Source organism: Numenius arquata, chromosome 4, assembly GCF_964106895.1.
Source record: "Numenius arquata chromosome 4, bNumArq3.hap1.1, whole genome shotgun sequence".
In the NCBI taxonomy this organism is placed as follows: Eukaryota; Metazoa; Chordata; class Aves; order Charadriiformes; family Scolopacidae; genus Numenius; species Numenius arquata.
Window position 1 is genome coordinate 39,053,129 of NC_133579.1, and position 144,179 is coordinate 39,197,307.

A 144,179-nucleotide genomic window follows, 5' to 3' on the forward strand; every position below is an offset into this window, starting at 1 on the left:
CAAGTTTAGTACACTATAATGTACTAGTTTAATTTTGTAAATCTTTGACAATATTGACTTTTTTCTGTAATAGTTTAATATTGGTCATAAAGTTCTTGGAGGTAGGAAGAAGATAGTCTGATATGCTGTTGTATGCTGAAATGTGGTTGGAAGCTTGGGGTGGAAGAAAGTAATTAGTGAGGTCTATGACCATAGTTGTAAAAATGCTGCTGGATAGAGTTGTCATCTTTGTTCTTCTGAGGTTTTAATTTCCTTATCTTTCTGGGGATGATAGTAGGGTGGAGCTGAGGAGTTGATCTGGAAGCGTTAAAAGTAAATGCTGACAAAATATTTTATGCTTCAGCAGGTCAAACCTTTATCTTGTTTTACAGAAAACAAGAAGTTAAGATCTGTATTTAAGTGTAGTAGTGCCTGTCTGGCACAGAAAGTAGTGTGCATATGTAGTCACTGTTAGTCAGCTCTCAGTAAACTATGTATTTGAGTAATGTTGGAGAAAAAGATGACAAATTCAGCAGGAAGAGAAAGCCAAATAGTTGAATGAGATGCATCCGACTCCTTACCCAACTGTGCAGGTAACATTGCTTGAGTTTTGACTAGGACTAAAATGCAGTGCTGTGAAGGAAACATTTCAGGCCCAGCATGAAATCATACTATTGAATATTTATGAAGGGAAACCCACAAAAGATGCTGAAACTTCAAAGGGAATTTAAAAAACTAACCAAACAAAAACCTCACCCAAAAACCCCACTCAAACCCCCATCTTGTATTTCACAGTAATTGATGGTCTAAACTTTTTTCTTTTTAGTGATGCTAGTAGGAATTTGTACAAATGAGAACAACACCCATCCTAAATCCTTTTTTTTTTTTTTTTTTTTTGCCTGGCTCTGATCTAGTTCCTTAGGAACAAACTTTATTCAGTGTTTTAAAGATGCCAGATAACTCCTCTCCATTATCTTATCTAATTTCTTCTTCCTCCACTCTCTGCATTGCTCTCATTGTTACTGTTTGCTTTGTTCCAACCCATCCCATTATGGTTTTATTCATCCAGTACTTGTTTTTATGTCTGGTCTTCCGCTTACTCTACTTGAAACCCCATATACTCTTCAGAGCTTGCACTAATCATTGATTCAATTAGCCTTATCAGTTCTGATAGGCTATAGTTCTGATTTATTTTTTCATTTGAACATTATCTGATATAATGCTTTTGAAATGTTTGGAAAGGGGAGCCTTTTCTTTATGACTGCAGTAAGAATCAAACCAGGAGGTGTTCCCTTTGTGACTTTTCCTTATGATTTTGAATGTGCTTCCCAGCCAGAGCTGTGCAATGAAGTTCTCTTAGACTTCCCTTTCAAGGATGATGCTGTGCTTCTCTGGCTGCTTTGCGCTTGCTGGCTTGGGGCCAGCAGCCAGCTTGTCACCACATTCAGTCCCCAACAAAACCCTTCTGCCACTTAATTCTGTCTAGTCTGGCAAATTGTCTTTACTTTGAAAGGGTTCCTGTTCTTATCCTATGGCTTCATAAGGGATACTATACACTGCTGCATGAATTTACCCTGGTTGAATGCTAGATACCTTTCTTATCGATTCTGGTGAAGTTTTGGCTAGATTTGGCAGTTAATTCCTATGACATGCAGAAGTTAAATCCCCATCCTATTTATGCAAGGGACAAACTGCTTAGGTGAAATTCTAGGTTTTATTAATAGTAGGAAAGTGTATATGGCTTAGGCCAGAATTTGTACTTTGATTCCAAAGATCAGGTGGGGCTTGAGTGCATTCAGCATGTGTAAATATTGATGTCACATTCGGAAAGCTCTTGTGGGCAAGCAGACCACTTACCTGGTTATGACAAGGTACATTTTGTACTAGGAAAGCAATTAAGATTAAATAAACTGAGCTGAGTATTTTTATAGAGGTGTAATTTAGGGTAGGCAATCTGGAATAGGTATCATTACCTTTGTAACTGATCGCAGCATAAGCTTAAATATTAGAAATTTATATAAAGGTTTAGCTAATAGCTTTTAAAATCTAATCTACTTTATTCAGTTACTGAGGTAAAATAAGCTTGACAACATTGTTTGAAGAATTGATCTCAAATTAATTTCTTTTTTAAAGCTCTCATGACAATCGGTTCTTTCCAGGGAAATGTGCTGTTTAGCCAATTGCCCAAAAGCAAATGATATGGCAAATCAATGACAAATCTTAAGCAAAAGCAGAAACACAGTATTGTGTTTTCAAGTAGTCCTTGTTTTGATGCCTTTCCTTTAAAATATGTTTCTGGTGTGTTGCAGGTTAGTGAATGAAATGTTAAAGAAAGAAAACATTAGCATTTCTGGACTTCTGTCCTGTTTCTCAGTCCAGCTGTACTGTGGTCACAGCTCTAACCTGATAAGGTGCTGCAGTGAACTCCCTCTTTGCCTCTCCCAGCCCTTCCCCATTAAGTTTTGAGGAATTTGCCTATTGGGAGGCATTACTCGGTGTCACTGCCATGCAAAAGCGCCCAAAGGTGGGGAAACTGAGAGAGAGATACCAGATCTCAGCACTGTAAGCAAAGCTCTCCCTTTTTTGCTTCTGTTTCAGTATAAACCAGCAACGCTGGCCCAGTGCCTGCATTCCTCTGTAATCGGTTGCCACAGCATGCTCAGATTGCTTTGAGGGAAGTAGATAAATATTCTACCTGCCAGCCAGGAATACAAAAGCTGAAATAGGAAGGATTGGGGAATGTCAGATCTACTTGGCAAAATTTGTTGTCTGTGTGTGTTTAAAAATGCTTGGCATTGTCTTGTGTATTAAGGGATTTGAAACTTTAAAACTAAACTAGCCATCAAGTTTAAAACTCTAAAAAAAATAGCAGCAGTTGATAGATAGTGGATAATAGAGGTGCATTCTCAAACAAAGAGGTTTTTTAATTCTGTAAATTATGTGAGCCTGGCTGTGCATGGGAGCTTTAACAAGCATGTAAATGCAAGGTTCAAGAGACTTGCATTACTTCAGATAGCAACAGGAAGCTTTGTTATAAATGCTTATTTGTTGGATAGCTGTGTTAAAAATGAACAAAAAACACCTAAGTGGACTTGAATTATTTGTGAAGGTACTATATATCAATAGAAGAGTTGAAAAAAAAAAACAACCTCAAAACAAAACCAAACCCAACAAGACACCAAAAAACCTAAAACAAAAAAAGAACAAACCCAAAGGAGTACTCCACTCAAGAGCAAACAGCTCTTTACCAAGTCATCTTTCCAAAATTGGTACTCAGCTCCGTTTCACTGCCCCAGACTCCAGTCGTGGCTTGCATAGCTCCTGTTCACTGTGAATGCAGACTGCCTTCCCTTGGCCTCCTGATGGGTATCCCCTTCGCTGGTCCCAGGTTTCCAGCTTCCCAGTATGTTCCCCTTGATTTGGGGTTGGACACCAGCTGTCAGAACAGCACCTGTGCCTGTTCACATGATTTAGAATCATAGAATAGTTTGGGTTGGAAGGGACCTTTAATGGTTGTCTGGTCCAACCCCTCTGCAACGAGCAGGGACACCTTCAACTAGAGCAGGTTTCTCAAAGCCCCATCTGTAGTCACTGGAATAGGCAGATTTAAACTCTTTGCCGGCACCGTGAAGTAAAAGCTCACACAGCTAGAAAAATAGGTGTGTCACTTTGGTAGCTTCATGGCAGAAGGTTTAGCAGGTGTTTCGCTAAAAGTTGGCCCAATATTCTCACCCACCCTGTGATGGCAGAAGAGTGCTCTTCCTGACCTGGTCCAAGGAGATGTTCTGCACTGCCAGAGACCTGGCTGTCCAGCCAGCCTGTGGCTAAGCTTGGCATCGAAGCTGCATTGTATACTGACCGAGTGGCTGTTTTTTGACTATTTGGAGGGCTAAGTGAATTAATTTGTTGAAAGGAAGGAATTGAACAAGAGAGAGCTGCTGCTGCATTTGTGGTGGAGAGAAGACACAGGAGCATCTATTTTAATGCTTTTCGGAGTGGTTTGCTTGTGCTACGGTATGCTGTGGTCGCTAGGTGCGTGTTAATCTTGTAGGGTGATGAAAAAATTGCCTAACAGGGATGTAAAGATGTAAATGTTTAGATTTTGCTGGTCTAAAACATACACTGTTTAAATGTTGATGGAAAAACAGAAAGCACAGATTGTTTGCAAGCTCGGACGTGTCCTGTCGTATGTTTACTCTGTTTTTTTCTTCACTGTATGCTTTCCTCGTTTTAAAAGGACGCCCTAGCATGTACAGAAATTGGAAAAATAGCTAGCCATTTTGAGCGGCAGTTACTCTGGTTTGTTTTGTTTCCTGTTTCTTCGTTCAGGAATAGGACTTGTGCAAAAGATGTATGCAGTTAGTGCCGCTGCAGGTCCTGGCAAAAAGTTTGATCATGTTACATGGATTGCATCAATTTGTTATCTTCTTAGAAGTTTTGAAGTCTCTGCAACAATCCAAAAAGAGAGAGGAAAAAAAAAAAGTGTGCTTTGGTAAGCTTAAAATATAAATTAGTTAGCTAGTTGTAAAAGGGGAGGAAGATGAGATGAAGATAGAGAGGAAGGAATAGCAGAAAACTGTTCTTCTGAACTTTGTAAACAGCTGTCCTGGATGTTTGTAGGCTGGCTTTTTCCAGTGTCTGTTTGCTTTTTCTTCTTGAAGACTTAAAAAATGTCATGTTTGTAAACTTTCTGGAGAAGTTCTTCTCCCCCAGTCCTTTCACATGGCAAATAAACTTCATACATGAACACCTTCAGTTTTGCTAATCTGAATATGTAACAGTTATGATCAAAGTATCAGGAGGTGATTTAATTTCAATGTGTTCTTTAGGTTCTGACTCTGAGCTACAAGACTTCTGCAACACATTTTGAAGCTCTTCCCTGTAGGTTGAGAGGTAGAACTTTGTGTAATTCCTTCAGACAAACTAGTTTTGTGAGACTTAGGGTCTTTTGAACTTTGGTTGTTTTGAACAGTCCTGGTGGATAAATTGAATACAACCATAGTGTCTAACAGGAAATATTTTTTTTTGGCCTTATAGCTCAGGTTGTCAGTTTTAAGTTCCCTCCATAACATAACTTTTAATTTTCTGATTGCTGTTGTGTCCTTCTGTTTTTTAAAGGAGGGATTGCTAAGGTTAGGTTATTTTACCATGTTACATTTTTCACTAGTATTCTGTGGTCAACTGCACAATTTTCAGTGCTTTGTTTCAGATCCCTTTGGGAACCTTTTGGGGCTGTAAGCTTTATCGCAGAGGAAGTCCTCTGTCATGCTTGAGGGAATGTATTTTAAAAGCTCGTGGCAGAACATGGTTTATAAAATACATGAAGCATGAACGTATAGAAAACAGTTCCAGGAAGTTTGAAACTTCAATGTCTGAAAGAGAAGTCTGGGTGCAGAGAGATAATTCATAGCAATTTTAAAGAGTGCTCTTTGTTCATTAACACAATTGACAAGAAAGCCTTTCTTCTGAAATCTGTATATCTCTCTAACAGGAATGTTTTCTTGCAAAAAAAAAAAAATATGGACTGGGGTTTTTTTGCTGCCTGTGATGAAACCTTTTCTTCCCAGGTTTGAATGGCACACAGTCCTATGCTGTGTTGAGAAGCAGATTGAGTAATGACCATCAATGGAAAACACTGGGTAACAGTGCAGAACTTTAATTCGGGTTTGTCTAGTATGAAATCAAGAGTTAAGATCAAAATCTAGCATATAATTAAAAATTACTTAACAACCTGTTTGAGTTTGTCAGTACCATTTGCAGCAGAAAACTTTTGTCATCTGTCTTGGTGGCAGTTGCTTGCCTGCTTCTGAGGTTTGTGAAAGCAATAAGAACTGTTTTAGCTAATGTGTAGACAATATTAGAAATCTTTAACAGTATTGATGGGCAAATACGCAGTTTTGGTTTTGATATTGGGAGACCTTCTGATGTTGCATGTGCGTAAGCTTCTGAAGACATCACTACTAATTGCTTTACTTAGTATTTGAATACTTCAATTGGACCTCAGGCAGCTGGAGATCCCAGCATTGCCAAACTTTTCACAATTTTATTGATTAAATATGTAGGTGAGGTAGACTTTTATTGACAACACAAAATTATTCTAATGTGAGAACTTAACCAGTACAGGCTTTGCATGCTGCTGTGTGGGACGTTCTGAATTTGCTCCTCTTTATTTTCTTTCATCTCGTTTTCAAGTGGCAGGTAGATTTAACAATCTTGATCCACCACTCAACTGTGCCCATGCAAGAGAAACCTCAGTCATCTGTAAATTCAGGCTTTTTCTTGGGTCTTATAACAATGTGGCACTGACATTGACATGGAATTTCCATTTTCTTTAAAAGTGGAGTTTGCTTTCTGTGGCTTTAATACTCACGGCTGTGATTAAATTGTTCTTGTTCTCCACCCATTTTAACGGATGGCAGTCACTGCTGCAGCAGCAGCTGAAATAGCACATTCTTTGGCAATTATTTTAGTCGTGATCCGTGTTCAACTTGGAGAGAAGTGTGACCTGTTCACAAAATACCTTTAGTAGCATCAGAAATAAACTACAGACATTTAGATTCACAGCCTTGTGTTAAATCCCTTGTTCTGTTTCTCTACAGACTGCTGCTTTCCTGCTCTTTAAAAAACATCTTAAACTGTTTTTTACTGTAAAAGGTGATGAAACATGAGGTGCAATAACATCAAACCTGTTTGAAATGTTTGGTAGCTATAGCTTTGACATGAAAAATGTAATGTGTTAATTGAAAGCAAAAATTGTAGAAAGAAGTCTTTTATTGGGCTGGTTAATATATAGGAAAAAAGTTATTTCGGACATGCAGTTGATGTGAGAGGGAAGGCCTGTTTTGGAAAGATGGGGGTTTTTTTTAACACATGTAGGATTCAACTCATAGGAGGTATTATTGCTGATTTTTTTTTTTTTTTTTTTTTTGTTTATAGGCTGTCGTGCTGCATTAGCAAATGAAACATTGTTTCAGTGTAGATCAGTAGTCTTTTAACTGGTAGATAGTAACTTTGAGCTGTTGTCCTCTATCAGAAAACAGCATGTCTCACATTAAGGAACATGATATGGGACTTGATGCTTTTCTGACATTCTCAGAAAAGTTTTGTCACTGTGACTTCTGAGAAGTCACACTTCTCAAAGGTGAAATTTCTATGTGTTTATTTATTTTACACTAGAGGAGGTAGAGATTAGTATTGACCTGCAAGTGGATAGTGTGACATTTGTGTGGGTAAACCCTGTTTCACTTCAAGTTTTTTTTCCTGTGTTTTTAAAATCAGTAGAAGTAGCACAGGTATTTTGTAGACTGCTTGACTGGTATCATACTATAGATATAGTAAAACAGTAGAAATTCCCCTTTAAAAGTATGTTTTGAATATGTCTGTTGTAATCCTTAGAGAGCGCTTTTGGTTGGCTGTTTTTCTACATCCCTTCTTGGATCTGTAATGTGGATGATTAAAATTCTGCTTAATTATCACAACTTTACTTGACTGTAAAATTGACATGATGGTTCTCATCTGTTACACAATAGTTTCATGAAATACAGTTTATTGCCTGCTAATGGAATATGAAGTCTTTTTGTATTTAAATTTTGTTAATGTAAATAACTTGATACCCAAGGTTTCAGAATATTTTAGTAGCTTGTCTTTGTGAAATTCACTGGTGAATGCTTACTTATTTGGTTTTGAAATTTGAAGGCATAAATTATTCCTTATATATATGACTAGTGGCTTTACTTGGTTACCCAAATACTGTAGGTGTGGACACAGCTTCATATTTCATTATTTGATTTTACAACATGGCAGTTAGTTTTTTAAAAATAAAAAATTACTTTTGTATACTTCAGTCTATCCTGAACTGTTTATGGAAAATGTCGGTAGTTGGGCACACTGCAATGCTCAGCTTCCACTTTGACTCAGCTTTTCATGTTCTTCCCACTCTTCAGTGTTGTTAACATAAGATGCTATCAAGCTGAGGAAGGTGAACTTTGACTTTCAATCTGCAGTTTCTAATTTGAGTTCGTGCAATGTTCTTTGTACGCCCAAAAAGGCACTATTTGGGGGGGGGGGGGGAAATTAGTGAAAGCTATTGAATTTCTTCTTGAGAAGGTTTTCTGTTGTGCCGTGGTTCTGTTTAAAGCTGAGGCAGGTGATAGAGGAAGCCGTAGAGTTCCTGAATTCTTCAACTGGCACGGTACAGGAAATGGAGCAATGAACTGCTATTGCCCGAACGCACTGGCTTAAAGTTTTATTTTATAATTTTCTTTTTTAAATAAACTTCATAAAGATCTCTTACATGAGCAATAAAAACTACTGAAAATGTTAAAACATTACAAGTGTGTCTTGCTTTCATCTGTATTTTATAGTACTTGAACAGCGCAGGGAGCAGGTCTCTGCTATTACTTCAGTTGCTTTTTCCTCCCATTTGTTTTTCTTCTCTGACTCATTCTGCATGCAGTAGATGGTATCTCTGTACCAGTGCTAATCCAGTGTCTAAGGCCTAACAGCAATGCTTCACACAGTGTAAGATGACACATTGGATCCTACCATGATTAGCTGCATAAAGTACATAAAGTAACATTAGTGAAGTTGGAATGACCAGATTCACACAGTTGAAGTCTGAAGGGTCATTCATAAAATCTGGTTTGATTCTTTGCAAGTGTGACCAAAGTGTTTTCCTCAGAATTTGGATTAAAGGATGTTAAGAACCTGAGTACTGAAATCGACGGTCAGTATTGTTTTTCTACCAGGAAACTCTTCTAGAATTTAATTACCTTTAGGTTATCTCATTTCAAGATTCAGTTTTAAGTAACCAGTCTTGCTGTGGAACATGCTGCTGAGAGGCTGGAATAATTCTTTTTATTCCCCACATGTAAAGACTATGACTATGTAAAGAATATAACTATTTTGGCCAAAAAATCTCTATTAACCTATAATAGAAGCCTGTCCTACTTTATTGCTAGCCAGTCTGTGTCCTGTGGTACGCCTAAAGATGTGCACATTTTAAGACTTTGCAGGCAAAAATCTGTAGGATGCAGGTAATGCAAAGCTTTTGAAAAAAGGGGAGGGGAGGAGGAAGAAGAATTTCAGAAAAGGTGAAGTAGAGTCTTTGTCTCCTAAAACTTGTCTAGCAATGAATATACATAATATATATACAGAATAAATATTTGACACAAACGTTCCTTTTTTAAGAGTAATTCATTTAGTGTTGTTACTATGTCACTGTAAGTGCAGTCTGCTTTTTATAACAACCAATATTAATGTATAATTAATGGTCTGAAGAGAGTAAAGCGTTTTCTGTTACATCTATACAGTATTTTGAGAGTGCTGAGTCTGTCATCGAGTCCCTCTCTGCCATCCATTGAGAGACTGGATGGTCCCAACAGAAGTGCTGTCCCCAGTCCAGCTGCAGAATTAAGAGTGGGTAGCTTACTGTGCTGTACAACTTATCTGCAGCAGGTATTTGCAGCTTCTCACAGGGCTTGCATTACTTTCAGTATGTTATTGGCTTAGTGGGATCTTAGGGACATGTCAGTCAAGATACAGTATAATGCTAGAACTAAAACTCAGGCTTATGTCTTCTCCCGCCCCCCTTCTCTAGTCCATCTTTGGTATTTGTGTGTAGTCTTGCTGAATCCAGAGTTCAAAATAGCTGGATTTCTCTTGAAAAGACTTCGCAATATGAATTTACCAGAGATATGTTATAATGGAAAGCTAAATGAAGTGCAGGAAAGACTTATAAAAGACTTAATAACTCAATCTTATGCGGTAATTAAGCATGTAACCTCTTGTAGTGGTGTGGGGATTTTTTAAAATTTATTCAACTGCATATATTGGATTTTCTTCTTAGAGGCAATGACTACTGAGCAGTAGGTAGGTACTTGATTTCTAGACATAGAACAATCCAGTTTTTCTACTTACTTATTGGCTTTTAAAAGTAAAATAAAAACTTAGGTTCCAATTTTGTGGAGGTTAGCAAAGGAAAGAGTATCCAAAATTACTTGTGGTTTGTTTTTTGTTTTTGAATCGAGGCTTTTTACCTTGTAACTACCTTCATTGAAACTAAAATGCTTTCAAGCATGTTCTAAGTAAGTAAATAGAGATATCATCATAAATACAGTCTACCTGAAGGCTTATTTGTGGGTGAACTCCAGCATAAAGAGGTGTCAGAAGAAGACAAGGTATCACTATATTTTACTATGGAAGAATTTCTTTTCTTTACTCTTCTGTACTAGTTCTGGTAAATATTGGGCTGGCAGTGTGTGCAAGAAATATGTTAATATGGGTATTTTCATACCTATTTAAGGTGTAACTTTAAAATGCCTATGCTTTTTTTTTTTTAATTTGGACTCATTTTCTGTAAAGAATCTCTGCCTGTAAGATCTGTTTTTCTGGAAGACATAAGATGATAACTAGAATGACTAAAACCTTGTTCATACAACTTTTGATAACGTATTCTCAGAATGCTTTGCTAGACCTATTCATTATTTATATGACAGGTAAATAATTTTGCTGGAATATATCATAGATGTTAGCCACTGGAAGCAACTATAAGAAAGCTGAATCTTTATTTTTTTAATTTTGCTTTTAATTTTGAGGTGAAAAGCTTCTACTATGATGAACATCCTGGGCATGTTTAGTTTGGAGAAGAGGAGGCTGAGGGGGGACCTCATTGCCCTCTACAACTACCTGAAAGGAGGTTGTAGAGAGGTGGGTGTTAGCCTCTTCTCCCAAGGGAATAATGACAGGACCAGAGGAAATGGTCTAAAGTTCCGGCAGGGGAGGTTTAGATTAGATATTGAGAAGAATTGCTTTACTGAGAGAGTGGTCAGGCACTGGAACAGCCTGCCCAGGGAGGTGGTGGAGTCGCCATCCCTGGAGGTATTTAAGGAACGTGTAGACATGGCACTTCAGGGCACGCTCTAGTGGTCGAGATTGTTGGTTTGTGTCTGTGGGTGGGTGTGGTGTGTGGTTGTGGGTGTTTGTTTTGTTTTGGTGGTTTTTTTTTTTTTTTTTTGATTGGACTTGATGATCTCAAAAGTCCCTTCCAACCAAGAAGATTGTGATATTGCTGTCTGTCTTAAGAGTGATGATTGGAAAACTTTCAGCTACTGCTTTAGAGACTGTATGTGTGTTTGTGTGTGTGTCTTCACACATAAAAACTTTCAACATGGATATTAGCCTTTATTCCAGTTCTAAGTAAGAAGATGCTGCAAGAAGTCTCTTATTCTTTGTATCTCAATTTGGAGGTATTTTTATACTATAAGCTGTAATGCTTAATTATCTAAGACTTTCTTGTTTGCTCTATGTTTATAATCAATTGACTTTTTTTCAAGCGATGAGAAGTTTCATCATGGTGTGATACTTCTGGCTTCCGAATTTACTTTTTATATAATTTATGATCAATGCCTCGGGAAAAGTTTTTGAGAAATAATTATAGATAAGGAGCAAGTGATTACCTGCATGCACTGCTGAAAATGAAGCGTATCTTTTGCATTGGTTGTTGCTTTAGTAATGTCCTGTAACTTGTATGGAAACTTGCAAATAGTTTGTTGTGGTTAAATACCTCATGGGATTTTTCTGCAAAATACTTCTATATTAACATCTAGTTTCTCATCAGAAAAGTAGAAAAGATGAAGTGTTTCCTCTGCAGAAGGTGAAAACAGAAGCTGGTTTTCATAGGTGTCGAGTTAAACTTCAGTTTTCTATTCAGAAAAATCTGGCTGGATAATTTAACTCTCATTAAGATGCATTGATGATAAATATGACTTTGAGGTGTGTGTATAGTTCTTAACTACATGGGAAGGGTAATCAGAATATAGATCACTACAAAAACTTCAGGTTTGCTAGGGTTGGTTTTTTTCCGATAATAATTTGGGAGATCATTTTAACCAGCACATGGGGAAAGCTGATGCATGCTGAAGAGCATTTGTGTTGACTGTCTTAGGGCTATACGTTGACACAGAGACACCTTTAATTTGTTATACCTCTTTGTATTCCCGTTTACTTTATTTCATATCATTTAAATAAATCAGTAGGTAAACATAAAATGTAACTGTTCTTGAAAGGATATACAAGACTTGGCCATGTCTTTAGTACTACAGTTTTTCCCTTTGTTGTCCAGGTTGATCACTCAGACAATGAAAGTGGGTTAGAAACACTGTCCTTTCATAAATTACATTCCCACAGATTCTGCAATATTTCTGATTTTCAAGAGCCCAACATGGAAGTGTACATTTTCAGTCATGACTTTAAAGAAAGTGAGAACTCTTAGGAGCGTTATTTTTGTTCTGCTTGACTGCAGTGTTATTGTAGGAGAAGGCATGCATAACCAAACTTGTCCAGCAATGTGTTTAATGTACTTGGAAAACATTAACTTCTTTCTGTAGCTGTATTTGTTGCTCCTGTAAGCTTGTTGCATGGTTTGATTATGAGAGAGAATTCCATGTTTGCTTTATACTTCAGGGTGAAAATAACTGTGTTTTGGGGATGGCTTTGTGTTGTAATTAAAATAGAACTCTCAACTTTCTGGATTCAAGATGCTTATTTTAGAGAAAGGGGAATAGTTGTTAAACTGTTCACTTGTTCATAACATTCAAATTTGTCATACAGGTTTTTTGTTGGTTTGTTTTGTGAATTAGCCTCCTGCCCTAGGCTGCAAAGCAGGAGCTGGGATTTGCATGGAATGGCTGGTCCTGGTTGCTCAGGGCTGGAGGCTGGTTCCTGGTGTTCAGAGCCAACACCTGGTGTTGCCTCAGATCTCAGTTACCCTCCACCTACCCCAAAAGCAGTTACTGTTGCAGGTTGCTTCATGGGCTTCCATGTACCCCTTTATATTGCACTGGGATTGATAAACCCTTTTCAGTAATCTGGGCCTATTTAAGATACAGCTTTAGACACAGGCCACGATTAGAGGAAAAGTAGCAGAGCAGGTGCTAATAACTCAGCTGCTCACCTCCCTCCCTGGCCCATTAGACGAGGGATTCGCAAAGCTGTTTCCTCACGGGCTTACTGAGTGTGTGGCATGTTACACTAGGGCACACAAAATGACTTAGGCTGGTGCCTGTGGTGTGGCACCTGTAAAATGGCTCCTCCCTTCAGGAGCTTACTCTCTGCAGAGTAATGTTGAAGGCCGTGTAGGTGGGAAGTAGAGAGCCTGGCTTTCTCTGCTCGGGACTCCCAGGTGGTGGCGGTGCCCTGGAGCTTTATTTGGCCATGTGAGCTCCAGTTGACTAATGGTTGTAGTGTCCAAACACTCAGCTGTTTATCCCGGCCTTGGCACAGTTTCCATGGTCAGCTGGCTCTGTCAAGGGCAGCCTCAGCTGGGGCTCCTTGCACACTGTAAACACAAACTGTGAACTCCGACTGTGTTACTGGTTTGATTTCACTTAAAATTGTAATAATCAAGCAATCCCGAGTTTTTATTTGTGAACTCGATGCAAATTGGTCCCACTAGCAGGTTTGAATTTCTTGGGATGAATTCCTGAGTTACTATTGCTGTTGGGGCATCCAGCATATAACCTGAAGATATTGTGAAGAAATAGCATAAAAAACAACTGTAACTTTAAGACTAAGCACCTCTCTGATTTTATAATGAACAGCAGTGTGAAGTATGTGTTACTGTTAGTTCTTGGAGAGCATCTATGGATGCTGGGAGACAGGTTTACGACATACAAAAGAGCAGGTCTGACTTGCTGGAGGACAAGTGGAAGCTCAGCAATAGCAATGCATATTGTACAATCTTTTTGATAGCATTCACAGTTCTCACTATTTTGTGAAAAACTTCAAAATGGAATTTCATCCTTGTCACAGACAACTTCAGGGTGAAATTCCTGTCATCTCTTGTGTCTAGCTGACAGTATTCAACGGAGACCTGGGTTTGGGTTTAGAGAGTACGATATGGTTTATTGGGGACAATAGTTGTTGAATTTCATCTAGAAATTTATACATATACATCTATACATAAGTGGAGAAGAAATGTTAGGGGTTTAAGTTATGAAGAACATAGGGGATCATAATCTGAAAATTAAACCTAACCTAGCCCACACTTGAGGTAGATTTGGTAGGCTATTCAGATGACGTGCTAGGCTTTCTACAGAGAGGGACCTTGGTATGAAAAGGACCTGTAATTACTTGTGCTGCTATGCAAAGTCACTTAAATAAGGATCATCAATTTTTTTTTTACTCAGGTTTATTTTTTTCCGCTATAAAAGCATTTGGGTTTTTTTGGTTTGGTGTTTCTGGTATGTCTTTTTTTCCGGATAGCAAGCATATATATATAAATGTTATTGATGCTATTTTATCAGCTTCTGTGTTTGAAGCTTGAACAAGTGAGTAGCAAGATCTAGCTATATTGTAACACTTGAAAAAATAATGCTCTGCTGGAGAGTGATTAGGATTAGATATAAAAATTTCCACAGGGTCTCCAAGCATGGCTTGACTTGCAGCATGCTCTGCACTAAGAGTGCAGGGGCTGAGCGTGATTCTCTTGCTTTCTCCAGGCAGATCAGAAGCTGAGCCCTGCAGACTCCTGTGACTCTCTGCTGAAGCCCTGCTAAAGTGGAAGAGAAGTAGAACATACTTAGAAAAAGGGAAAGGTAGAACTGTAAGATAGAAGCGAGTGAAAAGTTCTTTTTCTGACCTCTGAGGGTGGAAAGGGGAGAAAAAGACTGTGTAGTACAATGCATGTAATCGCCTGATTTTTTTGGTAAAGGATGAATACAGTGCCGAATAAATAGTTTAAAACTTAGCTGCTAGAAAGTTAGAGAATGTGAAATTGAAGACTTCGTATACAGTAGTAGTGTTTTCACCTTTTTGTATGTCCTTGATAATTCAATAACTGCATGTTTTATTTAGCAACAATCATTCTTGAGTAAGAAAGCCCATCTTCTAGATTAAAAAAAAAAACCTAACGAAGCAAACAACATATTATGATTAACTGCAGACTGTATATCAACAACAATTTCAAAGCGATAGGAGTGTATAGTGGTTTATATGAAAATACTGTTCAGAATTCAGTCTTCCTTTTTTCCTTTTTTCCCCTCCTTTAAAAACAAAAGAAAACCAAAAAAGCCGAAGAAAACAAAGAAACAAAACCCAAACCCCACACCTTTGGGAAAGAATAGGAAAATACTGCTGATCTCCTAGGGAAAAAATGCCATGTGCTGGCTAAATAAATGAGTCTCGGCAACTTACAGTTTTGATTTTAGAAAATACACAGTAGCAAACTATCAATAGGCTGACCAAAAAAAAGTACGAGAGTGTACTTGTTGAATGCTTTTGTGTAGCTGATTTCTGAGTTTTCTGTGAGAAGGGAATTGTTTTATCGGCTTCTAAGTATAGATTACACATCATTACGCGAGGATGGATCACTGTGCTGCTTTGTTGTCTTTAGTGCTTTATACAGTTTTGCACCTCGTAGCTCTTCATGCATTTCACTTTTTTTTTTTGTAGTGATGTGTGAATAGATACGATGTTTCAGAATTTCAGTGATTTTGTTCTAAATTGTTCAGTCTCTTTAGTTGCTTACAAGAAAAGCCAGCCTGTGTTTTAAGGCAGATACACAAATAAGGGAAAATTGCAAAATAGTCCTGACATTGGTCCTGTCTAGCTTGGCCAGCAGTCTAGGAAACACTCATATTATGCAAGTCTCTTTGTAGTTAGCCTCTAATAAGTGAGGTATGATTTAGTAATTGGTATGGTAATTAACCTGGAAAACTATCCTCTGCTCTGCTTGCCAACTGGCTTTATATGCTCTGATGTTAATTAGTAAACTGATCCAGTGAAGAGAGGCTTGAAATGTTTACAGGCTTGACTGTATTTAATTCATCTCTTATTTCAATGAATAGCTTTTTCCTGTTTGGTGGTGGTGGGGACTGTTGTGTTTGGGTTGTTTGCTTGTGAAAACTGGTTTTCAGAGTTTTGGTGTTCATGAAGATTTTTCCAAAAAAAAAAGAAAAAAAAAAACCTCCAACAAAAAACTTTGTTTTGGTGGGGTGTTCTTCTTGGATATAAATTTCTGGCTTCATGAATTTATGTATGCCAGGCTGTAAAATATTGACATGCTTTTAATGTTAATTCTGGTTGCCTTACATATGGTGTTTGTATATATATTCCTGAAACAAAATGCTATTTGACAGAATGTGATCTGCATTAACTGAAGGCTTTTTTAAGTTGAGAATAAACCGAATTGTTTTATTGTAGTGAAACTTCTATGGTAAATAAAGAAATACGTAGGAAATCTATAAGCGGGTGAGGGATTTACTAGTTACAGGTGTTAAACTTGTCTTGACACTGCCTTCCTGCTTTATAGTAGGTGTTTGGGTTTTTTACTGATTTAAACTGAGACAATGGCCCATGCCTAACCTAAGTATACATTGCAGGGGTTACCTGTGATTCTCTTTAGAATGTCCACATTTAGAACGTGGAAGCCCCTCTATATATGTATTTATGTTCTGGTTTACAATGTGCTATTTGACAATGTATTCTTTTCTATAGGAAGTATTTGTTACTATAGGTATCTGGGGTGTAATGAGGTCTTCATGATGTTGTGGGTTTCTCTGAAAAAGCATAGATGAAACATAGTGAACTGTAAGAACTGTTATTAAACATAATTTTTGTTTTATAGGTTATTCAGCAATAGTTATGAACTCCCGTTTACGAGCCTTAGGTGGGAGGATAAATAACATACGAGCATCAGAACTACCAAAAGAGAAAACCCGATCAGAAATAATCTGTAACGTCCACTTTTTGGATGGCTCAGTACAAAGCTTCAAAGTCAATGTAAGTTTGGAAAACTACTTTTTCTTTTTAAAAATACAGAAATTTGTTTGAAAGCTGTAATCATATGTGGGACCCTGAGGCATGGGATTTCCAAAATATGTTGAAGATGTAGCTTTGCCATTACAAATTGCAGAATTGCTGGTTATGAAATGGATTTATGAAGTGCTATTTTAGTTTTCTTTAAAGTCAACCAACTGAAATGTCATAAAATCATGGCATGCAGATTGTATCTGAAAAAAGGTCGTCTGTATGATATGGGAGTCATGAAGAAACAGATCTGGTGATCATTATCAGCTCTGATTAAGTAATTCATATTTAAAGGGAACTCGCAAATTTGGATGTGCTCCTCCTTTTCTCCTGTCAAAGGACTGGTAGTGCTAAAAGGAGGAGGCCTTGTAAATTCCTGTAGTGTTAGTACATATTTTATGAAATGCAAAGATGATGTAAATAGTGATGACATCATCCTTAGTAGGACAGTTCCGCTCAGTCTTTGGTACTTCAATGTAGTCTCTTTATCTGGGAGCAGGGAGGGAAAGAGGATTAAAGGAGGTTTCTACTCTACATTTTTACTGTATTTTATTCTGTAAATAATTTAGTTTATAACCTTCAGTACTGATTAAAAGTATTAGTTAATTTTTAAATGAAAACAAAGGAAATACCTTCACTCCTCAATCAATACTCAGAATTATCTGACCATGCAGAAAAACTGTGGATGAATTTAAGTGTAATTGTGTAAATTTGTGTATATGATGCTTGTTTTATCCAATTTACCCTGTTTGAGAGGAAGCATTTTGCTGAGGAAGCTGCGCTGTTGGGTATCTTGGATTATACAATGCTTTCTTATAGGAGATTCAAAACTTCACCTGGAAACTGTATTTTCCGAAGCATTATTACAGTTCTCTTTGCAGAATGATTTTATTTTTGGACTTTGTCTGTTGGGTATTTATTGAAATAGATACGATTTGATAGACGAACAGATGCTTTTCATTCTAATATGTACAGAATTAGTCTCACATTTTAGTATATATTTTATATACTATCTGTGTATGTGTATACATGAAGTAGCTAACACTGGGGAGTGGGGTACAAGGAGAGCAGGTATATAAGAGAGAGCAACACATTAGTATACAATTTCCATTGTTTGTCTCCAGCATGCCGTATAGGATTGCCTTGTCTGTCATTGAGCTAGCATAATTGCCCTCCCTCCTTGCATGAGGATCTTTGAAAAATGAGGAATTTGAAACTTTTTGAATTCCATGCATAGTAGTATATTCTTCCTTGTAAAAAAGTGTTTACACAGCTGTAGATTTAGTGCTTGGCCTGAAGTCCAGCACTGTACAAGTGAACTTTGCTTCTCATTTTAATCCTTTAAGCAGTGAATGCAATATGGTAAACGGGGAACCATTTTGAAACTCCAGACCCAGCTGATTTCTCTCCCTGCCTTCAGCATACCCCCAGAGTATCCCTGCAGGTTACCTCCTTCATCAGGTGTCAGAAGGGTCTCCTTTACTGCAGCTGTAATGCTGAACTGCTGTTGGGGTAACGCAGGACCCATTATTGCTTTATTGAAACAAAGCAGGGAGGGTGGCTACACTGCTATGTTATGGGCTAATTCAAGGAAGAGATTTACCAGAAGATTTTGTTCTTTGAGTACTGAGCTTTCATACCGGTACTGAGGGAGCCTGCACTTATCTGCTGGGATGGCCCTTCCTGATTATCTGACCTTGATGTCTGCTGAAGAACAGACTTTGCTGCGCTCTTGTTGTGTCACAAGGTCCAGTTCTCAAAAGGGTTTGAAGCCAGCTGTAGAAAATCTGTATCCAAGTTTTGCTTATGTTAACAGAAAAATTTGGCTTCGTGAAGTTGGTGCCTGACTGTGTGTGTGTTTTTATTTTAATTGCCAACATCACTCAGTTTTATGTCTGTGAGCAAAGAGTAACTCAGGTCTGTGGTCAGTCTGGGAATCAGCTAGGCACGTACTGAAGCAAAATAAGTTTTGCTCTGAACAGATTTTCCCCACTAGTGAAGTGTTTCTGTGTTGCGTTAGAGAAACTGTTTCTCATATCAACACATTGATTTATAGATCTGGTTTTGCTCCATACTTTATCTGGAGCCAGGTCAATTAATAATTCTATATTTTTAAGAAATAAAATATGGACATCACATGGCATGATTATCCATAAGACAAATTAACAGCAATGTATTTAATAACGTAGTAATATATTATTAAAATGAAGGTGCTTTCTGAAATCACTAGACATAGATACATTGCTAAAAAGACACACTATGTCTTGTGAATATCGTAATATATTTTCTAGTTTTTTTACTTTAAGTTTTTACTGTTATTGTTGATACCTGTTGAATATTTGTCTCTTGAGTTTGGAGAATTGGAACTGAACAGGATCACCTCTTTTAAAGCATAGGGCGTAGTGTTTTCCCTTTAAAAGAAATTAAAGAACTTCAGTGTATCAGTGGAAAATTAAGATTGGGAATTTTTAGGGTTGTATGTTTGTGGGCTGTTGGTACCTCATTGTCATTTATGAAAGCTCTACGTTTGGATATATGTTACACTTTGAACTAATATTCATGTATACATAAGTATGCTTTACGTATAGACAGAATAATACTTGACTAACACAAACAGTGGAAAGTGAAGGAAAAAGCAGAATACTCAAAGCTTGGCCTTCGTCCATTTAATAGCATAAGTGGAATTGAAGACTCTTTCCATTCTAATGACAACAGACCGAAAAATGCTGTGTTTTGCTTTGTCATGTAGCAGCTATACGAACACAGAATTCTCACTGCAAGAGGATTTCTTTCAAAAGACACAGGGTGATTATATAGAGAAATAACATCAAAGAAAGAAACATAAGGGTAAGAAGAAACTCAAGAGAAATTTGCTGTGTTTTTAAGCAAATAGATATTCCTAAATTGTCATTTCTAATAATTTGGTGCTGCACAGATGCTCAAGACTAGTAAATTTGAGGTGGATTTAAATTTAATACAAAGGTAATAGATTAGTCTGAGCTTACAACCTGTTGACACACTGAAAAAAAAACCTTAAGTATTTTTAAATTTTGAACTAGTACTAAATGAAGTCTTTAAAGTGATGGTAGAACATTCATGGTATCTCCAAATACTGAACCTTTTAGAGAACAGGGAGAATAGAGATATAACTTTCATTCTCTAACAACGGGATTATAGAGCCCACAGAGCTGATTTTCATGAAACTTAGCTAGCAAACTGCATGGGCTTGTGAAACTTACAAAGTTATAGCTATAGGTCTCTTTACCATTCTGCTTGATGGTACTTTTTTTTTTCCCAGTGGTTGCATCTGTAGCGATGTCAATAAAACCAAATATCCTAAAACTGGACAAAGGAAGAAGGAAGGTGGATTTTGCTTATGGAAATAATCTGAGGGACTTTCTGTCTATTGAGAAATCTGAAGATAGCTGCATAATTTGATTCCTGCAAATTTGTTCTTGAGCAGTTCTTACGTCGTCATTATCAAGAAAGTTCACATGGGAGTACAGACGGACACATTCCACTACATTGCTTACAGTCCAAACAGAAATGTGCGTTAACTCACCAAGGCTGAAATGGCCTTTCTTGTCTTTCCTCCATTATGTGTTTCAGTATTTAGATGGAACATATCTGAGGTCCAGGCAAACAATAGAAGGCACATGTAAGCTAAGAGTTGGAGCTCTTCTTTCAAAAACACATTTGAGACAAAGACTTGACTGCACTTGGTACCTAGTCTTGCACTTGATTCTAATTATATCCAGGTTTTCTTGAACCTTCCTGATAACTTTCAGGTGTTCGAAATTTGTGATAAGGCTAGTTCACTTCTGTCTCTCATGTTACCTCTGTCTTGTTCTAAGGCTATAATGCATAAGCTTTCCACATGGAGAAAATGTTAGTGCTCATTCTAATGTATACAGAACGTGCTCACATACCGTGTTTGGGTGAGTTTACTAGGTATATATTGAGTAATAATGCGAATTGATTTGTAACTTTTTGTATAAACATGCAGCAATTTTCCATTATTGCTCTACTTTGACTCATTTACCAGGAATGACCACCAGGAATGAAGTATGCCTCTCGATTTCCAGTAAATTGACTTTTGTGAAGGGATAAAATTTACAGTGTCATATCACTTCTGTATTGCATTGTCTTTCTGAGTTGATTCTTGTATCTTGGTACCTGTGACTTTTTGCTTTTAGACTGGTTGGCTTTTAGTAATAGGTTCTCCTTCTAGAAATAAAATGATTAGGCAGTAACAATGAGAAAAGTAGCACAACTTGAAATTCAAATCATAGGGACTGTTTTTCCTTTCCCACCATCTCAGTTAAGCTCTTTTTTCCAGTATTTGAGAAGCAACATGATTGTTAGAATTAACACCAAGAATTACTATTGGTATGTTTAAAATACTGGGAAGAGATACAAGTCTTAAAGGTTCTTTTTGATTGTGGGTGTGAGTTTTATAATTTTAAACCGCTTGCAGTAAAATGCAAGGATCTTTGTCACTAAGTTTTCCTACTGGATACTGTTTGATAATACAAGACAGTTTCGTGCTAATCTGTGTCCCTGCATGTTGAAAGAACTGCTCTATGAAGTTTCAGATTGGCAACAAATATTTAGTTTTATATTGAGGCAGAGCAGTATACTCTGACTGGAAAACAGTAAGACAGTATGAAATTTCATGATGCCTTTGAGGACAGTGAGAAAGTGATCTGACCTATAGCAGGCTTGTTAGTCTTAGCCCTTCGTGGGGCCTGACTTCGTAATAAATGCTGAAGGAAAGAATTAGTGGAGGAGAGATTTTTTCCAAAGTTAGAACTGGAATGACTAACCTCATGTATATGTTTGTTTTAAATAATTTTTGAGGTAGAGGAAATGCAGTGGGTCAAAACTCTGTGGGCTTGGATAAATATTTTGTGTGACCTTTATATAGGAAAATACTGTGCTGGAGTGTACGGAATCTAGAAGAGTTATGGGATGGGAAAGGAGTTGGCTCAAGAAGCGGCAGTAGATCTTGCTAAAAAGGAGATGCTAAACAGTGCAAGGACATTAATCAAATTCTTGACTGTCAAATTTCATTAACATGTTGCTAATGAATCTTTTTCAGTAAACCAAAAATGTAAAGTTTGAGACATTATTAACAATAAAAAAGATACAGGAATGTGAGGCAGCAGATAGGTTATCTTGAACAAGGAGTAATTGCAGTGAGGGAAATCAGTAGTGTAAACTAATAGCTTTCATAAGACAAGGTAATTTTATTTTAAGCTATATTTTCAGTTGCAAACAATAGAGGAGAACGCTGGTATTTTGCAGGCTGAGCTGCTCATGTGTTGTCGTTCTTAAAAAGGTGAGCACTATTACGCAGTGTCAAGGAAGTATCAACAGTGTTAGTCTTGGCATCAAAGCTACCCTCCAGTGAATGTCACATGTGGATCCTGGCTACTTGTAGACAAAAGAGGGAAGTTCCAGTCAGGCAGGCACAGAAAGTACAACTAGGATGCTGTGCAAAAGTCTGGTCCTAAGGAAAGAAGAGGCTGTTCTGTTTATTCTAGCTAATCAAAATCTTGCATGGTCTGAATAAAAGCATCAGGTGGAGTAAATAAATTCCAGGAAGAGAAAAGGACAGAGTTAGCAGAACAGCAGATAAATTAGCTGTGTGTAAAATTAGTGTGGAAATTTAAAAGAAATTGTAGCACTTTGTTAAAGCTCATAGGCGTATTGAGACCGAAGGACACAAGCTGTTTGGTGGTGGATGACTGTTACAGACTAAATTAGGAAAGGATGACCTCAAACAGCGCATGAGGGGCAATGGATATTGTGTCTGAAGTGAGACTGAATTTGCAAAAGCTTAGGTGGTGCTTAACTGTGAGATTATCATTGCCAGAAAGTGGGGGCAAAGCTCTTGCAGAGGAGAGGGACAGGGAGATGTGCTATATATTGCATTGTCCTCTTAAGTGGTACAAAGTGACACTTTACCTTGTAGAAGTTAACAAACTGAAAAGGATTACTTGCATATTTACTCCTCAACTCCAAAGAACTAAGAGTCCTCACTTATGTTTATGCAGTTCTTAGGACAGCGGGTTTTGATCATCCCAGCTCCTAGGCAGTACTTGAAATTAAAATAATGAAGGGGTTCATTCTCTTCAAAATTGCGTATCTTACTAGAAATTAAACTTGACTAATCTAAATGCCCTAAACATAGGAAATCCTTGTGGCTCGGGTAGAATGTAATAGCTGTTAGTTATGATTACTTTAAATATTAATTTTTGGCCTATCCAACATAAGGTGAAATATATTTTAAGGCAGATTTAAATGGAGGTGAATGGTCTGTGGTTATGGGGTGGCTGATGCAAAGCTTTTAACAGTTCAGAATAAGGATTGGTAGATGTCAGGAAGATTAAATAAATGGAAACTTCAGGGTGGAAACAAGCAAACCTCTTGAAAATGTTTCTTTTTAGTAGAAAAAACTTTATTATTCTGAAGATTATCTTAAAAGCTTGTGTCACTGTAACAGAATAGGCTAGCGTGGAAAGTGTGTAATTTTTTTTTATGTCGCTATTGAAAGGCAAGAGCTTTATTAAGAATGTTATAACTACTTGCTGTAATGGTTAATAAGGTTAAGAAGAACTTGATTCTAATGCACAGTTTAGCTGAGTGGGCTTCATGTTGTTTTGCCCTTTTCCTATGGTGGAGGGGAGTGAAAAGATGGTGTGTTGTAAGAGCACTTGACACATTGTAATATTAGAGTACACCGTGGCTATGGATTGTTGGAATGGATGTCACAATTCAAAAGCAGTGATGTGAGGTGCTTAGCCTGCCTCGCTTTGCACCTAGATCTCAAAACTGTTTATGTGCACAATAGATTGAAGATTGTGCAGCGTGGGCTGTGCTGTTACTTTATTTTCAGGTGTATAGGCTGAAAAATAATTCAGGTGTTTCTTAAAACAAAGCAAAAGCTGAGTAAATATAAATTTTCCTGAGGGAAAAAAACCCCAGAAACTTTCAGCTTCAGGAGTTCTAACAACTGAAGAAGACTTTAACAATTTAAAATTGCATTTTGTATTTAGCTTAGCTGGAGTTGTACTTGGTCTAGGTACTGTGGAAGAAACTTTGTGCTTTTGATACTAGACAACAAGAACTGGAGCCGCAGAAAAGTAGTGTTGGAAATGATTTTTGATAGGAAATGTGGAGGGGAGGAAGAGAAGGAAATAGTAGTTATGTATGTGGAGAAGACTTGAACTAGCTGAGCAGCTGAGTTTAGGATTGGGAGACCCATGGGAACATTGCAAAGAGAGAACTGTGACTGCTGAGCAAGAATATTGTAATAGGGAGCTTGCTTGTCTTTAGAGAGTAGCAGTGAGAAGGCTTAGTGATTCATTGGTGCTGGGGGAGAGGGAGGATGCCATTGTGAGAGGTGGGGAGAGACAAGGTGAAGACATCTGAATTGGGCTGAAGAACCAGAAGTATGAAAAATGAGAAGGGAATTAGGAGATAATGCTGTTGCAAAGAAAGGAGCCTGAAGGGAGTCAGAAGTGTTGAAATTCAGAGAGAAAATTAGCAGAAGAATCTGCCCTCTGTGGTCTTCTCCTGCCCCGTTTGTAACAAAACCCGAGATGCCTGAATGCATTCTTTCAATAAACTGTGTGTCTCATCCCTTGTAATTACTGCTTTTGGTCACAGTATAACCTCAGTTGCTCATTTAGCTCATGTAAGCATGCGCCATAGATATGCAATTGTGCTTCTGAGTTGTGTAGGTGTCATGTGATGTCACTTGAAAGCATTTTCACATTCTGTTTATAAGAACACAACCCTGGGGAAGCAGATATGGTATGTATAGTAAGGCAGTGCTAAAGATTAATGTATTCACACCAGGAAATGCCCTTTACTTCAGAGGGTTAATGTGACATCTGCTGTTTCCACGGGGCCATCTTGTGTACGTATATGGATAATCTCTGATAGCAAATCTTAGTCTTCATAGTGGAGCCCACCTCATTAATGTTCAGAACTGCTTGACGTATGCCTGGCACCAAGGCTGTGTGTCAAGGAACGCTTGGTCGTGTGATCCTTACCTGCAGATTAGATTTCAGTTTCTAAGCTGAATCTAGGTCTACGTTATTTCAGAAAAAAAATTGGGGTCAATCAGTGCTGTGGTTTGAGTATCACAAGGAACAATAGCCTGTTCGAAAGGGAGAGGAGTAGGAATGTGCAGCTGGGGAAGACAGAGGACAGAGCTGCTGCTTTTGATGGCTGCACACTTACAGGCCTGAGTGGACTCAAATTTATTGTGAGACCTCAACAGTTTGTTGTGAAAGTTAAACAAGATGGGAGACTGTTGGAGGGGAAAGTGTAGTGTCATATATGACAGTCAAGTGTTGCCTACATTTTCTTCTTCATATGTGACTTTGCTCCAGAAAAATTGACACAGCTTTTCACAGGAGGCCAGTAGTTGGCTGTTATTTTACCTTGCGTCTGGAGCCTGATGTAGAAACACAGCATTCAAGTAAAAAATGAGCTATTAGGAGTTCTGCTCTAGCAGTAGGAAGTGTTGGATGATATTCTATCCTCCAAAATAAGATAGTCAGGTGGGTATCTTTTGCTTGAATCTTTGTTCTTCTTTTCCCATCTTTTAAATAGGAGGGATTCTTTTATGAGATAACGGAAGGCTATGGAATATGTTACTATTTAAAGCACTCAATTACAACAGTGTGGTAGCCTGTTTAAAAAAAAAAAATAAAAACATCTGTCCTGAAGAGGACTTAGTGTTGTATAATAAACAAAGTCTAGACAAAGAGAATTTTACAATATACTGTGTTCTTGGCTTAAGTGATGACTCTTACGCAATGAGTAAGACTGGGGCCATCCACAAAAATGTGGTGACTATCATGAGTCCTTTGTTTCAAGAGATTGTTTAACAAATTAAGAAAACTGTTTAAGAAATCAAAACTTAATTAAATCATAACTTAATTTTTTTAGAAATTTGTTTCAGAACAAAGCGTTTGTCTTTTGCAGTCTAAATAATTTTCCTCTGGTAAATTTCTCTTTTTTTGCATGTGTGCAATTTATTTCTGCTTTTGACAGTGAGATTTGGAAGATCATGTGAAAAGTTAGTTTGCTGTAATTTTTTGAATAGAAAAGATACGAGCAAACCAGTCTGATTTTTGTTCTGTCCAGCAATTTAGTATATAAAAATCTAGTCCTGAAATGCCATACAGGTTTGCAAGCTATTTATTATGTGTTAGCATATTTAGGACTGCAGTCTTGTTGAGGGGTTTTTGTTTGTTTCTTTTTGTGGTTGGGCTTTTTTGATAGGCTTGGTTCACAGTATTCTTTGGCAGAAGTTGTTTAATGCTCTCCACAATGCCGCGGCATGAAGATACTTGTTTGGTTTGAGGAAAACTATACCATGCCTAGGCTTCTGGATCTCCACTGCCTGTGTAATTCCCCGGTTACACCAGTGATGCCTGTCTTGAGGGACACCTAGGCAGAAAGTGGGGTGGCTGAACGACAGTTGAGCATGTGGGGGCTGAGGGGCAGGTGGGAACTCAGGCTGAAGAACAGGACCTTATGGCTGGACCACAGCATCCCTCCTGCTTTTTTCCCCCTTATCCTAGTGTATAGTGATTTCGCCTTTTGACAGCTGATGTGGGAACAGAGCTGCTGCTTTGGTGGTGACAGCAGGGGCCAGAGCAGCCCCATGTGGCTGTAAGCCATCCTTGCATCCTATGGCCTCGCAGAACAGCATTGCTCCTAAAGGCTGTGCTGGAGGGAGAGGTTATCTGCTTAAAATTAAATTGCTGGACCCACTTCAGGGGCTTGAGTTCATGTGAAATCTCATAATATGAATTGACATGCCTAATGTATTTTGGAAAAGAAGCTTCTCAAAAAACCAACCAACCAAAAAAAAAAAAAAACCAGGACCCTTTTATCGGAATAAACTTCTTATTGCTGAGAAACTTTGAACCAATGAATTAGCAGCTATTTTTATTCATTTTTTTAAAATAAATTTAATTTCAATTAATTGTATCTTAAAATGTGTAAGTTTTGCAGAGTTTCACTTATAAAGTTTTCTTGTTTTCAGAAACAAGACACTGGACAGATTTTGTTGGATATGACCTATAACCAGTTGGGTGTGACAGAAAAGGAATATTTTGGTTTACAGCAAAATGAAACTTCAGTAGATTCACCTGTAAGTATAGTAAATAATAAATGTGTGTGCATGTATATGTGTGTATATATGTATATGCATATATATGCGTACACATGTATGTGTACACACATATACATGCACACATATACACATAAACAGCATTTATTTGTTAATATTTTTAATCCATCTAATAGTTTTTCATTTCACAGCGATGGCTTGAACCAAACAAACCTATTAGAAAGCAGTTAAAAGGTAAGACTTGTTTTTAGTATCTTGATTGTAACTGTGTAGTCTTGATTTTCTGTGGTCTTTTGACTAGAATAAATACAGTTCTTGTAAATTAGGGCATCCAGGTGGTAGATTTTCTTTAAGAGTGAGTCTTATCTCTGCCGGTGTTTTCAGCAGAGCTTTCTACGTCTCTTACTGCTACCTGTGTGCTAATAAGACCTGGTATGTCACTAACTTTGATGCTATAATAGCAGCTAAACCTGGATTCTGAACAGTGTTGGACGTCATGGCTGTGAAAGCAGTAGTCATATCATGGTGCCAGTAAATTCCTCCTGATAGGGAAGATAAAGAAGAGGGGGTTTGGTCAAGGGAAGTGGAGCCAGTTTCATGTATAGGTTCTGGCAATTTCTTGAGTAGAGTAAGAAAAAAATATTTTATGCTTGTTTTTATTAAAAAACAACCAAAGAAAAAACAAACACCACACACTTTCAAGTGCACCTGTTGTTCTAGTATGTCTTGTTTATAAACAGCTTTGGGTAACAGAATGCTTACCAAGACGGACAAGCTGGCCAGCATGACCCTGCCACATAGCAGCTTAGGAGGACTGAGTGACATTGTCACAATTTGTGCTGTGAAAGCTGAGCTATGTTTTTCAGCTCTCTTATTTCTACCATATGCTGTAGATTGTGTATGAATTGAAATAAAAATACATGAAGTTAACATGGTGAACTTCTGTTAATTTTTTGTATTTATATGTAAGATAGGATTGAGCATTATCCCAATTGAGGCGCTTCAAATACGTTTCCTGCTTTTTTTGTCTTCTAATACCTATGAGGCAAAGATAACTAAATAATGCCTTTTATGTAAAGTAGCATATGCAAAGTGATATTTCAAATGAAAGCATCATGATATTTGAGAGTATTTTCTTCTTATAGTTGGGGGATCAGGAGACTTCTCGTGGTTTCTTTGTTTCATTAGAAAAATGCATGAGATTTCTATGTGGTTGTTTGTGTAATTTTTCTCTAAATATAGGAATAAAAACCTTGGGCTCTTTCTTTTAAAAAAAAAAAATAAATTGATTTGATCTTCTAAAATATTGCAGGAGGTTTTCCCTGCACCCTTCGTTTTCGTGTAAGGTTTTTTATACCTGATCCTAACACACTTCAGCAAGAACAAACCAGGTAACTTCTGTTTGATGTTTGCTTCCGTGAACTAAGAATGTATAAAGCCCTCCTTTCCCATCTCCACAGCTTGGCAAACTATGCTTTATTAAGTAGATAACTTCATATAACTCTTTGTATTAAATATGTTTGGAATGGACACCTTGATCCGATGCTCATAGTGAATGTTTTCTTCTCTACACAGCCTACAACTCCAAAATACAGCCAGAGTATAAGCTAGTACAAAGGTGGCAGTTGGTTCATTTGCAGCTTTTGGGTTTCTGGGGGGTTTTTTGAGCCCTTTGTTGCTTGAAGTACCTGCCTATTGCATTTCTTCTCCTTTTCTTTTCTGATCCCTTAATTAATCAGATGCAGTGATTAAAAAATAGGGAAGTTCAATGATTAAGCTGTCTACGTTCCCTAAGCCTATGTTAGAAGTTTTGTATCAACACTCAGTCAATTTTGAAAATGTGCAGTAGATTTAATGCTGAGGGTGTGGGAGGGTGGGGTTTATTTTGTTTCAGGAGGAACAGATAACAGTTCTTGTTTTCTAGTTTGCCTGTTACTTGTAACATGCAAAGATCTAGAATGCTTCAGTTTATAGTAGACCTTTAAATACTTTTTTTAACCTATCCCTGAGTTTTTGGAGTGGTGGGGTACATGAATTGTAAGTACCTTTCAATTAACTTGTCACAAGGCTTTAAATGACTACTTCTTTTGTTCAGTGCACATAATTTGGAACTTAGAATTCACAGGCATCCATTAATCTGGCATTTTTGTAACATTTTCATTGTTTGTTAATTTCAGTGACTTGAGACTATAAATAGTACAGCATGTTAAATGATATTTCTTGTAAAAAAACCCACAAACTTAGCTATTGACCTGTTCTGGTATTTGCTAATCATGCAGTTGTAAGCTGTTCTGCAGTTTTAAACTGAAATTATTCAAAGACCTGCTTTTTATGGTTCCTCGCATCCCAACTCTCCAATATCACTATAAAGTAATGTTGCTAAACACACTACTGAGACCAAGACTGAACTGCTCTTGGAGAATTGTTTAAGAGTTTTTTGTTAGCATATGCCACTTGAGAAGTGTCTTGTCCTCAACTGAGTAGTTCCAAGATTAGACTACCACAGTTTGGGGTTAGGTTTTTTGTTTTCAGGGGTGTTTTTTGTTGGGTTTTTTTTTTTTGAAGTTATATCCATGATCAATATTCCTGGGAGAAAGAGCCCAGATCTGTAATGGTTTGGTTTTTGTAGTGTTTATTGTGGTACGGGAATTATAGTATAGACAGCCAAAGATCTTTAAAGCTGTTGTGAGGATGAGTGGGTGTATGATTGTATCTTTGTAAATGCCACTAAGCTTTATTCATCTATTTGTATACTTTGTCAGGAAATTTAATAAAATAAACTAATACATGTAACCATTTGAACCATGCCTTTTAAATGTAAATATACATGTATGTTTGTTTTCCAAAAAAATCTTTTCTAGGCACTTGTTCTTCCTGCAATTGAAGACTGATATTGTGGAAGGAAGGTAATAAGAATAATCTTAAATTTCTCTATAATTCTTTTTAAAATAAAATTTTGAAAAAAAAAAAAAAGCCTTTTTCTGAGGGTATCATTGCTATAAAAATGCGTCTTGTGAAATATTGCTTTAAAAGAAAAATTGCTAGGAAAAGTTACAATTTTTTACTTAGTTCAGTTATTAAGAACAGCTTAGAAGTCTGTTGTGTATGAGCTGTAGGAGATGCTGTGTGTCTGCAGGTACAACATCAACCTGAGAGATCTTTATGCAAGGCGTGGTGTGCCAGGCATGGTATTCCAAACGTGGGGACCCACTGTCTGCTGTGGTAATCAGGAGGCAGTAGCAAAGGGCAGTTCATGTTATTGTTTCTTGTGATTTCAGGGTTGTATTCCCTATATTGTGGGCACATACCCAGTGATTCCTTTGCCTGTGATTCCTACACGTTTGTACATTTTTTTTAAAACAAGGAAAAATGTGGTCTGAGTATTTGCTGCAAAGTGTAAATTGCTTTTAGGTGTTGGCTTTTTTCTTTTATGGAGTCAGTTTTGGTCATGAGATCAGAGCTGTCTTTGTGCTTGGCATTTGGCTAATTTTAGTGTTTGTGTCTAGTTTTAAATACACCAGACTGCAGCTACTAAAACGATGTCCAGAGGCCCATAAAAATATCTTTTTTTTGCTTTACAGAATAAGCATCCAGCAAGAATATGAGCACGTCCTTTTAGGACTAGTTAACTACCATTCACTTAAGAAGCTGTTACACAGCGACTAGCTTTTAATGTCCAGTCCTACTGTGCTTTGACAAATCAAACTATCAAAAAAGAAATTGGATACTCTTTGAAGATAAAGGAGTCTTCACGTACAAAACTAATTGCGGAGACATTGTTAACAATACATTTATACACTCTTTGTCTAAATTAAAATATTTTCCCTTCTTTCCAGATTGTCATGCCCCATTAATTCTGCTGTTGTCCTGGCATCATATGCAGTACAATGTAAGTAATAACCAATCATTATTTTGTTAATAAATGTATTTGACTGACTACCTTCTCTGCTGTTCAACGCTAAAAAACAAGAAAACTGGAGCAGGGTCAAGTTGGAGGCCTGTAACCAGCGTTGTCCCCCGGGGGTCAATACTCAGCCCAGTCCTGTTCAACATATTCATCAATGACCTGGACGAGGGGACAGAGTGTATCCTCAGCAAGTTGGCTGATGATACCAAACTGGGAGGGCTGGCCGACACTCCAGAGGGCTGTGTCACCGTCCAGCGTGACCTGAACAGGCTGGAGAGCTGGGCAGAGAAGAACCTAATGAGGTTCAACAAGGGCAAGTGTAGGGTCCTGCACCTGGGGAGGAAGAACCCCAGGCACCAATTTAGGTTAGGGATGGATCTTCTGGAAAGCAGTACTGAGGAGAAGGATCTGGGAGTCCTGGTGGATAGCAAACTTTCCATGAGCCAGCAATGTGCCCTTGTTGCCAAGAGGGCCCATGGGATCCTGGGCTGCATAGGGAAGAGTGTGGCCAGTAGGTCGAGGGAGGTCATTTTTCCCCGCTAGTTTGCACTGGTGAGGCTACAACTGGAATACTGCGTCCAGTTCTGGGCTCCCCAGTTCAAGAGAGACAGGGAACTACTGGAGAGCGTCCAGCGTAGGGCAACTAAGATGATTAAGGGATCGGAACATCTCCCTTATGAGGAAAAGCTCAAAGAGCTAGGGCTCTTTAGCCTGGAGAAGAGAAGGCTGAGGGGAGACCTTATCTATGTTTACAAGTACCTAAAGGGTGGGTTGAAGGATGATGGAGCTGGACTCTTTTCAGTGGTTTCCAGTGAGAGGACAAGGGGGCAACGGGCACAAGCTGGAACAGAGGAAGTTCCATTTAAATATGAGGAGAAACTTCTTTACGGTGAGGGTGACAGGGCACTGGAACAGGCTGCCCAGGGAGGTAATGGAGTCCCCTTCTCTGGAGATTTTTCAAGACCCACCTTGATGCAGTCCTGAGTAATGTGCTCTAGTCAATCCTGCTTTAGCAGGGGAGTTGGACTAGATGATCTCTAGAGGTCCCTTCCAACTCTGACAATTCCGTGATTCGGTGATTTCTTTTCTTCTCTATTTGTGTGGAATATTCAAAATGCTACAGGCGATGCTTTGTAAAGAAGGTGCAGGTTATTAAAGCAACCTTCAGACAGTCTAAATAGAAAAAGCATAATTGTTAGGTCTATCAAAAAAAAGGTTGATGCAAGAGTAACATCATTCTTATTTACCTGTGCTTGTACTGCTGACAAAAAAAGGCAGGTTTTCATTGTCATTGGAAACAAAATAATGAAACTTACTGTGTGTTAAATCGCTACGGGAAAGCATTCCAGGGAAATAAGTGATCATCTAGAGAAGGGGAAGGTAAGCTCATGATTAAGAAACTCCAGTGTTCTTAGGTAATATTTTTTCAGGGAATTTGATTTGTCAGATATTTAAAACTGTCTGGCACTTGCACTAAATTTAAGGTGATGCTGCGTATGAGAACTTACATCCTTTTCATCTGCCTGCAACTGGCAAAAAGAAATTCTAATCATGATATTGGAAAAATATCTTCTGTAGGAGAACTGAAATGGAGTCTGATCCTATGCCTTACAGGCATCCTAAACAGTGAAAAACAGCTGGAGGAAGACCTTTCTCATTAAACAACAACAAAAAAACCCAGCAGGTTGAAGGTTTAGTAGAATTAGTTTATTTGTAAAAGTGATTGTCAGGGGAAAGCATAATAGAATGGTTGTGTAATTATTTGGTTGATATATATTTATCCCATTTCTTTATGGAAAGGCTAGCAAGGTCTGCAGAAATGGTTGAGGTAATTTTTGCTTGAAAGAAGGAATTAAAACATGGTTTTCAAAGGAGAAAGTGCTAAACTGTTGGTGTGTATGAAAATAGATTCATGGCTATGAAATATTCACTTTTAAGTATATAATATGTTGCACCCTTTTATTAAATGGAACTTTAACCACATTCTAGTCATTAGTTCTTATTAAGAATGGTTGAAACCACAAGTTTTCCATAGTAGCTGGGAGTCGCAGTGTTGTGGCCAAAGGAAATGCATTCCTGCTCCTGTATCTGTGGGGCTGAGACACTCTGAACCTTTAGGATTGCTAAATGCAATGTTGCTGACCCAATTGTGCTGAAGCACAAACATTTAAAGGTACACTGAAGAATGCAAGTATCTTATCACAAAGTCAGGCTTAATGGGATTTTTAAATTTTATTATGCCACAGGTAGTGTATCCCAAAGTGATTCCTGTTTCCCCTACAGTTTTATGACTGTTCCCTTTTTCATGCTTTGGATATCTACTAATGCAGTTATTTGTAGTAAAGGAGAACGATAGAAGGTCAGTGAAGATTGTGGAAGGGTGGTACTCTGTTTTAATCTTTCTCTTTCCTGGTGGATTCTGAAATTTCCCATGCACCTGTTTGCCTGGTTTTCCTAACTTGTGATAGTGCTATTATTACTATCTTTTTTGGGGGGGGGAGGTATTAAAAAAAGATGAACTTTTTTTTTTTTTGCTAGCTGATGGTCTTTCTGGTGTTTTTTGTATGATAACTATATTGATTCTCTGCATCAGCAAAGAATGAAACAATTAATAGAAAGATGTGTTCCTGTAAAGGGGAAAAAAAAAGGTTTTGGCTAACAGGTTTTTGCCATTTAATTAAAGATGATGGCATAGAGAAGACCTTCTCAAATTTGAGTGTGTAGGTCTCCTTATCTAGTCACGTTTGCTAGGATTCTTGTCAACTTAAATTGTTTTAAGTAGTTTTCTTCTGGTGTTTTAATTTCTAATCATACTTATTAAGGAGAGTTGAAGTTCTTGGATATGAAGTATCTGCTTATTAAAAAGCAATTTTCTGAAGTTGCCATAGATTGGTTCGAACTGAGATTTTTCTATTACTGCCACTTCTTAGTGGTTTTTGGGCTGCTCTCTCCTTCTGTAACTTCCCTTATATGCAGAAGGGGAAATCATCGTTGTCTGACAACCTTACGGTTATTTATTTAAAAGGTGGAGCAGTTGTCGCTGAGGCAGATGTCTTTCATTGTGCATGAAGTCTGACATTTGATATTTCTGCTCTTGCTTTTTGACTATAGTTTTCACATGTGACAGTTGTATGGTTGACCTTCACAGGCTTTGTCCGAGTTGTGCAAAGGGACAGTTAGCGGTGATGTCTGTTGTGCCACTGGAGTGCTGCTTCTCTGTATTGCCCTTTGCACAGGTGTTTGGGTTCAGCACTGTGATTCTGAAATAAAGCTCTGATAGGTTACTCTGCACCCTTGTGGCACACCCTGTGTTGTCTGGTGCTGCTAAGTTACAGGGGAATGCAAGTGGATGTGAATACTGTGTCTAAATAGCATGTGACTAAACTTGATTACGAATACAGCTCAGGCACTTGAAGAAAAAGTTGTTAGCTTATTATCAGTAGATGTGCTGTGACAGAAATGATCAGTAGATTTTGAAATCCTTTTTTAAGGAGAACTTATTAAGATATGTTTCAAATAGTTTTGTCTGAAGGATACTCTCATGTTGAAAAACCAATATAATAGATCGTACATCTTGGTTTTTACTAGTGTAAAATGGAATGTTGTACAGTCTATAAAATTAAATAAGGGACCTATGCAGTGTGTCTATCACTTTTTTCATTTAAAATGTCACAAAGCTAATTTAGCACCACTTCTTTTCTATCACTTCATGTAGTAAGATCCCATTTCCAGAACAGTATTTAATTGACTAACTACTGGTATGTAAGAGGTCCCTTGGGTTTTGTGGGACTATGCTCTTTGCGCGTAAATCCTTTGCTGGGCTGGGACTTGTATCTGAAGCGCAGCAACAAAGGCAACAAAAGATGTCATGAATACTTCTAATCTTTCTTTTTCCTGAGCATCAGTTGCTCAGTGATTCCTTATGACTGGGATCTTTATCTTACCTCCTGTGATATTATTCCTCTCTCAGCTCTGCCTTGAGAACTAGGAGGCTTCTGTAGCATACTGCTGTCTACCTTTGGGAGTTTGTTCCCAAACTGGTCGCTTGGGATTCAGATGGGCTTTAACCTCTTCTAAGAAAAAGAAGGCTGGTGAGGGTGAGGACTCAAGGAAAGCTGCGCTTAGTATGCAAGTCCCTCAGGAACTAGACATAAGAGTTTGTTAGAATTCTGGGAACACCAGAAGGCTGAGATACCAGAGGAGGAGGTGGGCTGTAAGATTTAGAGGAACATCAACTGTAGCTCCACAGCAGGAGTTGCACCATGTAATTCCCCCATCAAATTTCTTCTTGCCTGACTCTTCTAACTTGCCTTAATTTTAACCCTCTCTCTTTTTATAGAAATTACATTGAAATGTCCTTCCTAATTTAAGGACACATGCCTCTTTTCATAGCTAGCATTTGGGTATTTTTCTCTGTGTGTGCCCCCCACTTATGCCTTTTTGAAGTGAAATAGTACTCAGAAGGACATCATGTAAACTGAGAGATTAGAGATTTACTTAGAGGTCAATCAGGTTCCTGCTACTCTCTGGGGCACCTGTAGCCCTTATGCCCCAGAACCAAAATCAGACCGGATGAACAAAGAACTTTAAGCAGAATTTCCAGTGTTTGAAATTATTTACCAGATGTGTTGAGTAGTCTTAGAATTGTGCATGTCCCTTCTGTTCTTCTGAAGCCTGCAGCAATGCGGTTCAATCACAGGTACCTTTTGTCGTGTCTTACAGTACCTGTCATCAGCAGTACCAGAGTGTTATCTGTGTGATGAAACTCCCAATACAAGAATCTGCTTGGAGAGATTAATTGAAACACGTGCCTGTTTTCTTCCATGTGGTTCACTGTGGTCTAGATTGCTCTTTGCTAGCAGCTCTTCTACGGCTGTCCTCATAGATTATACACAGCAGCTCTCCAGCTGTTTCAGACTCTTTTCCCTTAATTATATTTTACAGTTGCACTATGCAACACAGAGGCCACTTCAGGAGATCATTACTTTACGTATTGTTTGTCTGGTGTTCTTCCACTATGCCACAAACAATTTTTTGAATCTTTAACACTTCAAAACAAAGTACAATGTTGTAATCTCTGGAGTAGAGAACACCAGATTGGGATATTGGCCAGTGCTGGAACTGAAGGAGCTGACTTTCTATAGTGCCTCGTAGACTTGATACTATTCTGTATTTTTAAGGTGGATGGATCCATTAAATATTTTCTGTGAAACATAACTAAAAAGGGGAAAAGAACAGTTACAGGTCCATGTAGTACAGTATTATATTTATGATAATGAATAGTGGTGAATGTTGAGAGACAGCACACATGACAGAAGATCAGAGTAGTTTTAAGATGCATTAGTTCTGCAAGATCTCTTAATATTTTGAGAGTACTGATAACTATTCCCATAAATCTTTTATCCCCATACTTTTTCAAAACGAATACTCCTTGTACTTTGGATTACACTTTACTTTTCTCAATACTTCTGGTTGTGACTGTATGGTTTCTGAAATATGTTGTATCTGAGATGCAGAAATAGCAACTCAGTATACCTTTTGTTTTCTAATTTGTTCCTTCCTTTTCCTTGTGATTTTTCTTTTTGTTGCAGTTTAACTGTGGCTGGGTATTAAGCTGCCGATTTTTAATTTTATTTTTTTTTTCATAAAAGGTATCACAATGACTGACTCAATTTTCTTTCTTGAGTGGTAATAGGTAACTTGGAGACCAATATTGTGTATGTATCTTTGGAAATCTTTTTGGCAAAGGTTCCTTTGTTTTTATTAATGCCTGATTTCTCATTCTGTCTTACCACAAAGTGACCACTTGTCATAAGTGGTCATAAGCAGCTATTTACAGTCATCTCTAGACTGAGCCTTCTTTTTAAATGGCTCTTGAGTGTGAAGTATTATTATCTCCCTTTACAAATAGACTAGTTTTATCCACATGACAGCTAGTTCTACTTGTCCAGTAGGGACATCACTCTTACTCAGTGGTTGAGAGGTTTAGAGTTCATGCTCTTGTCCTTATTTGGATACAGGTTTCACTCGTTGCAACACCTTTCCTTCTTTCAGCATCCACGTATGAGGGTTTTAGTCCTTTTTGGAGTCTCTCTCTAATAACCATTTTCAACATGGTTGTGTTTTGTCTTCACATCTAAATGGATTTTGCTCATTTCAGTGTTCCATTTTAGTCTCTCTTTAATAAGTGTCTACATTTTTATGTTGGTTCTTTGAAACTGAATTCCGCAGTAATTATTTTCTGATTCCAGAAGCATTTTCACACCTGAATACTTTGTAGTTACTGTTGAGAAACAGTAACTGCTTTAGTTTATGCTGTGCAGTGCATCATCTTTCTTCTGTTCTCTATTTGTGCCAAGAAGTGGTCACTTAAAATGTCTAAGCTGATTGAATTGTACAGATTAGGAAGTATCTTTTCTTTTTTATACCTCAGTGTTAATATGAAGATAAATTTATCATTAGCCTTTAATATTATATTTCACTCTCATCTCAGCGTGTCAGTCATTATTGCTGTCCTAATTTGGAGGCCAGTCATGTGACCCTAACTTTTTTTACGTCCTGGATTGTAATTTTGTACCTGAGGATTTTTACTCCTTGATTGAAGTTAAATTAGTTATATAACTCATATGCTAGACATGTTCCGTTGTTTGGTTATTTTCTGTTCCACTGGGAACCTGATCTGCTTATGTAATTGTCCTCTTTTAAAACCAGGCAACTCAGTTCACATTTGTGCTTTATTCACGTCACCTAAAATATCCAATGCTGCAAAAAGTTACAAATTTAATGTCAAACTATTTGTTTATTTTTTTGGTATGTTTGTCAGGTTTTTAGAAAGTTGATATTAAACCTGTTTTCACGGACTAGCTTTTGTAGGTAGTCCTCTGGACCAAATTGTCCATATGATCTATAACTGATTTCCCGTCATGCTTGGCCAATAAGCCATTCATACAGCTATAGTATGCCCTCTGCCTTCTGACATCTGTAGTTACTTGGAGTGCCATATGCAGAAATAGGTTCTGATGCTATTACTTTGTATGCAAATTTTTTTATTATTGCTTACAAGCAAACCCTAGAGAATTGGAGACCAATTTGTTTTCTGTACCTTGAAGGATATCACATAGATGGGAAGTAGAAATCAGTCACCCTTTAAGTTATTCAAAGCTAAAGGCTTATCTTTTCTACTGTTATGTTTTCTGGGGCTGCCTGTGGAAATTGGGCTAGATTGAAATGGTGGTATTTTGGTACTGTTAGCATTCAAAACCAACGACAACAATTTCTAAAACTGGAACTAAGGAATAATTATCTTGGTCATGTAGCAGAAAGCTTGGATGTCAAAAATAACTTCATGTGAGAAAGAACCACAGGCAAATTCAGCTTAGAAGAGGCTTCTTCAAAGTCAGATCAGATTGCTCAGGGCCTGTCAAGTTAAGTTTTGCATTTCCAATTTCCAATCCTGAAATTTCAGTTGTCTGTCATCCTGTTGGTTTGCAACTCAAGAAGACGCTAGCTCTGTCTTTATAACACCCTCTGTTTGGGGCAGTGAAAGGCAAAAATGAGATCAGTGCTGCCTTACCCTAATATATAAGACAACTGACCAATGGTTTCTTGGAAGAAACCACTGAAAAAATGAAGCCTCAGTAACTACTGTAAGAGTTGTTTGCATCAGTTATTTTCCTTCCATATGTGTCAGTTCTTCCCTCTATGAAGTTCTCTTTTTTTTTTTCTTTTTTCCTTTTCTTTTTTTTATTTCCCCTTAATGCAGAAATATATGTGGTACTTGAGCTTCTTTTTCTAGGGAAGATGCGTATGTACCCTTAGAATTCCTATTGAAATCTACCAGTGCTACATGAATACACTTGTTCCTCATCTTCCCTCCCGCTATATCTGAATCTTATAAAAATGTGTATTTTTTTTTTTTTCATTTTAATTAGTCCTTTTCTTTGATGCCTTCCTGCACAGAAGTCTTTCTGCTGCCAGGAGACACAAACAAAAATATATACCTACCACATTGTTCTAATTGAGCAAATTCTTTTTATGACATCTGAAAAAAAAATGGCTTGTTTAGGCTTCAGTAAGACGTAGGCAGTTCAAATCCTGTGTAAACATATATGATCTCAAGAATTTTATTTATTTCCTCTCTCAAGCATTTATAATTTCTTACTGTGTTGAGAGCTTGTAAAACTACCGTTTTGGTAGGTTAACATGGGGACTTCATGGGAACTCCATGGGACTCCATGGGAAATTGTTCTGTGGCTACCTAGCTATTGCATTATTCTTCTACTAAGAGTTATAAAATAAATGTTCTCTATTTATTGAATATGGCCTTCTAAATGAGTGGTCCATCACATTCCCATCTTTAAAGCCTTTCACATTAGATATAGAACTCTAAAATACAGGAATCTGATATTCAAATAACTTATTTTGTTTTTTTTTTTTAATTTCTCCTTGGTTCCATTTTCTTTCATTTTACTCTATATTCATTCTCAGTCATAATGAATCAAAGAGCAACTGTTGACTAGAATGGGAAAGGTAAAAATATGTTTGGGTTTTTTCACTGTAACTTTATTGTCATTGAGTCAGTATCTGCTGTCTTGTGATCAGAGCAGAAACTACGTTAGAAGAAACTCAGATTAGAAATAAGTCTTTAATATTTCCTGCCCCTCTGCTCTCTTCTGGAGAAATCCAGTAAAGAGGTAGAAGCCTTACAGATTTTTCTTCTTACTGGGGTGTTGATATGCCCTAACTCTTTTTTCCTACTTGGATAATTAAATTCTGCACAAGATCATTAGTATTCCAAGATGTCTACCAATCAGCATTCGTAGTTCCTCTTCAACTGTGACAGTTGGCTGGGGAGTTGGAGGAGCAAGTAGTGCTCTAAGCTACTCCCCTTGTTGACATGACCTTAGGTAGCTAGAAGGAAGATGAAAAAAGACCAGAGCAACCTCCATATTTGGAAGATGAGCAAGAAGACTCTACCTCATAATGTATGAAGGAACAGCAGTTGCCCTCTTTAGAGAAGGTAAAACTATGGTAAAAATTTTTTTACCTAATGCAAATAAAATTGAAGTGGACAATTATGTTGTCTTATTCCTGGTAATCTGGTCTCTTCCTGTTGACAAGAATGCAATTCAAGCTACCTGCGACAAACCCTAAAAATGTAGACTGTGTTTCATAGAAAAGATGGGTTGTGTTAATGTCTTATAAAGGAAAGTCTTCAATCAACTACTGTCATCTGTGAAATTGTGTGCTTCATTTTTACACTGTTACTAACATACCTATTTTGTTAAAAAAGTTTTTCTTTTTTGTTTTCATTGTTATTGCCTCAGTCTTGGCAGAGACTTGAACTTTTGTTAATATATAGATATTCCTAAAAATTATTTCAGTTTCTTGTTATATTTCTGGATCTTCTGTCTTTTGTTTGGTTAGCTCTTCAGAGAGGTATTTGACAGAAGTGTTCAAATATGTGTTTTGGCTCTAAGTGTAAATATTTAGTCTTTTGCCAGCCATTTTGCTAACTAATTTAAAATTCAGGCTACCTTTAAAAAGAAGGGGCTAAGCATTTCAGGGACATCTGGATTCAAAATAAATTACCGTTTATCCTTCCACTTTCTTTTTTATTTAAATATTTCCCTTGATGTTGACAACTAGATGGGCAACTATATTAGTTTATGACCAAATTTGCCTGGGAATTATTTTGTATCACAGTGGTTCCATTTTCTAGGCCATAGAAATAATGCTTTTTCAATATGTATGTGGCAAATATTAGTTACACACTGGGTTAAAGATACTCCACAGTTACTGTAGCTGTAAGTTCTGTAGTCCGCAGCTTCCCCCCGCCCCCCAATCAGAATCATTTACATCGATCTTTCATACTTTGCTTTTTCTGGAAAATAATGGTAATAATACTCTTCCTAAAAGTATGCTCTTTGATTTAGTTGAGGGGCATTCTATGCTGAATTGTTTGCAGTCTATACAAGTACTTTCTTTTATGTTAATTTAGGAGTAATACAAATAGCTTCTGGGAAGCTTTAATGCTTTATAATAACTGTTTCATGCTCCTTAAGGAAAAAGCAGCTTAGTACAGGTTCTAGTGATTTGCTTAAACAAACCATCATTTTTGGGGGGTTTAATCTCTTCAACTACTTTATGAAAACATGGATTTCATGAAATATGGGGTTTTGAATTACTTGCTTAATTGAAACTAGGTAAATTTGTGGCAAATGGGCAAATACTTTATTTGAAGCAGTCTCCCTGCAGCCCCAAAACCTTCCATCTTTATAACAAGTAAAAGGTTTGTGTATGTTTTCCAGGATACAAACTTATGCTGACCTAGGTTTTAAAGAAAACTTTCATTTCTTTTCCACCAACCATACCACCAACTGTGGATAAGAATTATCTTTTATCTAGTAACTATTTAAGAGTATTTACTAATTAGTATCATTTTTGAAGGGATAAAACTTTTCTTTAAGTTTGGCTGTAAGCATGTATTTACTTCTGGTAGAAGCTTGGTAATGTTATATGTAAAACAGCAGTTATTTCTTATGCTTTATTAAGTAACTCATGTTCAGCTGAGGCAATATTAACAATTGAGTTGTTAAGACAGAGCCACAGTTGGTAGTTTGAACAATTTTTACCTGACAGTTTGAAAAGTAGAGACTTCCTAAGTGACAGATCTTATTGAGGACTTCTGATATTTTATAGTCAAGTAAATGTAAATCAACTTGATTTCATTTGTCATCTCTTACTGAAGTAATTTGGTTTCCTCTAATGTTGCAGTACTGCATGTCTGTGCTATTGTGGTATTTAATGCCTGGTATTACAGCTTGTGATGCAAAAGTGGGTCTATATAAGTAACTAAATAAAGTACTGAGTTATTCACTGCCTGAGATTATAATTATGGTAAGAATTTATTGGAAAAAAAAAAAAAAATCTGTTTTCACTTATGCCATACAAATCCCTGTGTTCACTTCTAGCCTGTTGGGAAATAATTTGAAATGCCTGCATTTCCCCATGTGTATGTGTTTTAATGAGGAGAATGAATTCCTTCTAAATAATAATCAATTAACTATGAAAACTGTGTATATGTTTCTTGTTTCCTAACAGCACAACTTGGAGACTATAATACTTCAGTACATCATTCAGGATATCTGTCAAATTACAACTTTATACCAGAGCAGAACAAAGATTTTCTTACCAAAGTAGAATCGCTACATGAGCAACACAGGTAACATTCACTTTTAGTTCTCTCTCACCTCTTGAGTTTTTAAAGAAAAAAAATGAAGCCAAAAGGAAGACTCAAGTTCTTAGTAGTTTCAATATGACAGTTTTATTTCATATAGTTTCTATTAAATGAAATATTTGGTTTTATCATGTAGGTGGTAGACTAATCATGTTCCGAATATGATGCCAATGTGTTAAAATGTTTGAAGTTCTATCTATAACAACCAGTAGATCGGTTTGCATTATACATTATTAATGGCCACCATCTAGAATGCTGTACTAAAGTTTGGGGGGTTTTTTTGGATCAAGAACATTTGACCACTTTTCAAATCCTATAGGTCTTCTTTTGTCTACCTATGGGGAACCCCCGCCATGAAACACTTCATTTAACATTGCGTTTTCTCTCCACTCTCCTGAGTGTAATGTAAAGGCTACAACAGATTATTCCAGTCAGTCTGCTGCTAATTACTCTTTCTGACCCCGCTGATTTGTTTCTTGTAAGACTGCAGCTTTAGAATTAGTGGTGTTGATCAGATACTCACAGGCTGAATGCAAATATGCCTACGTAAAAAATAATCTGTGAGCATTTGAGCAAATGAAATCCAAATCTCTATGGACTTTTTCTCTCTGTCTGTATCTTTCCTGCAGCAGACCTAGTTACCCACTCTGCCAGTTTCTTTGATTTATACCCTGAAATATCTCCATTTTCACACACACACACCCCCCGTGATATTCCTCGACTTTTTTTGTCATCTTTTAGTACTCTCCCTCTTGTTTCCTTACTGCTAGTGGGTGTAATGAGTAGTTCTGAACTTCATGTGTGCTGCCTAGCAGTCCAAAACATGCATGTTGCTTATTCGTTTATGGAGTGAAAGAGAGGTAACCACTGAACTTTAACTGCAACCACTCCCTCTGTGTAGGTGCTAATCTGGACTGCTTTCCTAGCAGTTCATGTTCAGGAACACAACAGCTGAGGCCTCTACTCCTTCCAAATTAATTTGCAGTTTCCAGTAGGCTAAAAATTTTTTTACAGGAGGACTTGTAGACAGGCATGAATAAATCTGTTTGTCTTTAGGAAGCAATCATCTTGGAGACCACTGAGGGAAGATTCTGAAGTCTTGAAGTGGTTGGGTTGAACTTCTGTATTTAGTGCTATCATAACCAGAGGTATAAAATCATTTACGTCCTGCAGAGAAAAGACTAGAAGTTACTATTCGTCTAGATGGGTGGGGCCTGATGGAAAGACTCCTTTCTTTTCTGGGTCCTTTCAGTGAAATTGATGCTTTCATTGAGTCTTTTTGGTAGACTGAAGCCTTGATGACTGAGAAGCTTAACTGCTGTATTTGAATTCAGGTAGGTGGTGGTAATGAAGTTGTGAATAAAAATACTTGAGTAGACTGGACTGGGAAAAATGTTTCTTTGTTTTAACACTTTTTTGACACTCAGCTTTTCAGGCCTATTTATTTCAGAATGCAGGAAGAGGCAGACAAACTATTGTAAATCCTGGCAGTATTTCTTGCATCTTCCTTTGGCATTCATAGTGGATACTTATGTCTGAGACATCGTTTTGACAAGATCAGGGCCAGTAATATACTTGATAAGAATGGTTCTTGGGTTCACCAAGCCTTCTGAGAAGGAACGACAGAAAAGGAGCATTTATCTTCTTACAGTCTGAGGAGAACAGTTTTATTTTCGATTGAGATTTGTGCTGATCTGGAGTAACTAATATTTGTTGTAGACCATATGGGATATCTGTAAATTATTATACCTTTTAAATCAACATTCTTAGATTACAGGATTGCAAAATGTTTAGTGTCTATCCTTTGGGAAACTCTTATAAAGGAAAATTAAAGGGCTGGAATTGCTGAAACATGATATAGACCTTGAGAAGCCATGTTATGTCTTGTATATTGTAGCTCAATGCAAGTGTTTTTTTATGTTGTTTTGCAAAATCTGAGAGAGTCATTCTATGAATGTGTCCGTATCAGACACTATTCAGTGGACAGTAAGTAGCTGTTGAGAAAGCAACTGTTGTCATATTAAACTGGTATAGCTTCTGAAATTTTCCTTCTGTTTTCATCCCTAAATCCATAGGGCAATTTTTCTGTATGTATGTAGTAACAAGGTTTTCTTTCAAGGTTTTCTTACCTTTTTTTATTTAGCAAAAAAGCAGCCTGAGGTCTTAGGATGTTGATATTATCCAATTGGCTTTTGTAGTACTTGCTAGTTCTAGCCATCAGTCTGAGGAGAAAGACGCCTTTGAAACTTCATATGATGTTTATATTCCAGATGATGTTTGTTAGCCCTTGGGTATCAACAGCTATAAAATAATGGAAGGAGACACTAAGACTGGTTTCCTCTTGCCTGTTTATCTCGCTGAGTAACTACCACCTGCTTAGGGACCTCAAGGTTTCATTTCATCTCTAGTTGAGTAGGGAGGTGTAACAGTAACAAGAAAAAAACCTAAGTCTGCGCTGAGATACTTCTTCTTGTTGGTCCTTCAAGACACAGGGCTTGATTGGTCTGGTGTAAATGGTGTATGCAAATTGAGAATTAAAATTTGTTGGTATGCAACAGACTTTCCCCATCTTTCTGAACAAGTTCTTGATCAAAATTTAAAAACTGAAAATACTGTACTCTTGCAAACATACTCAGCATCCTGTTGTATAACAGGATGGTCATCTTGTGATTTTTTTTCTCTACCTTTCTGATGCAGTGAAAGAGATAAGGTCTACTAATGTTTTTTTTAAAATCAAGGTGACAATAGTCACTGTAGATATAGATCTGAGTATGCAGTTTGTCTCAGGATTGTGTACAAACAGCTCTCTCTTTGTCTCTGCTTTTTTTCCCCAATATTGTGACATCCTCAAGCCACACTGATGGCAATGGCTTTCCAGTTCAAGGTAACTTTCAGTTTCATGAAGCATGATTGTAATATTTCCTAGAGTGGCTGTTTCAGGGCATAATATTTTGATGGCCTGGAATTTGAAAGGAGGGATATTAATTGGAAGTATTAGATGTTCACCTTCTGAGGGAAAGACCCTTTTAAAAATGAGAATTAATGCCTTACATGGAATGCCTTTGTATCTGGAGTTATTAACAAATGTATATGTCAGCTTTTTACAGGTTTATTTAAATTGCATTTGGTTAATGTAATTTTATGCATGTCATTTTGGAAGCTCACCTAGCACAGATTTGTTTTTGCCTACACTTAGTTGCAGATATAATAGAATGATATGGGATGTCTTGTTCTACTTAGATGTGTGTAGATATTAGACGTCCCTCAGCCTGGTCTTACAGTTACTCAGAACACGATGTAGTGCCTAAATCGCTGATCTGTGCTGTGAGACCAGAATCACTGTGAGCACAGCACAATGTCAATAAGCTGTGGCAGATTCCAGACTGTAACGGCCTCTTGTCTGATCTGTTCTTGACTGGTCTTGGCCCTGCAATTTATTGGAAAGGGCTACTTTCATCATCATGGCTAAAGGAATCTTGTTTAGGCTACATTGCATTCCTTTCATATGAATAATTAGTAGGCTGCATGGGAGAACCAGCTAGGTAGGGATTACTGTTGGTTTCTTTGGTTTTTAAACCTCCGATTCCATGTAGCTTTTCCATGAAAATGTATAAACTTCTTATTCGAGGTGGGGGGGATTTTTGAGTATTTGTCTCTGGAAAAAAACAGTCTCAAAATTGTAGAAGCTTTCTGGAAGACCAGAAGATAGAATCTTCGTAAGTCTTGCAGCACATTTCACATCTACCAACAGGAGAATATTTTAGGACTTACGGATTGTTGATAAACTCAGATGCTTTTCCTCAGTGAGTGTCATAACTTATTTAACCTTCTTTCTCCCCTTTGTTTTTTTTTTTAGTATATTCCTGCTTCTAATCTTTATTCTAAATTACTTCTTTCTGAGAGACTATCCGATATAGACTATTTACAGGTACAGCTTCTTGTTGTAAAGGAAGCTTTCATAGAGGAAATTTTTTAAACAAAACAGATGCAAATGATTTTTCTAAAAAGAACTGGTCCAGAATGGCTAAGGTAATAAAATTCTGTATAATTTTCTTGACTTTTGAGAGGAGTTTAGGAGGGCCTTCACCAGTGAAGAACTCATGGCGCTAGTTAATGAGGTTTATTTGTCAGACACTGGGCTGTGGAATTCTTTTGTTTTTCCGCATTTGGAATAAATATATTATGTCTTTTATTTTTGACTATGGTCCTTTCTTTTTTTCTTCCCCTCTTTTAGTGGCCTCAAGCAATCTGAAGCAGAGTCCTGCTACATAAATATAGCACGAACGCTTGAATTCTATGGAGTGGAATTGCACAGTGGTAGAGTATGTTTACATTGTGATTTTTCACTTGGAAAAAAAAAGATTGAAGTCTTTTTACACGAACTTAAAACCAGTAGCATTTAAAGATTGACTTTATTATGTGTTATTTGTTAATTTAAGAGTTGGTTAATTTTTCAATAATTTCTGGGTAATGTATGTTACCCTTATTCAACCAAATAAGCTAGATCTCCTGGAAAGAGCAAAATGTATTGTTAAGATAAATTATTTCAATACTGCAATATATTTTACTTAGTTTTAATAAAGTTTATGAATGTCTTAACATGAAAGAAAATGAATGCTCTGTTTAGTGCTACGGTGTAGTTGGCAGGTCTTTTAAGAGTTTACTTTCTCTGAATTTCTAACAATGTTAAGAATATAGAGAGGATTTTTTTTTTTCATTCCTCTGTTCTCTGACTGCAGGCTAAAGCAAAGCAGTATTTAAGTGTGAAAGATGACCACAAAAAATGTGTTTGAAAACTGTCAGATACAGGGTGTGCATTGATAAGAAACATGTCCTAGTATTTCACTAGCTACTGGGATTTAATTTTTTGATCACTCTAGCTGTTTGAGACGAATCCCCAAAATACTGGGTTTTAATTGCGTCCTAGTGTGCAAGTTACCATTTGTGCTTTTCTGTAATAACAGATTATTTTGGCATAAAGCTTGTAGTATAAAAACTTAATGAAGTATAGTGCAGATGATTAATTTCTTAAATGAAGATGACTACTGTTTTTCCTAGCATTTTTCTGAGATTTGTTAATAATCATGACATTGAGAATTTTAATGAAAAAGTCATCAATTTCGGTAATGATGGAAGGAATAGAAAAGGTCAATTTCTTCCTTCAGCATGATGTTTTCTTTTTTTCTTTATGCTACCACAAATAAGTGAGTGTTGCGTTAAATTTTTAAGAATTCCTGAAGTACTCCTGTTTAAAGCCACTGTTCCTACATTCATGTTCCTGAAATGCAATGCTCAGAAAGTAGATACCTTTTTTAGGGATGGGGGAAAGTACATAAGAAAGGAAATAACTGAGCTGATCAAAATATGAAGTGTCTGTGCTTATACCATCTGATACAATTATCAGGAGAGGCAACTGTTTTGTGACAACTGTTAAAGGTGATAGGTATCTTGATTCAAATGCATTGGTTGTAGTGAAGTAATCTAACATAAGTGAAAAATTTCTTATGTTCTTGTGTCTTCTGACAATGTAAAAGCCTTCCCAATTTCTGACAGGGTGATTGCCTTTAAATGTTAAATGGGCATCTTATTAAATCTTTGCCTGTTGGTTCATTGTCTGTCCATTGGGCCATCTGTCACCTTTCTGCTTTGTTGAAGAACTCTTTGCTGTAACACTTGAAATTTCCCTATATGCACTTAACTTGATCAGTCTATGCCTTTTAACTTCTATTGTAGCCTAGTATTTTGATAAGCCAACTTAAGTTCCAAGACTTTCACTTAGAGGCTATTCTCTTAACATTCACGGGATGCTGCTTCTTAAAGCTCTTCAACTTCTAACATCCTTCCCGAGTTGTAGGCCACCAAACTACTTGCAGGATGTCAGTAGTGGTCATACCAGTGCCAAGTAGTGAGGATAGTTTAGAGTGGGTTCAGACATTTTCAACTGAATGAAATTTGATTGCAGTGTACCTTCTGAAGATAGCTGCTTAAACAGTGTATTTTTTTTCCCCAGTGCGCTGTTTCGTATTTAATGACCTGGGACTCACAGGTTGTCAGACTACTAGTCATGAGCCCCTACTCTGCCTGACGCCAAACTGTATGATCCGAATCAAACTAAGTACAGATTTGAATCAAAGCCTTATCTATTCCAGGCTGCTAAGATGCAGACTGTCTTGCTATTGTTTCAATACAAATTAATATTTTTATCACAATTCAATTTTTTTGAAAGGTGAAAATATTTGAAGTGGTCTGTTTTCTCTAGCACTTGAACATCTAGACAATTAGAAGCTGCTAGGAAGGAAAGAGAAAGCAAAATAGAAAATGTCATGCCACCTTTTAAATCTTTGTTTTGATACAATTTGGTTGTTGAGTTTTGTTCTTCCTCTCCCTTCCTTATCTCATAGTGGGTAATGGAATAAGAAAAGTACAGAGAAGGATAATAATCATGAATGTTTTAAGGAAAATCCACTGTAGCAGGTGAACAGCATGGAGAACATTAAATTGTTCATTATTCATTTTTTTTCCTGCTTTGGTAGTGAAAGATTTAAGGAGCTTCAGTCTCCCTAGAAAGAGACAGGTTTAAGCAAAAGGAATTTTTCCATATGGCTGCAATTGAGCTTTGGGATTACTGCTATTTTAATGGATAATCAGGGTGAAATATGCATCAAGAGCAGTCAGGCAGTTCAGTGGAAGAATGATTCACTGGAGTCCATTAAACACACAAAAAGCTTCTGATCCAGGAAATCCTCTAGCTGTAAATCACTGAAAGCTGAGGTGGGGGGTTATTAGTAGAGATGTGATTGGTTGTCTCTGAAGTTTTGTACTTCCAAAACTTCATTTACAAATCATTGTTTGGACTGAATGCCGTGAGGCGAACCTTTCAACCAACACGTTATCATTGACTATGCTCCGGAAGGCCTATAAGATAAGTGACAGCACTGGATTATGTCAGAGTGGACATTCTTGGCATGGTCTTCTGGTAGATAGCCTTCCATTTGCTGAGTGCTTTGCCTTTCCTGTAGCAGTCCTGCGGAAGAATACTCCTCAGCATTTGATCTCAGCTGGTAGCCTATGTTGGCTGTAAATGACAGTTTTCTGAAATGTGAAAGTCTATTTCTGAAGCTTGTAGCAAAGGTTAGATACTCCCCCCCCCCCCCCCCCCCCAATATGCTGCTGCTTCACAGAGGATACCATGTTTATACCCCAGTTTTGGCAGGGATGTTTGCCATGCCTCCTGATAGCCTCCCCCTCCTTAGTAATGCTCTTAAATCACCCCTCCAGATCTGTCAGATCCCAGCAATTTGAACAGATCTAGCAGGGACTAGTTAAACTGTGGCTTTTTGAAAGGCTTTATCTCTGTAGATCTTTATGCTTCAGCTCTTTGCTGGTAAAATAGTCTTAGTCCTCTTAGATTGTGTATGCAGAGGAACCAGGTAAGAGTTGAATTCTGTGCTAGTAGTTGAGAATGGGATACTTTTGGATAATGTTTCTTGAAGAGCAGATAAATATCTGGTTTTCTTAATTTTAATGTTTTATGGTACAGAGCTAAATATTGTGCAGAAATTGAGTGTGAGCTTTCTTTTTAGCAACTTGCTAAACATGAAACTTCCATTAGTGAATTAATCTGAGCTCAGTTTGCATCTGAAACACTTCTGCTTTTCTCTGAGGATGTCTGAACTGCTAAAATTGTAGTATTCAAAAATGAAATAGTAGCAGGAAACTCAGGAGAGCGAATTCAATACCTTTAAAACTGTATTGAGATTTCTTGAATTCCTAACCTCCTTTTGACTCTGGACCACTATCTCATCGACTCAATAATTAGTTTGATATTAACTCATCTTTCATTTTTACTCAGAGACAAAAATAGGAAGTTTTGTAGAATCCGTATTATTTCCATATCCAGATGGTAATTGTGAATGAAATCAAATGTGATTCAGTACTTAACTAGCTAGATGCCTGGCAAGATCACTTTTATCTTTATAATCTATTATTATCTCTATAAAGAAACAGAGAAAAATATAGGCATGTTATTTTTCAGTTTGCAATTTAACAGAATAGATGTTTTGAAAGGGAAATAACTGCACATCTACATCACCTTTCTTTTGTGAGACCCTCTTTCTTTATGGTAGTCCAAACTCTTGTTTTCAAATTTCTTAGGTTTAACACAAGAGAATTGAACATAACAAATAGCATGGGAGGTTAGTGTTTTGGACTGGGACAAAGGGGGTTGGGGAATGAACTTTGTTCTTACAAATCTCCCAGAGAAAGTAGAGTAGTTTAGCCTAATTAATCCCTATCACGTGTTTAGATAATCCTTTATTTCTGCTAAATCGTGTAGGTCTCCAGCTTTTTCTCCCAAAGCTGTTTTTTCTTCCCAGTGCTGATTTTTAAAAGCAGGAACCTGGACTAAGCTCCAAGTGCTAATAATACAGGTTTCTGCCCTGCTTTAGGTTGACTGTGTCATGGCAAGGGCAGCTAAATTACATGCAGTTCATCTTCTGAAATATCTCAGTTTTCTCCCCAAGTATTAAAATAAAGGGGAGTCAGTTCTGGATTCCTGTAATACGCTGGCATAAACCAGCGGTTTGGGACCTTCTTCTGATGGAGATTTAACTAGCTCCTCTAGCAGCAGTTCTTGGTAAAGTGGGGCAGAAGGTTGTGAGGATTATGAATAATTTCAGCTGTTTCTGGGCTACCTTGACGTTAAATGTATTTGGACTGCTATCTACCTAATGATTTTCTTTTATTATATTCTCAGAGATAGGACTGGTGTTCCTCTCATCTTGTCAGTATTCAGTTTTAATGCATTATGTATTAAATAGGTTATGCTTATTCTCTATGGACTGTTGTGTATTTCACTGGAGGTTTATAAAGCACACTGCGAAGTAGGTTCAGCTTCATCCATTCATATGCCTGTATCATGCTTCTTTTCAACTATTTTTAAAGGATTTATTGTAGACTTTCCATGGTATTGTTAGAGGACATGTTCTATTCTATCTGTTCTATTCTTCTGTACTCTACCAATATAAAGAAATTCGGGTTGGTCATAGAAGACAACTGTATATTAACTGAACACATACTACCATCTAGAGGAGCAGCTAAGCTACTGAAGGCTTTTAGAGAATCTATTATCCTTGGCCATCCTTTACAAAATAGTCTGACACTACTTATGAGTCAAACCTGATGTTTTAACCAGTGGGTTCTACACTTACATGTAGATTTATGCATGTGTTCAGCTCTGTTTAGAAATTTGTGTAATAATGTATTAGTATGTGTTGATCATAGAGAATAAGGAAGTCAAGATTTGTTAACTTTTGTAACACCACTTTGGGTTTAGAGTCAAATTGACCAAGTGTTTGCTTATATATAAGCATGTGTTTTCTCTTGAGTATCTCAATACATATAAAGGATTGTAAATTTATGGATGCATTTTTCCAGTTGATCTAATGCACAGTTTTTGTTTTAGTTAACAATAGGTTCAGTTCAGTGTATCCGATATTCATGTAATATTCCTCTAGCATACTCTTATATGCAGAATTGTGATCACCTCCTGCCAAGTCTTTGTTGATAGGACCTTTTTGGAAAGGTCCTTTTTGGAAAAGGAATTATTTCCTTTGTCTTTTTAAACAGCTTAGAATGAGGATATTTGTGGTCAGTTCTCAAAATTCTATGACGTTTACCTGACTGATCTTGGAAAGTACTTAAACTTTTTTCCCATGGTTAATTTGTTAACGGCTGTACTTGAAACTTTAGTCTGATACTGACCTAAAGAACATCTAGTGTACTAAGATGAACGTTGTAACTTGTTTTAATGAGTGGAAGTTTATAATATGTTGAAGGAAAGAGATGCAAAGATAAAAAATCCAAATATGTGATAAAATTTTTGCCTCGGGAGTAGCAATTTAAGTATAGAAAACTTATAAATGAATTTATAAGTAGATAAATGGGACAAACTGCTTCTGAATTCTTAAAGTTTGTGGGTTTGGTTTTTTTGGTTTTTTTTACAGGATCTCCATAACCTAGATCTTATGATTGGGATTGCATCCGGTGGAATTGCTGTGTATAGAAAACTCATCTGCACAAGCTTCTATCCCTGGTAAATTCCTTTACTAGTAAAGAAAATATGTCTGATCTTTTTGAACTTATTTCCATTTGTTTTAACATTTATTCCAAAGAAGCTTACAATACATAAACTTGTTCTTTATTGGGATATCATGGTATTTCCTTGCGTTGGGATAAAAATGAAACCTATTGCCTAGGCTTTTAATTCTCTGAGACTTTTGGACTCCTTGCACTGTGTGAAGTCTTGCTCAAGTTAATTCACATACAGGTCTCAGTACATGAGTAGGAGGACCCTGTGGTCTTAGAGATTGCTGCTGTTATAGCAAATAAGATATATATTTTTTTAATCTGTATTCCAAGTAAAGCTCAACAGCTATTGGTCTGATCATTTCATCTTGTCATTCTGGAAGAAGATACTTGCTTCTTGGAAGAGAAATGTAAAATGAGTTATTTGGAGTTTCAGATTTACTGGAACTAGGATAATATAATTTAGACAAATTTTTACATGCCATTAAACAAGGCTATATGATGTTAACAAGTTTTGAAGTTGCTGAGGGAGAGACCTTTGCATTCAAATGCATAATAGTGCTATAGAAAATAATCACTACAAAGAAGCAATGTGCAGAAGATGTCTAATGTGAAGGGCATTAGAAATTAGTTAAGGTATAATCATTTATAGTATTTATGGGCTTTGTTATTTATACCATACTGAAAATTATAACATAAATTAGAAATTCTTTGGAGGCTGGATCATTCCTTAAAGTTTTTGGATTGGATCAGAAATAATTTTTTCCATTCTTTCTTTTTCAAATTAAGTATGAATTTGTTTTGTATACTTGATAAAGTTTTTGGCTTTATCATGTTATGCATAATTTCCTCTTATAATTTGTAATAGTTTTGCTGGAGAACATTTTCTTAATCATGACTGTCGTGGTTTCAGCCAAATTTACCGAAACCAGACAGATGGCCCTTCCCCTCCCCCCTCCCCCCGCCCCTCCAAAAGAGAGAGGGAAGAGAGAGATAAGGAGATTCAGAAGTTTAGAATGAACTAAACTAATGAAGAATTAATATTAAAATAAAAGTAAAGGAGAAAATAATGAAATAGATACAATATATACAAAACCGTATCAAGCTCCCAGGATGACAGTCACATCACCAGCAGGCACTGGGAAAGTCCCAGACTGGAGTCAGCGACGGATGGGAACTGGATTCCAGCTCTGGAGTCAGGAACACACACATCGGGATCAAAGGCAGATGAACAGACAGAGTCGTCCCTGGACGTTGGCCATCGCAGGAAGGGGGTTGACCCTTTGATCCCTCAGCCTTTATACTGAGCATGGGGCAGATGGGATGGAATACCCCAGTTGGTCAGGTTTGGGTCACCTGTCCTGTCCACTTCTCCACACCGATGTGACCCCTCTACGTTTTTTCCGTTTCCGACCCTCTAAGGGGGCAAATAACGAAAATGGGCTGACCTTGGTTGTTATGCAGTAAGTATAAGCAAGGGCCTCCCTGCATACCATTCCTTGGCATGGAGCACAAACATTGGTCTTATGATTCTGAGAATGAGCAGTTTTCTCCACAATATGCTGTTAATTTCAGACAGTTAGAGGAGGCCTAGCTAGAATGTAAAGTTACAGAACACAAAATTGGTTTGGTTTTACTTCAAACTGGGACAATGACAGAAAAGTGCTTTCTAATGGATTGTACTTGCTTTTTGCTCCTTAATTATATAAAAAGGTGCTGCTTAGCAATATTCCATAAATGCTTGAGTCATTCTATCCTTTCATTATGAACCCAACCTAGCAGGTATTTCCTATGGTAAAGCAATAAAATAGGTTTCAGTTTATTTTTAGTGGAAAATGTACTGCACAGTCTCTGGATTTTTATTTTTTCTTTGCATTGAGTTGTCTTTCAACTCACTTGGATGTGCTGTAACCATCCTTAAATGTATGTCAATAATGGTCTCATATAGCACAGTGACATCTTGTATTTTTCCATATCTAGTGCACACTAAAGCATAAAAAAATTTTACCTTTTATCTTTGTGCCCTGAGCTCTGTCCTTTCATATGTCAGTCTCTCAGCTTCATTAAACAGCTGCAGGTTTTAAAAACTGCCAGCTGGAGGCACATTTTTTATCTTCTACAAGTCGTTTTGTGCCAACTTAGTGACCTAAGGTATGAATGAATAATAGTAATCCTGAAAACCATAGTGATGGCATTTTAAAATCCAGGACTATATGATTTTTAGGGAAGGGAAAGAGCTTTGTAGCACACAAGACAGGAGAAACTCACAACTTCCTGTTCTACTTTTACTCTTGGAGAGCGCATGGGAATAAAACAGAGGTGCTAAAACATTATTTACAAAAATCTGTTCTTGTTTACGAAAGGAAATGTGGGGGGGAGGGGAAGCCCACAGATTTTTTCAGTTCAAATATTTTCCACTCTGAAATATGAGGTGTAGGCTGACAGCTAATACAATTGTTCCAAGCTTTCCTACTCTCTCTCTCTCTCTAAAAAATATCATCTTAACTTGAAAGGAGCAAATACTCCCTACATAGGGGATAACTTTTTGATATTTTGTTTCTGGCTTCTTGAATGAGTTAGTCATAATTCTTCATGCAGGAATAATGTCCATTCCCTGCCTCCTGAAAACAAGCAAACAAGGAAAGTCACTGGAGCAGACTAGCCTGTGCTGTAAACTTTCAATTTCTTTTTAGACTTCAAAGCACAATATATTTCTGTAATGCCTTGAATTTTAATGTATCTTGTTTGGGCTGAAGGTGTGCACATAAGGAGATTCTGAGAATGCAAAAAAAAAAAAAAAAACCCAACAGAAAAACACAAACCCATTCAGGTAATTCAAATACTATTTAGGCTTTTTATGCAACACCATTTTTAGTAAGTAGTTTTTGCTACCGGCTGAACAAGCTTCACCATAAACGTGGTAGAACTCAAGGTGGCAGCAAACACCACCAAAGCACTCTTTCCAAAACTAAGTAAAATACTGTGCAGCACTAGTGAATGACAACAATACAACTATGCCATATGGTAGCAGTCAAAGGGGACCAAAAGTTTTCAGGAACAGAGACAGTGAGAGAGTACTTCCTTGGCAAAAGGAGGATTTTCAATCAAAGCAACCTACGTAAGGAGCTGACTGATCAGTCAGAGGCAATGCAAGTCAAGGCAGGTTTAAAAAATAACTCTGGCTTTAATGCAGTGTTTTATATGCTCCGGAAAGTTATTCTTGAGGGTGCTCAACTGTTATGTGATAATTTCAAAATTCATTTTGGAAGTAAAATATTATCTTAATGGCAAAAACATGCAAGCACTCTCTACATCAGCAGCAATTAAAGTTGTGTATTAACTGCTATTCAGTGTATGTAGTTTCTTTGCTTTGAAAACTTCAGAGAAATTGCTAGAGGAATGCATTCCACATTGCTAGTTAACATTTTAAAAACCAATTTGACAGAATCTTTCATAGCAAATTTGACAGCACCTTTCAGGCTGAATCTTCCAATGTTAAAGACTTTCAGCTACAGAAACATTTTTGCTTCAAGACAAAAATACCAACTATTAGTACTAAGTGCTAGCACAGAACTGCCAATTTGATCGGAAATGAATAATTCTGTTGCCCAGTAAGTGACAAATCTATTTTGACTCTTGTGAATGACAGGAAGACAGGACCCAAAAGATGTATCATTACTAATATGCTACAAGTATTGAGCATTTTACAAGTAAACCATGAAATTTAATCATTTGTGAATGTTGCATAGTCACTGGACAGATTATTGGTGACTGATAAGGGCAGCCGAGCCACCAGTTAGAATACAAATAACTGCATTCTACTCAGATCATGTTTTGGATGTGGCATCTTCAAGCGCATGTTAAATTGAAATACTTTGATACCTTAATCTCTTGGACTTTTTTGTGCATTGTGCTATATGCGAACATTCACTCAACTTGTAGGCGTAACATTGCAAATGGTTTTTAGTTAATGTTAAATAAAACTGTCAGATTATCAAATGTTCTTTGTCAGTGTATTAAATAAGTTTAGTTGTACTTTAAGAAGAATGAATGGAGTTGAGAGGGATGCTCTACTTAAAGGAGAGTCAAAATAAAGAGATTTAAAGCCGTGATTTGACTTGAAGTGATTATGTGGTCATGAAGTAAATCATCTTTAAAAAAAAAAAAAGAGGGGAGGCATTGAGAGAGTTTTTGTGGTTTTGGATGTTGCCTACCTTTTCATTGTTGGATGGAAGGGGTTTTGCTTAGTCTGCAAGGTTAGTTTTCTGTGTCTTACGTTTCTGCTGGCTCTATATTAGGGTATAAACAGACTGTGACAGCAACTGTGTAAGCTGAGAATGACTCAAAAAATTTATATGTTGAATTTTAATCTAAGTCAAGAAATGTGTTAAGAAGGAACTAGAAGTGCAAAACTTGTGTGGTACTAGTTCAGGCAGAGCAGCACTAGGATTAAGAACAGATTTGTATATAAATGAGTTGCATGCAACTGAAAGCTTATATGACTTATTGGCAAGTTCAGAATACAGAACTTTTAGATCTGCAGTACAGATAATTACCATTTGAGGTAGCAAGTCAAACGGTACGAGTATTTCAAGAGTTGGCCTGACAGGAATGGTGGATATGATTTAAACTTTCTAGTAACTTGCACAACAATTTGCCTGGTCACCAAAGAATGTTGTGAATGAAATTCTTATTTCTTTGTGGTACTGTAGTTGATGAAGAAAAGTGTTTTCAGAAATGGGCACGCACTCAGTTTTCCACCTCTTTTGTGTGGGGGATTGTTCCTTGTTCCTTCCTTTCTTGTTTGTAACTGGCAAATACACCAATGAGGAACACTGCTCTATAATTAAAGTACATCTCTGTCATGGGCAGATGGGGAATGAATGTTATGCCATTGTTCCACTTGCTGGGAGTGATGCAAAAACTGTGGTAAGAACTGAGAGGATTATATATTTCATACCTGATGAGATCTAAGGTGCTGTGAAACATTATCAGATGATGAGACTATTCTGAGACTTTTAGCAACAACCTTCCAAAACCCTTTCATGATGTGTGTATGGTGGTTTTCAGGCAGATATGATTTGATCAGACCTTAAATAGCTTGCCCAAGGCATCCATATGACTCTAGCTAATCATAGATTCCTTTTTTCAAAATGTGTAAGTTTTCAGTTATTGAAGTAGAAGTATTGTAGAGAAAATTTGGGTATTTTAGACAAGTCTTGTTTTGCTGTAGGAAGGTGCGTGGGTACCTAAAAGTTTGTTTAATTTAGCAAAGCTGATAAGCATAATTAAAATGAAAATTGCTTGAGCACCAATTCCAACTGTAATCCTTACCTTAAAAAAATCTTTATTCATACTATGTATATATGGAATAGAGGTGTTCAGTTCTGTATAAAATTACCGCATAAATTATGCAGCAATGTTAATAATTGAAAAATATATTAACACTCATTCTTACAGTTTTCATCCTTCTACAATCATGATTTTAACTACAATGTCTGTTTAGTTATTAATACAAGTACATGATATTTTTCACATTATGAATCCAATTCTGTGAAGTCTCTGGGAAATTCCAGGTGTTGTATGACCAACCTTGTTGTGTCATTACTGAATTTCACTGAATTTTTTTTAGAGTTGGAAGGGACCATATAGATCATCTAGTCCAACTCCCCTGCTGAAGCAGGATTAGGGTCTTAAATTTTGTTCCTGTAGTCACAGTTGTCGTATGATTCTTAAGTTATACAAACTTGACACATTTAACATTTGTGTAGCTTAGTAAAGGATGTCATCAAGTTTTTGCTTCAAGAATAGATTTGGTGGGAGAGAATTGCTATGAGCTATTTAAAGAGTAAATGAGGAAGAATCTCAATTTTAAAAGACCTTTGCTAAAATTTTTGCTTTGAGTTTCTTGACACCTATTTGTCACTCAATACAGGGGATGGCTACATATTTTTAATTGACGGTTTAACAGCTATAATCATTTAGGCTTGCTGTACATAGTATTATTTTTCATCATTTTTTCCCCCTCTAAACATTGTTTATTATTTCATAGTCTGTTTCTTTCTTTTAGGGTGAACATATTAAAAATTTCCTTTAAAAGGAAAAAATTTTTTATACAACAACGACAAAAACATGTAAGTAGTCATTTCGTTTTACTCAAGTGTTCGTATTCAATTTTTTTTTTGCCTTAAATGTTAACATAACAAAAGGCTCTATTGTGTTAACTTGTCTTTGAAATTCTGTTTTGTTAACTTGCCCTTGCTATTGTGGTCCTTCTATGCTTGCTCTGTTTCCCATTTTTGTTTCCTTTCCAGCATGGAATCTTTTCACATTCAGTCTATTGGACTATATCTGACCCATGCAGGTTTCTTCCCCCTTGCAGACTTGGGGGAAAAGCAGATCTTCATCCTTTCTCCAGTATTTTGTAATTAGTTTGTAATCCTGATTCTTGCGAGCATCTGCTGGTCTTTTCTTTGATGCTGTCTGTGCCCAGTAGAGTGCATCACTGCAGTGAATCTACTGAACAGCTGCTTATCCCATCTAGTAGGATTGTGTGGGGTCCCTTCTACTTCTGTGGCTCAGAGTTCTGGGCAAAAGGAAGATACCTGGAGAAAAGGACAGTTCTGCGCCTGAAAGACATGAGGTTGGAAATGGAAATAGTGCATCTCCTGCTGCATGTAACATGGAGCACTTTAGAAGTTGGCAAAGTATGTGAAGATAGTTGACAAAACTGATGTACAATAGAAAATTTAAGAGTAGTATTCATAATGCGGTGTGCTTTTTGCAGAACGGTGGTAATATTAAGCTATTTAATAGAACAAAATTATTACAATGCTGTACTGCCACAGTATGAACAGATAAATTAAGCTATCTTTTGAGGAAGAAAATATTTAATATGACAGGGGAAAAAATAGGGAAATTAGTGACCAACAGGTATATAGATACTTTAATTCAGTTGAGGACAGAACTCAAATAGTAAAAGGTAAGTGTTAACTTGTACCTAAACTTTATGAAGGTTCTTATAGTAAATGAGTTCTTAAACTGCTAGGAGCTATGTTACAAGATGACCTCTTGACCTGTGTCAATTATAGGGTCTGCTGAACGTTGATTGCTAGGGAGGTGGTTTTTTTACCCAAAAGGAGAGTATTTTTCTTTTCTTTTTTCTCCCCACGAGCCCCCTTCAACCTCCTGACTCCCAGATTGGTGGGTATCTCCCAGATTTAAGGAGTGTGCATGTATGTACATGTTCTTAATTTTCAGGGTTCTTAGGTACACAAAGTTAGTATCTTGAGATTGTGTAAACACTAGTGCACTCATAGCATGCACAAAGGCACCTGTGTTCTGAGAGAGTGTGTCCTCCATACATAGAGGGGGTCTTAAGTTTTCTGCAAGCTGTAAGTTTCTAAATATACTATTTATATGTATTTCACCGTATGAATAAAAGGCTGGCAAAGCATTCCACTATCTTGTGAGTGTAATTGTATTTGCATTACACTCAGTGTAATTGTATGACACTCAAAGGCATTGCCGCCTTCTAGGTTTGAGGACTAAAAATCACTGGTAAGGAGTCCTGTTAAATGCAAAATATTTTCAAGTATGCAAATATTGACAACTGACAGCAATTTCCAAATGTGTCTGTGAGAATAAGTGTAGGAAGAGAACTCTGAGACTGGTTAGTAACAATGGATAGTAAAATGAGCGTACTTTTTTTTTTTAATATGGAGGAATAAAGTGTCAATATATAACAGTTGCTGCACTCAAAGATCATGTGAAATATGTGTGTTCATTGCATAAAGACTTTACTGCTGTCAAAAGTTGAACTTCTCTTTCTGGAGACATTTCATGTGTCACATTTGGTGTCACATTTGAAGAGGGCAACATTCTCAAAATTTGTTCAGTGAAGCTTTTGTTAAATAGTGACAGTTGAGGGCTCTTGATTCTTTTAACTAATCTCCTCTTAAGTGATCATAGTTCTTTATTTCGTAACTCATGGAGATTACAGTAATGCACACTGTATCATGCTTAGAGAGCTACAACTGTAGGCCAGCTGTGTGACCTTTTTACTCTTTCTCAGTAGATATGAAAAAGCAGACCAGGTGTGCTATTAAATCTCCAGATATATCCACCCTTGTCAGTTAGCCCCCTGTGCCTGAAATTGAGGACAGCAAGTCCGCATCCCTGCAGTACTTAGTGTTACAGCTCTGAAGCTTGCCGTTGCAGTGCAATGGGAGTGAGGGGGCAGCTGGACTACTAGGGGTTTTCTCCAGAATGGTGGCTGGCTTGAGGGGTTTGTGTGGGCAGATGACTGAGGTCATGTCAGTTTTTGGATTTATCAGATTTTTGCTTGGAAGTGCAGGAGGGAATAGGTAAATGAGGCTGAAAGTAAGGAAGATGGAAGAAGGTAGGGAAAGCAGAGCAGATACTACATATTGGTAGGCAAGATTTTACTAAAGATGGCAACAGTGCTGTAACATTTCAGGATTTTTTATGCCATATGTGGATTTCTTTGCAAAAATCTGCAGAAAGTTCTCAAAGGCTATGAATTTGCAGTCATCTGGGACATGCCATGTTTCATTGATTTATTCTCCTTCTTTCTCTTACTCCTTTTTTCTTTCCTTATGACCCTGTTCTGAAGACTCACCTTATCTCACTACCTCCTTGCTACTCACCTGCTTTTACCCTCTCACTGCCTCAGACAGTTGATCAGCTACTTGATAGAAGTGTGCAATATTTCTGTTTCTACTGAAGAGCTACATAAGGGCTGAGGAGCAAGACTGATGAATCAGTGAATGTCTGATGCTATAAAAGCTCAGGATATGTAGACTTAATGAAGCGTGCAAGATTTAAGATAGGAATAGGAACCATGCTGGTTTGCGGGCAACATTTTAAAGCTTCCAGCAGTGAAACTTTATATCCGGTGTGCTTATCTAGTGCTTAAAAACAACTTTATTTTTTGTGTATTAAAATATGTGTTTACTTGCTATGCTGTAGATACTTTAAAATTCTCTGTGAATAGAATGGGCATATATCTGATCAAAGTTCTCTGATGCTGAAATAGCAAGAGACTCACTTTAGATATTGAGAATTGTTCCCTTTACTTTAATGGTCACAGATTTCTCTAGTTCTTGCTTCTTGATAACTATTAAAACATTCTTTTTGGAACTTGAGTTGAGAGACATGATAGGCACTAGATCCCTGGATCCCACTAGAACGCTCTTCTTCTTTAAAATGCTGCATCAATCTAATACCACAACTTGCAAGGTGGGCCTATTAGTGAGTATGCTGAGGTGTCAAAATTCAGTCATAATTCAGAGCAGCTGGAAAAGATGGGCAATGAAATGGAAAACTTGCTTTTTTTCACTGAAGTGCTGAGCTGTGATAGCAATTAACTCAGGTCGTACGTTATCTTCCTTTCTCCTCTGTTTTACTCTTCATTCCACTTTCTTTGCTTCAATAACTATATTAACTAACCAAAGCTATATCTTGTGCAAAACTCTTGGGATCTGAAATAGCTCAACAAGTGCTACAGTTGGTGAGGGCATAAATGTGGGTGGCACAACTGTTACACCTGTGTTTCACTAGCACTTTGGCACTGAAGTTACAAGTAAGAGTTTATAGGAAGACATGCAAGATTTGTATTATGCTTCCTTTTGATCTCCTCATTGTGTCCTCATGTTACCCACCCAGAAAGCAGCTCCAGAGCTGTCGCAGCTTTCTTTTCCCCCAAGATGTTAACATCTTCAATATCTTCTAAAAGACTATCAAGCAGATGCTTTTTGCATACTATGGCTCTTGAAAGGACATTGTTGAATTAAAGCCTTACGTGAAGTGTTTGAATTCAAAGATTGAGAGGTTTTTTCCTTTCTACATTGCAGCCTTAATGGAATGTTTAAGAATTTTGTTTGTCATAGGAGGTCAAGATCTGACTGGAAACCTGAAACTATATTTAACTGTTAAATATTATGCTCAGAAATACAGAATATTTACCACTCTAGACTTAAATATTTCATTAATACTGTAAAGATTAGGAACTGAAAAACTTAATAATTTTCCAGTATTACTTAAACTTTTAAAATGTCCACTTTGCAGTTTAGAATTTCATATAAACACAGGGCTGTTTTGGCCATCTCTAGCTCAGAATCCACTGTATGCTGGTTTTTTCCCCCCAAAAGCATTTTTCTTATTTAAGCTAAAATTGATTTTATTAATTAGTTTTTATTGTTTTATGAGCTTGTTTATTGTGTTTGATCTGCTTGCATATATTGAAACGTGGTATTTCTTACCGTTGCAGAACGAATCCAGAGAGCATATTGTTGCCTTCAACATGTTAAATTACAGAGCATGCAAAAATCTATGGAAATCTTGTGTAGACCATCACACATTTTTTCAGGCAAAGAAATCACTACCTCATGAAAAAAAGATATTGTCCCATTATTGGACCCTGGGTTCTAGAAACCCAGCAAAGTAAGTATTGTGTGAAAGTAATGTTTTGCTTTGTGATGGGAAGGGGAGGATTTGTGTCAGTGATAGCTCAAGTTGGAGCAACAGAGATCGGTTCTGCCCACAGCTGTGTTCCAGTCTGTATGTGAACGATTTGACAAGTTACATAGCTGTGCTTTCGCTTTCTGCAATGTCGTGTTGTTACAATGGAATTTTTCTTAGAATTTCCTTAAAAGATATGTGAATATAAGCATGTTTTACTGGTACTGTTTCAACTTGCTATTTGAGTTTGAGGTAGAAAAATGCTAGAAAGTAAAAATGTCATGTAACTAATGATCCAATGAAAGAATTTGCAGAACAGATTTGTTTTGAACTGTTTACCCCGTTAATGTCATATACACACTGTTTAATATATTAAGGTGATTTCAGGAGTGTGTGATACCAACCACTTATTAAGGGCATTGAGATGAAAAACTTTGTCCCATCCAAGTAACCGAGGTATCTTGTGATATCTTTTGTGACACTTCTTTTATTTGCCTCGTTGGGTTCTGCTAGTCATGGAGCTGGTAGTTTCATAGTGGTATCTGAGATCTAGTTCCCTGAAAGTAACACTTCAGAGCCTTTGATTTTGCTGTATGAAGTTGGGATTGTTCTTTCCCATGTGCACCAACTGGGCCCTAACTTCATGAAACTTCACCTGCCAGTCACTTGACGTTGTAACATCTTTCCGCATTTCTTCACAATTGACCTTTATTTTTGCCATCCTCAGTGATTAATATCTTCAGCAAATTTTGTTCACTCTTTTCTCTAGATCGCTAGTGAATATGTTGAACAGAAGAGCCCCCAACAGATATCCCTCTAAGATTTCACCACTGATCTTTTTTTTCCACTATAAATCTAAAACCTTTTTTCCTATTCTCTCTTTTATGTCACAAGTGAACAGGTAATTCCTCCAAGTGAGGACCCCATTCTCTAGTTCCTTAATGTCTTTATCCATTTAAGGTACCTTGGCAAATGTCTTTTTCAAATCTTGAGTAGATTAAATAACTAAAGTGGGAGGTTATACTCAAGTAGTGGGAGGTTATACTCAAGTAGTTCTGCTGTTTCATCTTAGAGGCTTTTAGATTTATTTTTTTTTATGTATCAGTCTCAGTGACTTCATTATATTGATTTGTTCTGTTGTTTCATTTATCAGCAATTCAGCTACAAATGTATCATGTCACATGTCATCATCGTCTCATCCCTGTCCTGTCCCCATCCCACCCCTGAAAAAAATTGTCATGAAACACATCAAAAATATTTCATATCAATAGTGAATGAAAAAGAAAGTCTTACGTCATTGTCTTCTCCAAATACGACATTTTGGAGGGTTCTTTGGTTGTCTCATCATCCATAGTCTCTGTAGACTCTAGAAACCTGCTTGTTCTGATTTTTGGAGAAGTATTTTATTGTTTTCTTTTTGTTTGTGGGTAGTGTGTGTTTTTGGTTTTTTTTGTAATGTGTTCCCTTAACAGTTTAACTTTAGACTTAATTTGTCAGACTGATTCTTTCTTTCCTGTTTTGTCATCATACTTCAAAAAGCTTCCCCGACTTTGGTGGCTGACTGACTTTTCATACTGTCTTGTCTCTTTAGCCACTGCAGAAATTCATACCGAGTGGACTAGTATTGCTTGTAAATGGAGCACTTAGCCCATGAGGGCTGACCAACAGTAAGAAGGCTGATAGAATGTTTTCTACTGGAGTGGAACTCCATATTTTCACCTGGTATTAGATCATAGCTGAAGCAAGTGAAACAAGTAGTTGTATGAACCGTAATCTAATTTTCTAGCATTTTACAGATCTGTGCTTTGAGAATTAACTCCTCTATGGAGTTATATGAGCGTGTTCTTCCTATAGTGAAGGTATTGAGGAGATTACTCTCTCGAAGCTTGTGGGATTGTCATGTCCTGGTGTCCTTTATTTCTCTCAAATTTGCGAAGAGATTCAAAATCTTGACGCTTGTATATACACATGCACACACAGGCGTGGCTCAGCCCTTGTAATGTTAAGAAAGCAAACAGTACTACAAGTTCCAAAGGATACTAGTTTAGTATCATTCCAATTTTTACAAAACATTGGATTTTTTTACAAATTTTACTGTTAAAATTTTTAATAGCCTGTAAGATGCAGGATAGTTCTCATTGTTGAACTGAGTTATTGAGAAAGACTACTTTTTGAGTAATTTCATGTTCTGAGGCATTTTCTCTGGTGAATTGCTTATTTAGGCTTTTAAGAAATCTTTAGGGACAACTTTCATTGTGGTATTTTCCATCAGCTTAATGATATCCTCTGTACTAATGCATTCTTTGGCCATATTTATGCCAGCAGCAAACATGAAATTTAGGATCTACATGAGGCAGAAATGACTCAGCAACCTTTACTATCAGAGACTGTTAAAGTACATAAGAGGTAACAATAGTTTTGGAAGACACTCGGTAGTTCCTATCAATTTAGTCACTGTCACTCAGCAAATTATTTTCTCAAAAGATTTAAGAAAAGGTGTGAACAAGTCACTTCTGAAGTTGTCTGTCTTATGTTGAAAACTTACTTTCCTACTTGTTTGTGATTGTGGAATGTTGTGACAGACAACACAAGCTTCCATGTTCCTTTTCAAGGGTGGCGCTGAGCTCATGTAGAAGCTGCGCAACGAAAAAAGGGTTTCTGCTTTCTCCAATGTGAGAGGGAGAAGAACTTTCTATTGAGTAAAACAAACAAAACCAACCAAACAAAAACTTCAAAACCCCCACCAACCACACCATACAACCCTGGAGGTTTTAAGGTTGACTTGTCTTCAATAATTATTTTCATCCAGCTTCTGTCAGCTTTGAAGAGGGTTACATTCAGGTTTTACCACCTTAAGTATCATAAGTTTTCCACTGGAATTTGTGGCTTTCTTGTACTATGTTCTTTTATAGTCATGCGAGGCAGATACCCTACTGTTTATTGCATCAGTTCAAATAGTTGAACTCTTGCAGCCCTTTAGTACAACTTCTTATTTGCACATCTCTGTACCCTTCTGGATTCTCGTAGCTTAAGATACCAATGGAATTCCATTTAAATTAGGCTGCTGAGTTGTATAAATCACCTGTAAGTGATAAGAACATGTAAAAGATATGTAAAATACTTCATAATGTAAAAACAGTTCTGGGTTGCTTTTTCTCTTTTACTAGTATAAACAAAAAGCAGTACAATGCGAAGCATACTTAAGTTTTGATATTAGCATGAGTAATATCCACAGCATCAACAACATTTTTTTTTTTTTTTTTTAATACTATGTAAAATAAAGACATTTCAGCTCTGTAGCTCACATATCTGCTATCCCAGCCACCCATTATGTACAGCTCAGGACTTAGAGCGCTAAAGGTGTCTTTCTGTAACTCATAAATTGCTGCTTTTCCATGAGAAATTCTAGACCTGTAAACTTCAGGGTGAGCAGCTTGTCTATCTTGGAATGCTGTGTAAAAAGATGCATGAAAGTTAGTTTATCTCAATTTTTCTGTACTTTAAAAATTTCTTTATGCTGTATAATTCCACTAGTAAGTTATTTTTATTGCTTTCCTAGCTGAGGTTCTGATTCTGATGCAAACCTTATCTTGTTGGGTTCTTGTCACAAGAAGCAGTCCAGACTTGGAGATCCCCTTTTCATGGCAGATTTTTCTCTCATGGTTTATTCCTATAAGGAACACATCACTCGGTTGTGACTTCCTTCTGGAAATAGAGAATGGTCAGTGTAGCTCGTACTTGCTGAGGCAGCAGGTAGATGGTTAAAGTAGTCCTGTGCTCAGTGAAGCCATTAGTGAATTATTACCCTTCTATGAGTTTTAACAGGAGAACATCTAGAATCTTTTGTCTGTATATTTAAACCATGTTTTGTCAGGCACTCAGCTCAGTGCCAATAGGACATACTGAATTTCCTGTTTTCCCCTCCATCTTCTTAAACACAATTGGGTTAAAAATAACTCTCAGAAAAGGTTATTTTTACCCAGACTTCTGATTAGCATTGTAGCAAGGATTAATGAACAGTTTTATTGCCACAAGTGAAGGACAGCAAATGGCTCTGTGAGAATGCAAATGCATAAGTAAGGAGGGATAAGCACAGGGGACTCTTTAATACACATGAATTACAAAATTGACTTTCATAATCATATTTTATTTCATCTAAGTTTTCTATGCAAAATAATTCACATACAGTTTTTTTTATTTCTTTTCAGGTCTGTAAACAGCCAGTACTGCAGAAAAGTTATAGGTGGGATGGTTTGGAACCCATCTATGAGACGATCTTTATCAGTTGAGCATCTAGAGACCAAAAGCCTTCCATCTCGATCACCTCCTGTTACCCCTAATTGGTAAATCCAGTTTCAGCCTTTACCATACCTTCCAGCCTCCTACCTTTTCTAATTGTATGTACTGTAGCAGAGTAATTATGTAGTACATACATATATTTTTTTAAATTTATTATTCTGAGAACCTGTATGATGACAGGAGAAGAGTGGGTGTCACTTATCTCAACTTTAGCAAGGCTTTTGATAATGTCTGCCAAAATATACCCAAGTTAAGACATTATGTTCTGAAAGGGTGGACAACAAGATGTTTGGTTTTTTTTTTAAAATAAATGGTTGGATTACTGGCCTCAGAGGGGAGTTGTTAATGGGTAATACTCTGCCTGGAGGCCAATAACACGTAGACTATTGCAGGGGTCTATCTTGGGACCTGTCCTGCTTAATATCTTTATGATGTGGAGGAGGCAATGGAGTGCTTGATCATAAAGTTTGCAGATGACACCAAACTGAGGGGCTGAGCCAATCCGCTTGGAGGCAGCGGCTGCTATCCAAAGGGACCTTGATAGTCTGGAGAAATGGGCCAACAGAAACTGTATGAAATTCACTGAAGACAAATGCAGAGTCCTGGAAAGGAGGAACTCAGTGCAACAGTATTGTCTGCGATGCAACTCTTTGGAAAAGGACCTGGTGATCTTTGTAGTCAGCAAACAGTACACGAGCTATGTGGTGTGCCCTGGCAGCTAAGTCCAAGAGCAACCTGGTGGTATTAACAGAAGAGTAGATGGTACATAAAGGGAAGTGACTTATCCCCCTTCTACTCAGCATTCATTAGACCTTATTAGAATGCTGCCGCCACTTTTGTGTCCTTTAATACAAGAAAGACACTGACAAACTGCAGCGAGCTCAGCAAAGGCCACCAGCCATCAAAGTAGTCAGGAGGCTGGAGGAGACTGAGACAACTACACTTGTTCAGCCTGGAGAAGAAAGGGTTTCCCGGATGCCTAATAACAGCCTGGCAATACTTAGGAGGAGGCACAGTTGAGCAGTGGTTGTTTAGACAAGCTGTGTAGTCTCTCTCTATTCTTCAAGTTTTTTGAGATCTGACTGGTTAAAGCCTTAAACAGCCTGCTCTGACCTCAGTTGACTCTGCTTTGAGCAGGAGCTTGGACTAGATGACTTCCATAAGTCCCTTCCAACCTGAATTACCCTATGATTAGAACTTTAACAATGCAGGTAGCATTTTAGAGGGGGGACAAAAAACAAATCAGTTCAGTGTACTGAACCTAGCAGTGGATGATTGCCTAGTATACCATACAAAATGTTTAAAAATTGATTATTTAAAGTGAGACCTATAGACCTGTCTTGAAGATTTCAGGATATAGATTGCAATAGGATAGAAATTTCACTTTGATATAGTTTTATGAACTTCCAACTTGTGTTTGTGTTCCTTATTTTTAAGGCGGAGTCCTAGACTACGTCATGAAATTCGTAAACCACGACACTCATCTGTAGATAACCTTACAAACGAGATTAGTTATATTACTGAAACGGAGGATGTTTTTTATACGTATAAGGGCTCTCCAACATCAAAGGATAGTGATTCGGAGTTCTCTCAGAACCGTAGTCCACAAAGGAGGTAAGGACTTTGCAAACAATTCATTGGCTATTTTGATTTTTTTAAAAACACTAAGCAAAAAACCAAACAGCTTTAGAATAAAATAGTCATCATTGGTTATAATATTAAAATGAATTCAAACAGTTTTATGTTTGCATAAGCTTTATTTTGACAAATTGCTGAACTGCAAATGCTATGATACAAAATGACCAGTTAAAAACAAACCGACCCTTCATTTCTAAACAATTCTCAGTAGTTGAGCTCAATAAAATTAGAGAGGCTATAAAGGCAGGCCTTCATAGCTGTAATGTTTATGATTATCTATAAAATTATTATTAATAATATTCCTAGTAGCTTCTGCACTCCTTTTTTTACCTGTTATAAACTCTTCCTTTTTTATTTTGGGGGGTGGGGTGCGGAGGAGGAGACATTGACTTCTTTTAAGAGCTCACTTATGTTCCACATCATCAGTTGGAAAGAGTTACTGCATTTGAGTAAACTTAACATAATAATGCTAGCAGTAATCCATCTTTTTCTTCCTCAGAGGAATTGTAGATTGCTAGTCTAAAGGCAGTCTCTGCCTTTTGCCTTGATGCACTTTTGCTGTATTCCTTGAGAACCAACTTTGTTCTCCCCTGAAGTGTTCTAAAGACTGCTAGGTTTGCTTCCAGGGCTTGAAGCATCTATCTTTGTACACTGCTTATTTGTTTGCCTATACATAACATTTTACATGTGGCTTCACTGTTCTCTTACAGAGGCATTTCTTAATGAGTAACTTCAGATTAACACAGTATTAACTTCAGAAATAGGGGAAAAAATCATTAATTGTTCAGTCTCCAAAAGAAAACAGAGCTACTTTAAAACTTTCAGCTGGGGAGAATATTATGTATTAAAATACAGGTTCCTTTGTAATGTTACAAAAGGAAAATGGTTTCTAGTGATCCCTAGTAACTTCAAGGCAAGGTGTGTTTTGAGAAGCAATGTATTAATGGAAGCTGATAGGACTCGCCTACCTCTGTGATGGTGTGCAGCTACTAACTGTAGCTTTAAATTCAATTTAAACTGTTTTCTTCAAGTTTTAACTTATTATTGTTTATTATTTAGGTATTGTTACTACATTACAGCAGAGAGGTTTCTATGAAAGTAGGGCAGAAATTAACATGTGCATATTTAGAGTTTGTCACTGTGGTGTTTTAAATTGTTTTTCTATTTTTCTGACTAGAAGTCAGAAGGACCTTAGTACTACTAGTGTCAGTAGTCACTAGTAGTGTCAGACAATATAAAAAGGTGATGCCTCTAGGTGTTGTGAACAGTCAGAGATAGGAAGCTATGTCTTTCTTGTGTGTTAACTTTTACAGATTATACACTCTTAGAAGTATTTTCTGAGTAAAACTGATAAGCAGACTATAAAAGATGATGATGAGTGTAGAAGCAGTAAACAGAAAACTAAGCTACCATGCTGCATTGTGTGACTGGCAGATTGTGTCCTGCCAGTTTAGTAGGGGTTTGGGTTTTTTCCTTTTATTTTCCATTTTCTTTTCCTCCCCTGTAGTGTGGGTTTTTTTTTCCTTTCCTTCCTGTTTCACCTTTCCTATGCCTACAGAGAATGGGGTTGGAAAGCTTGCTTTTATGCTGCTTCTCAGACAGTGAAAATAGGATGTTCTAAATTTGAAAATTATAGTGTTCATTTGTTTTCTTAGCACTAAATGACTATGCTGTATCTGAGTAATATCACTCACTGTGGAGACGATTACTGTTATTATCTCATGTAAACCAAATTTTCTATACGTCTTATCCTCAACGTATTCTTGCTTTCTTGGGTGTGTTTATAATATTTGATATTCTGCAGATAACTGAAAAAGTGCTTGCATAAATCTTACAAATTTAAATTTGAAGAGTGTGTTTTGGAAGGAGAATGTAATGCATGGAATGAATGTTCCTTTGTTGTACTGTTACTTTTGTATAATGGTCATTGATACTTTCCTTTTAACAATTAAGGTAAAATATACAGTAACCATACAAATAAAACCCATATTTCTTCTCTACACTGAAGTTTTCAAGAGTTTTTTAGTCCACATTCCAGTTTTTCTTCTTTTATATTTTTACAGTAGTTATTATTTGCCTCACTCCCCTTGTTGAAAAATGTAAATTAAAACTAAGTATATATGTTTAGTCAAATCTTTCTTTCCCTGAATGCTTTATTGAAAGAGGGAATCTTAAACTATCAGCTAAATCCGTTTTCTAAAAAATGAGTTTAACTTTTGTGTATCTTCAGTATTAAATATGGACAAACACTTGTCCTGGACTTTTGCCACACTTCAGGCGTATTTAGATATTAACTATAAATCACCTTGCAGAGTACTGATAAAACCAACCCATTTTTGCCATGATGGACTTCGGTAGATTTGAATTGACATAACTGAAACATGTTATGGAAAATTATTGAAATTGTAAATCTGGTTTTCTTTTTTTCCTTAGAGGAGAGCCAAGAGTAGCTTCTCATAGTCCTGATAACATATGTTGTCTTTAGAAGGCTCTTTTTTTTACTGCCTAGCCTGCCATCTGAGACTATCAAAAGAGGCATTAGTTAATGCTAATTATAACTAATGAATAGTTTTCATATGAAAAAAATCTGAAAGTTTTTTGAGAACTACTAGCAAACAACTGTAAGATGCTGACTTTTAATTGCTGAATTGTTATGTCTGGGACCTCAAATCTTAATTATAATCATGCAGCTGCTTGATTTTTGTCAACTAAATATGTTTACATCAATTTCATTTACTGTGTCTGAAGCTCAAGACTGCAAGCTGCGGTTAGCCTGGGATGTGGCTCTTCTCTATTTTTCAGGCTGTCATTGGCATTTCAGGGGTGGGGGTACAGTCTTCACCTCTTTCATTTCAGCCCCTGGGTAATGTCTTAAGTCCCTTTTGTTAAAACAAGTGGTCTAAGATAGACCTACCTTCAAACTGATCTGCTGTGATACAGTGCTCGTTGAGACAAATATATAGTTAAAATTTATATAACAAGACATACTGTGTACCTAATCCGAACAAGGTACAGTTGGAACCTTGGTGGATATCAGAACTGTAGAAGCCACCCTTGCTGGCAGAGTACATATACCTGCACTTATTTCCCTGTACACTTTTTTACCTACTGGCAATACAAAGTATAATTATTTTCTCAATAATAGTTTTTCTTGCTGTGTTTATTCACTTAAGGGAATCAATCAAGTTCTATTTTCGTTCTATAAAACAGTACACAATTTAGAAAACAAATTATGTGGAACAGCTCTTAAAGTTTAGAGGGCATAAAACACATCAGTTATTAATATTTCTTCTTCTTTTTCTTTAAGTGTGTTGTACTGTGTTTATGTGTCAACAGCTAGAACTATGTTCACTGTTAAATGCTTCTAAATAAGATGCTGGAGATAAGGGCCAAGAATATTTTGACGTTTATTATATTGTGTCCCTGAAGAATATAGTGATTGTCTTAAAATTTGTGTGAACCTTCTTCTGTCTAACTGAAAGTTGAGGTATATCCTACAGTCTGTGACTGGAAAAAAGAAAATTGGAAAATAGAGCAAACTGTGCTCATAGGTGAACTATAGAAAACCAGGGCAAGCTTGCAAGTCTCGTGTTGGTGTAGCTAGACTGCTTCTGCTACCCAAATTATCTAAGGTACTTTCACATTCAAGTACAATTTGAGGCTCCAACGTGAAAAGAAGCCATTTTTCTCTTTTGGATTAGTGTCTGCAGAAAAGATTGGAGCTGTCTATTACATATGTATTATAGACAAAAAATTGCTCTAATCTCAAATTAACATATATTAAATAGAGCTTTATTCACAGGGTATGAATAGGTTTGCCTATCTAAACCAACCATCTCAAATCACAGCTGCATACAAAACCTGTCATCAAAGACAGTGCTGAAGAGGACTTCAAGAGGACTTTTGTTTAGCCCAGGTCTCCCCAGCCTTTGTGAAGAAAGCTTCCCCTGTCAGTTCTTTCTCCTCTGTGTTGCCCTGCTGCTGCCCAACTCCTACTGCCACTGAAAAATTAACACTAACACAAACATGGAGCCTACACTGAGCCTTCTGAAGTCTCATAGGTTGCTTTCTGTGTTATACCACACTTTTTGTTATGGCTGTGCCTCACCAGTTCAGAACAGGTAATCTAATCTTCTGACTATATCTTGTACTCACTCTGTTACTATATTTATCCCATGTCTACATACATATGCACATGCTACTACTATTATTTTGTTTTTAAAATGTTTTCAAGAATAATATTGAGATGAAACATAATAATTAGTAAGTATACTTGTTTGATAACTTTTTTTCAGTTAAAATTGGCTTTCCCTAGTCTTGACTTCAGCTTTCCTGAAGATGTTTTTCTTGAGGGATTTACATTTTCTTCATTGAAGCACTGCTGCTACTGACTTACTTATTTTAAGCAAGGTAGAAAACCTCTCTGTTCTGTGAGGTTGCATATCTTATCTTCAGATGTCCTTAAGCGCTGAGGTATGCATTAGGGAAGAGTTATGAAGTCTTATGGCTTTCCTTTAAGATAGAAAATAAATAAAACTATATTATGAGGCTTTATTATTTCTAAAGTTATCTCTGCTGAAAAGCTGCTTTAATTTGGTGGGTTTTTTCAAAGTTGTGTCATAACAACAGGCTTCCTGGCATCAATCCATCCAGTGGATCCTGACCATCTGCTGTCCTGATAGGTAGCCCGGATAGAGCTCCTGAAAGAGCTTACCTTTGAGAAAAATGTTTCCATTTCAGTGTAAAAGGCTTAAACCCCAGCTGGTTATTTTTAAAGGCTGGCTGATGGACTTGTGTAGGGAATTTTTTGATCACAGTTATCTATCTTTTTTTTTTAAAGTCTGGCATGGTACCTGACGATTACCACCGTTGCAGTTTTTCTTGATAAAGGGTACAACTGGAGTTTCCAAATTTGGAATGAAGAAAGCCTCACTGGTGGAAGAGGAACAAATCATCATTACTGATATGCCTTTCTGTGACACTAATGCAATCTGTATGCTAATGTGTCATTTGAGGGCAAAATGCAACAGTAAAATTGGTCATATTCAAGCATGTTTCGGGGCCAGATTAGGAAATTCCAAAATATCTTCAATTTAAGCAGTAACCTTCAAATCCAATTTGGCTTTAACTGGGGCAATAGGCTGATTATATTTTGTATTCATGTACTCTGACATGCTTGATCTTGTATCAGATAGCAGTTTTTGTCTTGAAAGTTTTTGTCTGCATTGCCTACTCCCCATACAAGTTCTGGTTCTCAGTACTGACTTTTGTTTGTTGTTTTGTGGGTTTTTTTTAATTAAATTTTAAAAGTAGCTAATATATAGGGAATGTAGTAATGTTTATCACACCCAGTCATTAACGTGTAGGATCCTTCACCGATGAGCTGTTACAAAAACTGAAAAAAAAATTGAAAGAAACTACCTTATCCTTTACCTTGAAGTAAATAAGTAAAAATTGAAATTACTAAAATGAGTGTTAGTGTAAACTAAAACGTTTATGTTCAACTATTTGTGGTAAAATAAAAATCTGTATATTTAAATGTTTCAATAATATGCATTTTAAACACTTGATGACCTTAAAATACCAAAGTCCAAGCTTTGCCATGAAAGTCTAGACATGTAACTGAGTAGTATTTAAGAGGCTTTGAACTTTAATTTTCCCTATATGTTCCTTTCCTTTTTCTCAAGCATCTTATGGTGCATGAAGTGTGATACAGATGTTCACACCCCACAGTGAAATGAGAAATGAACATGAATGAATGAATGTCAAAAAATGAAAACTGAAAACCACTGTTGTTTAATACTCTTAAACTCTGAGACTCCAGCTGTGGGGAGCTGTATGGCTTTCAGCCAGTCCCTATGAAAAGGGAAGAGTATCCTCCACTCTTTCCCTGTTCATGGATTTAAGGTTTTAATCTGGCATTGTGGGAAGACAAATACCCACACTTGACTCTTAATTGGATGCTGTCTCATTAAAGTAAGCTGGTGTTTCTTTCAGACAGAAAGGTGTTAGAAGCAAAGGTTACTGAAACAAACAGGTTTCTTTGTGGTTCAGGATAATCTTATTCATGTTACCAGTGTAGGACTAATTTCTCCCTTATGTGAGGAGCAGAGCTTATTTTTGCTTGTGTAAATTCATTTTTAATAGCTTGTGCTTTTTAAAAATGTCTTTATACTATAGGTGGAATAGTTTGGCACATTAATATGGTTGTTGCTTGCCCTATGAGTGCCCTTTTTCATGTTTTTGAATACACTTTTCTGAGTGGGAAGGGTATTTGTTAGTAAGAATATATAAATTTAACTGTGTATATAAGGTGCTATTTTTAAGTGAAAAAATAACTATTATTGGCTTGAAAAAGTAACCTGATAAAGCTGTGTGGATGGTTTTGCTACTTGAACTGTATTCAGTTTCTCTGTAATGAAATAATCCAAAAATGTCTGGTTTAAAACAGCAGACTGCCTAGGAACAAGAGTTTTGGTAGTTTTTTAGAGTAGGCTCAGTGGCCTAACAGAAAAGATTAGCTGTGACATTTTCTGCTTAACCTGTATTTTAGAAAGATTATTGTACAACACATTTCTAAGTGATGAGGTATTGTATCACTCGGCAAGAAAACCTTACTGACAAATGAGGCATTATAGATCTTATATTTTTAAGTCACACATTGGTGAGATAAATCTGGCTAGTTTTTCATAGATATGAGTGTCATCTGTAGAAGGACAACCAAAAGGCTGGAGGGAGGATTTAGGAAGGGTCAGTCGCATTGTTGCTTTACTCTGCCAAGAGTAAATATGGAGGCAACTGTTCTCGGAGTTGCACAGCAAAAACAGGTGAGGCAATTGACACAAGTTACAGCAAGGGAAATGCTCAAAAGACAGTAGGGGAAAAAAACCAATCCTACTGAGATTAGTTAATCCCTCATACACCTTGACAGAAAGGTGGAGGTTTTTCCATCCTTGGAGAACCTCAAAATGCAACATGACAAGGACCTGAACATCCTCATCTAACTTTGTTGGCTGCTCTTTGAACAAGAGTTTAGTTGATCTCTCAAGATCACTTCCAACCTAAATTACTTTGTGTCTACAATTCTACTTGTTATAAATGCAATATATTCCTGCATAAGCTTTTCTCTTAAACATGCTTGCAAAGCTATAAACCTCTAACTTACATTCTAAAACTATTTTTTTGCTGGTGATACAGCTGGCATAATGTGTATAGTGCCAGAGTTGGAGGGGAAGGAAATGAAATGATGAACTAGTATACAAAAAGGAAATTCACTTGCACTATGCTATGAATTTCTGGAAGTGCACATATGCTCCTGATGTAAGTGTGATGCATCATCTGGTGAAGATATTGCACTGAAAATAGATTTCCTGAACGTATGCTGTATTTGTTCAATTCTTTCAGCTTACCATTTTGATAGACAATAAACTGTAGCTGCATAGTGAGATTTGGTGAATGTAATAGAGAAACATCATTATTTTAACTAAAATATTATTCCTTTTGTCAACAAAATTTTGAAAGAACTACAGTTGAGTAAAGTACCCTTCAGATATATCCAGCCAAGTCCTAGTAACTACTTTCTTGGTAGAAAATGGCAAATAATTAAAACACAGAAAATTAAATCAGGTTGTTTATCTGTAATTTTTAATCATATACAGATGTGTTCAATTCCTTGTTCTTAAAAAAATCTCCATTTCTCAAGATTGTCGTCCTTACTCATATACTTCAGTCTTTCTCAAGGAAAATGTTGTTCTAATACTAGGCAGTGGATCTCAGAACATTTCAATTAGTTTCAAGTTAGGGTTTTAAGACTACTACTAATAGACTTTTATGAGTTTTACTGTGCTTTTCCACTCAAAGATACATGAAAACAGTACATGTATATATTTTGCTTAATGTAAACCTTTCTTTTTAAATATACATCCTTATTAAAATGTACTACACTTTCCTTGCCAGTTCAAATAGCAGTCATTTCACATCCAAAAAAGAAAGTCTCAAAGTTGAATTGCAAATCTGTGATAAGACAAATTTTGCAGCAAGCAGAGCAGTTGCAGAGTATCAGAATACATGAAACTTTTATGGAAAGTCAGTAGACTGGAATACGGTCCATAAAGGCAATGCAGAGTAATTGAAATTATCCTTTTATGGGTGATGGCAGCAGCTTACAAATGTGGATGTTTGGGATTTATAGGAAAATGATTGAAAAACTTGTGTATACCATGAAGTCTGCAAGTTTTTCTTGTAGTGGTACTCTTAAGTATGCGCTACAAAGAATCTACGTGGCCTTCTTACACAGTCATTTTATTTGTAGAAATGCTGAATGTTAACTGTGCAAGTCATTCTGTATATATAAATCTCTCTAAAAGGCAGCAAAAAAGTGTGACTGTAAATGTTTTCTACTTATTTGGCTGATGAATAATGATCCCCTTTTTAATGGTGAGCTCTCAGAAAAGAGGTGATAATGGAAGTGCTGGCACACTCAGTCTCCCCAGCCCTGCAGGTGTTACAATAAAAGAAGCTTTAAAAACTTCAAGAACACCACAAGGGCATAAACCTACAGATGTTTCCTTCAGTTGTTTGTAAAGGGGGAGTTTTGCTACAGTTCTATTGTCTTGGTTGTCCCTTTTCTCTCGGGGTTTTACTCTGCTGTAGTTTATCATCCTCGGTTCTCAGAATAGCAGAATTCCCCAGTAGGGCACAGTGAAATGGGGAGGAGGGGTCTTTCCTTAAGACCTATTCTTTTTGTCCTCCTGACAGAAGAGGAAAGTTAGATTATTTTTTTTTTTCAGGGCAAAGAGTTTTATTATGAAGATTATCACTAGCAGAGCAATCCACAGTGAGGGAAAGATTGAAATGGCATCATTTTAGATATATTGTGGAATAAGGAAGAGCTCTAAAGTGCTGCTTGTTAGCTGCACTGATGGAAAGCTTAATCTCCTTGCAAGGAAGGGCTCTCTTTCTTGATGAAAAAGTTGAATGGCTGGTCTGGTGAGTGTTCTCTTTTATTGACTTAAAAATATGATCCTTGTCCTATGTTGTGAAATGAGGAAGATATGTTAGTAAAACATGGAATACTGTATAACCAGAAAAGATCATCTAATTATTCATGCTAACATATGAGTAATTAAATGTTAGAAATACTATTTAAGCTGTGGAGATCAAAATTCTGTAACTATAGCATGTTGAGCCACTAAGGACTTTAGGAAGACACAGCTGCATTGCCCCTGATTAATTCCTTTAAGCACTGAACTTGGTCACTTTCTAGGTCAAATTTTTGGTTACCTTTTTCCACTTTAAAAGGTTACAGAATGATTCAGTAACTCTTTCAGAGCTGATATGTTTGAATTAAAGTGCAATAATTCAACAGATTAAACCTTCAGCAAATATTACTAAGAATTTATATCCCACATCAAAGTCTCTGATTGTATTGGTGAGATGATGAAAAATTTGCTTTATGTTTATTCACAGTATCTGAGTGGAAGCCCAAGTTGTGTTCTTTCTCAAATGATCTCATTTTATTGGGGGAAAGAGGGGAGATATATTATTGGGATATTGTGTCTGTTTGCATCATGGTTTTACAGGTTGTAAATTTTTGTTGAAGGCTTTTGGAAGGGGTTAACTTGCGGCAATGTGAATTCTGCATAGGGTTTGGTAATAGAGCTGTAGCTCTACTGTGGCAAAACGTAAAGACGTACAATTTCATTGTTCTTTGCCTCACAAGGAAATCAATTAGCTTAAACGAAAATAAATCCAATGGTTCTTTATTTTTATCATGACTTCCTAAGGAAATAAGGCTTATGTCATTGCACTGCCCGTCTGCTTCTGTCCCCACATGACAATGTCTGGATGACTGCAGTCAAATCTAATGTTGGAGTCCAGTTTTCAAAGATGTCAAGTTTTCCACATAGTGAAAGTCAGTGACTAGGCAAGAAAAAAACCACTCTTAAACTGATCTTATCCTCTCACTGAGCAATTACAGTACAAGTTCAATGGTTGTCTGTTCTATTTAGATGTAGGCTGATCAGGCAGCAAGTGAGTGCGCATTCTCAAAGGATCTTCTGTGCACTGCTCACACTTAGAGGGTAAAAATACTCTGGGGATTGCAAACAAGGAGAACCAGAGGTATTTGTGGGAGAGTAGGCATGGATATCAGCGGAATCAGAAGAGGGGCATGACTTCAGTAGAAAAGGAAAAAGTTTTAATGCTTTAAAAAAAAAATTTACAAGGGCACACAACCCGAACCTCCACAAATTCTTAGGGAATCAAGCTTCACCATCTCTGCCTCTCAAGGAAGAATTTCTTCATATTGTAGAATTCATATAAGGAAACTTAACTAGAGTGATACTGCTGATAATTTTGCTGTAGTTTGGATGAAACATAGTATATAATTCTGAGTATTGAGGTTGTTTTAGAGAACAATAGTTGAAAATTTAACTGTATGCTGTGAATTCCCTCTTTTAACTTGACAATTCAACAATGCTACATTCAAACCAAACTACTACATGTTTGTATTTTTCCAGCACAGACTTATACCACTCCAGGTTTTTTGGTCACTACCTAATTAAATTTGTAAAGCTATCCCATCTCTCTTAAAATTAGTTTGCTTTGCAAGCACCTTTTTGGTAACCTTTGGTTTCAAATTTATCTTAGTAGCACACCTATTGTTTTAATCGATGTAATATAGTTTAGCTCACTGTTTCAGGTGATTTCTGATGAAGGTAATTGAAAGCCTTAGAAAATACTATGTACGCCAAATTTTTGTTTCTTTTCCATGCTAGATTGTCCTCATCTGTGTAACCACTTCTGCTTTAATTATGCTTTGTCTTAAAGTTTTCTGTCAACATCTGTTCTTGCATTATGAGAACGTGTAAGAAAATTCATGTTGCTGAAGCAGCCTACGCTCATTTCTTGTTACCTACACATAAAGATTTTGCCACATTTGACTTTTACAAAACAGTCAGTGACATCTGTAGTCATTATGATCTGCATCTAAAACTTTCTTAAATAATGTAGTGTGTCTTGCGAAGTAATTGTCTCTGTAAATTCCAACATAGTTCAAGTTGCAGTAGCAGATGTGTGTTGTTTGTAGTTGGGCTTGTGCCAAAAGTGGAAGTGGGTGGTTAGAGCTGGCCTGGGATTTTTGTTGAGTGCTTCATATATTCCATAATTGCTTGTTTCAGACTTTCAGCATAGGATTAAGTATTCTTTAATTTACTGTGAGTGTACCTTTTGACTTTTATGCAGGCATTTATTTTTTTTTTTAATTTGAGGAAAACAAGAACTAAACTCTAGATTTAACTTATGTTTAACTTATTTACTGTTTTGTGGGTTTTTTGTTTTGCTTTAACAGGTCATCTGAACAAGAATCACCAAAGTGAGTTTTCTTTGAACTTTCTACCACAGAATCTCTAGCTTTAAGATATATAATAAAATATATAACTTGAACTGATTTTTCAAAGTATTGGTCTTGTATAACTGTATAAACCAATTAAGACTGTAAAGATTTGTGGGAAAAAAAAAAATCTTTTTGGACCAGATGTGGAAGGTCTTAAGTCCTAATACACCCCTAATCACTATTAACAAAAAAAAAAAAAAATGTTTAAAAACTGATCTAAAAGCTTAATGATGCAAAAATCCACTGGTAATTTTATCTGGTAACTCTCGATGTAGTGCCAGAAGGCATTAACTGAAAAAAATTTCTCATTTTTTTGGTATTGTTTATTTTTTTTGCTACACTGAAATAACATTACGATCTGTAATCTCAATTTGTAAGTTAAATGTGTTTTGTTTTTTAAATTGGTCTGTTCTGAAAAACTTATTAGGATGGATTTACATATACAGTGTTCCTACTTGCTTATCATTGACCTCACTGGAATCATTAAGTGTCCTGGAAGCTGTCAAATAAAAACAGCATCAGAAATATTATGACAAGAATAAGTTAGCTTGATGACATCTTTCAGAATGTTTGTTTGTTGCACTCAGATTTCCACAAGCTGAGAAATAAGTGTTTGAATTATTAAAGTTTGCCGCAATGCGAGTCCTATATGTTAAAAACCTAAGCTACATTCCTCTTTAGTGTAGTATTACTTCTTCATTGACAGCTAGCAGGCTGCTGGAAATGGTTCAGAAAAGCTCACATACCTAGTTAGACCAGTACCAGAGCAGAGATAAATGTTTGAATTTGCAAATTTCAATGTCAGGGTTTATTTGCATATACTTCTGCTACTTTAACCCTGTGAGAATTTGATGTTGCTTTTAGGCACAAACTGCAATAGACAACTAACAGCCTATGTACTTCCAAGGATCAAATATGCTTCATTGCAGTGCTGGGCTGTCAGTAGCAGTGCAGAGTATTCTTGCAAGAGGTATGGCCACTGAGCATGATGATCTGTCATGTAAGTGCAAGGTCTGTCTGCAGTGGGGTAATATAAGTAGCTAGGACTCAGTTTTTGCCATAAGCAGCACTGTTAGTGATATGAAACAGTGTCTGAGCTACACCTGGGTTTTCCCCAGGACAGAGGTTTTCACAAAGTACGATGTAGTATTTATAAAGATGGATCTGTTCATATGTATGGTGTCTGTGAGTTTGATCCAGTGAAAGAAGGGGTTTAGCGTTATTAGACAGAGGTCTGCATTTCATCCCCTTCAGAAGAGGGCATGTAGCTAAATAAATGTTCAAATGGTCCTGGAGCACAACCAGGCAATTTGACCAATTATAAGATTTCAAGTGTTCATTTACTTATCCTTTTTTGTTATCCTTGAATTTTAAGGTTCTTGACTCACTAGGCCAGACCTGCACTCCCATTTAATTCTGGGTCCTTCTTCGTGGTTATAGCTACCTTGATGACAGAATATATTAACTGTCATTAAACCTTTCATTGTCACTATTTCTCTGACAATTGACCATGGCTTTTCTGCAGAATACCTTCTCCCAAAGGGATAAGATTGAGATGGCACTCATAAGAGGCAGAAATGAAAAACAAGTACTTTGCAAGAATGAGAGTGGAATCATGGCAGAAGGTTTTCATGGGTAGGATTGGCAACGGAAGTGCCTTTTCCCTGGGGTTCAGCTCTCTTCCTGTTACTGTGATTTCCTGTACTACAGCAACAGTGCTTTTTATGGCTAGCATCCAAATATTTTGCTAAATATGTTTTGTCCATTCTTCTGGATGTCCACTGATCAAATGATAGGCTTAGATCATACTCAAATCCTGTTACCCTGCACCTCAAAACGTGGTGTTAAATAAATATAATGTTCCTTTTTTAACTATGTAATATACTTGTATGTTTTACTGTTCGATCAAAAAATCTGGGTAACAATACCTTTGTAATAATTATTTATCTTTTTTTAAATGAAGGAATGTATTGGGAAACAGTCCAACGCGGAGTTCTCTGACCTGCACCTCACCTAAAGACTTGGCTCAGTCTCCCAATGGAGTTGGTAACATTTCTGGCTCTTACCCGTTGGAAGGAGTTGATAAACAGTTCTTAGAAACATATGACAATATTACAAAAAGTAACTCAACAGAAGATTCCAGTCAGTACTACTGTGATAAGGTATGTTCAATCGCCTTCTTTTAAAGTCAAAACTATTACTAAATGTAGCTCTGAATTGTAGATTACGAACCCACAAAAAGTGTGGTTATATTCCAGGAGGGGCATATTTGATGCAGTAATAAGAATAAATCATGTCTTACTACTTGGATTTATCCAAGATTGTGTACGATAGTATAGTATGATAGTATGATAGGCAAGCCTGCCAACTGCGTTGATTTCCATAGTGCCCAGGTTTCCAGAAGCATCACTAGGGGAAGTTCCTAGTAGAATGGGAAAACTTACATGATTAAATTTTATTCCTCTAAGAAAAGGTCACGTAACTCAAGCTGCTGCATGTCTTGATAGCAGACACAATTCTGTTTTGTCCCAGGCATCCGCTCTTTAGGATGGCTAAACATCATCATTTGAATTCCAAGCTGGCTAGAGAGCAGCTGCTCTCTGCTGGCGTTATTGTAGTGGATCTCTCCTCCCCTTTCTACAGCCTGTTCCAGAGTGATGCTAAACAGCTTCCTAACCTGCCTGTCCAGGAGCTGCTGCCAACTTCTAATCCTTCTAACTGGTGCATCTCTTGCAAAGGTATTAATGCACCCATTTGCAGGAGAAAAACTGGGGAAGAAGCAGTCACTTCGTATTTCTTAGACCAGAATTGATTAAAATATGTTGCACCTAACACTTTTTCCTTTTAAGTGGCCTTTAGTAAAGACAACACATTGAAAATTTTAATAGCAGCCAACAGTTGAGAAAGCTAAGCTGAGAGTAACAGTGTTAAGACAGAGCAAGTAGAAAACATAGTTGCTGTTATGTATGTTGCTATATTTACAATTTAAAAGCTTACAATCATGAGTATATTCTGTAACCTTAGCTTCTTCCTATTTCAAACATGGATATACATAGAGCATTCTTGTTCAGCACATCTAAATTTGGAGGCACTATTTTCTAATTTGCTGCTATTTTCTTTTAAAAATTAGACAAGTTTTGGTTTGTTTTTCCTATGTATTGCAGAATGACCTAATTGAGGGAGATTTACTTTTGGTGCGTATCATACCAGATGAAGATGGGAAGTTTGGATTTAATCTAAAGGTAAAACAGTAATCTTTTAGTTATTTATAAATGCTTTATAGAGATTCTTTACTTGCACTTAATGATTATTTTTCATTTTTAATGCAAAGCTTTGGAGAAAGTGTTATATTCTACAAGAATTTCTTATGGACTGAGAGTTTTTAAAAGTGGCAGCCTAATCCTTAAATGCTAAAGCAACGTTTAGAGAAATAAGCCTCTACTAGTTCCATGGCTTTTAGTTGCATATGCTATGGGCACGGCACGTTTCCAAAGCAGACTGCCTATTTGGCTGCTTAGATATGAACTTGGAGGTCTAATTTAAGGCATTGACTTTTATAAATTGGACCTCTGTATTATAAACCAAGTTAAATAATTTGTGCTATCCACTTGGATATATCCAATAAAAATCATTGGAAAGGTGAAAATTAATTTATGAAGAAAATGGAAATTACTGTTGGTAATTTATTGTAAATTTTCTGTATTTCCTCACTGAAAGTCCGTTTAAACAGACAGAGTAGTGTAAAGTAGCCATAATATCAAAATTGGGGCCAAGTTTGATCTTTTCACCTTGAGTATTTTTTGGTGGGGCAGTGATAGAACATCATGTAAAGAGAATGAGGGAGTACAGTTGTCTGGAGTTTTGATCCTACCTGATCCCTTGAAGGTCCATCGCAACATCTAAGAACACTGTTCATCTTGCAGGTTCAAGTGTTGAATTAGGCTTGTGTGAAGGGTGGGGTTAGAATAAATGCTGCGTTTGATCTGTTTATTGCCTATTAAAATATATGGCCAAGCAAAGATACTGGATATAGTTTACTGGAAATCGGTAGATTTAAAGACACTGCATACTGACGAAAATTCAGTCTTACTAACCCTGCCTGTAATGACAGAGCATAAAGTTCATATAAATACAAAAATAAGCGATTGCTTGTTTTAAATACTGCTTATGCTTGTTATAATGACATTTATGGTTTTATTACTTGCAATTCCTCTAGGGTGGTGTAGATCAAAAAATGCCATTGGTGGTATCAAGAATAACTCCAGGATCACCTGTAAGTAAATTCTTAATACTTTTAATCGCTCCCTTTATTACTCTCTCCACCATTCACACAGGTCCATACATGTAGGAATTTGGAAACCCATAACCAGTATGAGATAGCAGCTGAGCTGTTCACTTCAGAAATTGCTTTGACCAGTGGTATCTAAAACCACAGATGAAAAGATCTGGAAGCGTTAGCCAAACAAGATACCAGTAGAAAGCATGTTTGTTTCCCCCTGTCATCTCAAAAAGTGCATTTTGAACCGGAAAATGTTTGAGTGGCAAGAGCAATGACTGGAGATATAAAGCAGTGTTCATTAAAGAAGTGAGTAGTCTGGACCCCTGCAGCCTAGAAAAAAGAACTAGTTTAAGGGAGATGTAGTAGAGATCTGCAAGATTAGGAGCACTGTGCACAGGGGATTCCAGTAGAAGAACTTCAGGCTACCGAATTAAGTTAGGGAAAGTCAGGTTCTTCATGCATAAGATAGTAGACCTGTGAAACTCCTTGAGAAAGGCTTGTGTAGTTAAAATAATTTTGTTGGTAGTCAGGAGTGGACAAACAGTTGGGAGAAAAAAACTGCAAGCAGCTACTGAATAGACAAACCACAATAAACTGAGGAAATCCTTAGGATTAAAAATATTTGTAGAATGGGAGAGTACTTGGCAGGGAAGAAGGGGTGCAGAATGTTTGCTCTGTTTTTATTTTACCATAGATTTTTGCTTGTGGAAACACTTATGGACTAGGTGGAACATTCATCAGAATCAGTACAACCATTGAATCCTTCTGTTGAATTGTGAAATAATAATAGTAATATAATATCTTAATAACTTTTTTATAAATAACTAGTACATAAATTTGTGACATATGCTGTCTTATCCCAATTTTTTTTTCACTCACCTTCTTCCAAAGTGTATTTCTCAAATTATAAAATAATTTGAGTGCAAACTTGATAGGACATATTGCTGGCTTAATCCTAAAAATCCGATGTACTCTGTGTCTTGTAGACTTTTGAAATTTGATAATCAGTCACAGGACTGATATCTGCATGTCATGATGTAAATCAAGCTAAAACAGTTTTTTTGAGAAGTTGTTTTTGTCACATTTATGATTTGTGGCTTGACTTATGCAATGCATAGCACTCCTTTATGAACTACAATAATTATTTGAATAAGAGTAGTAGGAAATTACCGGTATTGATCCATTTTGAGCTTTTTTTTTTCCTCTTGGGTTGGAAAAAGACCACAGTTTATTTAAGTGTCTCCAGTTAGTGGCATAGGCATAGATGCAAGTGACTAGTTAGCTCTCTAGCCTACTAAGCCACCAAGTAAGCAAGTTATCAAGGGTCAGGAAGAACTGGAAAAAGTTATCCAATAGGGTATATCCAACAGTAGTGCTATAGAAATCATGTCGTGTTACAGCAAGAGAAAAAAAATATACTTACTTTTGGAGCATAGCAGTATTAACATTAACATTATAGTTTCCCATAAACTAGATTTCACCAGTTCTAGACTGTTTAATGAAATGTAGCTGATATTTGAAAGTTCAAGTTAAGCAGTCTATGGAATACATTTTTTTTTTTTTTTTTTTTTTTACAATATTTTAGCTCAGTGATCCCTTTCCTTCATTGTATTTGCCTATTAACTTGTTCTAGATTGACTCACTATCCTGTAGATTGTCCTCAGGGATGCTGTTTGGCAATATTAATTGCTAAGATTATTTCTCAGGTTTGTAGGTCACTTTTTCCCACTTCCCTAGAAAAAGATCTATATTTTTTGTGGAGGAGAGGAAGAAAATCTACCCACCAAGATAAGGCAGTATTTTCCCTTTCTCGTCCTAAAGATCTTTTAAAAGTCACCCTCTAATACAGCAGTAATCTATATGCCAGAAAGATTGTAGGACAGAGTAGCCAAAATTGTTGTGGGAGAGCATTATATCTAAAGAACAACCATTTATTGCATCTGTTTTTTTTTTTTTTTAACTAAAGTCCTATGCTGATTTTTTTTCACAAACAGTATTAATGTCCTAATGTACTAAAGAAGTCATTATGGGTTTTTTTTAATAGAGTTTCTCATTGAAAAATAGTATGCATGCTTCTTGGAGCAATAACAGGATGATTAGCATAAAATGAAACATTGGATGTGTCAATGGAACGGGAAGCCTTTGACATAATTAATTGTCTGGAAAAGCTCAGTATCTGAGAGATCTACACATTATGCTTACACAGAAGGAATTAATTCTCCTTCAAGATATATTTTATATAGTCAGATAATTCAAGTAGGAGAGCTGGGGCATTAACATGTCACATGATTAATAAAGTTTCTTTGAGCAAAGATATTAATCTCCTTTTGTAATAAAGAATAATAGTCAGCAACCAGCCAAGGAATCTAAATCATACACAAATATAGAAGATCAGAAACCATTCCCTCCACATTCTTGTTGACTTCTTGACACTTCCAGACTGATCTGATATGGTCTTTATGCCACTTATCTTTTCAAATACTTAGAAATTATTCTCTCTGAAATACATCTCAAACAATAATATTTCAGAGTGATTAAATCAATTGATAATTCATAGTTGCAGTCTTCAGTCTTGCCTTCGTAAATTGTAGAATATATGGCAAGGAAGGTTTTTGGGGAGCTGTGAATACCTAGTTAAATCAGTGTTAAAGAACACCATGGGTGTTCTTAATTACCATTCTTTTTCTGTTTACATTTGTCTTTTTTATTAAGCATTGTCAATCTTCCCTATTCTTCATTATTTTCTTTCCTTATTTCTTTCAAAAAAGTTGGGGGAAGCTATTGTGTCTTTATATTTTTAAGCAGCTTTTCTGCTTGGGATTTTTTCTTCTTGCATACATCTTTCTTTTCTCTCTCTTATTCCCTTCTTCTTTATCTGTTTCATTGCACTCGTATATGTCTTAAGTTTTCTTCCCTTTAACTTTCTTCTCTAACACAAATGGGTCTCAATTTATTTTCTTCTTCATATCCTTACTTCTATTTTTTGTTTTTATTTTGCATTTTTCTTCTTGTTGACTCTTTCATTATCACTTCTTTCCATCTCTTCCTACTTTTTACTTGGTAATATAGTACGTCACTGGTAACCTTGCTATAGGAGCCATCAGTGCAAGGCATAACAAGGATCAGGTCTAATTAGAACATCTTGTTCACATTTGTGGGGTTGGTGATGTTTTTTTTGATATGGCTAATAACATTGGATGAATAAAGTTCAGGGAACCTGTACTGGCATTAAGGAAATGCAGGGAACAACTATGAATAGAGAATAACAGCAAAGGTCTACGTTTCATTCATATAACAAATGAAATGGAGTGTATATATATCACTCTTGTGTAGCTGGGTACTTCCTAGACAAAAATTAGGATAGCAATGAAAATAAAATTGTTACACTGCTTGACACTCAAAGCTTGTAGAATCCTGCACATTCATGTTACAGAATTGCAGAAAGACAGAAGGTTGGAAGGGACCTGGAGGTCATCTTGTCAAACCCCCTCTGCTCAAGGGTCACCTAGAGCAAGTTACACAAGGACCATGTCCAGATGGCTTTTGAATACTCCAGGGTGGGAAACTCTGCTATGTTTCTGGGCAGGCTGCTCCAGAGCCTAGTCAGTCTCAGTAAAGAAGTGCTTCCTGATGTTCAGATGGAGCCTCCTGTGTTTCAGTTGGCACCCATTGCCTCTTGTCCTGTCACTGGACGCCACTGAAGAGAGCCTGGCTCCGTCTTGTCTGCATCTTCCCTTCAAGTATTTATATACATTGACAAGATCCTCCCTGAGCCTTCTCTTCTATAGGCTAAGCGCTCCCAGCTCTTTTAGCCTTTCCTCATACGAGTGATGCTCTAGTCGGATAATCATCTTTGCAGTATCATCTTACTTTGCACTGGACTTAGAGCTAAATACACTAAGAGATGTGACAGAAAAAAAGGCCAAACAGTGGTTAATCTAAATTGTTGTGTCCAAGACAAGACATAATGTAAGTTTTCATGCGAGATGGGGAAAATTTTAGTGTTCTCTGCAGCACAGGTAGCAAAAGAATTCCTCATAAATACGGGGTACTTGAACATCATAGCTTGAGTACTTACCTGCACCTTCTTATTAAAACTTTCAGTGAATGAAGTGAGGAAGAATGTTCTCTATTTGTAGATATCATTTGATATCCACCAAACAGGAACCTGATAAGTAACAAAAATATGAAATGTGTATGGTTTTCTTTAAATTTTAAAAAGGGCATGCCCGGGGAATGTCATGTTATTTATGTTCATCAAAGTCATGTTTGGACTTCTCAGTATTCACTGTGTAAAAACTGACGTGTGTTCTCATGTGCCCAAAACACTTCTTCCAGAAATCCATTTGCAAATGGCTATAACCAGTGGTTTTTATATATAACCAGAGTCTGAAATCTGATTTTAAAGAGCAATCTGACGATGGCTGTTTGATAAATACAAATTTTTTATGGCTGTCGATATGCTGTTTGAACTGTTTCTCATCTTTATTGAGAGGCTTTAAAGCAAGAAAGACAGCTTTAGATCTGAATCCTTTGATAGAACTTCTGATACAGAAGATGAAACTGTATCAGGAGAACTTGAAAGGCTTTGCTTACATGATGAACTTAATATCCTGATGTGTTCCTGCTTACATGACTGGATGCAATGACATTAATGTGTTTCTTTGGTCTTGAAACAGGCTGATAAATGCATTCCAAAACTGAATGAAGGTGATCAGATAGTATTAATTAATGGCCGAGATATCTCAGAGCACACGCATGACCAGGTGGTCATGTTCATAAAAGCCAGCAGAGAATCTCACACGAGAGAGCTTGCACTTTTGGTCAGGCGGAAAGGTAACTGGGCTAATTTTATTCACTTTTGATGGTTTTGAGACTGTTGCTCTTATGCTTGGTGGTATACCCTCTTCTGTTTACGTAAATGTGTTTTCACTGCGCTGGGAATAGGTCTGTGCTAAAAACTAGATCTCCCTGCATTTGAATTAGTAGTACAAGTAGTTTTAACTATATAGGTTCTTACCACTGCAACAAAGAATCTATCAAGTTAGAATTTCTTCTTATTTTTTAAGTCTAAAAATCTGTGAGAATAAATAATCGCTTACAAAAGTGTTTTTTGTTTGGTTGGGTTTTTTTTTGTAAATACAGCATAATTTCACAAATCCCCAATTGCAGGTTTGCAAATACCCATGGGCAGTTCCTCAGCACAATTATACAGTGAAAGAAATCAAATAAACTTCTTTGGTGTTTGTTATTTTTTTTTCTTTCTTTCTTTTCATTCTTACAGTAGACATTTTGTGACAATACTGAGCTTAATCTGTGCTGACTACTTGCTAATCTGCTGCCATCAAACAGATAAAATCCCTGAAATCTGCAGGGTCTTAAAAGCCTGCATATTTAAAATATTGGGGACCAACCCAGCTCAGTTTTGCTTGCTCCGTGTTTAAACACATGCAAATCCCAAGAGTTTCTAGTTTATTATTTATTTTCCTTAAGAGCTATGGTGAGACCTTAACACACACAATTACGAAAGGGCTTTGCACAGAGTTTCTGATTATGTTAAGACTTAAAAATCTGAAGGGATTATGTATCACTGGGAAACACAAAGTAATAAAACTGCCTAAAGCATATGTAATTCTGTAGCATTTACTATATTTAAAATTTCTTGTGTTTCTAGGAAGACAGATGTACTTTTGGTCTTGTTTTCCCTAAACAGTCCTGCACCTATTATTGTAGGCCTTTCCACCGGCTTGTATTTAGTCTTCCCGTAACTCTTCTAGTCCCCTTCCTACTTGCAGATAAGAGGATTCTGCTGTTAGCAAAAGATAACCTGTGGCCTCATGCCCGTTGTTTATATAGGAGTATGAACAGCTGCCCGTTTTCTGAAATTTGGTAGGTATAAGCTGTTCTGATCATTGCAGAGAATAACCACAGCTGGACACACTTGGTGATACAGTAGCATTCATAGAGACAGAACTGCTGTGTAGATTGAGTTAATGTTGTCAGCATGTTAGCAAGGAATGTCATAGAAAACTATTCTTTTTCTTACAGTTTATTAAGTTAGTTCCTTCAATGTTAGCATAAGAAATTGCAAAAGATAATTGAGTTTCTTCTCTAATGGCAAGGGAGTACAATGTAAGTAGATTTGTGTTCGTTTTGCTGTTGGGGGTCCAAACTTACCTATGCTTCTTATAGAGATATTCCATTAATTGTGCTCTAAACTTTTTTTGGCAAAACTCATTTGGTTTTTTACTGTGGTGGATGTTGTGATTCATTAGCCTATTCAGTGCTCCATTCCACAGGGCAAAGTTGCAGCAAAAAACTCTTTGTGCTTGGAAGTCAAGTTTTTCATTTTCATAGACAGACATCTTGAGGAGTTTCATTTTCTGAAAGGTCATAAGGACATTTTACTCTTAGTAGTTTCCATAGTAATATAGTATGTAAAGAAATGCAGTCAAATGTGTAGCTGTTTGCTTTCCTGAGACCTCCTCTTTGCAAACTTCATTGTTCTTGCAAGCTGGTAAATTTTAGTATGTGTTGCAAATACATTAATGCTGTATGTAACCAACTTTAATTTTCAATACATCTTTCAGTAGTTAAACAGTTTGTGGAACCTAAATCAGAAGATGAAGCTGATTCCCACAATATCCCAGAATCTCTTCTTCCTGTCTGTTCTGAATATGGTGGTGATACACTGGAAGAGTCTATGGAGCAGCTAAGGAAAGGGCTGGAAAGTGGATCTGTCCTAATTCAGTTTGAGGTAGGTAATGCTCAATCTGCTCAATCTCAAGTGCCATTAATATAGACCAATCGCTGTGACCAGCAAGTAATTTAGGGGCTTAATTAATTGGAAATCTTATTGCTCCCATTCAGTCTTTTCTCAAGAGAGCAAGAATGTGGCTTGCCCAGCAGTTTTACCCTTCACTACTTAGTATAGAGAAGAATAAGTTATCAGTCTTGCATAAAACATAGTCTGGTGAGAAAAAATGTGTTTTAATGAACTTGTTTCTAGCTCAAGCTCACTAAGTTAACAGTGAGCTATTAATAATAATTATAATTAAAAGTGAGTTCAAGCTCACTAAATTAATATTTTTTAAAATTATTTTATTGAGTAAAATAGTGGGGTTTTGACAGAGATCAGTCTTGTATTTTGTTTCTTTTTCACACAGCTCAGTGACACTTCTAAAACATCTTTTATACCTTATAAGTTAGGGTTTCAATTTCTTGTGTGTTGCCGTCTTCCACGGAATAACAGAAGCAACTTGACCATTCTTCATCATCTTTTCTTAAAGGTTGATATGAAAGTTGTTGGAATGTTAATTTCTGTTTCCATTACATTTGTAATATCTAGTTCTGTGGTGTTTCTCCCTGGTGATATAAAATACTGATGGTTACTTCTTGGACAGATTACTTCGTAGGTGAGAGTCCCCAATATACAGGATGAGACTTAGAAGACTACTGTATAGATTAATGAATTAATGTTTTTCATGTTCTTCGATGTGTTAGAAATATCATAGAAAACTGACTAATAAAATGTTTTATAGTTTATTAAATTAGTTCCTTTGGTGTTAGTGTAAGAAATTCCAAAAGATCACGTAGCTGCTTCTCTAATGGCAAGGGGAGTACAGTGTATGTATGTTTGTGCTTGTTTGCTGTTGTGGATCCAAACATTTGTAGTAACTTTAGAGAAACCCTATGCAAAGCTGAGTAGAAAAAGGCCATGCTTTGGGTTAGAAGGGACCTTTTAAAGATCATCTAATTCCAAACCCCCTGCCATGGGCAGGGACACGTCTCACTAGACCAGGTTGCCCAAAGCCCCATCTAGCCTGGTCTTGAACACTGCCAGGGGTGGGGCATCCACAATTTTTCTGGGCAGCCTGTGCAATGAAGTATATAAAACTCTGGCACAGCCACGTTAATAACTCGGTTGTAATTTGCTTTCATGTATATTTAATACAGAAGAACTGTAGTTGTGTAATGTTATTGTTGTTTTTAGGGTGGTTTTTTCCTCCTCTGTACCTTTTGTTGTCTTGAATGATGCACATAATGCATTTTGACCTTGAAGTTTATTTTTGGTTATACTTGTATGCCTACATTTACTCCAAATAAAGTTTGCAACATAGGGGTGAGCCCAAAAAAAGGGGAGTCACATGCTAAGAGATTGTGATACGTTGAAACTCTGGGTTTTTTCAAGTACTTGCAGGGTGGAATGTGATGGCTTTAGTCCAGAAAACAGAAGTTAGTTTGAATTTTTTGTATTGCAGTTGATTCCAGAAAATATCAGTCTGCAGCTGTTTTGTTTTTTTTTCTTATGATGTCTTTTATTGCTCACTTCTTCCACCCTCAACTCTGTTTTCCTTCTGGCACACAGTTTTATAAGAAAAAGGCAACCTTGCAGGGAAACAGCTTATATCATTGACTCTTACACGTGGTCTATTTTTTTTCCTAGAAATTCTTCTAGATACGACGATGGGCTAGGAATAACAGAAATTTTTTGTCATGTTAAAAAATACAGAAAATCTCTCAGGTGAATTTTGCAGGTGGTTAGGAGACAAATTAAATAAAATAACGCATTTTTTTCAGTCTGTGTATTTTCGTTTTCTATTTAATGTGTGTATAGCATAATCACATCCCTCAAAATCCTACCATTTTTCATTCTGTCTTGCAGCAACTTTATAGAAAGAAACCAGGGTTGGCTGTTACATGTGCAAAGGTACCTCAGAATATGGACAAGAACAGATACAAAGATGTTCTACCATGTGAGTATTAAGTACAGACTTTCTGCCTGTTTTGCTTTATCCTCTAAATGATAGCTTATAAAACTCTTATTGAACTTCTTGATTAAAGATTTCATTATATAATCAAAGTCATATAATTGTTCATTTTATTTTCTAAAAGGTTATCTTTTTTGGTTTGTATCTGCTGTTTGTGTCTGCAACTCCTCAGTTTTTTGACTTAATAGAAGGGAAGTATACCCCTTAACTGCTAATTTGATTCCCTCTTTATTGTTTTTTGTGTGCAGATGATGCCACAAGGATAATATTGCAAGGAGATGAAGATTACATTAATGCGAATTACGTGAATGTAAGTCATACAGAAACCTGCATTTTACCACTTTCTGTATTACAACAGCAGACTAAATTTAGCCTTTTTAAGGAATAAGGGGGTTTTGTTTTATATTTTCAGGATTTGTAAGCGTAAAAGATGTAAAGATTCATAATGTAAAAGATGAAGTGTCTCTTGTGAAACAAGTGACCATCCTGATACACAGTAGATGCAAACATGTGCTATACATGGATATTTACAGGGTCTTTAACCAGTAAAAATTGTTTTACTTTTCCATATACTGCAAATGCTGCAGTTGTCTCCTGTTGTTTAAAACTAAGCCTTTTTTCCTCTAGAACCACTTACAGCCTACCAACTATGCTATGAAGGGTCCAGAAGATAAATCGGGGCCCTGATTGCCCTAATCATATGTAGGCTGGGAGACAGGGAGAAGAGGGGAAAATACATATGTTTGTGCCTGATACTTAAGTTAAACACCTAAATCACAGAATTAACTGTTAACTTACTGTGTATCAGGCAATAAACAGCTTTTGCTAGAGTACCCTTGGTATACCTTGCCATTATTCCTTACTAAATATCAAAGAAAATTTGGAAAGCTTAGCAGTTTCAAGTTTTCAAATACGTTTTCACTATTAATCATCTCTTCCTAGTTCAGCAAGAACTGTAGTATCTATAGTTGGCATCTGGTTTAATTTAAACATTTAAAGATTTTTCACATAACAAATTGTGATCTTGATTGTCTTATTACTTAGCTTGTTGCCTTAATCTTCCTTCAGCTCTGTTTGTTTGAATGAAATGTTGACTTAAAGAATATTAGTACCTGAGTAGGGAGAGCAAACTTTACACAGGATTTTTCTTTCTCTTCATAGATGGAAATTCCTTCTGCAAGCATTGTGAACAGGTACATTGCTACTCAGGGGCCTCTTCCACACACATGTGCACACTTCTGGCAAGTAGTCTGGGATCACAAGTTGTCACTGATCATCATGTTAACAACTCTCACTGAACGAGGACGGGTAAGTGTTCAGCTTCTTTGTATGCTGAAGAAATGTACTGTGCCTTTAAACTTTTTTTTCCATTGTTATGATTAAATAATCCTAAAATAGGCCAGCTTCTTCTGTTGAATCATTTCTGTGAAAACCAGGCTTTCTGAATTACTTAGAGGAACAGATACTCTGCAACTTTCTTTTTGTTATGCTTGGGAAACAAACCAGCTGTCTGATAAACAGAGATCACTGCACTGACTGTTTTGCTGATCAGCCAGGTACTATGTGCTGTCATTTTTTTTCCCCTGAGAGCTGGGCTCCATGTGGCAATTGCTCTCCTAGTGATTAAGCAAATGTCTGGAAGCATTGAGCAAGTTGAGCAAAACTTGCAGTCTGGCTTCAAACAAGAGTCTGCCATTGCAGTATTTTCTAGTTTTAGTATGCTGGTGGTCAGAACTTAACCTGCTTACTTTTATCTATGTCATAGGTTCTTTCCTAGGATTGCTGTGATAATTCTTTTAATTGTTTAAATTCTAGCACACCAATAATTTCATAATACACTGAAAATTAAAGCAGTATTATCTGGTGTATTATGTTGTTCTCTGATTTAATGTATCCTTTGTAGTTTTAAAGATGAAGTTTTTAGATTTTTAATGTACATAAAGGGATTGGTTTTGAAGTTTTAGAAGCGGACAACTGAACAGCTCTTTTTAAGAGGTGGAGATGATGATGACTCTTGTATGCCTTCAGTGTAGCCTTTATCTTTACTTCCTATGTGATCTAGCCTACGCTATCAAATTTATCTGGCATACCAGTCAAAAAACAATGCTTTTAGAAAGCAAGCAAGTGAGTATTTGAGGTCCTAAATATAAGGGAGGGCAGTTAAACGACAATATTAATTCCTCATTGTAAGAAAGTGTGAAAGCTGAAAAGCAGCAGATTTTAAGCATGGTCAGGTTATGTAGCAGTTCATGGAGACAGACATTATTGAACATCATCTGAAACACAAATACTCCCTTCATAGCTTCCTGCTTGCTTTTCCTTGTATTGAGGACAAACGCAGGTTAGTACTAGTCTGTACTTTGCCCGGTGAGTTGGAACCTTCAAGGTGATTTGTCACTAACTTCTAACCACCCTGCTGGTACCTTAATACACCAGACACTTTTTCTGAGTCTTGTTTACTTTCAAAGATGATTTACACTTGCCCAGTTTGTGGATGAATTTTCAGATATAGAAGATGATGTATGTTCTTGCAGAGTATCCCCATTGGCAAATGCTAAACCTTTTCCCAAACCCTGGAGGTTTTACGTTCTAGAATACCCCTTTTCAGTGGTGTTACAATTTGTATTATATGATAAAAAACTCCTCCACACACCCCCCCCCCCCAGTAATGTTCTTTTTTTAGAAATAGATGTGTTATTTTGGCTTAAATTTAAAGGGATAAGTATTACAAATAAACTACTACAGTAAAAGTTTCAGGCATAATGTTTAAAATTTGGTTTTCAAGCCACTAAAAATTGAGCCCTAAGAAAGGCAGAATTAAGAAATTTTAACACTTCAAAATTTTCAGCTCGTGCCATGCTGTATTAGTTTAGAAAGAAGTAATAGACAAAAAAATGTTAGAGATAGCATAGGCAATGTTGATAAATTGATAGAGTCCAAATTAACTAAAGCTGAAATATAAACGTGATGGGAATATCAATTTGTTTGGTTTCTTTTGGAGCTAGTAACAATTATTATTAAAATGTATAGGAACTGAAAATGACACTTATAGCTCAGCTGTTGTAGTCACACAATTAAGTAAAGTTTTCAGTGCAGTGTCTGGGGAGTTGTGTCAAGATGGTTTTTTATTAATCCCTTGAATTTTCTTATAGCTCAGTTGGACTTTTTATTATGCCTTTCTCATAAGTCCAGTGGACTCGTACTTGGAAACTACTTTGTTTATATTTGTTATATGATGCCAATTATTTACGAGATTGGAATTGCAGAAGTGGAAGATGAGAATATTTAATAACTGGAATGAAATGTTGAAACCTTTATGCTGATGGCCAAACTTGAGCTGTCTTCAGTGGCCAAAGATTTCAATGAACTAGTATCTCACTGGAATGCTTTTTCAATTTCATTCTCTTCCACAACATTTCAGGCTTTGGTTAAATGGGAAATGGGGTGGCAAACTTTGTCGTTAGCACTACCTTAAGCTTACCTTTTAAAATGAGGAGTAGATATTGGCATTAGAATTGTTTCTACAAAAGTTACATATACACTGACTAGATGTACCTAGCTTATATGCCTTAAGAAGGTGAACCAGAAAAAGGAAGACTATAAGCAGTAGAATGGTGGGGATCTGAAGATCAGACTCTTACTATCAGCAGCAGAAGGCAAGAGAGAAAATGGTTCTTTATGGTTGTATGTGGATTTAATCTATTTTCTTTTAGAAAAGATAGGATATTTCATAGATGTAATTTTAATATTGTATTCAACTTCAGCTCTCACTTCTATTTTGCTGTACCTCAAATTGCATGTACAGTATATCAGGTGCATTCTCATGCGTGTATGACTTGCTTGTCACATGTTGGTAGACTTGAAGATTAAGCCATTATGGCCTTGCATGAAACCTATGTGAGGCAGAGGGCAAATTACACTTTCCTGGATCAATAAGTATGTTTCTGGGCTTTTGTTTATAACTGTAGCATTTAGATACAATTGGTCATTTCAGAGATCAGTCTTTAGTCTTGCATCTGGCATAGAAAAGAAATATATGTTTCTTTGACAAATGACGCTCACATGAACTAAAGTTGTTCATCGGTTCTTCCCATTTCTGAGCTCAATTTTCCCTAGAAAGTGTGAAGGGCAACTTTCACTATATGACCAAGTTACTATGGATTATTGTCTGCAATAACTTTCTATATAGTATTCTTGCTCGTAATGTTTGTAAGCATTATTCTGTGTTTTAAAAATGTTTGCCTTAAAACACAAAATAGGATTCAACGGAAAAATGAATATGTTTTTCCCATTCAGTGAATTCCTGTCAAAAACTGAAGTAACCCATATCTCTTAGTGCACTGCAAACTAATAGCCGAGTTAGGGAAGTAATCTTTAGAAGATTGTTAGGGTGATTTCATTACCTTCACCATTTGCTTTCAGGGGGAGGAGAAGGGAAACCATTCTTATGGAAGCAGCTAGACAAGTATCAGGCACACTGAACTTCTGGAGGGTGCGTGTTAAGGGGTGGCAGTGCTGTTGGGTATTTCTTTTCCTGCTCCCTCTCTCTGTGCAGAATAAGTTATCTCCTAGGGCCTCTAGAAATGGAGCCTGCCTTGCTCTTTTCCTCAGCCACAAGACTGCAGTGTTGGAACAAGGGGGACAGGATGGTTCACACTACTTTTTGCATTCCAGCATGATCTTGCTTCAAAGTCTGAGAATAATTCATGTTTGAAGGAACCTGTGGAGATAGCTGGTCCACTCCTCTCTGCTCAAAAGCAGGGGCATCTTTGAACTTCATGCAGGTTGCGCCGTGTCATGTCAGTTAAGTTTTGATTATTTCCATGGATGGAGATTGCACAGCCTCATAAGGCATCTTGTTTCTGTCCTTGACCATCCTTATGGAAATTTTTTGCCAACATCTAATCAGAATTTCCCTTTTTGCATCTTTTTTTCAGTCATGTCTGGTCCTTTCATTGTTCACTTTCAAGAAATGCGTGGCTCTGTCTTTGCTGTAACCTGCTATTAGGTGGCTGAAGTTAGTTATAAATTTGCCCCCTACGCTTTTCTTAAGATGGAATAAATCCATCTGTTTCTTCTCGTACAATATGCATTGAGAAGTCATTTTAGCTATTGAAGATAAGTATCAGACAGAAAGCATCTCGCGTCCAATTTACATGGGTTTTTATTATAACTGCTAAAACAAGTTTATAGAGAATTCAGCCTATTTTTTCAAGTTATTTTCCAATTTGGATATAAACACCTCGCCAACAAACCAGAATAGATTTTATACCACTTCTTGAATTCCATGAACCATAGTATAGGAGGGGAGGCTGGAAACAAAATTGCTTGTATACAGTCTTGATGTGTGCTTAATTTTCTTTACAGACCAAATGTCATCAGTATTGGCCTGATCCACCAGCTGTAATGCAATATGGCAACTTTCGTGTCAGATGCCACTCTGAAGATTGTACAATTGCCTATGTTGTTAGAGAAATGGTGATTACAAATGTTGAGGTAAATATCTATTATCTTTAATTATCCCCAAGCAAGCTGAATGCATATATGTATAGATAGATACAGACTCTGTGTCTGAGCATGTACATCTGTGTGTATATGTATGTACACATTTTTATAAATATGTATATATCATATGAATCAAAGTACAATACTTTAGAGCTTCTTCAAAAACACTTTTTGAAGTTCTGTTACACATTAATAGATTATTCTGTACAGGTACTGTAATAAGCTTCATAAAGTTTACTGCTTTTCTGTAAACAGTTTTGCAGTCACTGACTCTTCAAGTATTTCAATTTTCAATTAGGGTTTTTTATAAGTAACTGCTCTTTCAAGGATGAAATATGGGTCACTTGGTTAATGGCACATGCAGCTAGAACAGCTAAGAAAAAAGTGAATCGTAATAGTGTTGTTTTGCAAGAAGGTGCAGAATCTCACCACCTCCTTTTCACATCTTTAGTCAGATTTTAAAAAAGAAAAAAAAAAATCCCTGTGTATCTCAATTGAAATGTGTTCAATTTATGCAAGGTACTTATATTCCTTAGCTGTTAATACTTCATGTTAATGGAAGGGTTATAAAGCAAAGAGAAAGCTAAATACATGGAATACTTCTTGCGTATCAGCTTCTGTTGTAAAATCTGTATTCAGATCACATCTAGACTTCCCAGAACCTGAATATAGGATTTAGCTTTTGTTTGTAAGTTCTCCTATATTTCCTATACATCTTCAACTCTTTTCCAAAATTCTATGGTCACAAGTATTTTCTAAAGAGATGAAAGGTTTGTGTTATTGTAAGATACACATGTAAGAAATCACTGTGTACTGACCACACGCTAATTCACAGTTCCAATATTAGTCAATCTTTTAAACTTCTGTATAGTTAAGTAGATTTTTACTGTTACTAGAATTGCTAGTAGTAAGAAAAAGGAAGTATCTGTTTTAAATGTAACACTGAATTGACATTCTTACAGCAAGATGACCAATCCTTTAGTCTCATAAATTTGTAGCTGAATCTGTCACTTGACAGTGCATCCAAATTTGTTTTAATGTGATTAAGATTTCCTTTGTAGTCATAAACATGTGAGATGCCAATACTTAAAGGTCTTTCGGTTAAGATGGTTTGCAGTGTTTCAGTTTCTAGCTATGAGAAACTTTGCAAAGCTTTATATGTACTAGCTCTCACAGATACTGTTGTTTTATTCTTTGAAGAATACATAAAGAGCCATCTGAATTAAACCGGGGTTTTATTATTCCCTGAACTAATGTGAGCATCATTGAACTGGTCTTTTTGAAGACAAGTAGCTTTTAATAGTGAGATAGATAAAGCTTCCAAACTCACAAGAGACTCGATTTCTGTTGGAAAGGCATATTTGTGAAAGAACTTTCTGTGAATTAAGTTGCGCAGATTTCATATCTGCCTTTAGGGGAAAATAGCTCAAAAGAGAAATTTATGAAATTATGCCCTTGGCCTTTCGTTCATATATATTCGTTCAGAAGAGTTGAGGAACAAGAAACTACTTAGGATTTTTCTGATGCAGTTTAACTCATGCTTCTTTACCTGTAATTGAAGATCAGCATATGACTGCAAATGTGAAATATTTGTAACCTTTCTAAGCCTCATGAAATGAAATAAGGATTAATTTCCTGCCTTTTCTTTTCAAGAACAAGATTAAAAGCTATCCTGTAGCAAAATGAAAGAAAAGCAAATAAAGCACTAAATTGGTGGGGTTGAGATTGGGGTTGTTTTTTTTGTTTTGTTTTGGTTTTTTTTAATTATTAAAAAAAGCTTCACAACACTTTGGGGTCTAGAACAAACAGACCAAAGGAAATATAAATGGTGTAGTGTAAGTTCAAAATTCATCACGCAGTGCAGTATTTTGTAAAACAAGACAAATGTTTCTTTTTAATCATTAAAAAAAATATCATGGGTAGCCTGAAGCAAACTTTCATTCAGTTTCCTATAAGATAATTGGCTTGCAACATATCATTGCCCGTTAAATCTCGGCAATTTAATTCAGTTATGTTTTGAACCTTTTTTTTTTTCATTAGTTTCCTAGTTTCCCCTGCCTTTAAATGAGCTTTTTTTCTTGGTATCAGTTAAGTATGACTAGAACCCAGCCATGGAACTTAGCAAGGCTGTGGAGATGATACTTGCTGAAGCTAATTATTCACGAAACTTTGAAGAACAGTAATTTTGCAAGTTTTAGGTTTTTTATTCTGCCACATCTTACATTAGTTGTTGCCACACTTTGTTGTTTCCAGAGTGCCCTGTCATTCTCCCACCTGATTTATTTTATTAACTAAAATAAATGATTCAAACAGAAAAAGATCAAGATATTTAAAAATTGATTGCATTTCATTCTTTAAATACAAGTTATACTATTGCTATAATGAATGAGGAGTGAGCATCACAAGAGAGCACTTGCCCCTTTTAAACAACCCAGGTCAAGGTAATTAAGGCAATTCCTTGTGTCATCATGTGGACTCTTTAAACACGATTGTGTAGACAATGACAATGCAAATAGAGAGATCTGGGGAGAGAAGCTTCTTTTTAATTTTAAAGCTATCACTTCCCATGCATATCACAATGACCGAGGGAATGTCTTGGAGAAAAAGAAAATAAATTGATGCAGTAATTCAAACGCATTGAAAATTAAGCATAAATTTATCTTGCTAAGAAAGGGTATTGCTGTTTATTGAAGGGAGGTAGAATTGCAAGATGAAGAATGACTGGTATCTTTCTGTTTATGACTGACTGGCATGTAGGCCCTGTAGTGACTGTGTTAAGTTGATATTAGATGAAACAAAGGCAGCAATGTAAATGACTATACTGCCAGCACTTTCTGCTATGAACAGCTGAAAAATAAAATCTCTCTAATTTTTACACATCTTAATTGTTTGGGCTGAGGTTTTCCATGTCATTTGAAGATTGTCAGATACATGTCATGCAACAGTTTGTGGGGGGAAAAGTGGAGTTTGCTCATGTTAAAGATCCTTAAATTGTTTTGCTGAAACTTTTGCTTCTGCACTTTAAACAAGACCTTGTATTTTCTCTTTACAAAGAGATCTATATAAATTTGACCATTTCATAAATGTCTTGAACAAACCTGTCACACTGCAGAGGTATTTTAAAGGGTTCTGTGATAAGTATCTGCATTGAATATGTTCTGTTCTGTCGAACACTCATGGTAGAGGAAAACGAGTTGGATTTGAACAATAAAGAGCTGAAGAACAGAAGTAGATAAAAAGTATTATGGCAAGGGTGTACAGAAGCATAATAATATGGGAACAGCAGTCCAAAGACGTGCCAAATGCCACTGCCAAAGCATCTACTCTTCAGAAACTAGGCTTTAAGCCTGATCACTGAGTATCAGCTTTCAAGGTACACTTGTGAAGCTCACTAGCAAAGAGCATATCTTTTCCTGCTTAGAAGAAAATAGGACCATTTCAAGGTTAATGTAGTCCTACATGGTGAAATTTCTTTTGTTTATTGAAGATTATATTATAACCTAGACCAAAAAGGACACTAACTGAAAAGGTGAAATGCAAAATCAATTGCTTGGATTTTAAGAGAAGTCAAAGTTAAGGTTGACTTTTCAAGCCTACATTTCCTTCTTTCTATATGAGTATTATCATTCTAAGCTGTATGTGTTGTTTTTCTGAGTAACACTCAATTCTTTTATTAGTTAGGGGGAGTCACTTTAGGACAATGAAATGAGGAAGCCTGCCTTTTCATGTAATTATAATAAACAAGGCTGAAAACTACAGAAAGATGAAGAATGGATATTTTTGTGGCTGAAGGTCTTGACAATGAGTTTTGGGGTTTTTTTTTTTTGCAAGTATTACAGCAGCTATTTGAAGCATTGTCTCCGACAGCCCTATACTGTGTCAGGAGTTGCAATCCCAATGGCAGACTTACTAGAAAAGGTCATGTGTCTTTACCTTGTGTTTTTGAGCAAAAACCTAGGATGTTAGCTTAACCACAATGAAGTTGCTTTTGCAGTAAGGTGTCCTGCAGTTGTGCTGGAGGGGTAAGTGCAAGTATACCTTCTTTTTTTTTTGGCTGACACTTGGCAGCAGCAATAACCATTGTCAGAAGGACAGTAGCAAATTCCTTGGGACAGATATGATAGTCTTAGACCTCTATAGCTGCTTGCCCAGTAAATGTAGGTCAATGCTATGGAACGGCTAAATGTTGGCCAAATGGCCAATGATAAATAGGGCAAATTACATAATCCAGAAGTGTCACTGGAGTCTGTAAGGACTCATTTTTTTGAATCCATTTTTAAGCTGATTTATGGAAATCCTAAATCCATAAATTCAATTGAAATCACTTTGTGAGTGCAAAAAAAATTAATAATTTTAGGAATGACAAGGTGTATAACCTCAAGATGGGTAAAAATAGCATCCAGGCAATAAGCAACTCTTGCTGTCTCACTTTCTGTAAGTTTAGACTAACAAAACAGAACTAATAAAGCTGGATTTTATAATGATAAATTCCATGTTTATCAGTCATTAGGGTTCTACAATAATAACTGTCATTGAAAACCTCAGTGCAAAAAAAAAATAAATTTGTGGAAAGGATTTATTCATTCTCTCTTGCAGAGAATAACAGTTTGGGCAGCAACTTGAGGATAGTGAGAAACTCTCTTAATTTTCCATTACAAAGTTTGTACAAAGAAGCAGGGTCTGGCAAAAATAGTGTGTTTAAGTATTGTTAATAGGACATGTACAGTGGGGCTAACTATGGGACCACTACCTATGAATCTAGCACTTTCTTGATGTACAAATGTTATATTTTAGTAACCGTGATGGTCTTTTAGTGCAAATTATTTCCATGTGTGGTGGTATTTGGCTGACATTTTCTGAATTTAAAACCTAACTTTCATTATGAATGTAAAAACTTGAAGATTTTATATTAAAAAACACCAACAACACTGAGAATAGCTTTAAAAAATCTGGATATTGTCAGAGTATTGATTTGGTATCTTCTGCATGACACGTAAAGGTCTTAGAATTCAAAAAACTAGTTCTAACATATGAATATAACTACTGTTTACAATAGTTTACATCACTAATAAAAAATGAAGTATTTCAAAATACTTGTGCATGACTGATGTAATTGTCAAGTTTTAACAATTTAAATCATGTCAGAAGAGCTCAACCAAAAGAATCGAAACTGATTATATCAAAACACACATAACGAGAAAACTATACTGAAGCTTGAGGCACGCCTGGAATAATTAACAAACAGCTACGTTGGTCTCTAGGTATATATAGGGCCCATAACAGAAAATGAAGATGATCACACCAAAAGAAGCAGCCCTGAGGACTAAGTGCACACTCTTACAGTGTATTCTTACTCCAAATAAGTCTTATGTAACATGCCTTTTGCACTTAATGTCTATGAACTATTTAAAAAAAAAAAAAAAATGCAACTCACTGTATTTGAGTCTGAATTACTGATAAGTAAAAATTAAGTTAACTCTTTCCTCTTTTCTGAGCTTTTAAAATGGCTTTTGATGCTACAGATCACTGTCAGTGGTTCTCATGTGTGCCTGAGAATCAAGTCTTTGTTTCACCTGAATGCTGTAATTCAAATGTCTCTGATTTAAGAGATCAGCTCAAACTCTTACATGTAATTGCTGTCTTATTTCTGTTTTGAAGAGGTTTTGATTAAGCATGCACAGATTTGCAGAAGGGGACTTTTTAATGGCATTTTTTGGTCATGTTTTCATTTTTTTCAGTCTGTGGCATTTCAGAAAAATTTAAAGTGTAATCATTTGATCAAGCTCAACTACATAATGACAGCAAAGCTGAGTAGAAAAAGGCCATGCTTTTTCTTAGACTCAGAATGGTTTGGGTTGGAAGGGACCTTAAAGATCGAGTTCCAACCCCCCTGCCATGGGCAGGGAGACCTCCCACTAGACCAGGTCGCTCAAAGCTCTATCCAGCCTGGTCTTGAACACTTCCAGGGATGGGGCATCCACAGCTTCTCTGGGCAACCTGTTCCAGTGCCTCACCACCCTCACACTAAAGAATTTCTTCCTGATATCCAGTCTAAATCTCCCCTCTTTCAGGTTAAAACCATTACCTCTTGTCCTATCACTACACTCCCTCATAAAGAGTCCCTCCCCATCTCTCCTGTAGGCCCACTTTAGGTACTGGAGGGCCGCTGTGAGGTCTCCTCAGAGCCTTCTCTTCTCTAGGCTGAACAACCCTGACTCTCTCAGGCTATCCTCATAGGAGAGGTGCTCCAGCCCTCTAATTATCTTTGTGGCCCTTGTCTGGACTTGTTCCAGCATGTCCATGTCCTTCTTGTTTTGAGGACTCCAAAGCTGGACGCAGTATTCCAGGCGGGTCTCACGAGAGCAGAGTAGAGGGGTGGAATCACCTCCCGCGACCTGCTGGCCATACTTCTTTTGATGCAGCCCAGGATGTGGTTGGCTTTCTGGGCTGCCAGCACACATTATCGAGTCACGTTGAGCTTCTCATCCACGAGCATGCCCAAGTCCTTCTCCTTAGGGCTGCTCTCTTCTTGCAGAGAATCCTGGTCATTGTGGGTTCTTTTGATGACTGGGATGATAGATCCCATTGCAATTTGTATTACAGTGAGCTTGGTCATTGAAATTAGATTACATTATCCACTTGGTTCTTATGGTTGTTTATCTCCATGTCCTTGGTGGCAACTGTAAATATCTGCAATTACTTTGACTGGAATAAATGCATTTCCTAGGACTCTACTTGATACATAGGCAGTGGTTATTCTTTCTTCTGTATCTTACCAGCGTGCTCCCTGGGAGTAGAACCACTTCCTCAAGTGGAAGGCATTTAAAACAGATCATGTATTTCAGTTCTTGTGCACTTAAGTGAAAAGGAGAAAAACCTCTTAAAGTCACGGGCATCATGAAAACATTCTTGCGTGAAACATTAGGGAGAGGCCAGCTTTTGTAGACAAATACAGTGATCATAGAATAGTTTGGGTTGGAAGGGACCTTTAAAAGTCACCTAGTCCAACCCCCCTGCAATGAGCATGGACATCTTCAACTAGATCAGGTTGCTCAGAGACCCACCCAACCTGACCTTGAACACTTCCAGGGATGGGGCATCTACCATCTCTCTGGGCTACCTGTTCCACCACCCTCATTGTAAAAAATTTCATCATGATATCTAATCTTAATCTACCCTCTTCTAGTTTAAAACCATTACCCTTTGTCCTATCACAACAGACCCTGCTAAAAAGTTTGTTCCCATCTGTCTTATAAGCCCGCTTTAAGTACTGAAAGGCCACAATAAGGTCTCCTCAGAACCCTCTCCAGGCTGAACAACCCCAACGCTCAGCCTTTCCTCACAGTAGAGGTGCTCCAGCCCTCTGATCATTTTTGTGGCCTTCCTCTGGACCTGTTCCAACAGGTCCATGTCTTTCCTTTGCTGAGGACTTCAAAGTTGGATGAAGAACTCCAGGTGGGGTCTCACCAAAGCAGAGTAGAGGGGCAGAATCACCTCCCTCAACCTACTGGCCATGCTTCTTTTGATGCAGCCCAGGATATGGTTGGCCTCCTAGGCTGCAATAAAGCGATAAAGGACAGTTTTATTTCAATAGGTTGTCAAATGTTAAGTCTGGTAACGGACATTGATAAAATGCAGCTAACAGTTTAACTGTTGCTAAATGTGTGGAATAAATAAAGGAACAATGTCAAGATTTGTGTAAGTTTGTAAAGAGTCAGACATCCTCATTGCATGATGCAGCAGAGCTCAGGAGTGTCTTAGGTTTTTTCCTTCCCAGCCTAATCATTGGTTACATCTGTAACATGGCAGCTGAGCCCAATCTGAAGGCAAAGATGATTGAGTGATTTCATAATCAAAGTTAACAATGAACTAAACTGAAAGAACTTCTGTAAAACCATTCCTTTTTAGGTATAATTGAATGAAAAAAGAGCTCTTCACACAACAGAATTTTTTAACTAATTAAATTGCTTCCATAAAGAAAAATGTTCTTCTGTGGGTTTTACAGAAATCATTCACATACGTACCATGAATATGTATGTATGAATGCTATATATATTGTTTTCTAACAGAAGCCAGAACTAGCAAATCTTGCAGCAACTTTATATGATAATGGAATCTGTAAGTACACACAGACACGAATATTTAGAATAGATCTGCAACTGAATTTTGAGAGATGTATTTGGATTGCAGAATGAGATAAAAATGGAAATGGCATTCAGTTTTTTTTATGGGAGGACCTAATGTGCTGCATTGAAGAGGTGATATGCACCTTACAGAATTGAACCAGTGTGTAAGCATAGCATTCCTCAATGTTATAGTGTATGTATAGTCTCATTACCACCCTTTTGAGCTGTATTTGTGTAGTCCAAGGCCCTGGTATTTTGATGTTCTGAATTGTTCTTCTGCTGTTTTCAGCTGTTTCTTCCATCTCGTTCTAAATTATTACACAGTACTATTATGCATAAGTCTTGTAGCATTTTACCTCAGGTCAATAATTCATGTCAAGTCAAAAATTAAAAAACAGAAAATCTGTTTAGATCACAAAAGTTGAGCTTGGTACCTCATTTATTTAGAAAGTGTTATGCCTTTTGCGTGCTTAAGAATTACATGTTTATACTTCATTCTGAATTTTAAAATTATAAATGTTTTCTGTCATATGCATCTTACAGCACCCGCAGAATATGCTGTGAAAAGTAATGACTTGTATCAAGTAAATATTAATATGAGAGTCATAACACTTCTTGAAAACCTTACCGTATTTTAGACAGAACAACAACACACCATCACCCATCTCCAGTATGTTGCTTGGCCAGATCATGGTGTTCCTGATGACTCGATGGACTTTTTGGAGTTTGTGACCTGTATGAGGCCAAAGAGAGTAGAGAATGAGCCAGTCCTTGTTCACTGCAGGTACTTGTGTTTTAAAATTCTGATTATAGATTTGCTTCAGCCTTTAGAATAAGCTTTTGCTGTGAAAAGTTTGTCTGCAAGACTCCTTGAATTAGATGAAAATGTTAAACTGTACAATACCAGCCTTCACTGTTGAGGACAGAAGCACTGGTGCTGTATCTAAAGGATGAGTTTCTTTTCTCTCCCTTTCTCCTGCAACCTTTTGGTGAAATAGCTAAGTCACATAATTATCACAGAACTGATAATATGCAATCTAAGCTGTTTTCCATTTTTATCTTCTACCACTGTTGTAACCTCAGTTTGAATGGTACTGCAAAGTGGGGGTTTTTCTGCTGTTCAAGTGCCTGTCAAAAAGCAGTCAGTTAGCTCTTACCTGATTTAGTCAAAAATACCAAACCGGTACATTTAGATTTGTAAGCAGTTATAATTGTTAAAAATCCATTTACTTTAAGTGAGGTTTTATTTATATAATTTTTTTTTTTTAATTGGCAGGAAATATTACTGAAATTGCTTTGAAGATAAGCTTCTCACTCTGTTCTAATTTTATTAAGGTCTTCCTGTAGTTTCTAAGGCTATTAAGCATGCTGGTATTAAGACAGTGATATGAATCTGGTGCATTGCAAAAACCTACTTTTATAGACCTTTTTCTGTTACATTTCGCAGCGCAGGAATCGGTCGCACTGGTGTATTGGTCACTATGGAAACAGCCATGTGCTTAATTGAAAGAAACCAACCTGTTTATCCGCTGGATATTGTAAGAAAAATGCGAGACCAGCGAGCTATGATGGTGCAAACATCAGTAAGTGATGGAGAAGCAGCCTCATTTTCTGTATATATTCTGCACTTGTCCAGTTTTAAAACAGATCCCCAAATTTAAGTGATCTAGTTATATGAGTCTTCAGTTGCCATTATATTTCATGGTTCCTACATTAAGCATAATATAGCGTGGTGGCAAAGGCTGCTTTGCTTGTGAGATGTGTATTTAACTTTTTTGTAAATGTGCCTTACCTTGCCATTAAAAGATAATTGATTTCTATTCACTGCAAGTAGTTAGAATGCACAAGGTCAGGCTTGCCCAACCATCTGTTCATGGTCTTTTGTCTAAATTATTTGCAAGAAGCTGGACTAATTTTTTCTTTTCGTTCTAGGACAGAGCCTTATAGGAAATTATTAAACTGAAAATAAAATTAATGGGTTTGTGGTATGATTTGAAGAGGGGAAGTGGCTTTTAAAGAAGCCACTTTAGGAGTAGAAATTCAATAGTAACAATATATGGTTGGTTTTTTTTAAATTGTGCCACTCCTCCCGTTTGGAAAGACAAAGGGCAAGAATGAAATTCAGGAAAAGTTGGGTAGTATCAATAACTGAAATATGGAATAGGTTCAAAGACAATTTGAGATTGAGGGCAACTTTGTGTCAGCTTTGGAAATGAACACATTGATGTTAGAGACCAAGGATGAAGGATGAGGAGGCTCTACTTTCTTGAGTAGAGGTTGGATGACAGAATATTAAGTGTGAGTTATCTCAGGGATCTAAATGCCCTATGACAAATGGAAGTAAAAAGATCTAGACCCACAAAGTCAATAGTTAAATTGGGTGTTTCTGTCTCTCATCTTCAAAAGAAAATGCCTTGGTTTTCACTTGATCAAGGGAAGCAAAGAGGTAACTTGAGAAAACAAATTCTATTAATTAACAGGTTAATGACTGCAGGAGCCAGCGTTATGGTTGACTAGATGTGGGGAAAAAGTCTTGCGTTATCAAAGGGTATGAAAGTGTCAAGAATTACGGTTGCTGTATAACATTAGAGTGCTCTGTGAGCAGAGATTGTTCACGCATGCTGCTAGGACTCTTGTCAGTCATTGCAGTGTGAGTGCACTCTCTGGAAATGCATCAGGACTGAGGAGGGAGTTGTCTGAACAGTCCTACTGCCTGTTCCTTGCAGAAATGAAAGCTGAGCTTATGACAAAGGTTGTCATGAGATGAGAAACACTAGCCTCATGGTTAAGGAAGCTGAACGTTGACTTCTGGAGTTGTACCTGTCTATGCCTCTCAGTTTCTAAAATGAACTGAGCAAGTTCAGCCTTAAACTTCCTAGAGATGGTCATCTTTTTGAGAATCAGACATGAGAACCTGAAGTAAACTTCAGCTTGCCAGAAGCTGAGTTTCTCCTGTTAAAACAGAAATCAGTAGGAATTGTCCTTGCACTCTACAATTTGATTTAGCTGAAGAATATGGGGAATAGTGATAAATGCACAGTCAGACCCCGAGTGCAGAAAACTGAGTATCTGAAATAGGATTCTTTACCTTGCTTGCCGTGTTCCACAGTTCACCATCGGCACCATCAGGGGAGGGATGATCTGTAGCAGCAATACTGTGAAACTAAATTCACTTGCTATTTGTGAAGTATGCAGACACCTTTGTGAAAAGCCAATGAGCAGAATTGGCATACTGTGCTGTAAATGAGACACAGAGGCAAGCATTCAACTACGAGAAAGCAGAATATCGAAGAGCTGCATGTTAACATTTTGATCTGTCCTGGGTGGTCTCTTGCATTCCCATGCCTGCATTCCAGCTAGCCCCACTGCCCATATTTGATATTCAGCTTAGGGCTTCTGGGAGAAGGCATTAGGGATTGTGTTCAGTTGTAATAGAGGGATTGTTCAGTTGTAGTAGCCTTGCCTGAGGCATGTTCAGCTGCCCTGTGGGGATTGCGTGTGTCCTCCAATTCTAAAATGATATGCATAACCAGATGCATGTTGAGAGTTATTATCAGACAGGGCATACTCGTTAAGTAAGAATGGACTCATCAGAGCTATTAACAGGTCAGTTCAGTGTCTGCTGTGAATCATGTGAAAGCTGTAGTTCCTCAAAGACCTGCAGTTTGGTCATCAGGAACAGCAAAACAAAAGCTTTGACCAAAATAATAAAGCTACAATAAAAATTTGTGTAACTGTATGGCCTTTCATTTAAAAAAAAAAAAAAAGTAACCATTATGTTCCACTAAAGAGAAATTAGAGATACTAAGTAATACGGAAAGCAGTGCTTTAGGACATACACAATAGAACTAGTTATCAGCTGAGTGAGCAGTAAGAATACATGCAACAGATGAGAGCAAGGAAAACAAGTAGTCACTCTGAGTCAGAGGAAGCAATGCTGAAGTGCTCATTCTTATTTGTTCAGTACCTTGATCACACAAAGGAGTTAACAGAAGTAGTGAAATATTACACTTGGCTTGTTCAGGCAGTAAAAATATGCAAATGACAATAACAAGAGAAAAGTCAAGGTAATTAAGAAATAAAGACAAAAGAACAGAGTGATATTGAATGTGGGAGTAGTTGACTGAAGGGTTGAAAGAAAAGGCAGGAAAATCGAGATGCAGAAAATTAATTTCCATCCCCCAGTTTTCCTTAAGTTTTTCTGTACTTAAGAGAAAATGTGTTGTGGGTTATGGACAAGGATAACATTCCTAACTACTGGTATTTAAATGCCACTTAAGGTCCTTCACAGTCCAAGCACTATCTTTTAGCCCTGTCCTTTGGGGGAGATACTGGGGGAATGTTTCCAGATGCTCCTGGAGAGCTGATGAGAGCTGACATATGAGGGCAGCTGGAAGAACATTTCAAAGGTGTAAAAAAAGGATTTAGAAAATGTGAAGCTGCACTTCTCTGAATATATGATGTGGAGTTTTGGAGAAAGGTGTTCATTTGGGAGGTTTGACAATAGTGAAAAGTGCTTCAGAGAAGAGGAGAGGTATGCTTTGATCTTTGTAAATTCTTTTAAGTTTCCATCATCTTGTGTTCTCGGGATTGTGCTAGTCATAAAAATCTATTCAGCCTACATGTTCTGTGCCAATCCTATTGCAAACGTCTCCTTGTATCCCTTTTCAGAAAGAGGCTCACAAGCTAATTGCTTTTAACAAATAGATACATCACAAGATCATGGAAGAAATAGTCTTTGTAATAGTATAATTCATGGAAGAAATACTAATCTAATTTGTGAAAATTTTATTAGAACTAAATTAGCTCAGATTGTTGTGTGACAGAACAATTAACGTGGCTGCTGCTATTCAAAAATATTCACGGAATCATGGAATTGTCAGAGTCGGACGGGACCTCTAGAGATCATCTAGTCCAACTCCCCTGCTAAAGCAGGATTGCCTAGAGCACATTACTCAGGACTGCATCAAGGCGTCTTGAAAATCTCCAGGGAAGGGGACTCCACGACCTCCCTGGGCAGCCTGTTCATTCCAAAGGTTTTGATTCCATTCTGTTACAAAAGATGATGTGTGGTCTGATCACAAATTGAAAATGAAGCAACTCTGTTTTCTACAATAGTGTAGGTAGTTTAAAACAAAGTTTTTAGCAAGACAGCTGGACGTACATATCCTATATTGTAACTTTAAATGCATTTTGGTTACATAACTTAAATGTGTCCAGTTACTGCAGGATTGGCAAGTTTAGAATACTTCTAATAATCAGATCAGAGCACCAAAAAGTAGATGAGATGTGTAAAGAGCATAACTAACTAGTTGAACTTGAAGTCAGAAGAATCATATAAATTTGCATAGCTTTTACAAATAAATCCTATTCCCTGAGATTTAAGCATATGTTCTTTTAAATTTGGGGATTCTGTTTTTCTTGGTGTGAGATTTTTAATGCTTGTCCTTCGAAGAAGACTAAATGTTACCTTTGTTTACTGTGAACACAGGCAAGAGAGTTGGATTTTCTTCTTCTATCTTTGTATCTCCTCTCCTGTCATTATCCAGGAGAAAAGGAAGCAATGGGACTGTTACTCCTATTAAACACTACTTTATAATCAGGAGTTTAATCATCCATAAATGCTTTTGTTTTTTCTTTCTTATACAGAGTCAATACAAATTTGTTTGTGAAGCTATTCTTCGTGTTTACAAAGAAGGATTGGTTCGACCGCTGGATTCCAGTTAGCACAGCAGTGAAGGATGAATTCTTTTTTCCCCTAAAAAGACTGCTTTTTAAGTAAAGCAAGGGCTTGTTTATGAAAGCAGCTAGAATGGACTAGAAGCCCATGAAAAGACAGATGAGCACATTTGAACTGTGGCACTTTAAATTTCTCAAGAAGATTACTAAGTCATGTACAGTATAACAAAGTCATGTAGATAAATATATGAGAGCAATTGTGTGTAATATGCTTTATTCACATAGACACCGTAAACAATCATGGAAACCTTAATACATATCTTTTACTGCCTTAAAACACCATTCACTTTTTAAGTTACAAAGGTCCTTGTGTTTCTTTTGAAAATGCAAAAAGAAAACTAATAGTATTGAAATGATTCAGCTTAAGAAGGTATTTAATATCTTTGTATTGTATGAAAGTTCATTGAAGGTGAATATTTGCAACTTTCTTATTGGGACACTAAATATTCATGGAAATGTAACCTTGACTTCTAAAAGGCTGATGAAGAGCTTTAAAGGATAATGCATAACTACTGTACATTAAGAGCTGGAGAAATTAAGTATTCAGTTACCATAAATCTATTAGTAAGTATGCCAGCTGTGATAATATGCTCCTTAGAAATCACATCTACAGTATGTGATATGCAAAATAATGCTGCATTTAAGCATTTATGCAGATGGTACAGTCTACATGTTCTGTTCATCAATTTTAATTGCAACTTGCCCTTTTAACAGTGACCTGCTTCTTAGAGTTTTTACTTATTGTACTCTTTTTCTTCTATTTCTGCTGTCCATCTCCTTTATACCTGTTTTTCACTGTTGTTTCACTGAAAACTTTTTAACTTAAAATGAGATTTGATTCTTTCGTCTTTGTTTCCATGTGTCGTTATGAGTTCTCAGATGTAAATGTGGATTAATGTTGCACACAAGTACTAGACTTTTGGCTAACTGTATATGCAAAGTAGTCTAATCCAATACTGGAAGAAAATTTACTACTGAACCCTTCAAATATGTTGCTGCTAATTCAAGGTGTGAAGCTTACAAGGGCACAGGTGTTGCTAGTGTTCAGATAGTGATAAAATGTTGACTTGCTGCCCTTCAGCAAAAACTGCTCTTATCCAGTGAAACACAACTCCCTTTCGCAAGAGTTCTGCGAATTTCCTGTTTCTTGCTTTTTGGAAATGCAGCTAAATTCCTATGAAGATTTACATGGAAAGAGAGAATGAAATTGTACATTGATGAATAATTCACCCTAAGGTACACTGGTCTCCATTTCATTTCAAATGGGAGAATTTGACTTTCTGAACAATATAACCACATTTGTATCATGTTAATTTATTTTGTGTGTGCTTTTTGATTACCCTGAGATAGTTCTTCATTTTTGAATAGTGTTTAAAAAAAATATTCTAAGGGACTGTTTAAAACTTTGTTATTTAAAAGATTAGTCCTAAATAAGGAAAAAATTTTATGGGGCATATTAGCCTGATGTTCATGTGTATAAAAGAGAAAATTAGATAATTTTCTTTTTAGATATATATACACACACATATCAAGTATATTTTAGAATTATGGTTTGTATTATGGATATTGTCATTTATATCTGGAGTTTCATTATAGAAACTGTCACAGCTGTACGATATGCATCTCTCATGTTACCAGGCTATGTTTTTTTCCCCAGGAGATAGCTGAAAAGTGAATGTAGGATGTACTAAGTTGCTGACTCTCATCTTCTGTAGGCTTGGTCCTTTCTTCAAGATTACATTATTTGTTACAGGTAAAGAAGATACCTGGTTACTATTTATTGATCAAAAGAGTTGTAATTGGCAAGGTGGAAAGCTTCTTGGCTTTGTTAGGTTGAAGACTGAGCAGGTTTGTGCTCATTCTTATATACTGCATTCCAGATTTCGCTTTCACTGAAGTTTTTGTAATATTTTGGATCGTTACCCTCTTGCTTGATTGGAGGGCAAGAGACCATAACTCTGGTTCACTCAACTTGCTAAACTGCATCAGGTCACTCAATCTGTTTGTGACTCCAAATGTAAAATGATACTGGACCTGCACACGTTACTCGAGAAGCTTTTTTGAAAAATGCATATGAAAAAGTGTTGTACAAGTGCAGCCTGCCTGCTGCTGTTAGGATATTGAGCAGTGAGAAAAACTAGTGTCTCTTTCCTATGTGAGGAGTAGTGGGCTCTAAAGAATCTGTGCCTGCTGGATGGTTAACAAAAGCCTCCCTTTTGTGTGTGCGCTTTTCTGTTAAAACACCTCTTTTTTTTTTTTTTTCCTTTTTTTTTTTTAAGTTTTGTTGTGCCCAGGTCTCAAAGTCATCCCTTGCAGTTAATAGTTTGTCAAGAAGTGAAAAAAGCAAGGAGGAAATAAAGCAAGAAAATAAATAGTAAGAAAAATATTTAGAGCATCTCTTTGTGATATCTGTTTCTTTCAGGGAAGTACTTGATTAAACTTTAGGTTTACTTGTGTTCAAGATCATTACTATATTCCTGTAGTTATTTATGTTTCTTCATGTTGAATATGTATTTACCAAAACACTGTAAATTTATTCCTTATACAACTCCAGTCTCTGTGTTAGATGATGATGGTCATATTGTGACAACAAATGCTGCTCTTGTTCTGGTAAATTTAGATGGGTTCGGTAATACCATTCATGAAATCTTACTTGGACTTTAATAACTTATTTGAAATTGCTGGCCACTGAGAGACTACTCAAAGCTATAAAAATAGTAATATCCGTAATATTTGATTTAATTTTTTTTGTGAAACCATAGAGCAAATATTAACTACACAAGTATCTTGTACATTGTGTCCATCTTTATTTCAGTCTTGCTGGGTTTTGCACATGTACCTGTAGGGTCCGTAGGCGAGAACAAAGCGGGGTTTTGTCTTCTCTCTGTAGTGTGTGATGACTTTGCACTGAATAATGTATGCCTTAGACCTGATCTTGCAATGAAAGTGTAATTATGAAAACATCATCTTAATGCTGGCTTTTGTTTCCACAAGAATTAGGAAATTAAAAAGACACAGAGTTGATTGATTTGGGGCCTGGGTTTTTTTTTTTGGTAGGAGTTAAAACTCCTAACGCAAAATTTTTAGCTGTCAAGCACCTGGCAAATAGCAAAAAAGTCAAGACTCTGTATAACCTTCATAAACAATTTAACCTCAGTTTTGCCTGTGCTTGTGTTATCACAACAATAAGTATTTGAAATTTCTAGTATGATGGTGGATGAAGAGGGGAGTAATAAGCCTTTGAGGGTTTCATCACTGTGAAATACACTAACATTTATTCTTCAGAATTACACAAGTTTTAAATAAATGGCTTTATATTTGCTACAGAAGTAACTAAAATGCCTATTCAGAGTGTCTTCAGAAATATCCCAGGGGACCACTTGTGAGACAGAGGTGGGAGGGAGAGATCTTAACATGTATTGATAATAAAAAAAAAAAGTGCCGTAAACCATTAATGCCTTTTGGGTTAACAGGATGTTTGAAATACGAGACATTAAAATGCAACCAAACCTTGAATAGAGGTGGTGTTTTGCAAAAAAAAAAAAACAAAAAAAACAAACAAACAAAAAAAACAACCCACAAACAAATTATTTTGCAATCCAGGGTTTTACTTTCAACAATCTTGTCTTTTAGGTGTTGGTACTGAAATATATGCAATCAAAATGTACTTAAAAATTCAGCAATAGCTCTTCATAGGCACTCATTTTTTTAACAGTTTGTTCTCTATTTTTTCCCCTCCTTTCTTATACTATGCAATACTTAGTTAAAAAATATACATATATTTCAAAAGAACTGTAGTTCTGAAATACCTAACAAACTATGCATTTGCTTTATTACAAGCATAATATGATACTTAGAACAAAAGTTCTTCCTTGTAGATAGTGTTCTTATGTATCAGACTAAATGGTCCACTGATTGAATATGTTGAAAATAGACATGCACAGTTCATAATCAGTTAATTAAAATTTAAACATAATAATTTCACTGATAATGGATTTATTGTTATTTCCTGAAATATAGCATTTAAGTGCAAGTTTATTTTACTCATTCACATAAAATCTTTCCAGAAAGAATGTGTGCTGGGAAATGTTTGTATTTCAATTGGTAACTTGCTATTAGTCGACTTGGTTAAAAGCATTTATTAATTGAAACTATATAGCAGGTAAAGTTGTGTCATGAAATACTTTGAACAAAGGCAGTTGAAAGCCAAATGAATGATTAATTCATTATATAAAACATAATGTTTTGATTAAATGGGTTCTCTTGCATTTAAGTTCTGACACTGATAGTGTTAAGCCATCTCAGATGACTCTCTGTTTTAACAATAGTATTATATTAACAGTTTAAATATAGCAATCTAGTGCGATATGTTTTGCTTTTATTTTACTTTGTCATATTTAATGTTCCAGCTGGTCAGTACCTGCACAAGCTTCAAACAATAGTATCCACAATCACTGAAATTTGTCTTTTTTAAAAATTAAAAATGTAAGTTTCTCTGAATGAAAAGAAGTAGCCCATGACATTAATAGATTTAACAGTTTCTCGGCTTAGACTAACCCTGTTACATTAGTGGTCTGATTTGAGCACTGATATCAAGAGCAATTGTTGAGGACCAGGAATATCATGGAAAAAGAAAATTTTGTGGACTGTTGACACTTTGTTTAGTTTTGGCTGCAGTTAAGATACCACTGACTATTGTAGTCTTTTTTTTTTTTTAAAAAAAAGACAAATTCATCTCAAGAGGTGGCTTTGGGAATGTGCCTTTATTGACTCTCCTATTTTTGTTGTAACCTACTTGGATAAGAGTCTTAGATTATGTATTATTTTGAGTTAGCTGCAAGTTTTGAATGTTTAATGAAAGTCTTATTTAAAATATTAAAGCATTGATTTTAATAGACATTAATGAAATACTTCAGTTTACTGTTAGTTGCTCAACTTCTCTTTTCTTGGCTTTCATGATGTCATTTCTTGAGTTGTCATTGTTTTACCTTTTAAAAACACTTTGAGGTTTCCCACAACTGTAAAAGTGGCTTTGTAGCAGAAAAGCTAAGTGATGGTGATGTTGCTCTTGCTCAAGATGATGTTACTTACACCTGCTGAAGGTGCAAAGTGATGTTCAGACCAGCCTGAACTGAGCTCCTCTCTGAGGAATTTAAAACAGTGCTACTAAAAAAAATCATGAAGATATTTTAAAAAAGCATGTAGGAAATGTTTTGTTTGGGGCAGATAATACCTGAGTTTTATTTTTAAAAAAATAAAAATTATGAGGGTGAAAATGTTTTTAACAACTAAGGTAGGGGTAGGAAATGCAAGATTTCTTTCCTTTTGCAGAACACTTTTCGATGTTCTAAATGCATCATGTCTCTTGGAGCAGTTTCTCCAACAGCAGTAAATCCCTGCTGTTGATGGGATTTAATTTTTGCCAAACTGACCTAGAAAATAGTTTTAAGTTGAACTTTTACCTCATTTACTGCTTTGTGCTTTTAAGTGACATTAAACAAAACTGAAATATCTTCCTTCTAAAAATTGCTTTACTGCTTTTATTTGGTGTCTTTTGCTGAGATGTAAATGGAACCCGAATGTGGCTGGGGAGCTAGTGAGGTTGCCACGCGTGTGAAGAGGAAACATGCTTTGCCAGATCTATTAAATCCATTAGCTAACATCAGTTACCAACTGAAATCAGTCTAGGGTATCTCTATCAGCCTTTTGCAGAATAAGCATTTTGTAAATAGTCTTTGGAGCTTGCTCTCCCAAGTATTGCGAAGTTATCTTGTGCTAAGCTAGAACTCACTCTTAAAAAAAAAAAAAAACACCATTAAAATCTGAATCTTCACGTAAGCAAGGACTATTTACCAAAATCTGTACAAAACACTTTTATACCTTTTACAAGGAAAAAAAAAATCATTCCTCTGTAAAAGAAATAGAAAAACAAGCTGCTAGAAGTATCTTCTTTGCTGTGGGTGCATCTTATATAGTCACAAACCAAACTAGTTCTCAACTGGTAAGCAGTATGGCCGCTAAAGCACAGAAAAGTTGACATTGACCTAACTGCCTCATTAACTTCTCAACATTCTTGCAGAGGGTTGTTTGCAAACCTGGTTCAGAAGTCCTTGCTGTAGAACGGGAGGAGAAAGGGCTTCCTTCCTTAGGGAAGAGACTGGAATCTTACTCAGTAAGTCAACAGTCTGTATTGACCGTAGTGGGGTTGCATTGACCTTAATTGTATTATCTAATTCTGAGTAGTCTAGTTTAAAGTACGATCAAGTATATCTGTGTGAGTTTGGAAGAGCAGTCAAGCCCTGCATTCATTCCAGAAAAAAAAGGCTCAGACCAGCAGTGTTAATTTTCATGGGCTTTGCTTGCTTCAATTAAGCAGCAGGTTAGCATGGTAGCAATTGAGTTACTCTTGGTCAGTGCCCTTCTAATTCAGAGCTTCACATACATGAATGAAAACATGGTATAACTGTTGCTTTCCTGGTTTTTAATAGAAATTAAATTACTGTCTGTAGAAATTAGGTGGAGAATTAGTATATGCGCTCAAATGTAAATTTATTTCAAATCCAGATTTTGCAAAATAAATTACGAGTATCAATGCTTATATTCCCGTGACCTGTGCAGTGACTACTAAACATAACTTATTTAGGTTTTCCCACTTCATTGTGCGACCTTAATAGAGTAACACAAGATAAATAGTGGGGTCGGTCCTATCAAGGCTTTGAAAATCTGCCAGGCATTCATAGCAACAAATGATCATTGGTTAAAAGTGACCTTCATTACAACTGTTACAGAACTGTTCTTAATAGTACTGGAATAAATTACATAACAGCTGGGAAGGCCAAAGTTAGGTTGGTTGAGGTTTTTTGGAAGGTTTGCAAAAGATTCCACTATTCTAGTCACTAACTTTGTATTTTCATATATGTTCAGTTAGCATTTTTGTCAGAGATGTAGAAAAAGCTTGGAAGAAAATATCTGTTCAGTGACTCCGGCTATTTATTTTTTTTTTTTAGTGGTTGTTTCTGTAGTGATCTATATTTTCTTCTTCTGAGATCTTAGGTGCCAGTGCATTAAAGGAATAAAAGAATGTATTTGATGTATGTGGAAGGTAAGGAGTTTATTTTGTATCCTAAGATGTACTTTTCTTTTAAATCATTTGAAATGTAAATTGTTGATATTACAAAGCTTAATTTATTGTTTAAAAATGTAGACCCTTCTTGAAATGAATGTATAATTTTTTTTTATTTTTATAGGAATAAAGCATTCATTAATGTTTTCAGTATAGTTTTCTTGGGTTTTGGAACTGTTTTGAACAAAGATATTACAGTCACCATTTTATGCTTATTGGTTATATGGCTAATGGTGAAATAAAGCAGTTTTGGCTACATGGTTTTACTGTGGCTTTATTCAAGAAGAGAATAAGAGTTGCATAAAAAAGTTACTGACCTTTTTAATCCTTTTAAATAAAATCACACATGGCTGTAGCTTGTGTTTTATCTAAACAAGCAAACACGTATGGAAAATGTCTGCTCTGTATAGATACAGTGTGTAATTCTTTCATAAATAGCTTGCTGGAGAAGTAAAGCAACCAACTAAGCCACAAATTCTTAGGATTATTTCATTTGCAACAATTTTTATAAAAGAGGATTGTCTCAATTAATTAGACAATGAACCTTTGCATTCATGAGATACAAGGCCACATAAACAACTGTTTGAGCATAGGTTTTCTTTTTTGCTATGTATAAAATGTGCAGACTACCCTTTGGGGATTTTCCACGTCCCCACAGTACTCACCAGCAGTGTCCAAGTAGCCGTATCTTCTACAGCCTCTGTTGCTCCAGGGTGGTTGTCACATTTTCATAACAAACCAGAGCTCAGTGATGCTGTTCTTGAATTATTTCTGTTTACATGTGTATGTAAAATGCAGGTTTATAAGTTTCAAAATAGAAAATACATTGAAGATTGAGTCCAATGCTACCAGATGGATAGAGCATTGACCTTAAAATATGTTTGGGAATTGGTTAAGAAGTAAGATGGTTGTTAGCAAGCACTTCTTTTGTATTTTTAACCTTGAGGCCTGTAATCCTTCATGACGAAGCTATGAATTCAATGAAAACTTGTTGAAAGAAAGTACAAGACCGAAAACAATTGTCTGGGCAGCTCAGACGTGGGATGTGCATGGAGTTTGGAATCTCTTATAGGTGCATAGAAAGCTACCAAGATGAAGGTTTTGCCGGAAATCCATACGAAACAGCTTACAGAAAGGTGTACCAGTGTCTTTGCAGCTTGTTAGTGGGGTAGGGTGCAGAGAGCCTTTTGGAGGAGATAAGGCGGAAGTAGACTCCAAGTCCATGGTTGTACCGTCAAGATTTGCGCAGCTGATTGCTAGTGGGGAAAAGAGGCCCTTAATGTGCCTAATGAAGGGTGATTCCAGACAATGAAAAGCACCAAGGTATTCCATTCCTACGAACAAGTCAGTCCTTTAAAATCCTGATGGTACTAGCAACCCCACAGAAGAATGGGGTTCTCTACCAGGGTATGAAAGAAGTATCATGTAACATATCAGGCAAGGACAATTGGGAATATATAGGTCAAACTGGCATTTCCCAATATGTGTATTATTTCCATGTATACCTTTTTGGTGCCATATCTCAGCGATATAAAAATTTTCAAGCAGTGACTCAATTTAGCTTATGTTCTTTACAGTACTCAAAGTAAAATATTTTAACAAATGTCATAAAAATTATACAATATCTAATTTAATCTTGATTTGGGATTAAATGCCTTTTTTTTGGCCAGTCCTAGTATAATGTAACTAAATTGATTTCCATGTACTAAAAAATAAATATACAGCGGTAGCATGTCAAAGCTAATCTGCTAAGAAAGCTTGCCTTTTCATTTGAATGACAAAATTCTAAGTTTTCCATTTGTTAAAAAAGAAGGATCATGTGAGAATAACTGGAAGGTGCTTGGGGAGACCGAGATCGCTGCTGCTGATCTCTGGGTTTAGAGCCAGTTCAGTTTCCCAGGTCCATCTCCAGGGGTGAGGGACATCAGTAATTCACTGGAGCATGCTAAATGGCCAGGCTCAGTGTAACTCGTCCAGTCTTGTGTGTTAGTCTGACGCTGCTACTGGGGAGCTCAGACACCTGCAACACACTTACTTTAAAGCAGAGATATGCTGAATTATTTTTCCTGTTTCACTGAGTTTAGCAACCACCCACAGAAGATGCAGCATTGTCCACAATGGGAGCGTTTAGTTCTTCCACACATCAATTACAATTTAAAATATAAGTTATCTGGCACTGATAAAAAAATAGTTTTCTGAGCACTAGCTCTGCCTCAAGCAGAGCGGGTGGTTGTATCAGGGGCACTCGGGTTGCACTGGCGCATGTGGTGGTGGTGCAGGCTAGAGTTCAGGAATGTTGATGGTAACACCAGGATGGGTGTGGAAAGCAGCACTGTATACATCACTGTACCCCACAGAATACCATAGGAGGACTGATTGCTAATGGGTTTGATCCTGCTTAAATTTAACTTTGGCCTTTGGAGCTTTCTATGTCAGTACAAATGCCTGAGCTTTTAGACCTGATAAAGTCTCATTTAAAACTAAATAATGAATATTATGCCTTGCAAATTACCAAGTGATTTCTTGTCCTTTTTGAGTATGTGGGTCCTGAGCTTTAATCTGGATAGCTCGGCTCATGCGTGTTCAGAACAATTAATAAAAATGTAATGTAAATATAGTGTAACTCTTGAGCTTTGCATTCATTTATAGAAATTCCAAGTTAGCGTAAGCTTGCTGGTTTCGAAAGGGGCCAACTTGCTTATGTATAATACTTAGCCTAAAAGGATGGAGTGACTCCAGCCTTCTGGTTACATGCCAAAAACTGAAGTGCCTTTTGCCTTCAAAGGTACTTGTTGCTGTATCCAGACTGGCTGCAAGTGTCATTATTTGTTCAGAAGAGTCACGGCTGTATTATTTTCGCCTGTGCTGCTGGGCTTTATTTTTTTTTTTAGTTTAAGAAATATTATTACAAGGAAATCTACTCCCTTTGCTTAAGCATTCCTCAGAAATCTTATTGCTGAGGACACTTGCGTTTTGAATAGAGAATGTCATTTTTGTCCTCTGTGAGAATGGCTTGCAGTAAATTTACTGTGGTGTTGCAACTCTGCTACTCCCCTAGCTCTGCCTGCTGCATCAAATGAGATGCCAGAGGGTGGGCAAGAGTCTCCAGGTGTCTCAGACACACAGCTGGGAATATGCCACGTCTCTGTGGGACTTCATCCTTATGCAGTGAATAATGTGCCTCCTTTCGAAGAGTAAAGCAGGAACTGAGGAGAAGCGGAACTTCCAGCTCAAAGTTAGGACTGAACAGAGTGCAGGATGGTACGTGGAACCTTGCAGGACCAAAATGGGATTAGACTTTCTGCAGAAGCAGGAGGATGACAATTAGAAAGGAGCTGCTTCCTCCTCTTCCTTCTCCCCATCCCCCTTAGAATTTTACTAAGCAAAACAGGCAGTTCAGCTGCAGTCCCTGTGACAGGGGGAAACTTTCCTTTGGGGTGGGAAGGTTTCTTCCCTCCTATAAAGACATCTGTTCTTTCACGACCTGATGCAGGTCACTTCATTATTTTTCTCTTTGTCTGCTGTTACTCGACAGATACAGCAGCAAGTACTCAGAAATGGTCTGGTTTAAAAAGGAGAAAATACTTTAAAGCTCCTGAGCTGTGTAGCTAAGAAACCCTGTCTTAGCAACTCCTATTACAAGAGGAGTCTTAAAGATTTGCTTAAATGGCATTACTTTCAAATACGGTCTCTATTAAGTGGAGAGGAAGGGGGTGTATATAGAGGAAGATATATATATAATGTGTATGTGTGCATATATATATATAAAATAGAACATGTAAGTGAATAATGAAAGTAGCTCAAAAAAGAGCAGAGAAGGCATAAATTCAGTTTGACATCTCAACCACAAACAATTAAAATGAGAGTCTAAAATGAAGATGGCAATGCAGGTAATATAAATAATGTATCAATAAGGAGTGTCACAGTAATCTTTGTACTAAAGTGAAAACTTGATTCACACTATTGAAAAAATCTGTATATAACCTGGTTTTATTATTTATATGCAGATTCCTGTAATATATGCATAGATTTACTTGTTCAATTAACGCTGAATGTTGCTTTCTTTATTGCCATCTGTGTAAACTGTTTGTTTTTTTGTCATTACAAGGTTATGTAGATTAAGCACTTTTTTAAGGATAATGACTTAACAAAGTGATTTCCTGGTATTTGAGGGAGTTTAGATGTCAGAGAACAGGAAAAATAAAATACTTTATGTAGCCATGATTGCATTCAGCATATATTTAAACAGATTGACTTACGTATCATGTCTTGTTTCCTTAATCAAACCAATTATTATTCAAGTTTATCATCTGATACAATTAGGGCACTTGATGCTGTGCAAATAACTATCAAATGCAATCCCACTTCCAAATGGCTTTCAAGCTCATTCAGAGGAGAGACAAAACAGTTTATAGGTGCACAATCAGCCAAACGATGGTATATAAGGAAGCAGGTGTATGACATCCTCCTCCTAGTCAGGCTAAATATGGAAACAAGTAAATGTACTGTTTTAATAATTGCTCAATAATAGAAATGATGCCACAAATAGTTTCAGCAGACATTTGAGGAGCAGAAGTTGAGCCGTGTGAACTGAGAGAGTTTCAGAAGCATCTAAGTGCAAAGGGAACAATATTGCATGGAGCCTGGATTATCCAAGCATAGAAAGCAAGAAAGAAGAAAGTCATAGAAACTGGAAGTAAAGCACTGGCAATGTGCCTTGAGAGGAAGCCCACGTAGTGCAGAGCCCTTTCTGGAAAGAGAAGTGAAACCCTGGGCAAAAAAAACTGTTCTTGGTGTGATCCTGTTGTTTCATGGAACTGAACTGATTATTTTAAAAGTTCATACAAAAAAAAAAAATCCACTTTTCTAATCATAGAATCATAGAATCATCCAGGTTGGAAGAGACCCTTGGGATCATCGAGTCCAACCATCTACCCTACTCTACAAAGTTCTCCCCTATACCATATCCCCCAACACCACATCTAAACATCTCTTAAACACATCCAGGGATGGTGACTCAACCACCTCCCTGGGCAGCCTATTCCAATGCCCGACCACTCTTTCTGTGAAAAATTCTTTCCTAATGTTCAGTCTAAACCTACCCTGCTGGAGCTTGAAGCCATTCCCTCTTGTTCTAATGAAAGGACATTGCTAGCTTTCTTGTATTCCCTGTTTATGGCAGGGGGGAAAAAGGTAGTAATAGCTGAAATTTTGCAGAAGAGAATACATACCCAACGGACAAGGTACTGTGAACATCTTGTATCTTGTTGCCAAGCAAAGTTTGGTTTACAATAGTGTGATATGAGGTTATTTATATCAGTTCTCCAAATGAATAAGGTTAGGTGCAAACACTGTGTGGTGCTCGCAGCCCCAGAGCGAAACTGTCAGACCAGGGAACTGAACTTGCAGGCTAAATTCATAGAATCATAGAATGGTTTAGGTTGGAAGGGACCTTAAAGATCATCGAGTTCCAACCCCCCTGCCATGGGCATGGACACCTCCGACTAGATCAGGTTGCTCAAAGCCCCATCCAGCCTGGTCTTGAACACCTCCAGGGATGGAAAATTGTGGTCCTCTGCCCGTATCAGAGGTGATGCCAGCTCCCAGAATGATTTACATGTGTTCCATGGGATGCCCTACTTGTGGAAAAGTGTTCTGTGGAGTTCTATATACTGGCTATAGCTGGTGGTAAGGTAGCAATAGGGCTGAGTGGCTGCATCAGGACTAAGCAGTTCACAAGATGGTGAAACATTTGGTTCTCCCAGGATGAATTCCCCCCCCCACCTTCTTGGGTGTAGCCAATTTGGCATCCTTCTGAAGTGAAGGGTTCATCTCAGCTGCATGCTGCTCCCCCTCTAGCAATCATTGTCCCTTCTTTATCCCAGTTTGCTCTCCTCCATCGCTTGCAACACATGTGCCTCCCCTGCGCACACAGGATGCAGTGTTAAATTCTGGTCATGCCGAGTGGGTAGAAGTGGGAGAGTTGCTGTTGTGCTGGAACAGATGGCGTCTGCAATGCAGCCACCAGTTACGTGCATGTGTTGTAGGTGGTTGCTAAGGGAAAAGGGGGTAATTTAGAGGGTTTGTTGAAAAGGTTTGTTAGTTTTCTGTTATTTATTGGGGGTGGAACAATTAGAAAGCTGAGGTCAGTTTGGTTTTTTTCAGTGACTGGTGGTTGCCAGTTGTTTGGTTTATTTAGATGAGGGGAACTTGGTGCATTGGGCCAGGGTAACATGATGGGGGTGGTTAAGAAGAGAGGAATCTAAATAATTATTTTCTGTCTCTTGATAACTTTCAAGTATCTAGGTTTCTGGACCAGAGTCTGCAACTTTCAGGTGTTCTTATCTTCTTCTGTTATGTCCCCATCACTTATTGCAACCAAGACCTCCACTCAGGTGGCCTGCCAGTTGCACCTTGTTTGCTCAGCCTGGTACCACAGCCTACAAACTGGTCCCTTTCCCTCACAGGGAAAAGCCTGCAGCCACACACCACGTTTCCCCTCCCGTGGATCCCCAAAGACTCTTGGCCTCCTGCCTCTCACCTGAACTTCCCCAGGTACACGTGTCCCTCGTCAGGCAGCTGCAGTGCTCAGAGGCTCTTCACTAGCCCCTGGCACAGCAACTGCCTGGTCCCTGTCCCGGGGGCTGGCATGCTGTGCCCCTGTCCTTGGAGACCCCCCTCTCCATGAGGGCATGAATTAAAGAAGGTGCAAAGGAGCCATTTAGGGAAATGGCTGGCAAATCACCTCAAGGGCATTGGTGACCTCTAATGGGCCACTCCTGTACCCTGGATTTGTGGCCCTGTCTTGGGTTTGGGGGCATTTTGTATGGGTCCCGTGAGATGCCAGTCAACTCATCTATGCTAAAGGTTTTCCTATGGAAGAGCATCAAAGGTTGGATGGGTGGCGTAGGCTTTTTAAGTATTTTCTGTAGTCATAATGAATATCTTGATAAGAGCAGTTTTTGTTGCAGTGTTTCATTTGTGGGTTTTTTTTAGCTAAAGAGATTTTGGTCTACACGAGGGAAGATCTGGCAGAACTTGGAGGAGGAGGTACAGTATTCATGTCCAACAGCTTGTGAACAATTTATGATTTATTTTTTTCACAAAAAAAAAAATTGCAGATGTCCCTTGAAGGCCTGTGGTACCAACAGCAGGCACTAAATTCCCTTGTCCAGTTGTGAAGCAAGAGTCTGACTTCTTGGGAGTTACAACCTAAGCTTTATTGCCTTCTTGGTTACATTGTACTGTGAGCTCCTGTCTAATAAAAGTAGAAGATAATTCACATATGTTGTATAGTTCACAGCTTAATTTTTCATGCTGAGTGGTGTAAGGTATTTATCAACTGGCTTTAATAGATTAGATCTCTGCCTGCACCTCCCCACGCTCTGCTGCGTGTGGATGGAGGCTGACAACTCTGCCTTTGTAAAAGCGTTCCTTGCTCAACCCCATGACTAATGCAGATAATTATTTTTAAAACAGCTCTGGATGCCACTGCAGCGCGCTTTCATGTGCACGCAGAAATGTGTGTTTACATTCATCTGGCGTTTGTGAACCCCAGGATACCGTGTGAATCTTACTCTTACCGTGCAGTTTAAAGAAACACTTTGTAGGGCTAGTGTCACAGTGGGGAGCCAGCTTCCCTGGTCTGGATATCCAAATGTAGAAAACAGCAAGTGTAAAATAAATAAATAAGGCCAAACACTAAAGAGAACTCATTTCATGGCATGTTATAAACTCCTCTATTCCCAAAAACCCCTGAGGTTGGTCCATTTCACACGGTGGCTGATTATTTCTCCTTTCCAAACCTGGGTGAATGTGGAACAAAAAAACCCACCTCAAAAACAAAATTGGGTGAAAAAATCCATTAAAAAAAAAAAAAAAAAAAAAAACCAGACCCCAAGCCTCTCAGATTTTATGTCCTAGTATGGCAATGGGGTAAAAACTAGATTGATTTGATGTGATCGTTTTTAATGAGTTGGTGATGGTGTCTGCTGGTATCTTGGTTGCTTACTGTATGTGCACATCTTAATTAGATAATTTGTTCCAGTGCTTTTCTAGGAATTGAAATTGAATCCACTCACTTTATTACCCTTGGACATTTCAGTCACTTTTTTTTTTAAGATGAACATCTTGCTTGTCTCTTTTCCCATTATCCAGTGCCATTCTTTCTCCAAGTGCTCAACAAAAACTTCTAGCGGTGCTGACAGGTTCCCCCACAGGCTGACAAGCTCCCTGAGTGCATTTCCTCAGGACCCGCCAGTTAAATAAGCCTGTGTGTTTTCTACCTTACCAGACTACTCTTTGGCTTACTCCTTTTCTGGAATCTTCTTAGCTCCTCCACCCTTTCCGTGGGCATTATTCTTCTGTCCGTCCGCGTCTTAGCTGGGTCCTTTTCAGTGAATACTGAAGCAAAGCGGCATTAATTGCTCTGATCCTCAGTGCCAGCTGCTCCCTTCCCACTGAGAAGTGATCATTATTGTCTTGCTAATATATTAATTTACATACTTTCCTGTTAATGTTGCTGTTCTCTGGGTCTGTTCTCTGTCTTTGGTGTTTGATTTTTCCCTTGTGAATTCATGCTCTTCTGCCGTGCTTCTCCTGAATAACTTACCCTATTTCCTATTTTTCTTATTCTTCTCGAATTTCAGGCTGTTGCAAAGCTCCTGACAGAGCCAAGTTGCTCTCCTGCTACGCTTCCTCCGCACTGGCATAGTGTGTGTGTGTGTGTGAGTGCGCTGTTAATACTGTTTCTTTAGAGAGCTACCCATCCTCCTGAACTCCCTCTTCCCTTTAACTTTCCAGAAAATCATTGTCGTCATATCCCAAGAAACTCTTGAGCCTCTTGCCTGTTCCGTAGCTTTCTGTTGGGGAAGCAAAAGGCTATTAAAGTCTCCAACTAATGGCTTAAAAAACCCCAAAATTTCAAAGAAAGAAAGAAAAGAAATTGAAACTTACTTAATGTTCCTTGTTAGGTGAGTTGTAGCAGACCTCTCGTGTGTCCCATGCTGCTGCTTTCATTTTCATTACTAAGTAAAGAGGTCTAAGCTTATCCTTAGGTCCTGTCAGAATATAAAAATAAATAAAATGATTCATTGATACACCAAACTAATTTTTTTTTTTTTTTTCTTTTTGGGCCCTTTCTAAACAGCTATAAGCTTATCTCATACTAGTCCAGTCGCATTTGTCAGCTAGCAAGCTTTCGGTATTCTAATTACTTTCTAATCAATGACTCCAGTTCGTTTTCAACTGGTCTATTTGTTTTTTTAACGGAAAGTTTTCCACAATTTTATTTTTAAAATAAATTTTAAAAACCAAGGAAGTTAGTTATGCTAAAAACCTTCTAATTTCATGGAGTTTCATTTTTATGGGCAAATTTATTCTAGGGAAGTTTTTTGCTTTCCTTCCGCTCTCAGTGCACACATGGTCTGGAGCACAGAGGGAGTCTGATACAGAGGGTTTGGAGAAGCATCTGTGTGTGCCTGTGAGGCAGGGAAAACATGTTTGTGTCAGTGGTAGGTGGCCAGTTCTTGAGAAAAAGAGGGACAAGACATCCTCCATGAATAACCCCAAGCTCTGCCCAGATTTAAAAAAAAAAAAAAAGTCATCTTGGACTTGGATCATTCATGCAGCCCTTTGAAGAAGCATGCAGTAGATGGCTTGACACGTCCTTCTCACCACCTGAGACTCCCAGCCATGCTGAGTCCTAACACCGCTATAGCATCAGCTCAGTGGGTGACTCCTGAGGAGGCTCTCGTGCTTTTTGGTGCACATTTGCTGCTGCTTGCTGAGGACAGACAAAAAAGCCCAGCAGTTGACTGATGTGAGCAGTAACAGTGCAGCTGGCAGAGAAGCACGAGCGGGCTGCTGTGTCTGGTCTTGATCAGAACCGAGCATTTAGCTCGTAGCTGTGCCTGGTCTGAAGGCTGCCCAGCAGAGATGAGAAGCGAAGCAGGCAATTTTCCTGCATTTTCATCGTTTAACGTCTTTAGTTTTGCAGCAACTGAGCATAAAAACTCAAAAGGTTTCTGAAGAAGGTTATTGTGAATTCAGGGAGTTATTTTCCTTTGCTTTGCAGCACGGAGCATTGATTAGATAGAATAAAATATGTCACCATGACATTTTATCCCCTTCCTTGAAAATGGATCAATGTAATTATCAGGTTGGAGAAACTGGTTACCTCAGCTGCATGCTCCCTCACCAGGAGCTCCTGTAAGATCTCCCAGCACTTGGGGCCTGCTTGGGTTTTATATGTGATTTTTTTTTTAATATATAAATTTTTTAGTGTGTTAGTTTGCTACTCGAATCCAAGAATGATAAAGATGGATTTCTGCAGCCACCATCCTTCGCTCTGAAGGAGACAATGTGGCAGTGCATGCAGTGACTCTTTAACGCACTGATACATAGGTCTTTTCCCTCCTCTGGTGGTGAAGCAATGAGCAGAGGAGCAGATCTGTATGCTAAAAATGGCTTGCTGTCCAACCCTGGGATCCACCTGGCTTGTCTGCCATCAATCCCTTCTGGATAAAACAGGAAGATTGCTTCGCTTGCTGTTTTCAAAGTACAAGGTAGTATTATGAAAGCTGACCTAAATGATTGCCGTTGACATTTCTGTTGGACAAATTGGATTTTCCTAGTTCTTGTGGATATCCACAGGAGTAAAGAATTTATTATTATAAAAAAAGAATACATCCAATAAAAATAATGGGGTTTAGTCAACCCAGGTGTCGTCATGCTCCTCGAATTATATTTTACATTTATCAGACAACATTCCTTGCCTGACATCACCCACAGGGAGCAGCAGTCTTTCCCCTACCCTACACCCAGTGAGGCGTACCTTGCATGAGCCTGACTGGGAAGCCCCAGCATGCAGGAGAGGCTGGGCTAAAAAATGACAAACTACAGCTCTTATGAAGCCCTCAGTGGCACTTAGAGCTAAAACTACTCCAGTACTATTTTTTTTCATCCCCACTTTCATCTCATTTTCCATGAAAAATATTAACAATGCAACTTTTTTCATCAAATGTTTTCTCTTGGGCTAGAAATTCATTTTCTGCCCTCTTGAAATTCTTGTTTGTGAGACCCCAGGGGAGGAATGCAATATCTGAGCCTGGGATACTGAAGTAGCACATGTACAATATTCTGACAAGCAATAGGAAAGCAAATCCATTGTATTTGTATCTTGCAGCAGCTGATGCTAATATGCAATGCCAAAATAAATCTAAGCGATATAATGGATTTATGATCAATACTTAAGCAAGTTGTTTACTTAGTAATCAGAAAGGCTAATGATGATTAGGTCTGTCTGGAAATATGCTGGCCTGCAATAAGTAACATTTTTATTTCCTTGCATAAATGAGCTAGATCTGAAAGCATCGAAGGGCTTAAAAAATAAAAAAATCTTTCCTTCAAGCTGTGTATTTGCTTCTGGATACCTTAGAGGCAGTCTCTTTTTTTTTTTTTTTTTTTTTTTTTTTTTTTAAACAGTAATAAGTGCATTGGAAGCAGAGCCTGTTGGAACAGTTCTGCAAACAGCAATTTGAAAGAGAAGTGCGATGAAGAGAGCTGATCCGGAGCAGCAATTTCAGCCTGGCACTGCCATTGTCTGAATTAACTGCCGAGCAGTGAGCGGGCAGGGGTCCATCTTGCTGGGTTTGTACAAGTGCTGAGAGGTGCCTGGAGCCCATGTGAGGGAAGGGATGGCGGCTGTGTTCCCTTTCCTTCCCTCTTCCTTTTCTCTCCTGGTTGCCTTCCTCCCCATGATTTCTGAGGAGTGGTTTCTGGATGTTTGCAGTGTCTTGAGATAGCAGGGGTGCGTGCATATCCTGAGGTAGTAAATTGGGGTGAATTTTCACAAAATCCCTTAGGGCTCCTTATTTTTCAGTTTCTTGTGCAGCTTGTGCCCGAAACTAGAATAATATTAAAGGAAATGTCTGTAACTTGTACAAGACAAGCAGCTCCCACAGCAGCATGGCACCCTTACAAACGGATGCTCAAACTGCCCAGGTTACAACATGTGCTTACATGAGTATTTTCCCATCTGGTGGAACGGGATGCCCATTTCCTGACTGCAGATGGTGCCCAGGTTGATTCAGCAACTCTTACAAAGGGGCTTCCTGGGGTTTAGTCCAGCCAACCCTCTGGCTAGAGTAGAACGAAGAGAGACCCTGACCCTCCAGGGTGCAACAGGCAGAGCCGATGACAGGGATGTCACTTCAATGAACAGCAGAAGAGGCTACCAAGAGGGTGCCTAAGAAATGCTGCCAGCAGGCAAAGCCACCCATGCTTTGAGGCTGGTGTGCCGCAGTGTTACTTTCCTGTGAAGCTAATCAGCAGCAATCGGTGTTGGCAGCAGGCAAGGGGGATGCACTGGGCCAATTGCACCTGGTAAATAAATGTCAGAAACCAGACTGCTGTGAAATGGTCAGAGATTAAAAGGGCTGTAAGCGTGAAGTGTGCAGGTTTGCTACTCAAGAGGATTGTTTCCTAGAGCGGAGGCTGCTTGAAAGGAGGGAAGAGCTGGCACTCCAGGTGATGTTGCTCCACTCCTGGGGATGTTGCTATGGCCACCAGGAAGCTCGGGGAGGGAGTGCATACAGGAGTGCAGAATGGGGATGACAAGGTGGCTGCAAGACAAACCTCTATTAATCATTTTGGGAGTGGTGCCTGCCAATCAGCAGCACAGAACAGCGTAACCTCCAGCTGAGGCTACCCTGAAATCTCTGAAGAAGTTTGCCTGTTGTTTTGCTGCACATAAGCACAGCATCTATGCAGCTGGAGCAGAAGCATAAAGGATTTTTTTTTTGTATGTGTGTAGCCTGTGTCTGCTGTTGGGGTGGTAAAAGGGAGCTTAGTTGATAACAGAAGGGATGCAAATTTTTTTGCCTCCTTTGGTCCTCTGTAAGGTGCTACCAGCCAGGCTGGTACAGTCCTCTGCTCCAGTGCACTGGGCTTGGATGTAGCTGGGTAAAAGTTTTCTGTTCCCATGTATTATTCACTGTAAGATTTGAATATTTTATCTAAGACAGGTTCTTGACACTCACTTACATTCACTTTCTCTTCCTTCCCTTTTCCTCCCCCACAGGCAAGGGAACAGCTAAGGTGAAAAAACGAAGTCAGTATCCAAATCGGCTCCTGCAAGCAAGGAGGGTGATAAATGCTGATGGAAGCTGGCTGTAATTGGAAACAACTGTTTTATGGAGAAGGCAGAGCTGGGAGAGATGTAAAAAGCCCTTGTGTTTGCCTCAGTGCTTAGAAATATGTGGATAATTTATTCTTCGGATGAGAGGTGCCATTGGTGGAGAAAGGGATGCAGGCAGAGAAAGCATCTACTCTGGGAGGTTTTCTTGCGTGAAATATTCTTTATATACTTTAATCTCTGTTTCTGCTGCGTGTATCATTTTGGTACTTAACAGGGGACATACGCTCAGCTTTAAGAAGAGTGGCTGAAAGGTGACACGTTTCCCTACAGCTCAGCTTACAGCCAGTCATACCTGCTGACTTTAGTGACTGCTGTTTCTCCCGTAGTGTTTGGAAGGGAACTCTGTCACCAGGATAGAAGCTGGACGCACAGCTTGATTCCCTGTAATCATGAGAATTGTTAAGTAGTAAATGCCTCTTGTTGTGCCAAATTGCCTTGTCACTTGTAATTGCAAGACCTTCCTTTGAGCAATGGGTAAGCAGAGGGGATTCTCAGACAGCCGTTTTTACAGCTCTGCTGCAGTCTCTGCCACTTAACGTGATGGCTTAACTTATTCAAGTGGAAGGCCAGGACAAGAAAATAACCCCTGGAAAGCCCTGCAAGTGGCCAGCTCTAATCATAAAAGTGGCCATGGGCTCGTCTCAAAGCTCTACTTGGCTGGCAGCTGTGTCCTCAGGAAAGGAAAGGATCCTAGGGACTGCCTAATCTAACATGTGGCACCTCACATACTCATTTATAGACCTTGCTTATTTGTGGATCTGAATCTGCTCTCCAGAATCTCCTGTACTTGCCAGCTTGAAAGCGCCATCCTGCCTGAGCTGTCCTAACACATCCCAGCACTGTGGAAGTCAAATGGCTTGAAAAAAGCGAGGTTTTTGTTGAGGGTTTTGGGTAGCCCCTTTATGTTTTTGCTAGTCAAGAAGTTCAGAACTGAAATGATCTGCTTTGAGAAGCTGGGCTTCTTTCTCTTGCTGGGACTGATGCTATTATGCTACCCGAAGAGCGCAATCATCAGCATTTCTGCAGTACCCAGGACTAATTCCCCTCCATTAACATTAGCAGATGTCACTGGTGGGCTTGTCGGTTCAGACATAAATGGTGGAAATCCACCCCTTGTTTGGTCATACCATGTAAAGCAACTGGTGCCATGGCAGACCTCTGCTGTTTGGGGCTTGCTCTCCTTTCAGAGACAGTGAGCATTTTGGGCTGTATAATTTTTCTGGCTGTATTGTGCCACCTGGACAAATATACTCTGTGTTCCCTTCCTTGTCTTTTGACGCACTGCTGGGGATCAAGATTTTCTCTGTTTATGATTTCTGTGAGTAAGGTGGAGATGTGTGAGCTTCTTTGCTCATTTGTTTTTCTCATCTTCCTGACTTGTGCTGGGGCAGCTGGTCTTCTGGAGCATGCACAATCTTTAATTGATGTTTAATTACAGCAGTTGTCAAGTGTTTAGACAGTCAGAAGGTCAGCTCCCTGCTGAAGAACCAAACCAGTCTTTGGATTGTCCTTAACTGATGCAGCACCGACCACTCCTTGGCAGCAGAGATGGTTGCTTGCAAGAAATAACTCATTGGTAACTTTTGAGTGTTTGCATCGCCTTCCTCCACTCAGCATCTCCTCTGGTCCCACTATTTCTCCCAGGCACTACTAATTTCTTCTTTTCTTATTTTAGGTCTTCCTTCTCCCACCAGACCCAAAAGCAGTTCAGCACAATGTGCTGCTGCTCTGTGCTCTCCTGGAAATTCATAGTGCTGCATAGTCAGGCAGCTGCACGCAGAATGAAACACAGAGCCTTGGTCCAGCTCCTCAGTGCTGAGGGGTGGGATCCTGTGGGTTTTTCTGATTATGAACTCTTTCACTCCCAAGCTGCCTTCACACTGCAGCTGTACAAGTGACTACAAGTTTCATTATGTAAACACTCTTGATTTTTTGAATTGGAAAAGGTTGCGATGAAAAGCTGAATGTTGCAATGGCCCTCCTGCTACAGAAGGCCATTGCAACATTCAGAAGGCCTCTTCTTCTTAGAGGAAGAGGACAGGTAACACGTGATGGAATCGGAAAGCTGGTATGTTGTCCTTCTGCAGGTCCCGGTAAATGTAGGGGGTCCGTGTAAACGTTTCAGTCTTTCCACTTGAAAAAAAATCTTCTCCTTTTCCTCGTGGCACTGGGCCAAATCATAGCAAACTTCTGGATCAGCTTTCTACTAAAGCAAGCTGGAGTATCAGCCACTCAAAGCCCATCTTCTCTTATTTATACACAATTACTAACTTTAGAGCAAAGGTCATCTCAAGCAGTCTACAAAGAAACCCCTTCTCAAAGAAAGTTCATCCTTATGAGCACAGAGTTGTGGTTTTGCAGGTTTTCTCTCTAAATTCAGTGAATAGACCTCAAAGCAAGCTCCCAGCTTTGTCCCACAATCTCTCTCAAGATAAGACTCATTTATTACAAAAAAAAAGAATAAAAGAGAAAAAATAAAAAAGATGTCCCAACATCACAAAATTTTTTTGAAGATTAAAAACTTGCTCAGAAGAAATACACAATCTAACAGGGCCACCTAGTGATACCACCAGTGACAAGGTACAGCAAGGACTTGCGACAGATCCCAAACCTGTGTCTACTTTTCTAGGCACTTTGGGGTCCCCATCTGAAACTGGGCTTGTAGGTCTCTTTACAGCACCTAACTCAACTGGAGCACCTGGTTGGGAAGGATTAATGCTATTTCTAGAGAGAGGAAACCAATCATGGGTGTTATGAAAGAGCCTGCACCAGATCCCACCTCTTCCAAAGTCCAAGGTAATACCTTCTCTGCAAGGGAGAGTTACCATGTTGTTCCAAGGCAAAATTATGACCAAACCCAGTTGCTTTTAAGCTTTTTTTTAAGGATATCTGGCAAGCCATATAACTTCTTTATTGCTTTTTGCTGCTTGATTTCTATGTGCCTTTAAAGGCTGTAAAGTTAGCATACTGCAGACTGCACCTTTGCATAAAAAGCTTGGCATTTAGCTAAGCTTGAAGGAGAGCCCTTCATTTCTCCTATCAATTTTCCTACAGCCAGATGCACCTCATCCTCTGACTCGTAAGCACAAGTCAGTACTCCTGACAGTAAGTGCGATAGCATTCGTGCCCACAGAGGCAAGCAAAAGACTTGAGACAACAGAGTTAAAATATTGAGCAGACCCCGTGGTTTCTTGCAGAACCAGCCCATGGGCTGTTTAGCTGGACACTGTGGTCACCTTTTGCAGCAATGCATATGGGTAAAATCCTCCACCCTACAAGCATGTGGGGGGGTGTAGCTATGAACCCATTCAATGCCTAGAGATAGACCATGAGGTTTTAACCTTTGCAGAAGTTGGCAAATTGGCCTAACACAGCTTTAATATGTATTTTCTGCTAGGAAAGAGCTGGGCCAGATTGGCAGAGGCAATCTGTTTTGGCAGCCCACTGTTTCCAGGGACTGTGGGAAGGTGTGTGCCCAGCGACAGGACAAGGGGCAACAGGCATAAACTGGAATACAGGAAATTCCACCTCAACATGAGGAAAAGCTTCTTTTCTTTGAGGGTGACAGAGCACTGGAACAGGTTGCCCAGGGAGGTGGTGGAGTCTCCTTTTCTGGAGATATTCAAAACCCACCTGGGTGCCTTCCGGTCCAGCCTCCTCTAGGTGAACCTGCTTTGGCAGGGGGATTGGACCAGACGATCTCTGAAGGTCCCTTCCAACCCCTACTATTCTGTGTTTCTGTGTGCATGTTTTCCAAGAGGTAGATTTAGTTTCAGTGATCACCTGAAGAAGCTTCATGTGCAAGCTGCCTTCGCCCAGCATGAGAGAAGGGGCTTGCACCGAGACCTGGTGGGGCTGTGCCAGAGAGCTCTGCCTCCCTTAAGAGGCTTTGGAGGCTTTCATAGGCAACAGGGGGAAGCCCTGACATGCTAAAGCCTATCTTCTTGCTGTTGATGGTATATCACATCATTTATATTGGAAGATGATGAAAATTAATTCAACTTCCCTTGTGCCAGCTGTTACCGTCACTTTTTCTGTGACTCTCAACTCAGACAATAGCCTAGGCCTGTGTGTTTCATGTTTGCATATAACTTGTATAGATTTGCAAATGCAAAGATACGTGTGTCCTGAGCTTTATTGAAACATGCTTTTAATTACAGGGAAATAGAAATTAAACAGGACTCAGAGTCTCTTGCTTCACAAAAAGGCAGAATCTCAAAAAATGGTCAGTTTTGATCTGTGCTGTCTTTGCCTGGTTACGCTAATATTTGCAGATGAATATTATGTTTGATCAGTCATTTTTCATTACTTAGAACAAAATTTCCATTAGTAAGTCTTTAAAAAGAATTGATTTTTAGAAAAAAAAATAAATAAATCTGAGGTTTGGTCCCAGAAAGACCTGCTAACATCCCTGCAGTTTCTTAATGCTGTGGGATGTACTAGGTCACTCTCTGTTTTGTAGGACAATGAACCGGCAGGGATGGATGCTGACTGATTTACCACAGACCAGTTCAACGGCTGTGTCAGGGAAACGACCTGGACCTTGACTCTGTGGCCTGCTCAGAAGTTCGAGAAAGACTGGATCATGAACGGTATGCACAAGTCTCATCAAGTCCTCCCAAAGAAAAACCTTTTCTCATGCTCTTCTGGAAAATTATTCATCTGGTCAGCTGTTGTCTAGCGTGCGCTATACTGGTTGGACTAGATGATCTTGAAGGTCCCTTCCAACCTAGATGATTCTATGATTCTGTGATTCTAAATATGATATATGCTTAAATGATTTTGGTTTCTGTCTCTTGTTTGTGTGAATTGGTGCATCTGGCATCTCAGAGTTACCTGAACATGTCCAAGGTGTGGTGCAGCGGGACCTTCAGCGTTAGTCACAACTTCAGTCAGTATAATAATTCCGATGTATGATCCCAGATCAACTTCAGATGTTTTTTTATTAGAACAGCTTAAGCTGATTACTTCTTCCTCAATATATTCAGCTCCACTTCTTTTAATTAGGTAGACTTGCAAGCACTGAATTTGATATTTAGTTGACTAAATTCCACATAGCCTGATGCTCTGTAATGTAAATATGGTGGATGGATCACAAGCATCCCTGCTGAAGGAAGGATGAAAGTGCAACATACAACAAATATGAGAGGTAAGGAATCATTACATTTATGTGCATCTCCCAGAATCATACAGAGTTCAAACAGTGGTTAAGACCTATAACTTCCAAAGCAGAGAAGACTTTTGACTGTGTTACAAATTAACTGTGAAATATTGCCCTTTCAGGGGTTTAATTCACAAACATCAGTGCTGCTTTTTTGGCAGTAGTAGGAGATACCGCTCCTGGACTGCTGTTGTTTAGGTAGCAAGGCAAAGCCAAGCTGTTCATGCCCAGGGACGTGCAGCGGTGATGCAGCTCCTGCCATCAGGGTCTGGCTGCACCAGGAGCGCAGACACTGTGCTGCATCATGGGCTGCAGGCAGAGGAAAGCCGAGCATGGATCCCTGTGAGACTTCTTGGCATAGTAGCACAAATGAGCTACTGGACTCGGGGCTTGAACTCTTGGATTTAAATCTATTCGTTCAAACACAATGCCTTCCTTCCCCTTCCAGCAGGCGGTGGCTCAGTTTCTCCCACCCCAGTGCACCAGTGGGCTGATGAATGCAGCCTTGCAAGAAGATGCTGCACTGTAGATGCTGGTGGATGGGCTGAGGGACATGCCCCACTCTGCTGCAGGCATGCTTGCTAACTCCTGGTAAAGGAGGAAAGTCAGCAGGCAGCGATGCCTGGAGCCTGCCCAGGCAGCCTCATGGGTGGGTGCCTGGCTGGGTGTCAGAGGGAAGGAAAGTGGGTAGGAAACTCCCCACCCCCAGCAGCGGCAGGTGGAGAGCTGGGGCTCCTGTTCACTGAGGTGGCATTTCCCCAAAGCCTGGATCCATCTCTTCGTCTTGTGTCTGTTCTCTCACTGGCAGCTAGAAGGCCAAGCCTTGGATTATAGGTACACACAAAGGCTTTCCTTAAATTACATCTATTGCTAGAGTGAAGGTTAGAACTTTTGTCTGCCGCAGTCTGAGACTAACAGATAGACACAGATGCTATCAGAGGTCTCTTTGCTAATGGAGGGTGGTTTATGCTTTTCTGTTGGCTTCTGAAAGAAGCTTGAAGCTATTTGACACCCAAGGAGCTACGAGTGCGCCATGCTGGCGTGTCTTTCTGTTCCTCAGAGCTGTGATACCCTGTTTTCAAGGTAACAAAGTCACACTAATTCTGCTTCTTATTTTCAAATCAGCAGCCTTTCTTGCAAATATGTACATGCTGTTTAATAAAAGTCCTAATGATCTTTGTTAGGCCAACATATTTTCCTGCAGTGATGAGGTTAGGGGAATTGCTGGTTCTTCTTTGCATTGATTACACAGTAGAGTTGTGATGTAGAAAAGGATGTGCTATAGGCCACCCAGTGTGCTGTGTAACCCTGGGCTTGCAGGCAGGCCACACCAGAGTGCAGCAAAACCAGTATAATTTTCTTCCCAGTCTGTCTGATCTGCTGCCCTGGCTGCCATGTCAGCTGGATTCATCATCTGGCTAATTGGAGAGTTGCATCTTCTCCTCCTACACTTCCTATTATGCATGGGAGAAGCATTGCAGAGAGGGCACTGCGGGAGCAGCCCCAGGTGAGGAACAGGGGAGAAGCAGGAGGTCAGCGGCACATGGGCTGCTGCTGCTGCTTCTGGCTCAGTCTTAGTGGGGCTGAGGGATTCATTTGCCCCATGTAAACTGGGGGGATGACTTGTCACCGCGCAATGCTAACCTAGAATACATGGCTAGGTTTATAAGTAGACAGATTTAAAGAAAATAAAGCCTTTCAGGCAACTTGTCTACCCCTTCTGAATTTGGGGGGGGGGGGGGGGGGGGGGGGTTGCTGGTTTCCCCTAGAGAGCCTCTCCTCTGCAGATTGATGTATCTGAAAAATGAAAAAAAACTCCAACCCCAGAGTTAGCTTCAATATCCAAGAGCTAAAATTCTGCCCCTAGTCAAATCTGTGAGGCAGTTGCAGCTTACCAAGGCCTCTCTGGTACGCTCTATCAGAGTGTAAAATGCAGGGCCAGTGAGTGCACAGTGTAGATCGATGTTCCTGATACTTTTCTCTGCTGTTTGCAGGTGACCCTGTTGCCCCACTTCATCCCTGTGCATGTACAGACAGACCTGACAGCTCCTAGTTGAACCCGGGACTGCCTGAGAGCAGAGAGGCTGTGTGGAGGCCAGGGGTAGGTGTCCGGTTAAATAGCTGTGAAGGTGAGACCTGCAGGCAGTGTTTAAGTGGGTGGTCAAGTCTCTCAGGTCTCATGCTCAACACACAGTTTGTCCTTTGGCTTCCTTCTCTTGGTCTCCTGCTGAGGGGCCCAGACCCCATGAATGCTGCTGTACCTTGTTTGCATTAGGAGGCAACATATGTGCCTTCGGGACAACCCGGTACTGCCAGCCCTCTCCCACACCTGCCTGGGAGACCCCCAAACCCGGGCAGGGAAGTTCTGTCTGTCCAGCAGCAGAACATGGCACACCATGGCAGGCACCTCTGTGCCATGACAGAGCGTGGCCCTGTTGCAGGTGTCCAGGATGCTGGCCCATGAGTCGGGAAAGGATTTTTCAAGCAGAATGTGAAAAGGGGAAAAGCTGTTTTTCCAAAGGAAGGAAATGACAGAACACGAGCAATAATTCAATGGTTTGACCCTGCACTGGCTGCAAGCGGCTCCAAATCCTGGTGTTCAGAAGTGAAAGATGAAAAACTTTTCTTTCACAGGTCACAGAGTAATTGCAAATAAAAGAGCTTTCCTGCTGGCCTCAAGTAGGTGGGAAGGTGTTCATGCCTCGGCTGCCATTCCCCTGCTCTCACATCCAACTGGGCAGCCCCATCTGGATGCCAGTCAAAGGAAAAGGACTTGAAAACATTGGGTGTGTTTGTCTGGCAAAGAGAGCCAGTTCCCTGACTGTGGCTGCAAGTGCTGTTCACGTGGAGTAATCACACCCTTTCACTCCCTCCTCTCGCCACAAGGTCATCTCCAGGACGTATCTCAAACCGAAGTTTTGTTTTCTCAGGTACAAATTAATATTTTTTAATGTACTACTTCATACTTTCACCCTTTTCTGTTTGAAATTTACCTGAAATGCTTTCACATGATGCTTTCACAGCAGGGATATACAGGAGCTAAAACAGAAGATAGGAGGAAACAAATTTATCATGAATCTGGTCTGAAATCACCTTTGTGGAAATAAACAACTAGATCAGCAGCGTTGCCCACGCTGCAAAAGATGTTAGATGGTTGCATTTGACAAAAAAAGTGTCTTCATTCAACAGAGTGAGTCCAATGTCAATAAAAAGTCATTTCAAAAATAATTTCCTTCACTACGTTTGGAAGCAGTTGTGCGCACACACGTGTATGTGTGCATTGACTGTATGTGTATGCCTCACCATACCATTACTTAATTTTCTTGCTGTCTTTAACCTGCACATTAGCTCTTTTCCTAATTTTCTAACTAATCAGTATCTGCCAATGTCATGAGCAGGTCACTCATGCAGGTATTAGCACGGTGAGGCCGCACCTTGAGTACTGTGTCCAGTTTTGGGCCCTTCACTACAAGAAAGACACTGAGGTGCTGGAGCGTGTCCAAAGAAGGGTAACAAAGCTGGTGAGGGGCCTAGAGCACAAGTCTTATGAGCAGCTGAGGGAACTGGGGTTGTTTAGTCTGCAGATAAGGAGGCTCAGAGGAGACCTTATCACTGTACAACTACCTAAAAGGAGGTTGTAGGGAGGTGGGGGTTGGTCTCTTCTCCCAAGTAACAGGTGAAAGAGTGAGAGAAAACAGCCTCAGGATATGCCAGGGGAGGTTTAGATGGATATTAGGAAAAATTTCTTCACCGAAAAAGTTGTCAAGAATTGGAACAGGCTTCCCAGTGAAGTGGTTGAGTCACCATCCCTGGAGGTATTTAAAAGACTTTTAGATGTCGTGCTGAGGGACATGGTTTAGTAGTAACTTGGCAGTGCTAGGTTCATGGTTGGACTTGATGATCTCAAAGGTCTCTTCAAACCAAAATGATTCTACAACTCTATGATTCTAAATGGGACCCATCCTAAAAAGGATTCCTCCCTGTAAGCCTTTGTCATATCTCCCTTGACCTAAGGACTATAAACTTACCAGGCAGATGGCTGAACCTTCTCTATGGCCACTACCTTTGTAGGTGAGATATGACAAAGTAAATGTCTCTGTTTCCCACATCTCTTCTCCCAGCATCCTGGGCCCTCTGAACCTTCCCAAGGCTGAAAGGGCTTAGCAGCAGAAACTCTTGAGGCAGCATTACTCCTTTACATTTCTCTGAAGACAGAGAGGACTGCGCTTAAGTGCTTTGCTGGGTGAGGGCATAAAATATGTTGCAGCTACTCATATAATTTGATTTCTCTGAAAATCTTGCATTTTGTGCTGATAGCTACCCCTCTGAAACAAGGCCATTCTTTGATATGGTCAGCACTTAAAGCCACATGTAGTAACAACGGGTGGACCCTTTAAAAAGATGGTCTAAATCATCACAAAATCTTGTGGAAGTCATACAGTTCTCCAGGGATACTTTCAAATTCTGTCTTAGTTATACTTCTCACAAGGAAGTAACCTTAACCTGTACAATGAGCTAGATATTAGTAGAACACTTTTCTATCTTATTCTGTAACATTTTGTTTCCTTCTAGATCTTTTGTTTGCTTTTGGCTACTGACAGATTGTCCAGAGATTGTCACTAAATTGTCTATTAAAATGCATTGGTGTGTCTTCTGAATTGATGTACTCGATTCAGTACCTAGCAGCATTTGGAAACAGTTCAAATTGCATATATTTAATCTGACAACGTGTTGTCTGGTTTTCCACCTTTCTGTAATTGCCCCTGGAGTACACCCAGAATAGCCCAGTGTCATCAGCAAATCTTGGAAATGAAGCTGGATTTCAGCTGATGGAGAATTGTTTATGGACCTCAGTGTATTCCAGACTATTTTTTTTTAAACCTTAATGTAATAGTTAATTGAGAACAATACAGCTTCAGTTTTAAGCCAGTATTTAGGTGCTAATGACAAACCATGACAAACCCTGCATAGCTCTATTGTCCTCTGTACCCACAAACCCTGGTGCCGCCCAAAAGACTCAAATGTTTCTTGAGTGGAGGTCATCTCCTGTGCTGATGGACAGGCTGCTGGGACTACTTTGTTCCTGGAACCTGGTCTTCCTGTTGCACAAAACACTTAACGATTTCAAAAACAGCTGAAGAAATATTTCTGTAATTTTTCTGATTCTTAAGCCAATGGCCTAGGCCTTTGCCTATATTGTGAGTATCAAAGAGCTAATTAAAAAGCTATGGACTCTCCTGACCCCATGAGGAACACTTTGCAATCCCATTCCTATGCAGGCATTAGTTTCTCTTGAGCTATGAAGATTTATGGGTACAAGAGAATAATGTTTTCTTTGTGGACCAAGAGTTGTATTTTTTTTTCAGGACCCAAAAGTTTTGAGCCTTATTGTATGCATTAGTTATGGGGTTTGTTACTAGCAGCTTTATGTGGGTGGTATGTGTCACAGCCTATGACAGGTCCCACTGTTGTACATGCCAGTAGCATCATGCCTTTTCCACACTGCTGGTGGTCTTCAAATTTCTTTTACTGTTTCTTTTTCCAGGTGGAGTGCTAGATTAGTAAGATCTAAGCTCTTGTTTTGGTGCCAGCAACTCCTGGCTGAACAGTTTGTGTTTTGGCACACATAGAGACCTCTCTTTTTAAAGTATTTAAGGCCATGTATCTTAGGTGTGTAAGTCTCTGAAGCTTACATTGAAAATTTGCAGAGTGCATGCTCAACTGAAGGAGCATTTTTCTGAGATCTACCTTTGAAAGGAAAAGGTGTGAACGCTCTCTGGGAAATGAAAACTGGTCAACATGTAGAGAAATATGCCTGAGCCACTGTGATGCAAAAACAGCTGCTACCTCCTTTCTGCTGTTCCTCCTCAGGGACTCAAGGCACAGTAAGTTGTGTATGTTGATTAATTACTAACTGTGCAAGTTACTACAGTTCTCAAATGGAGAACCTAGCTATGAATGCTCGAACACGACAAAGGACTATAGCAGGTGTATCTGCACTATAGTCATGTAATAACCTATTCTGTTTAAAACAAGTAATAATTTTTTTGGTAATGAGTTCAGTGACAGAACTACATGTCCTATGTACACATAGAAATTGATAAAGCAGTTTTCTTGGCCATTTAATAATGCAAAGAAAACACTGGCAACATAGCTAGCTGTGCATTCAGGTCAGAATTCCCTAACTCTGTTGTCTGTATTTGGGTACATATATAAAGAAGTTCCTCTTGGTGTTGCAGAGAAGTCTCTGCAGATGAAAAATGCTCCAGTCTAAGACCTCCATTCTG

At 37.7% G+C, this 144,179-nt stretch overlaps 1 protein-coding gene across 4 annotated transcripts; it reads left to right on the forward strand.

Annotated features, from left to right (window-relative positions):
• The first annotated feature begins 16,620 nt into the window (after positions 1–16,620).
• Positions 16,621–112,398, forward strand: PTPN3 (protein tyrosine phosphatase non-receptor type 3). Of its 4 annotated transcripts, XM_074146115.1 has the most exons (25): positions 16,621–16,758; positions 26,858–26,965; positions 27,136–27,178; positions 28,257–28,335; positions 29,806–29,850; positions 30,781–30,833; positions 41,955–42,075; positions 46,325–46,412; positions 52,095–52,183; positions 58,247–58,310; positions 62,468–62,640; positions 66,867–67,001; positions 68,395–68,571; positions 81,954–82,152; positions 83,155–83,232; positions 84,207–84,263; positions 88,949–89,105; positions 90,860–91,026; positions 92,935–93,025; positions 93,289–93,350; positions 94,202–94,348; positions 98,408–98,536; positions 107,310–107,455; positions 108,119–108,254; positions 112,321–112,398. In XM_074146115.1, exons 1-25 carry the CDS (start codon positions 16,621–16,623, stop codon positions 112,396–112,398), a joined length of 2,760 nt encoding a protein of 919 aa, XP_074002216.1. The 4 variants fall into 4 exon arrangements, with proteins under 4 accessions (XP_074002216.1, XP_074002217.1, XP_074002218.1 ...); XM_074146116.1 differs by lacking the exon at positions 66,867–67,001; XM_074146117.1 differs by lacking the exons at positions 16,621–16,758; positions 26,858–26,965; positions 27,136–27,178; ... (1 more) ...; positions 29,806–29,850; positions 30,781–30,833 and adding exons at positions 36,799–36,826; positions 37,161–37,175.
• Positions 112,399–144,179: the final 31,781 nt, after the last annotated feature.

Bases quoted from the DNA above. Each gene is read 5' to 3' on its own strand.
- PTPN3 (XM_074146115.1), top strand. From the start codon at position 16,621: ATGAACTCCCGTTTACGAGCCTTAGGTGGGAGGATAAATAACATACGA. The intron at 46,413-52,094 runs GTATGTTTACAT...TTTTTTTTACAG, and splicing joins TGGAATTGCACAGTGGTAGA to GATCTCCATAACCTAGATCT. The intron at 93,351-94,201 runs GTAAGTCATACA...TTCTCTTCATAG, and splicing joins TTAATGCGAATTACGTGAAT to ATGGAAATTCCTTCTGCAAG.